This window comes from Mytilus trossulus, chromosome 6, assembly GCF_036588685.1.
Source record: "Mytilus trossulus isolate FHL-02 chromosome 6, PNRI_Mtr1.1.1.hap1, whole genome shotgun sequence".
Taxonomy (NCBI): Eukaryota; Metazoa; Mollusca; class Bivalvia; order Mytilida; family Mytilidae; genus Mytilus; species Mytilus trossulus.
The window spans coordinates 63357450-63501628 of NC_086378.1; the positions used below are offsets into that span (position 1 = coordinate 63357450).

At 31.3% G+C, this 144179-nt stretch overlaps 4 protein-coding genes across 4 annotated transcripts; 1 reads left to right on the top strand and 3 right to left on the bottom strand.

Moving 5' to 3' along the window:
- Window positions 1-15108: 15108 nt before the first annotated feature.
- LOC134723649 (uncharacterized) lies at window positions 15109-60764 on the top strand. Its single transcript, XM_063587210.1, has 4 exons — window positions 15109-15206; window positions 55970-57082; window positions 59054-59196; window positions 60534-60764. The coding sequence occupies exons 2-4, from the start codon at window positions 55982-55984 to the stop codon at window positions 60670-60672; spliced, it is 1383 nt and encodes a 460-aa protein (XP_063443280.1). The 5' UTR covers window positions 15109-15206; window positions 55970-55981; the 3' UTR covers window positions 60673-60764.
- A 1551-nt stretch (window positions 60765-62315) lies between these two features.
- On the bottom strand, window positions 62316-66055 carry LOC134723650 (uncharacterized). The gene is made up of 2 exons (XM_063587211.1): window positions 65991-66055; window positions 62316-65106 (listed from the first exon to the last, which is right to left on the bottom strand). The coding sequence occupies exons 1-2, from the start codon at window positions 66043-66045 to the stop codon at window positions 64736-64738; spliced, it is 426 nt and encodes a 141-aa protein (XP_063443281.1). The 5' UTR covers window positions 66046-66055; the 3' UTR covers window positions 62316-64735.
- A 16579-nt stretch (window positions 66056-82634) lies between these two features.
- On the bottom strand, window positions 82635-86981 carry LOC134722895 (uncharacterized). Its single transcript, XM_063586528.1, has one exon. It carries the CDS (start codon window positions 86979-86981, stop codon window positions 82635-82637), a length of 4347 nt encoding a protein of 1448 aa, XP_063442598.1.
- Window positions 86982-125190: 38209 nt separating this feature from the next.
- Window positions 125191-126916, bottom strand: LOC134723651 (clumping factor A-like). The gene is made up of 2 exons (XM_063587212.1): window positions 126785-126916; window positions 125191-125614 (listed from the first exon to the last, which is right to left on the bottom strand). The coding sequence occupies exons 1-2, from the start codon at window positions 126840-126842 to the stop codon at window positions 125244-125246; spliced, it is 429 nt and encodes a 142-aa protein (XP_063443282.1). The 5' UTR covers window positions 126843-126916; the 3' UTR covers window positions 125191-125243.
- Between the last annotated feature and the right edge of the window lie 17263 nt (window positions 126917-144179).

The following is a 144179-nucleotide window of genomic DNA, read 5'->3' on the forward strand; positions in this document are numbered from 1 at the left end:
TTTTCTTTCTGGTGATTTTACCTCATCTTCCTTCACTTTCAACCTTCTCTCTAAACGGGCGATATAGTCTCCAAATCTATTTAGCTCAGCCTGATGACTGCCTTTCATGATATTTATTTCTGCCTTGAGCTCTCTGAAGGTTATAAAGGTTTCTACGGTTTGACATGCGTTATCTGTAATATTAAACTCCCCGCTATCTTCCTTTATTTCTATTATTGCTTCTATCACTTCTGTTATTGTATAAGATTGGTCCTTGTATGTAGCATCACAAGATGTGTCAGTACCCTATTTAACAAAATATGGGTTTCCAGATTTGATTATACAGTTGTAACTAGACTGAATACCAAGTTCTTCCATTTTCTCAAGATATGGTTTTTAAGACAAGTTATGTCGGTCCATGTTTCTTCTTGTATTTCCCCGGAAGTGACAGATGTTGCAATGCAATGGTACCTAGTTTCCCTGTACATGGTTAAGTAATACATGCCAAATTGTATCCCTCTTATTTCCTTCGTACACACAATCAGTCCAGTTACAATTATAAATTTCACAGATTTTACTGAAGAAAACAAAGACTTGAAAGAAATGAAAACACATAATTGACAGCAGGTACCTTGACTTGAACATTTTACATTCCTTTCTGGACAGCAACAGCCTAGGCTGGAACATCATAAGATTGGTATTTCTTTGTTATTTTATAAAGTACAGGACTCAAAACATCTACTATTACAAATGGACCAGACCATCTTTCGTTTAGTTTTTTTTAAATATGTTATTAAATTTGTAAACAAGTGATCCTTTACAAAATTGATTTTCGGTTATACGGCTGTCCTTATCGTTTTTCCGTCGTACAGCAGAGGAACGGAAATTTCACGTGCTAATTGGTAAATTTCCTCCAATGTTGACCTCATCTTGGACACGTTAGTCTCGACTTCCATTGATTCATTACAATTTGGGAAAGGGAATATAATTTGAGGGGGTGAAGTAATCTCCCTGCCTAGCATTAACATGTTACGGGAATATCCTGTAGCTAGTAATACTATCACTATCACACTCATTGAAGATACACATGTATCAGGTTTGATATTCGGAAACGTTGAAGTCTCATTACACTCTTTATAACGTTGCTCATCAAAATATATTCCTAGTTACAACTATCGACATATAATAGTAGAATGACAAAATTACTACGTTCAACTTTAAGTTAGTAATTATTGGCTTTCATATACACAGGAGGAAGTTTGGTATTTTCCAATTGAGACAATTATTCATCCAAATTCAAACGTCCTTCAACGATGAAAATCATTCTTTGTGAAGGGAGAGGAAGATAGTATTTTTTTTAAATGTTGTCTTAAGAGAAATAGCTCTAATTTACACATTATCAACTTTCATTTTTTTTCTAAAACAAAACGAGAAGTTCACTTTTATTCCATTCGGGGTTTTTTCTTGTTGATTGGTTCAAATAGAAATATAAATACATAAGTATTTTATCAAGGACTCTGTATGAAATTAACCATAAATGAGGTTGGTAAAACGAGATGGGGTACGTGCACGGGGAACGTTTATGAAATGCAATTCACGCGAAAAGTAATATCACAAGAATACTGAACTGTCCGAGGAAAATCTTTCATGTTCCCGACTTGTTATAGACATTTTCAAATGTAGAAAATGGTGGATTGAAACTGGTTTTATAGCGCTGAAAATGACAGGAATCCTTCAATTGCACAGGATACACTGGATGAGATGGCCTCTTTGCCATGGTGATACATTCTGTTGCCTGAAATTGATAGGCCTGTAATATCTGATGCGCCTTTGCAAATAGGGTGTTTTGGAAAGACATAGGTGCTCCATTTGTTGTCCCCATATGCTGCTGCCATCTGTGTGGTGGGAGAAGTCCTTGTTAAAAAAATATATAATATTTCAATCTGTGTTTAAAATTAGCCTAAGTAGGTAGTAATTATTTAGACATTTTGATCAATGTAACATTTCAACTGCTACTTAAAAATATAATGGTTCTGTTTCCCTTTAATCATGTTAATTACATGATAGTAACAAAAACCAGCCACTACAGTAGAAATGGTAGTGGGCTATAAATTTAGCTGCCACAGGTAGTTATAATATGGTGTAGCATTCTCCTGTTTGAATTTGATATTATGATCATGTGTTTTGCATGTTATTTTATGTATCTGACGCCTTGTTTCTTTTTGTATGTATTTTGGCCTTGTTTCGAATTCTGTTTGTTTGTACGGTCAATATTAAAAATACTCCCCAATTATTTAAAAATACACAGCAAGAACATTGAATTCCCGTTTTTTTTTTTTTTTTCACATATGCAATATATAAACTAAGGACTTCCACTCAGTCAATATGTAATATATGGACCAGTTACATTATATTGATACTCTGACTGCATCATCAGTGAATATTATTTGCTCAGGTCTATACATAACGCATCAAGCTTGTTCCAAAACCATAATAAATAGCTGCCAAATATATTCATTTCGTGTCATAAATCAAATTGGAGTTCATACATTTCATAAATCTAATTAGAATTTACCTTCTAGCCTTCAGCTTCAGCCTGCGAATGTTTGCCTTCTTAGTCATTGAAAATAATCTCATCATATATACCAGGACTAAATTTAGTTACGTATACGCCAGACGCGCGTTTCGTCTACAAAAGATTCATCAGTGACGCTCGAATCCAAAAAAAAAACATCAATAGCCTTTCTCTTTCTTGCCCGGATGTCATGTAAAATGGCCAATTTCATGGTATTTTGTCCAGGAAACATGCCAATTTTCTTGTTGACCTATTCGAAAAAAATCATCAAAAACATTATCTTGGCCTTAAATAGTGGAAAAGAAATTAATTGGAATAAATGTACCTGTAACTTGATAGAACAACACACAGACAAATAGAGACATAGGCATCCTTGACGTATAATACTAATTCAGTAACAATAGTGTCCTTTTATCCATATTTTGGATGATGAAACGTTTTTTGTCAAAATTCTTCTGCATGTAGAGTAATTATAATTCTTTTTTACTTTATTTTTCATTAATTGCTTTTTAGATTTGCAATATTTTTTTTTATTTCTATGCACTATTCAAGATTGTATGATTTGTAATGTATGTGATGGCAAAAGGTCATCCTGGCTATATAGCTTTAAGTGTGACCAACATTATTTTGAGATTCACGCGCGGCTAGCCAATGGTTTAAACTTGGAGTACGACTGTAGTAGTGTGCCTTTGGTGTTTTTGATGCTATACTCTTTTTGAGGGATTCATTGGCTTGTGTACTGCCTAGGGTGGCATATTTTTCACTATTCGTTTTAAGCTCAGTAAATAAAATATTTAGTAGAGCCGAGTCTGTCAAAGGACGTCCATAAGGGAGTGATTTATACTTCTTAAGTGTATCTTCAACATGAGAACACCAGTTTGGATTACATAATGTATTATCTCCAAACGAATGACGTGATATGGCATCAAATCCTCCAAAAATACCTTCTGCATTGCCTTGGTTCTGTGATATCATGTAGTTGATAAACTTCTGTGTTTATATTTTGGTTGAAAGGAATATAATTTTGATGTTAAATTTTTCTAACATGATTTCGATCAGATTTTTTCTTGACACCTGGATTTACAACACTTCTAAATCGTGAAATGGTTGTAGTGTCATCATCAGCTACTATTGTTGATACATAATGTCCTGCCTTCTCTAGCTTTGAAACCATTTCAACAACCATGTCTTGTTCCTTGGCTTTTCTGCTTCCTTCCCAGTTAATGTTACAGTTATGAGAGCTTTCTTACTCTTACGATATCGCACACTTTGCAGAATTTGCTCTTCACAGAAAAGCCTATTACCTTTCCTCCTGAATTTGTCCCTATCATTGTACAATGTTCTGAAAAGGTTAATATATTTTTACACTGGTTTTTTTCATAAAGCTTATTTTGATAATGTTTTAAAGACTTGGATCATGTTTCATTTATCCTTATACGTGAATTTTCTAGTGATTTCTTTAATGGCCATATAGCAGACGTTACAATAAACTTATAAATCTACAGGCCTAAAGCTCAATTTGTGCAAATTCTATTTAGATTTGGTTGTCTTGACGAGATTATTTTTACAGGCCTGAATGCAATTTTACCAGCATGGGCCCTGGTCATGTTATCAAGCTTGAAGACTGCACAAGTTGGCTTGCTTGTGATTCGTCTTTCTAATGCACCATTTTTTCATATTACTTTTTAGTAGATGTTATACAATTATAGGAGGTCGATACAAGGATTGAAATATTTGAGATCCTGTCACATGTTTGACTTCAGAATTGAAACGTCTCACAGAAAAAGATATAAAATAATTTTGTCGTTGAAAGTATTTTCTAAATTATAATAGAACAATAACATAATGGTAATACACATGTCTTGTATGCCAGAATGTCAAATAGCAGACCACCAGAACGAATGAATATCAAATAATAAAACTACATTGGACAAAAATAACTCTTTGACACCGCCATGCATATATCGGTATGACACGAGGGGCCTATTTTTCGCAGTCAACAAATAAATTAAGATGCATCTATTTTTTTAGAAGGTCAGAGTCACACTTTTGGATTTTCCCTTACAGTATTTGTAAACATTGCATCGCTTTAGAAGTTATAGTAAAAATACAACACATAAATCTCTAGAAAAAAAAAGAGTATCAAAAGAATCTTTACGACAATATATAAACATTTTCTCCATTTATAACCTTCTCAATGAATTATTGAAGTTTCCTGGCCAACAGAGACTCCACGAAATGAAGCGGAGTTCTTCATGCCGTTTATTATGTTTTCCTCTGCCTGTGATGGCTGTGAAAGGGCAGGGCCAGCACCAGTCTTTAACCTTTCCTCCTGAACATTTATGACATTTTCTTTGTTCCCTCTGCTTCGGTTTCATCATATATTTCAAACGTTATCCTCTGTTCTCTTGCAAACATCAAGGGCATTGGCTTTACTTGTTTTGATATTGGTTATCTCCGTAGAATGTTTCCCTTTCAGAATTTCCAGGTTCTTGTTATTAACTCACTTGTGAGATTGCTTTCGGAGACGGCAAAATTGAGTTTCTTTCCTTGGTAGGATTTTTGAGTGTGAGTGTTTTTACCGATATTTAGAATTATTTAGGATTTTTCTTCTCATACAACATCGTTAATTATTAACATTGGTTTAACTAGCCACATAGTTTAATTTTTCTGACAACAAATTTAACTAAGTGATTAGTAAGTTTAATTTAGATATCATAGCTGATAAATGGTTGCCACTGTTGCTGGTGGAGTAGGGGGGCTCCAATTGTAATACTGGAAACTGCGATTAATTTTATGTGGCTCTTTCGGGTGAGCCGAAGTCGTCAGGAAATGTGTCTAAATATTTAGCTTTTCCGATATCAAATGTTAATTCCAGAGACGATCTAGACGAGCTTAAGAGCGCATGAAAAAAAGAAAACACTAAAAAATTAAGAATCAACGTAAACCAATTACATTTGTCAAAAGAGGGGTGAAAGAATTTAGAGAACAAACAAACTCATAGATCGCAAATAAACCGACATCGCCATGGCTAAAAAAGAAAGAGACAACAAATATTACACAAGACACAACATATAAAACTAAAGACTAAGCAACACGAAACCCACTAACTAAGTTTTAAATTCAAGGAGGGATACTTATGCAAATCTTTCAAGAAGTTTTGTTTTTAATGATATCTTAAAAAGCACTATCAAATATTGCACCTTACATGTCTTATTGTCAACTTATTTATTGGTAGGATAGTGATGTCTATGGACAAACTATTAATGCCAAACACGATGTAGTACTATAAATACAAGTCCACTTATATTCCAATCGAATTCGAAGTAATCACATTTATTTCGGCCTTGAGCATATCTGAAAATGTAAGCAAAGCAACAGGTGCAGCAAGCGATATATTAATTTGGTACGTCTTCCTATCCTAACTTAATTTAGATTTGGTAATTGTATTTTGTATTTATAGATACCATATAATTTATAATTTCAGCACCCACACTACGTTCATATAAGGGTCAATTTGTTATCGATGACAGATCTTATTACTTTATAATCCACATAATATAACAGATACTATCGCAGAGAAGTCTGGCTATGCAATTCAAATGTCTTTGATAAATCGGAGTAACTAGGTTGTCGTTGCTTCTTAGTTCTTCTTTTTTGTATGTGTGATAAAATGTTCCAAAAAAAATGCATTGAACGAACATGGAATTTTCTCTATTTACATTTTTTTTATTCCTTTTTGTTCATTCCAACTATTTTTTTTATCGCCATCTGCGTGATTTGTATAGTGTGCCGCTTATGCCGCATATTTGTTCCGTTACTGTAACAGTAATCAATCATAAACTACAGCTTTTAATCTTTCAAATAACCTTTTTTTTTACAAAACATCACGTTTTCTATGTAATCTAAATAGCAGAGGCCATTCATTGTCAAGATTAAACATCTTAACAGGGTTTGTAAAGTATTATCCGCAAACAAGTGCTAGTCGGGAAAAACAGAAAAAACAGTTTGTTTTATGGCTGGGCAATACTCCCTCAGTTAGGCAAAATATTACTTTTTAGTTTATTTTTATACAAAAGAGTTACAACATGTGTTTTCATAGCATTATCAAAAAAATAAATACATTATATACACAATACATTTAGAGCAGTTAATTCACAATTCAATTTCATCTATTTCTGTAAACATTCTATAATTAAAACAAGTTTTGCACATTGTTGAATGCCTAGTTTATTTTTCGCATTTTGTTTTATACAAACCAAAGTGGGAAAATATTCTTTCTATTGTAGGAAAACGTGCTGGCATGCACATTGGCTTCCCAGCTAGCTTACTGACAAAATAAGTGATTAAGTACTGTTATTTTTCTCAACACTTTTCCACGAAACAGTTAGTGAATATTCTTTATTGTTGTTTCATTGGTTAAAGAATTTGAAAGGAATTCATCATCACACATGAATTTTACCAAATCTTGAAAAAGTTCTTAGTTTTCCTCAAGAATAATATCGTGTGCAGTCAGATGATACTTAAGTTTTCCCCTGTATCTAGGATACTTTATGTGAGGTGGGAAATGACTGGAGATCATTGCTTCTTCAAATTGCTTATTTAAAGTTTTCAAATAAGGAGTAAGGTTTTTTCTTTGAAGTAAATCAATCCAGACATCACATGCATCAGCAATGGAAGCAGAATTTGACTGTAAACTGTCTTAAGCAGTTGGAATTGGACTGGGCTGACTTTTTCGGTGTTAAGTTTCTTTTGCGTAATCAATATTTTGCATAAAATTTCTGATGTTTAGTTCTTTGACATCTTCATGCTGGGCAGCTACAAACAACATGTAAGGTCTATTACGAATGAAAGTTTCAATGTAATGTAATTGACGATTTCATCTGGAAACTCATGATAATTGTGTGACTGTGTAACTGACCGACTCATTTACATGAATTTCAATTATGTGGTCATTTTTATAAATTTCCTGTTTACAAAACTTTGAATTTTTCGAAAAACTAAGGATTTTCTTATCCCAGGCATAGATTACCTTAGCCGTATTTGGCACAACTTTTTGGAATTTTGGATCATCAATGCTCTTCAACTTTTTATTTGTTTGGGTTATAACTATTTTGATATGAGCGTCACTGATGAGTCTTGTGTAGACGAAACGCGCGTGTGGCGTACTAATTTATAATCCTGGTACCTTTGATAACTATTAACACCACTGGGTCGATGCCTCTGCTGGTGGACGTTTCGTCCCCGAGGGTATCACCAGCCCAGTAGTCAGCACTTCGGTGTTGACATGAATTTCAATTATGTGGTCATTTTTATAAATTTCCTGTTTACAAAACTTTGAATATTCGAAAAACTAAGGATTTTCTTATCCCAGGCATAGATTACCTTAGCCGTATTTGGCACAACTTTTTGGAATTTTGGATCCTCAATGCTCTTCAACTTTTTATTTGTTTGGGTTATAACTATTTTGATATGAGCGTCACTGATGAGTCTTGTGTAGACGAAACGCGCGTCTGGCGTACTAAATTATAATCCTGGTACCTTTGATAACTATTATCTTAACAATGTCACTACAGTCATCTTGTACTAAAACGGCGACTTGTCCCTTTAAATAAAATGTCATCTCTTTAGTTATCTTTTCGTTAATTCTACCAAGGAGACAACCTCCAACGTCCTTGATAATTGGACTGTAATGACCTGGTTTTAACATTTCAACAGTTTTCCTCCAGACAATATTATCAGCTATATTATACAGGGCAAGTTACAGGCAAAAAATAATTCGGTTATTTGTTCATCTTATTTCTCCCATGTAGTGAAATCAGTTGTTATACAAAATCTTGTTTTGTTTTTTTGTCTTAACTCACCTCTTTTTGGAGTTTAAGGTTGGTCCTGGTCATACAACCTGCAAAATACAAATTATTTTCATGCTACAAAATATGTTTTAAGGTATTATACATCTTAAATACTAAATAAACAATCGAAGGGTAAATGTAACACATAAAGCTGAATGGACTTATTATTGTTAAATAAACAAAATGGTTTGCCATTTTTTAATCTTAATAATTATAGATTAGGACATGTCATTTTCAATATTGGCCCTGGTATCAGCCCTCGACCCATATCCAACCCTCCAATAGGAGTCTTGGGTTGATACCAAGGCCAATATTGAAAATGCCACGTAATAATCTATTGATCACATATTTTCAGGCTGGAGAAAAAAAGAAAGCATATATCAAATTATTGTCAACCAAAATTCATAACAATTGAATAAAAAAAAATGTATCACAGTGCATTAACCAAATTTGTATCACAGTGAGAATATAAATAATCTTATTTTTCAGAGTTGTAAATGTTAATTGTAAAATTTATAATAAAAGCTTGTGGAAGAATGGAAATGTGGAACATTTTCCACAGGTTATTCTTTTTTTTCTGTAGATTCAAAATTTTCTATTGTTTCGCAGACTTCATTTAGTCCAATAGTGTCAAAAATATCATCCTCAGGAAAAATCAGCAGGTATAGCTTCAAAACTAGTGTTTGAAGTTGATTTTACGAGGTATTAATCCTTGGCATCCTTAACCAATATCGAAAAAAAATGTGGACATAGTTTGCTGTTGCTGTAATAATGCTGAACTTTACTCATTGACGGAAGCAACATTCTTATGGCCTGTCAATTGCATGACTGTAGTGGCCTCCACATTGGAGTGCAGAAGTGAGAAAACTGTAGTCTTCCGAACACTATGATTCACTTTTCTTCCTGTAAGACCACCTTTCATAGACAAATCTTCTAGAGTATTTTTACCTAATTGCTGCATGATAAACCATGTTTGTTTAGCATTTTCACTGGCATCAGGTTGTAGTTTTTATTTTATACTTAGATAAAAGCAACCGTCTGGAGTCATAGCTTATTCAGGACGGCGGCGAATATATTGTTTGAAAGCATTGACTGGACACCGTGGATAAGCTATTATAATAAAAGATAAAAAAAAAATCAAGGACATGTTTCTTGATATCATATAACATTAAAACAATATTTACATTTTTTTATATTTAATTTAAGATGAATTAGCTTTAATGATATTTTTTATTCTTTTTATATCGTTCATATTTCCCTTTTTTTTACGCGGGTGGCTAGATATTTTGGGGTATTATTTTTTCTTTCTTGTTTGTATTCTTTTTTTTAAAGTACATGTCAGTATATATGTATGAATGAAATCAGAACTTAGGAGGCATACGTGTGTGGTGGTTCCTGTATTTATCATTTACTTTCAATTTCATATTAATATTTAATAAATTGATAGAAAGTTACAACGCGTTGCAAACATTTTAGGTGCAAATGCTCTACTGTCACTGTGTCCTGTCCTGGTTTTGGTCAGCCTTTCATTGTACTCCAGATAATGTTCACCACTCGCTGTTGTCATAATTTTTATGTCTCCAAATAACATGTCATTATGCTCCTTCCTTCTCCTCATACCTAAGTGCAAAGTTTTATTTAAAGATATGGTATTAGAAGTGCCTCAGGGTTGCCTCAAAGTAAGAATTGAGAATAAAGATATGAATAATTAAAACATTTTAAAAAGGTACATTGTAAGTTGTTTACATTCAATAATGACAATATATAGAAGACTGAAGCACATTTTCCAAAAATTAGACCAGTCTTGAAACTTGTATGACAAACTATGTTGACATTGCCTGGCATGGCTTAGTAACAAACTTTGCAAATTGAAAATGTCTCTCTTGATTATTTATTTAGCTGGTTTAAAGATACATTTTTTAAGCTGATATAATTATCATTTTATGTAAATGCATAGACACAAGATAATATTTCATAAACTACCTGTTTCTAGGAGAGTTTGTTCAAATAACTTATCTATGGATCTGCTTTCAGTATTTTGTTTACAAGTCCCTGTGACTTCAGGTGATTTCTTTTGGCCGATAGTACCTTTCTACTGTGGTACAAATGTACAATGTATATTCCATTCTTTTCCAATAAGTACTAACTAATGGATGACTGGATTAATTTCAGGCTTTCCGGCTCATACTCCTCATTTTTCTGAGACCTGACAGACAAGTAAAATCTGGCTAAGTACTGATTGAATTCAAGTACAGATATGTCCTCTTCTGCCCGAAATTCATTTTTCTACTTTAACCATTCAGTTAAAAGTTTTACGTCACTTTTAGTTTTTCTCTTTGTGCTATCATTTTTTCAATGAAATTACTGGCATCTTACAATACTGTGAGGAACCTCTCATCGTCTGCTTCAGTTACCATCTTGTTTACAAATAGTATTTGATTGACAGGTTACCAGAAGTCAAACTCGGGGACGCGATATGATTTTTCGGTGGCTGATATCGATATTGACCTCCGCCTATTATTTGCCCTGCAAAAACGTAAAATCAGTACAAATATGTGATAATAAGTAATAAAGTACATGTAAGAAGTAAGTATGAAAGTATGTGAGAAATATTCAAACACAATTAAAAACTAAGACAAAGTAACTTACAATCAGTAAATTTCCTCTTTGCTGAAGCTGCATCGTTTTGTACATTGTACTTCCTTTTTATTAAGTTCATTGTTATCAGTAGCTATAAGCCCATCAGGTTTTAAGTTGAAATTTTGTTTATAAGCTTTCAGTCTCTTTTTGCACTAAATTTTTTACAGTTTTCACTTTTGATAATTTTTAGTGTCATCTTCCGTTATGTTAAAACTGCAAATTGAATCTTTGGTTTTATGTTTACAGTTTAACAATATCACATAGAATAACAATCCAATGAGTAACTTTTTGGAGTATGTTTAAATGTTTTGCGTCGAACTTCACATTTCTCCTGCTACACATATTTGGAAGCCTAAGACCAATACTCACTTAGCTGTCCCAGTCTCATGTTAATATTAGATCATTGTGAAAATGAAATTTAAAATACTTATAAGTACTAAGATTATTTATGCATTGCATACCTGATTTATAATCTTAATTATCTAAGGAAGGGTCATGAAATATTATTGACGTTGGTCAGTATTTTTTTTATTGCCAAATATTACCCAATTAAACTCCTTCTTTCCGAGTATTTCCAACTAGCCTAACTGAAACTACATAAAACGTCTTTTTGCCAAATTTGCATTTGAATGTGTTATTTCAGCAACAGGTGTGGCTATCAATTATATGTTAATTTAGCACGTATAAATATCCTAACCTAATTAAGAAGTTGTAATTGTATTTTGTATTGGTATATACCATGCAATTACTTTAGTACCCAAATACGTTCCTACAATGGTTAATTTGTCCTCGTTGACGGATATTATATATTTAATCTACATAATCTTTCCTCGGAGTAGTTTTCCCATGTTGGAAAATGTTCTTGTGATGAAACTGAGTTTAACTCTTTCTTTTGCAGTCATTCCTTCTTTTTGCAAGTTATAAAACTTCATAAATATAAATGTATATTAGACTTATTGGCATTTCACGAAACTATAGTTATTTACAAAAAAAAAGTAATCTTCACATCACACGTTTGATTTAATATCAACTCACTGTCTTACCGTTTAAGACATTGTACTTTAGATTTTTATCTTTCTTTCTACTCTTACCCGTGTTTAATAAAGGTTATACTGTGTTTTTCTCATATTGGATTTAAATAGTTTATGCCTTTATATGAGTAATTATGTTTCGATGCTTTAGAAAAGGATTTTATTAAATTGTGTCCGTATGATTACGATAAGGTCTTACTATAATACTTATTAGAGCTTTCTTACAAATTGACGAATTCGAAAGGTACGTATGCTTGACGAATTATACGTAAGACTCGTTTTAGGGATCCTTTATTTTGACATACTTCGGACAATTATCGTGCATGCAACGACACTTATTAAATTGGATTTCTCTTGAGATCAATTTAGGATTTCGGGACGTACGATAGGTTAGACTATGATTATTGATACCACCAGGTCCGAGGAGATAACACTACAAAATATTCTAAATATAGAGTAGTCAGACGGAAAAAATACCATTTAAAAACTAAAAGCCGGCCCCTCCCCCACTCTTCAATTTACAATGTTGCACTGTTTACTGAACATAAGAAAATGTAAAAGCAAAGACATTGTCTTCTTCCCTTACAGAAACACAAATACTTCCTTGATTCAAAATTTGCAACGCTCAAAATAATAAAATGAAAATGAAGAAAAAAAGATGATCTTCATACTATGCCATATGCTGGTGCTCGTTTCATAACTTTTGAATCATCATCTCTGGTAATATTCATTGCCCCCCCTAAATGTGTTTATATGATACACTGGAACAATGGAACGGTTATTTTAGCGTATAACTGCGTTTTGCCTATAGTCCTGAACAATCATGAAATATTAGCCACTGGACGATAAGTGACAACTTCACGTCTATCTTCAAATCATGTGTACTGTTAAATCATTGTTATAATATCCACAATTTATATGGTGCAAAATTGTAGATTTATTTTCCTAGCTAGCTATAAAACCACGTTCAATCCACCATTTTCTACATTAGAAATTGCCTGTACCAAGTCAGGAATATGACAGTTGTTATCCATTCGTTTGATGTGTTTGGACTTTTGATTTTTCTATTTGTTTTTGGATTTTCCTTTTTGATTTTTCCTCGGAATTCAGTATTTTTGTGTTTTTACTTTTTTCTTGATGTACAAAGTCTTTTTTTTTTCTAGATTTATTCAACATTACTTTTTAAAAACATTATAGCATTATTTTTTAGGAAAATCTCGATATTCCACTTTGACAATTTGCTGAAAGTGTACTGAATCTTGTCGTTACATTTACACTAACGTACTTCAAGAATGTCATTGAAATGTTAACCGTGAAACTCGTGCTTAAAAAATTCCCGCGGAAATGTGTGCACTCGTGGTTTACGTAAGTAACGTATCGGACGTAAGTGTATTTGGCACTTTTTTTCTGTTTGATTATATTAAAATCGTGTATTATTTGCGATATTCTTTTTTTTCAAAGAAACTTGATTTAGAAAAGAATGCTGTTTTACTGGATAAAAACTTTTACCTGTTATTGTAGAAATGAAATACGTGCTCCCTTTACGTTTGTTCGTACCTTTCGTCACTTTGTAAGAAAGCTCTAATATGACGTTGCTCGTCAAAACCTGCTCCGAGGTACAACTCACAACATACAACAAGACGGCATAATTACTATGTTACTAATTAATGACTTTGTTATAAAGATAAGGACATGTGCTATTTGTAAGAGAAAACTACCCACCAAAATTCAAATAAATGTGATGTACATGCAAGTAATTATAGGCAACCGTACGTCCCTCCCCAAATTAAAAAAAATCATACCGTATAGTAGATTATAAATGGCAATGACATTAGAAATATGGAACAATTCAGTTGCGAAAACTAACGGCCTACCTAGGTTATTACAAACCATTTGACCAAAAAATAAAAAAAAAATAACATCGACAATGACTAAACTACAGGCTCCACACTTTGGGCAAGCACATAACGAATGCGTCGAGGTTGAAGGTATTTGTTATCGCTAATATAAACCCCTCCCTCTGACCAGCGATAGTTATATTACAGCACAACATTACAGTACACTATAATAATTGAGACTATGTTCAGTGAATGCGAGAATTCATTCAAATTGAATTACTAATTTTTTTATCTGTAGTCAATGTACCAGTATTATAGAGCTTCGAAATACTAGTTTCCCAATAGGTTTGAGTAAAGTTCATGAGAACTGATTCCAGACAGTAATGCCTGTATTACAGCGTTCTGTTAAACCAGTTTCTTGATACACCTACGTACTTTTAATTGATTGAACAAAAACTATTGTGCATTATGATCCGAAATATCATTAACATAGAACTTACTGTTACTGATTTTCAACTGAGCTCATATTATTGTACATTATTAAAAATTAAACAAAGCTTACAAAGTAAACATTTATGAGTTATCAACCAGAGTCATACTTGTGTGTCAAGATAGCGGTGACAAGCTTAACTATATCATTGTCAGTAGGCACAATATTATATTGACGAAGCAAATATTCATATGACACTTAAATATTATAATAAATATTGTCCTGAACACATTACAACTGGAGATTAAGCAGATACAAATCGATAACAATAAAGAACATATTGAACATAACAATAAGCAATAATAAATTCAATAATGTACCATCTTTTCAATAACTATCAGCACAAAGTTCTAAAACAACAAGTTATAGAAAAGTCTTTGAAATTTGGTTTCATAGAATTGCTTTGATAACAAGTATACTTGTAATGGGCTTGAAATCAATCCCATTGAAAATATATTCTACTGTTTACACAGCAGGGTTAATCATTAAAAGACAATGACCACTTGAATAGCATACTTCCATTCAGCTGATTTCCAGTCCACCTGAGACGAACACAATATAATCAGTTTTATTGATATATTTTAACATCATTGATCGGTACCATTCTCTTTAAAGATATTGATGAATTTTATGTATTCTCGTCGTGTAATTATATAGCGTAAATTTCATAGATTAAATTTTACTTTCGATGACAACAGAAATAGATATTTCCTAAAACCATTGAGATTGTTGTATAGATGTATGATATTGGATATAGTTCTAGTTAATTAGTGTAGGAGAATTCTATTCAGGGAAATCAAAGTAAGTAAGTTTACTTCTTATATTTTGTCAAATCACAATTATTTTATTCAATTGAATTGAAATTTGAATCGCTAAAATTTTGAGTGACAGGCATGAACGAATATAATTTTTTTATTATATTTTTATGACGGAGAGTTCTCACAAATCAACTGAATAACAAATAAAAATGAGAAATCATGAATTTAGATTAATACTAGAACAGAAGAAAATTAACTTTACGTACACGTAGGCATATTAATGATATCAATGATAATAATGCATTGGTTATGTGCAATGCATTTTCTCGTACGTCATTGTTTCAATACTTTGTTGGATGCATAAATACCTAGCAACGGCTGCAAACAATAGAGATGTACAATATGATGCCTAAATATGAGTAGAGTGTTATACTCACCCCTGTAATACGTTTTTGGGTGGCATTTTGATGACCTGCACTTTTCACAATACCCTCGTTTCCTAAACCGTCATTTCCATCTATCAACTTTCAAGAATAAATAATCGTACCGAATATTCTATAAATACTAGTAAATAAACACTCTTGACTGTATATGAATAATATGGTGATAGAATTGCCATATCATCATGATCATAGATTGTTTGGTTTTATGTGGTTACTTATTGGGAAAACAATGTTAAATTCTAAATATATAAATCCATGGGGGCTGTGCAAAATTTTGGTTGGCTCTTATCATTCTTTACTTTTGTCGAACTTAATTGTAAAGCATTTGTGTAAACACCAATTAACAGCCATGTACAAATCTGAACAAATGATGAGAAGAGTTTAACATGTTTTAAGGGGCATTAACTTTGAGATAAAAAACAAATAAAGTATGATTTTTTTTTGTTTTGTTCAAATCTAAAATGAAAGTGACATCGTGGAACAATAATTCGCTTGAAGAAGACAGTTTAGTACAATTGTGCCAACACTGGACAAGAAGCAATACGGATGAATTACTCATTCACAAGTGAATAATTCGACCTCATTGAATTCATTTTCATGTTATCTTCAATATAAGGAAAAAGAAAAAGAAATGTCAACTTTGAAGGGGAATTAAGGAAAACCCATTTGATTGACTATTTGATTCGTAAAAAGCTCATTCTTGCAGGTAATAACGATACTAAATATATATATGGGAGGTATTGTGCCTGATATTCATATGATGAAGACATAATCTTTCAATCAGTTTAATTGAGGTCTGGAGCTGGCATGTCAGTTAACTGCTAGTAGTCTGTTGTTATTTATGTATTATTGTCATTTTATTTCTTTTCTTTTGTTACATCTTAGGACATCGGACTCGGACTTCTCTTGAACTGAATTTTAATGTTCTTATTGTTATTCTTTTATTTTTCTACATTGGCTAGAGGTATAGGGGGAGGGTTGAGATCTCATAAACATGTTTAACCCCGCCGCTATTTTGCGCCTGTCCCAAGTCAGGAGCCTCTGGCCTTTGTTAGTCTTGTATGATTTTAAATTTTAGTTTCTTGTGTATAATTCGGAGTTTAGTATGACGTCCATTATCACTGTACTATTATGCATATTTTTAGGGGCCAGCTAAAGGACACCTACGGGTGCGGGAATTCTCGCTACATTGAAGACCCATTGGTTGCCTTCGGCTGTTATCTGCTCTATGGTCGGGTGGTTGTCGCTTTGACATATTCACCATTTCCTTTCTCAATTTTATATATATCTTACTTTAAGTATAAATCAAACAGACCTAGACAAATCCATTCGAACGAGCTAGCTATCTATTTAGATCATTATAAAAATTATTAATATCAGGTCATATGCCAGTCGGCAGTCTTCAGAGTTCATCTCGATTGTCAATTAGAAGGCGTCTAGACCAGGATAAACACGAAATGCTGATACATTTTATCGAGCCCATGCATTGTAAAATAATTTTGATATACGATTAAATATTTTATAAATCGAACAGGAAGATTTGTGTCAAATATGTGAACAAGAATTTGACAGATTTTATTCCTTTGTCAATCAAAGGTTTTGGTCTAAAAAGTAAAGTAATTTGACTGTTTGTGTATAAAAAAAAACCTCACCAAAACAACTTTTAGCATGATTTTAACATACTAGTACACAAAACAGGGCAAAATCCTATCCATTGGACGAATTTATTGTTTATTTTTTAGGTCTTAGAGATGCACGAATCGTTTGCCTCTTCACAGTTAGCAAACGACACTGTCAATGACTTGTATGCCGCTTTGAAGATCTATATTGTCTTTTCATTGTGTTCCTCATTTTATGTTTTTTCATGCTATCAAACGTTTGATTTTTATTTCAAAAACATTCCATTTTTGAAAATTTGACAAATAAAATTAAACTTTCTGCGAAAATTCTTGGAGGGCTTTTTAATCGGCTTATGATTGTTATGGTCCTAAATATCAAACTCATTGTATTATGAACGCCAAGGGTAAAACAAACGTAACATATATAGAGGTATTCCACTTGCTTAATCCAGGGAATTAATATTGCATGTTTTACAAGTTAAAATTACTAAGTAAACATCCATTTTCATTACAAAACATCCATTAACGCCATAAAAATACGTCAGAATAGTTAAAATAATGGATTTGTAATATACGAACATTTCCCATGAAACATGGAATCACGTTTATATATCAATTAAGCAACCTTTAAAACGAATGTGAATCCAAGTGAAAGATGTAGCAATAAATCAAATATATAAGACTTATTAAAGCTTTTGATAAGCAAATATTTACACGGTACAAGTCATGTTAATTTCCTGTGATTGAATTAGAATCCATGCCTGGAAAATCAGATATTTCGCTTGGCATGTTTCATTATTAGTACCTTTAACTGCAGCAAGACAAAAAAAAAACTTTTACAAATAAAAAAATAATTCATAATAGTAAGACATCCAACCCACAAGTATTCTTCTGAAACATTATATTTTGAATCGAACACACCATGTTTAAGAATATACCCATATTAAAGCCAATTTGCCTTTTATCACCTTAACTTTTCTCTTGAATCAAAAACGGAAGCTTAATATAATAATTATATTACGTTCCTGAAATTGAAAAAGCGGATTAGTGAACCAAAGTTTAATCTTAATTACAAACTCCCAGTTCGTAATTATTTTCTTCGCATCAAGGGAAACAAAGATACATTTGTTAAATTTTAATCAATAAAGAATTAGCATGATTGCATTCAGTTTAAATATACTAGAATCGTTCGTCATTGCGTATTTTATTCATTTTCATCACTCTTCTTCTCATTTTAACCTGAGTAAATTAATTATTTAGAAATCCTTGTTCTTTTAAGTTGATTTAAAATCGCTAAACCTCTTGAAAATAAAATACATAGATTTGCGAATGCTACAGCTGATCAAATATTATATGAAGATGTATTTTATATTTTTGTTGTTAGGTTTTTGTCTCCTTTATGTTTACCCCAAATCTCCTTTCTTTCATATAATGTGTATTCTAATATGACGTGCTTCTTTCGCTTTGTGAATAAACCCAGACTCTAAACCGAATAAAATGTGTTTGCACATGCGTATATTGAAAACAGCAGGATAATGAATTTTATCAAATTTGCATGCATTTAATATATTTCATAAACTTAAAACACTTCCGAACTCTTAAATGATGAACATGTTGTTACTTATTAATTTATCATGACTGTAATATGTTTCAATTCGAAATTGACATATTTGACCTAGATACGACAACCGTTCATGCTGGCTGTTCCAAACTCCTCCTTCTGAAAAATCACATTGCCAGGCGTTTGCTTGTTTACAAACAAAAACGGAGGTTTATGAAAGAGCCTCACAAACGCTATACATTTATACACATCAGACATAAAAATTACCTGTATTATCCTATTCAATATCGAATTAATTGATGCAAGCTATACTTTATTGTAGGTGAAACATTGGAAGGCATTTAATTCGTGTTATTTTAGCGCTCACTATCGCTCGGGCAAAAATAATCACGAATATAATGCCAACCCATGTTAAAACTACAATAAAGTATAGCTGGTATTAATTATTTCTTAAATACTGTATTTTGTTCTTACCAGTATTTGACTCAGCGAGTTTTTCGACAGGTTACCCTCTCTGGTCAAGAACATTCTACATGTAATACTCTGTCGAGTAGAATCAACCCAACGAAGTAAAACACGGTAATATATTTTTATATTAATTTTGGGATAGGAGGGAACTAATATTTAAGTTTCTAAATAAACAAAAGAATCATTTAAATCAGTTACTTTTTTCAACATTTTACCGATTGTAAGCTTGATTTTGCCTGTTTTAGTAGCTCTTGCTTGACCGTGTACCGGATTGTTCTACTACAGTGTACTAATTATTTTGCAAAAAAACATTTGGTATTCCGGAGTTAAAAGTCGGAAAGAAGAAAAAATATCGACTTAATACTGGAATGTTTTTATGTAAAACGTGTATGTTCTAAACTTAGGATACCAATCATAAGGTAAATACGAAATTTTGGTTTCAATCTGATATGTAGTAAATATTGAATAAATTAAAGATAAAAAAAATTGCATGTTGTCTGCACACAAAAAAGAAACTTTTGAAACGTTTGATATTTAACATTTTTATCAGCTTAAACGTACATTAACTATTGCCATGCAGTGAAGCTGTTATGAACTTCACTGCATGGCAATAGTTAATGTACGTTTGAGCTAATAAAAATGTAAAAAATCAAACGTTTCAAAAACTATATCGGAAAATAAAACGAGATACAAGCTGTTATGAACTTGTATTTCGTTTTATTTTCCGATATAGTTCTGCCTAATAGGAAACCTCATCTGCGAGTCTGGTGACACAGGAGTTCTGTTTAGACTGTATGTCATTTACACACAGACTTTTGGAAATAGCTTTTTATCATTTCTCAGACTTGTTGATAACCTCGATGACATCGTTGCCGCCATATACAATTAATGTTACTCGATAAGGATGGGATAAAGTATCCTTAAACGTTGTTTTTTTGTTTGTTACTATATTACTTAAACTTTATTGATACTTCATTATACATGATATACAGGTTACATATAAACGATGAAAAAAAACTACGCAGACACTTTGTCTGAGATCACCGCTAGTTTTTGGTGGGGTTCGTGTTTATTATTTAGTTTTCTATGTTGTGTCATGTGTACCATTGTTTGTCTGTTTGTCCTTTTCATTTTTAGCCATGGTGTTTTCAGTGTTTTTTCGATTTATGAGTTTGGCTGTCCCATTTGTATAAATATATATAAGAGATTAAAATAATATCAAGGACTCCCTGCCCTCAGTCTTGGTGACTTTTTTTTAAAAAGGAGCCTAATTTGATAGTGTCCTGTTTTGTTTCAGGATTGAGGATATGTTTTAATTTATCTATATATATATCATTTAAATAAACTCATCATAGATACCAGGACTAAATTTAGTTTATACGCCAGACGCGCGTTTCGTCAAAAGAAGACTCATCAGTGAACGTGACGCTCGAATCCAAAAAAGTTTTAAATGCCAAATAAAGTACAAAGTTGAAGAGCATTGAGGACCAAAATTCCTAAAATGTTTGCCAAATACAGCTAAGGTAATATATGCCTGAGGTAGAAAAGCCGTTGTAAGTTATTGTGATTATTTTCATTTAAAAATGAATAATAACCCTATTGAAAATATAAAATATTTCGTGCAAAACATCTGAAGGCATGATTTAGTTTACACTTATCAAAATTTCCCTGTCCGATTCAATTAGAAATTTGCCACCACCACGCAGTCGAAATTGTATCGTTAAGAAAACTGAAATCCCATCGTCGCAAAAACCTACATTGTGTTAATTTAGATTTGTTGCAACTTTTAAAAAAAGTACAGAAATTTTCCTAAACCAAATTTAGTAAAAATATATTGATACTTATTTTCCTGGTTCTTGTTTGTCTCTAAAAAGAAGTCAAGCTGCAAATAAATCGCCGATGGTATTTGAAGAATTTTCAAGCCGTCTTAGTTAGGTTTGGTATAATGGATCTTATTTAATGGCGTATGTGCATTTTCCTAAAGAATATTGGAATCTGTCAAACTGTATTTCAATTACGCTATCGGTTAATTACTTCGTTTGTCAGTGCAAGTGTCAACTTCGCTGTGTTTATGATTTGTCTTCTGAAGATTTAGATCTTAGTGTCATGGTTTCAAGGCTATAATATTTTGCAACTGAATCAATGGCATCTGGTGTCTTCATTTATAATTAAAATATTTTGGTGTTGTCAGATTGCATATTGTTTCCCGAGTTCGTTTTACGTTGTATAGACATCAGTTTTAATTAATTGACCTGAAGCATCTTTGATCATATAATGGACTCAAGCCTTCTAACTGTGTTTGCTATTTAGCATATCAATATAGTATATCAATGATGCGCATTATTCATTCGCGCAGGTTCAAATACTCTACGTAACATTTCATTACCGAAGTACAGTAAGTATACAGACACTACGAATGTATATTCATATTAACTGAATATTTGGTATAATTATGTTTGATCTTGTAGTAGTAAAGATGTAACACTGCATGTCTTGTTATGTACATTTCGGAGAATATGTTATTATTTATGAGCCAGCTGAAACCCGTGTTATGGATTTTTCGTAGCGTAGAAGTACCAATGGTGGCCTTGGATTGCTTTCTGCCCTTTGGTCGGGTTGTTTTCTCTTTAACACGTTCCCCGTTTTCATACTCTTTTCAATTTTGAAATGATTTTTCACTTTTCACTTGCGTCAGTATGTGGGATAAAAGAAGTCATAATTGGTAATTTGCATATACAATGCCAATGTTTTGATTGGTCCGGCGAAAAAATCAAGTAAGTGATAGTGGGAATTTTGGGATTGATAAAAAATATTAATGTATGCCGAACCTCAATGTACTTTAAAACTAAAACGACACCCTAAGCTCCTACAGAAAATTAATATGATTTCTATTCCGTTCCGATAGTCAAATTATAAGACATTCTTCTTTTGATTAAAGTAAATGAAAAAGAAGGAGTTTGTTCAAGTAGCTGTTTGTTGTTTTACGCGTACCTTAAACAGTTAGATAGACAGAAATGTTAGGAAGTCGTCCAAATCATTACGTATTGGTAGTTAATTGAGTTTATGATCAAAATGAGATTGAAACTTTTCAGAGAATAATACTTAAAGAAATAAAAAAATGTTAGCAAATGAGACCGCGGCTCTTATTTAACAAAATTCGAATTAACAACGGCTGAAATGTTTCAGTTGGTGTTTCTTTTCTTGAAAGCAGAGCTTTTCGATACATTCTGTTTTTTAGGGGCGACGAAGAAAAGTGAAACTTATAAATATTTACAGTGCTACCGATTTATTTTAGAATATTTATCTCTATTACAAACATATTCAAGTTATTATACATATAAAGTACATATAGCACTTGGCTACAGTAGCTAGTATATAGTGAAGTGGAAGTTATTTTTCTCTGAAATCTGTGACAAGTCATTATTAATAAATATGTAATAGCGACATATATTAGTCTGTGCATCCTCTACGGTATTATACTGTTTCCGTTATACATCACAGATACCACTAAGGTGAATACTGGAGTATGTAATAATGAATTATCTATGCCATTTGATTATTCTTTATCACCATATTTCATGCTTACATAAAATTGGTTTTGGCAAATTATATCATAAACTAAGATACGTAATTTATATTAGATGTATATGGAGATATATTGACGTAAAAATTGTGTCAGTATTTAGTGGAATTGTCCCTAAGGTTACACGACTTTTGTAATGTCTTGATGAATACATCATCCATTTATACTACCTTACATTCCTTAACCCCTTACAAAATAAATGAAATTTAGTGATAATGAAACAGTACATATATCTAACTATAAATGTATTGTGTCCAATTCCAAAGATAACGTGTACATGCATAAAATAGTATCTGTATTTAGAACAACCATATATCTACATCAAATTAAGAATGGAAATAGGGAATGTGTTAAGGAGACAACAACCCGACCATAGAACAGACAACAGCAGAAGGTCAGCAATAGGTCTTCAATGCAGCGAGAAACTCCCGCACCCTGATGCCCTTCAGCTGGCCACTAAACAAATATATGTACTACTGTAGTTCAGTGATAATGGACGTCATACTAAACTCAAGTAACAGAAATTAAAACTCATACAAGACTAACAAAGACCAGAGTCTCCTGGCTTGGGACAGGCGCAAAAATGCGGTATCTGTGATTTATAACGAAAACAGTGCAATTCTGTAGAGGATGCACAGACTAATATATGTCGCTATTACAAATTTATTGGTTATGACTTGTCACAGGCTTCAGATAAGATTTTAATGTATAATGGAATAACGTTATTTTAATTGCGATAATGAGTCCCGAAAACTTACTTCTCTTACGTCTATTATTACACTATATATACCTAGCAGATATTGCTCAGCTCAGCAATTTTTTCATATTTTAAAAGCCTTTAAACTTTAATTGAAATGCTTTTGAATGTCTGTTCAGAATCCTAGTGGGATATTTTTACTCAGATTAAATGCAGTTGTATATTTGTTTCTCTAACTCTATGGATTTATCCCTTTCCGAACCCATTGTATAAAAAAATTTAATCAACGTGTGGTTGCTGGTGATCTCAAAAGATCATTGGATGATTTTAAGGGTCATGACCTTTTTAGCTAACTGAATGAATCAAAATATGATAACAGGTGTTAATGAAATTGACAACTTCGTGCAATGTGAAAGGCACTCGAAGGGGATTTTCGCTTAACAAAAAAAGAAAACATATTTTTAATCATTAGAGAAACAGATTCTTACATAGTTACTCGTGGATTATCGTATTTATCCAATCTCGATAGTTAAATTATAAATTTTAAAGTCCTCGCCGAGGCGGCTCGGACTTTAAAATTGATAATTTAACTACCTCGATTGGATAAATCCGATAATCCACTGGTATCAATGTAAGAATCTATATTATATGTTATTCAGGTCTCAGACAGGGTATATACTGTGACATTCCCGGCTTAGAGTTTATATCCCCTGAGCCGAAGGCGAAGGGGATATAAGCTCTAAGCCGGGAATGTCACAGTATATACCCTGTCTGAGACCTGAATAACACATATATTACGGATTACTCCTGACGTAATGTTACTTTCTAGTGCAGGTATTTGTTGAACATTCACAATGCAGCATGTATATTCATTACATGTTTACTGTTTCTTTAATATTTTGAGTAATCCATTTGAATGCACCTTTTTTTAATCTTGACAAATTTTTATCCGTTAAAAAATAGTTTCAATAAAGTTTTTAAATCATATTTTGTATTGTATGTGTGTCTGGCTTATTTTTTTTTATTATTTACAACACACATATTGAAAACTCAACCTGATATGTTCGGCATACGTAAAGGATATTATAATTTGCTGTTAATATAATTTCATCGTATATGTAATAATTTATTATAACACTTTTAACATTAGATTTAAATATTTTTAAAGTGTAAATTGCGTGATTTTGTATTAAAAACGTATTATTGGCTGAAGCACGTCATTATTTTCCTTCTGTGAGCCTCTGACATTCCTTATTGTTCTGTATAGCTTTTGACTACGTCACATAGTAACCGGTTTATGATGACGTTTTTGAGGTTCCATTTGGGGATAAAAACATCGTATATACCCCGGCAGTTTCCTGAATATATACTGACATCTCTGTGTTGTTATCCAATCACAAACCTCGACACATTTGTAATCCGTTATATATATCAATGTGAATAAACAAGGCATTTCAACTTTTTATCCCACAATTTTTTGTCTAAAACACATCCATCAAATAACATTATGCATGATATTGGTAATCCCGAGTGTGTTTTCATACTGTTAATGTCTATATTTTTTTTGTAATGGTCTGAATAATTTAAATCATTTTAATGCTATTTTATCGAATCAATAATATTACAGAGATACTTATAACATATACACTAAACTATTCAAACAAGACGATTCAGTGTCATTGCATTTATTGGATTTTTCATTCATGTTATTTGCTACTATATTAAAACGTCGTATCTTAATGGTATGTTTATTCAAGCTAAATAATGAAAACGCCAATATGTTATTATGTAACGAGTAAAACTGACTCGTAACTTTTTATTTTTTACTAGTATCAAAGTATGATAATTGTTTTTTAAAACGGGTTCATTTTCCGAATCTCTTAATAAAACAATTTGTGAAGTTCCATTTTTCTAGATCTTTGAAACTTTTATAAATACAAGGAAAATTAAATTGAAACAATTACATCGTAAACGGACTTCCCATTTTCTAAATTATTGATATGCAAACATTGCACTTTTAAATCCTTTGTGTCTGTTTTTATTCGAGCGTCACTGATAAGTCTTGTTTAGACGAAACGCGCGGCTGGCAAACATGATTTTCATCATATCATCTATAATATATAAGTTTAATTTATTACACAATGAAATTAAATTGAAAATAGAAGATTTCGAGATAAACATAGAACCACAATATATTCATGATACTAGTAGTTGCTTTACCATGCAATCAGTTGCGTTACATTATGTAACTAATCTTTATCAAAATTTAAAGTGCAGCGTAATTTACTGACGTTGAATAGAAAACTATGGGTAATATGAGACATCGCACATGTAATTGATTCACGAAAGTATACATTGCAAACATTTTTTTTTTGCTACCTATACATGGTATTAAACTAAATTAAATTGACAAAGCAAATGAAATTCGAAAGTAAATTATTAATTCGTGAACCATACTTAAAGTTCTGAACTCAAGTTAAATTTTACCAAAAAATTACTACTGCATTCAACAGTTAAGAATAGGTTCGTGCTGGAGAGATTAGCATGTCAAAATGCATTGGTATTTAGTGGCTTGGAAGTCAAAACATCTAGACATGCATGCACCTTGGATAGTGTGTTTAAAGTCATTCACCACCTTAACATTTTTTTTAAACGTTGAAAGCTAATGCCACAACAAGACGACATTAGTACCAGCAAAGTAGAAATGGATAAGTATAAGTTGTTATAACTTGTTTCCCAATCCACTATAAACAAATTTGCTTACACTAATCGTTGCTGAGGTTTTCATCGTGACAATAGTTTTCAGTACATTTTTTATGAGTTATATTTTCATTGTTATATTTACGGAGTTTATTGAAGTGTTTTAGTTAGGCCTTTCACGTACAACTATCCTCCTTTTGGGTGACTTGGTTAAGTAAATACATCAGTACACTTCTTGAAAAAAAACTTTGATAACAATCATGACAATAAATATATTATCGATGGGCAATTCGACTGTCTTAAAAAAAGACATTTGCCAACTCTCTGACCACCAGAGGATTGTTGAATAATGGGAAAGATGTCATCGAGACAAATTCACATTACAGCCCAGACATATTAAAATACAGATTTAATACCTCGAGTGTAAATGGCACTATTATGTGGGGTGATATGTTTTTGAAGTGTACAAATGTCTACTGAATGTTATGTGACTTCGTATTAAAGCAACCTATATGGTTCAAATAAATTTGTTTTATCTTTAATTTCAGAATGCATCGACATGCATATTTCCAAAAATAAAAACACATCTTCCCTTAAAAAACATTAAGGACATCAACTTTTTTGCTTTAAATTACATTGCAATTCAATGTGTTGCACAAACTTATAGATTCTATAAATATGCATTGCAAGAAGCAGCAATTGAGCATTAACTATGAAACTATATAAAATATGTTTAGTTTTTGTACATAACTGTGAAAAAAATATGTGCTGTATACGTCAATTTGTTAAGAACCAGCCGAAAAGAAACAAAAAAAATACTTTCAGAAAATGTATGTTCAGATGAGTTTGCTCTCTCATATTGCAAGGATATGCACAATTAAAACCTGATGGCACATTTGATAGACTTTGAACTCTTGCTTGCATAACAATGTGTTTTAAGAAGGTACCTTTGCTAAAATCAAGATGTTTAACAGTTATCAAGTTGCGTCAAGCAGATATTGAAATACACCGACATACACATTGTTTTAATTTCATATGTTTTTATTTGCTTATTATTGTTTATAAGATAGGTTCTCATAAACAACGATGGTTGTATGTAAACACAATATCGAAAAAAAAATTATTCAGCCTGCATGTCACTACAAAAGAAATGTGTGTGAACACAATTTACATGTTCTAGTTTTAACACTGCCACATTTTGACAACCATGTTCCAAGTCCTCAACAGTTTTAAAGATCATTTTTAGATATCACAAAATTATCTATCTATATTTTTTATACTAAATTATTTATGTGTTTTTCTAAATAAACTATGGCGTATATGGTCAATTTGTCTTTGAATGGAAATGCAGATATAGAATTATAATACTGGTACTTTTGATAACTATTAAACAACTAGTATTTAATTGAAAAACATAATTATTGTACTTTGAATAAAACTCTTGATTGATTCTGCTAAATACAACAATTTAAAAAAGGTTTATCTTAGAATATATCCATTATAATAAATATTGTTTCAATGTTGATTAAAGCCGAATTCAAAAACGAAAAACAGATTTATGAAATATCTGGATTGGAACTACCATAATTTGTGTACATAGTTTTAGTCAATATATGTGGTACTATACGTTTATACTTAACGGAAAAGTGAGTTGACCATCTTTTTTGTCCTGCTCTTACGGGTCGATAGTATAACTGCAATTATATCGTTAAACAGAATTGCTAATACATTGTAGTCGCCGTGTCTTAATCTAACAATCAGAAGGAATAGCATTAATCATACCATTTACTTACTTCATTACTGATTGAAGACTTTTATTTGACAGCGGCTATAAGAGACAAGCTTTATTTTTTGCACACCGTCTCCAAAGGATGCAATTATCTCTAAAGAGGCTGATCTCTTAAAGATGATTGTTGGAAAAAAGAAGTAGATACCAAATGGTAGAATTGAAACTGTTATGTCAAAGAGACGATGTAAAAATCATGACCCCAAAAAAACGAGATGAATTCATTTAAACATCATACTAAAACAAAAATTAACCAACACACAAAACACCTAGCTCTTGAGAGATATCATATGTCGTCTTTGAGTTTCTGATTCATAAAAAAAACACCATCCGCTCAAGTGACTGACACTTGAACTACATTTATAAAAAGTCAACAAACTCAAAGGATGTTTTACGATGTGTCATTTCTAATTAGTAACTAATTACTTAAGATGAATCTGTTAATCCATCCTCCTTATCTGATGTTATATTTTGCTTCAGAAAAATATTAATTTCCTGAAATTTAACAGAATAGTTGTAATTTGAGATTGGTGACATCTTTCAGTTTGCGTCACTTCAACGCTTAAACAAAACAAAAGGTGTAAATACTTATGTGTTTCTTTAAAGGATGTGAATAAATTAAATTGAAATAACAAGTTCGCATTTAACACCGTGGTCTCCGACAAACTATAAAAATTAGAATGTTAGTCGTTTCAATAACAGTCGAGGTAAGACGCCTTAAAATGACACCACGTTTAATATACCACAATAACACTAAGGAACTAGTAAATTCTGCGCGAGGAGAATTGTTGACTGCTGTTATTGAACAAGAATTGTACTTTACAGAACAATCGGTGAAATAATGAGCGTTGTTACTGTATCTCGCTTTAATGTTTAAAAGTTTATAATGTTTAAACTTGCACGATTTAAAACATTGAATCACTTTTAATATGTTCTTCCATTATCGTCTGCTAACATAAAGTTAATTCTCATTTTAAAAAGATAAGGTATAAAGATCGTATAGCTGGTTTTGTAAAATTTAATTAACAATAAAGTACAAACAGAAAATCTTTAAACATGAAATTAAGAAAGAAAAAATATCTTCAACTTCTAAATGTCATTCAAATAACGTTATGCATTGTTTAATGGTAGTCACAAGGGACATTTCGAAGATACGATATATTGAAATTTTCGACTTTTATAAAAATTAATGGAGACCCATCTGAGTTTGTCAGATTGACTGTCATGATAAATTTGGTTTGTAAAGTTTCTTTGTATTAAACAAAGGTTGTCACGAATAACGGTGAACAACATAAGAAGAAAAAGCAAATCTGAGTGATTAAAGTACAACAGCAAAGGATGTTTGAATGATATGCGTTTGTTTTATAATTCATATTGAAATATGTCATGAAAAATCATGCCATAATAACCTTACACATGTACCTCATGGTTGGTGCCATCTAATTGATATGACAAAATCATCCTAAATGAGACGGGACTTCCTGATCATTTGATTATATGTATGCATGATGATAATTATGTTAAATGATAGAATTTGTTTTGTAAATATATTTCAAAACTCTTGAAATATCTCTTGTGAGTAGAATTTTTGAATTGTAATTAGAATATGGAGTCATTTAAACGTGTTTTTTTTATTTCATATATTTCATGTGTTTGGTTCTTCGATCTTGTCTCTAGTGCGCATGACGAAGGATAATCAAAACACGTTATTTATATACGGAAATATAGAATCGCATGTCAAAATGTAAAAAAAACACCATTTTATCAATCTAATTACTTACGAACGGCACAATAATATCATAAATACTCGATGATTGTCTTAGTACTTCGCGTTTTGTTATTAGTTCTAAAGTATCTAGATTAGACGTAACGAATCCTAATGTGTCACTGGCTGTATCCTATCGTAATCCTAAGATTTTAACTAGTTGATCCATACGTATCGTCTATCTGTCCGAGTGCCTCGAGACCTCTTACATACGGTTCTGTCTTACCATAGTAGTAACGGAGTCTAGTAATTGTATTACTTGGAGCCTGTAAATCCAGTAAGGCCTGCATGTAGGTTTGGACGATTTTATGAGTTTGCCCGTATCTTTCCTAGAGTAATAAAATTGCTTTGTCGTAATTTGTGTTCGGCATTAAAAAAATCTGCTAAAGTTTTTAACGTTTCGCTTTGTAGAAGGGACTTTAGGTAGTTAAATTTTTGTGCATCACTCAGTGTAGGATTTGTGTGGATCGCGGTTTCACAGGAGTCCCAAAAAGATTGCAAGTCTAGTTTATTTCCGGTAAATATAGGTAAGTTTAACTTTGGTAGCTTGTGATACTCGCTGTTTGCGCTAGATGATGAGCGTGAATGTGAGCTATGCGTATATTGTTGGTTTGCTGATGTTAAAGGTTGACTAATAAATGTAGATGGAACTGATTGTATAAAACTATCGGCATGAGGTTTCAAATTCGATGAAATTTGTTCATTGCGGGTAAACTCTGATTTTGAACTGACTTTGCTAATTTTGTAATTTGCCGTAATTTATATTCTAGATTGAACATGTACTTATCTGATTCCAGTATTTCCACTGCTACATCTTCACCTGAAGTTTGCTCCAGGATCTTCTCGTTGATGTCCTCTAAAGTTCTTCTCTGAGTGACTACTTCTAATAATGTTGCAATTTCGTCGTAATCCGCTTAGGAACTATGATGAATTTCTTCAAATTTCTTTAGGAATTTCCGTACTGCACCTTTGTGTCCCGATCGTACGGCTTTCATTTTCGTATCCATTTTCCCTTTTGTTACGGCACCATAATATCATAAAGTGGGTGATAGAAATAAAAGACATCTTGACTATTTGATAGATGTATTAGCAATAAAGCATAATAACACGTCAAGGCGACGTGACGTTACATAAAGCGTGGTACATAGTAAACGTCTAGTGTGCGGTATTTACGATAGTATTGTTATCTTATCCTATTTTGTCCAGTAATTTCTGTGGAGTTTCATGAAATAGAAAATAGTATATGTAATGGAAAGTGCCACATAAAAATCCAGTTTCTAAGATTGAAACAAACGTCGTTTCATTTTTCGACTAAATCCTTGCAATACGTTTTGCAAAACAATGAGGTAGCTCTATTTTATAATTTCATAGATTACATGTTTCTACCCATATTTATAATTCACAAAAAGATTAACATGAAAACAGTGAAACAAAAGTAACTTACTTCAAGGAAAACTTATAAATGGGAAGCCATAAACACTAACGAGTAGAAGACAACGGTTATATAAGTTTTACTGAAATGATTGTGTTAACACCACCATCAAGATATTGATTCTGTTTAATAAAAATTAAGTCATCATGATTCCCTGGTTGTTTATTTTGAAATTGTCGTTTTGTACAATTTTTATTAGTAAGACTGCTTGTTTGCGTCGAAAGGTTGCTGTTATGGTGTTTTTTTTATAAAATTTACCCGACGTTATCATTCATTCATAATACGTATTTTATCTGTTTTATCACTTATTACCTTCTTACGTCATCATATCAATATAACATTTTGTTTAATGACTTTGTTTTCCCCAACGTTTCCCGTAACTCAAATGACTTATGTCTCAGGTGGTATTAACCTACATGTATCAGTTGACAAAAGCGGTATTTAACATGTTTTATAACATCGTAGTGTAGTCTTCCGAACGTTTGATGATCAAACTCATTAATCCCAGGTAACGTCATACAATTTTATAACCATTTATACATCTAAATATTTATATACAGTTTACACATTATTATCGAAACTTGATTTAATGTTTTCCTCCAGGAATCAACTCATTTGGTCGCTATGTCATTAACATATGCCCCTATCATTCCAAATTTTACCCCAGAGTCCTCATTCGTTTATTACATGTATGAAAATATCACAATTAATTCGTATATTTAGATATAGTTATTTGGTTTCAAAATTGTTCTGATTGTGGACATCATCGATTAAAATGCTTAATTAGATCAAAGAATCTACACTCATTACAATGTCATAATTTCTTTTGATGTGAAGACAGTTAAGCAGTTGTCATTAAACAACGGAAATTGATTCTACTAGTATGACATTTACATAAATGCAGCCTCCCTTGTCAAGGTAAATTGTTTAGTTCACATATTGTACTGGAGCTTGCACATACGTTAAACTGCAGACTTGCATCGCATTCTTAAAATAACAACGGAAGTTTAAAAACTGATAACAGACACACGTATATTTATCTAGGATTAAACTGTTGGTCAATCGTCATCACGGTAAGTTTTTACTAATTTCTACAGTATGTTATGTATTGACATCTAACATAAGGACTACTAAATGTTACATCTGAGTGTAACAATGAATGCCGGGAAGTCTAATATTGTTTTCCATTTTATATTCTAAACAATATTTTATTTGATAAATTCACAATTATTTAGGGGACATATATATTCTATATTTTTGTTCTAAGGAAGATATAATTTCATTTTACGTGTTAAGCTCTAGTACAGCATGTCAAATAGCTTCACTTCAGTAATAATGTACGAAATTTGATCATAAATACATGCTATACAATAATGTATATGGAACATGACTAACATACTAATATGTTTTTAAATTGATATTAAAAGATTTATTTCCGAATCTAATAATTTTTAAATAATTCAATATTCATATTTCATGCACAGAATAACTGATTCTATACCGATAAATTATATTGGTCTTGGTATTTCACTGTCATCCTGACATTAGTTTATTTCTATTCTCTGATGATATTGCATTGTGCTGCATACCTATGAACACTATGTATATGGAGCTTATGGACGTAATCGGTTTGTGAAATTGGTATCAAATCTCGAAAGATAAGTGTTTTGCAGTATGTGAAAGGCAGTTCAACTGTTTACGAATAAATGATATTATAATTTAGAAGGTGGTATGAATATTTATCATTTGTTGCGTAATCACGTGCACTGACAAACATCTTTTGCATAATAAGGACAAAAAAACCGTGTATGATCACCAGATCGAAATCAAGGAGAAAACAAATTATGAATCAAATATATGTTACTTGGAAACAGGAAAATAATATTAGAAAAACCACAAGCAACGAATAACTTAAAATGATTTATGGCCTATACTTTACTGCATTGACGATATTTCAAGACGTGCCACGTGTTTAACTATTCCGATTCCACAAAACGTTTAACGTAACTCAATCAATTTAAAAGTTTCACCTTTGAATGTGTCTTACTGTCGTCTCGGAGAAAGCAAAGTAGACATACTGGTGTTCCCGACTACCATACAGTCATATGATATTCGAAAACTTAAAAAACCAAACTCTAAAATCACATAATACGAAAATACGACAAAAAACAAGTAAGAATAGTTTTTATTTTGCAATTTTAATGTAAATAGGAACGCCGATTGCCGAGTATCTCAAATGTCGAAATACAAATACTGTGGATGCTGGGATTGTCAGTACAAATTCTGCCTATGACAACTACTCACAACTCCTTTTGAATAGTCCAATTGGCAATTAACAAATTTTCCATGAAAAATAATTTTAGATGTCAAAAGTATTTAGCTTAAAAACAAATTAATGTACTTTAAAAATTTGAAAACCTTACAGATTACCTACATTACGCACAGGTATACTTCCACTTTCTGCTAGCCCACCATTTTGAATAAAAATTAATGTCCCTGAAAAGGGAGACAACTTCAAATTGGGTATTGAAAAATGGACTATTGACAAGGATTATCAGCATTCTAACCGCCAGTTGGAGGTTCTCTGGTCACGTCAGCTTCCTTCACCAATAAAACTGACCATCAATATTGAGCAGCTTCATAGTGCTGAAAGTGTCCATTAAAACCATCTAAATAAACTCATCATAGATACCAGGACTACATATCAGTTAATAAAACGTAAACATGTAAAACAGTTTTGATGAGTTTTAGTTTAGCCAATTGAACATTTTTTTGGTAAACTAATACATTTCAACTATATCCAGTTTGTGCCCGCCACACTTATAAATCCCAACGATTTCAATAACCTCTCATTTTAAAGAAGTATCACGTACAGTTTGTTTAAAAGTTAAAGCTTCTTCATCTTCATTCTACTTATGATAATGAAGACCTTTATTGCTGCATCAAGTAAGTCATCATGAAAAGAAATAAAAGGTTAGTAAATCAATATAAAAATGTACAACATTACAAATAAATCCTTAAAAGCTTTACCTTTTTTTATGTAGCTCTAATGTTTCTTCCTACACCAAGCATTTTCTATTAGATATCATCTTTCACTTTGTTATAAAATAAATTTGATTTACATTTTAAAAAGATGGAACTGAATATTTTATATTGCTCTCTATTTGATTTCAATTGCACTTTGTTTGTTTTTTCAAGTTTGCTATTTCGAAAACATTATACGTGAAACAAAAGTAAGGTTTTCACTTATATAGTACTAAATCATCCCGTGACCTCTGTGAACTTATATTCACAAGGTTGTTTTAACAATACAACTTATTTATTCCTTTGTTATAAGGATATAAAATATTGAAACTTGTTTTTATCTAAGAGATTGAATTGGAAGGATAAATGGACAGATTCGTTATTGTTTGTCGAGCATAAGATGGTATCGTTTCATGCATATTCATGTAAGATTAGGGCAAGAAACAATTAACGAAGTAAAATTTTTAAGTTTTTAAAACAAAATAAGACCTCAATGAGACTATGCCAGTTGAAAGACAGACTTCAAATAAACTCATCATAAATACCAGGATTGAAATTTTATATTTACGCCAAACGCGCGTTTCGTCTACAAAAGACTCATCAATGACGCTCGACTTTATAAAATGTTAAAAAGGCCAAATAATCGACGAAGTTAAAGAGCAAACGTTCTTATTTGACAAAAATGATTTGATCGGTGTATAAGGCATACAATTTACCTTGTAAACATCAATGTTCATTACTGATTTAACTTAATCTTTATAATACTAGTTGACTGTTGTAATTTGCAAGACCGAGCAGACAGTGACAGATTCGGGTGTAGGAGTCTTTCTTGTTATAATCAAAAACAAACATTTGACAAAATAACTAACATTTTCAATATCTTTTTTGCCCGCTATGCACGGTTTAGTTGTTTTACAATTAATATGGAATCCCAATTCGAAAAACAAACTGCCTCTTCTCGTCAACAAAGAAATACTATATAAGAAAAAAGCAATACTCAAGACTAAAACAGCACTAAATATTGAGCAGAACAAACGCCTTAAAAACCGGATGGCGGTCTACCTAATTCCAAAAGGTTAAACATTTCTAGTTCCACTAGTATTTCTCATCGTTAGTAAAAACTATATGTTTTAAGTCTCAGTTGTTCTAGTCATGAGGAACAGTTGTGGCTGCGATAATTAAAATGTAAACAAAGGGAAAAACGAAAGACTCAAAAACCGGATGGCGGTCTTCCTTATTACAAATGTTTAAACATTTGTAATTCCACAGTATTCCTGCAGGAAAGTAATCATCTTATTATTGTTGACCTTTTTTCACGTCTTGAGGAAATATTTTGGCTAAGAAGGTAGGAAAGTAACCACGTTACCTTTTGACAGATTTTCCCTAACGGTGAACCAGATCATAATGGCGTCCGTCACTTATTCGAAGGGATAACTTAACTTTGCGATCTGAAATTCTTGATTAAACAGTTATCTTGCTAGCAGCTACTGTTCATCAAAGAAATATCTTTGGTATCGCCAGCCATTTAATCAAGGGTTGGAAATGTATACTGCATCTAATGAAAATTAGAGTATGTTAGATGAAGATCACGTTTCTCTTAGCTTTAGAATATTGAAGTTCATGCATTGTTCTTTAAAGTTCAGTGAAGATAATGGTCATTCCTTCATGCGGCATAGGATGTAAACAATATGACACAGCAACCTATATTCTTCTGTAGCAAAAGTTGACAACTAATATAAGATACATATCATCATTCTTTCACATTTTCTTCAGGAAAGTATGAGTTCTAGCACCAATAACACCACTTGTTTAATCAATGCGAGGATAGGCTGTCATCACTAAATGAGTTAGTTATTTACATATTAACTCCTTATTTAATTAGAAAAAGAAATATAGCAATTAGTTCATGTGATCCCTTGTGCACAAATGAAGTTCAAATTTTCTTAACAATGAATACATATTTTTGCTAAGCAATGGACACGAAACCAAATACTGAAAATGAAGATACATACTGGTATTGGATGAATTCATCTTCATTTGATGTAAAAGCTGTTTTTGCAAATATTTATTCTGTTCTATTCTTCGTTGAGCGCTCGATTGTTACACATGTATTCTCGTTCATTATTAAACAATTCTATCACTAAAAGAAACTTTAGAGTATGACATTTTTCATTGATGTAGCCGTCGTTGAACATTTATTTACTCTACAACTTCTTCCTATTTGGATTATTACAACTATATGAAGCGGATTTAAAGAAGTTTTTTGGTTCCTAATTACTATTGGTAGATAATCAGTTAAAACATTGGTGTGTAATGTTACAAATCAAAATATCTAGGTAGAATTTTAATATTTTCTGAATTTAAAGAATATCGCTCAATATGTATTAACTTTAATTAATTGTAATTTAATATCAAAAATGTGTCTAATCATGAAGGCATTTACGTGCATGTATTTTATATCAATCGTTTTGCCAATTCATCTTTAGCCATTTCAGATACATGTAGAATTCAACGGATAGGAATTGATCGTCAAAGATCTCGATTACTTATTTTTTATGTAACAATCTTTAAATTTATTGATATTTTAATCCATGCTTTTGTAGCTACAATTGAAAGTTTTGTTTAGAACAAATGCTTATTTGTAGTCATATATGGGTTAGTTTTCAATGTAAATAAGAGCAAAACTTCCTATTGATTTAGCATGTATAATATTATTTAAATGTGTTTTATCAATTGCGTTGTTACTCGCATATATCTCTTCTGAGTAGTTATAAATTAGTTATGTTTTAATTCTATGCATCACCGTTTATGCATGTGAATGTTCAAACTTCACAATTTATAAGATGAAGGTTAAATAGAAGCACGTAATTTACAAATGGAAGTTTTGCATCGCATGTACTAATTAATGACAATTGACAATATCTGGTCTTCGCGATTTCCGATGTTTCTTTTCTCCGAATAGCTGTTTTTGTATTTTTGAATGCTGAAATGAGAAAATGAATCATTTTGACAATTATCCCTAATAAACTAATGAAATGTACTGTAACAACTTATGTTTCAAATCAATCATTTCAAATTAGTATTGTGCTTACAAAAATCGATAAGCAATACTTAATGAATATATAAATAAGATGATGCGGTATAGTTGACAATGAGAAAACTATCGAGCAGAATACTAAGTAAAAAAACTAAAGGCCTGGTTTATGCTTAGACCAGTAAAGGTGAACCAAGCATCATGACGTACAGAACAAAGGATTGCCAGTTTGGAATGTTATTAGAAATCAAGAGATCAAGAGACACATGTTTTGAGAAGGCAACTAATATAATACGAGGATGTTAGGACACACATTTGAATGTTATTGACAGTTGGTTAAATATATCGAATGGTTTCATTGCAGAAGCAGATTCCGTCTCTTGTACACTGACAGCGTGTTGAAAAGAATCTGCTATTTATAATACTTTAAAAAGATTTGTTAGATCAGTTGAACTCAACAGTAAAGATTAAAATTAATGTTATCAATCTTAATTGCTAACGGTATTGTAATCCTACTATAATAGATCATTTGGTTTAGTTATTCCTGATACTAAATAAATACTACATTTATGCGATAGTGTCCCTTTACAATACAGTTTCCTACTTGAAACCAAAAGCCAGATAATGTTCTTTAAGATAAAATGTTAGACAAATAAATTATTGACCTCATCGATATTTAGAAAATTAATAAGGGTCAAACATGCAGTTCTATTCCAGATTGATGTCGGTTACCTAACCATATAAATAATTGCCAACTTTTTAAGGAAGTGTTCATGACTGTATAATTTTCTTACCAACAATTTATCATTCAATTCAGTTAGATTCTTCCACGTGATTCCTTAGATCATTTTGGCTTCATTCTTTTGAATATGCCGTACATACACCACGTGGAATGTACTTACTGTAATGTGAAATAAGAAGATGAATTCAAACACAAAGGCATGTATATATAAGTTATTTGAGAAAAAGTTTGGTTGTTGATGTATATTAACCCATTTTTATTCATATGCTCTAGATTAACAACCAAGAAAAATATAGAATGTATATAAAAATTGAAATCTTTAAACAAACATTGATTCATAATAAAAGAAGTAAGATTGTTCTCAAAATTATCTTGAACATATATTGAAAACCTTTTACGAAAATGTCAAATGAAAATGTCGCAGAGATTCAAACAAAACCTTTCTTCAGATCTCTGTGGACAAATGTTTTTTCACACTTTTAAATCTGGTTTTTCATTTTAAATAATGGATGCATTATCATTAATGTATCAATGTGTGGTTGGCAAGATCATGCCGTATCCAATCTATTGGTAAAAACTGTGTTTGTGAGGATGGATTTCTGTCACTTTAGCGTACATTCTTCGGCTCATTTTTTTTTAACGTATTACGTTTTGAAGCCTGTTTTATTTCCTTGATCATTGATTACTTTCTGACGTCATTATTTCAATATCACATAATGTTAATAACTTCGGTTACTTATAGTTCACCATAACTTCAATGACTGATGTCTCAGGTGGTATAAGATAAAAGCAGAGTTGAAAACATCTTGTCTTTCAGTCCGCCAAACATTGTATTAGCAAAATCAATATAATCATGTAACGTCATACAATTAAATTCTAAAGTCATTTAGAAACATTTTTTTTAGAATTTACACATACTTTATTGAGCTAAATTTAACACTTTTGAATCAATCAGCATATTTGTTTGCTATGTCATTGTCAAATGTCTCTTTTTTTTATACTTCAGAGTATTTATTTACTATATGTATAACAATGTCACAATTAATTTATATATTTATATATAACTATATTGTTATCAAAACTGTCCTGACTGTAACAGCTTCGTTTAAAAAAACTTTTGATAAGATCCAGAATGCTATAAATTAAGCGATTGTCATCATACAACAGAAATTGAATCTATGGTATTTTCATAATTGTGGCCTTCTGTATGTAGGTAAACTGTAAATTTTGCTTTCTGTATCGGAACGTGCTCATACCTTGTAATGAATAACCGAAACACTTGCATCGTCTGTAAAAATACATTTGGAAGTTCATTATCAGATTACAGAAAGACATTATTTATTTATATCGTTCTGTTGGTCAACTATTCTCACGGAGATACTATTCTTGGTTCTACTGTATTGAATTGATTGATATCCTAAATAAGCATCAACAATGGTACATCTGTACGGATGAATGTCGGAAGATATCATATTTTCTCGTTTCGTCTGTCTATGTGAAAAATATTGTTTTGATTCTGATGAATAATTTATTGTTCAGAGGACGTTGATATTTTATTGAAAATACGATTTTATTCCAATATGACAAATAGCTTTTAAAGACCGTACGGCGACCTATAGCTGTTAATGTCTTTGTCATTTGGGCACTTGTAGAGAGTTGTTTCATTGGTAATCACACCACATCTTCTTTTTTATAATTATTTTAGTAATACTGAATAACATGTGATTTTAGATATATACTATTGATGGAACATATTTTTTAAATAACGTGCTTACAAAAATGTTGCTACTGATTTCATAGAATTATTTGAAGTCAGAATAACAGATCCTAGGTTGATTAAAACACTCTTATCTGTTTAGTCAATGCCTTTCGAACATTAGTTTAATACATTTTTCTCTTGTTATATTGCACAGTGTGTTGTACATTTACTTCCAAACAACTTGTATATGCAGCTTATGGACGTGTTTGTTTTGCATGACGCTTGACCGATTAATAAACGGTTGAAAAGGAACTATAATTAATAGTAGTATTTCAAATGTTGGTCAACCAATTCATGAAAAAATGAGTCAATACTTAAGTAGATAGTATTTATAGATTATTACATGGCATTTTCCATATGGCCCTGGTATCAGCTAGACTCCCATATCAAGCCAGAGGGCTTGATATAGGTCGTGGGCTGATACCATGGACCATGTGGAAAATGCCATGTAATAATCTATTTATCACATATTTTCAAGCAGGAGAAAACAAATAGCTTACACCAAATTATGTTTGATAAAAAATCTATAAAAAAAGATAGTTAACGAAAAAAATAAATGAATGTATCAATGTGAGTTAAAAAAAAGTTCGTAGCACAGTAGGTTTACAACGTTTTGTGAAGTTTCAGAAATGATTAACAATACATATATTAATTCTAAGAATTGCAAATATTAAACGACTTTAAAGTGTTACATTACAAATTTTAAAAAATGCTTAAAAAGAATCCGATCTCGCTACTCATGCCAGTGTGGCGTCATATATTTTCTAAATTCTTCAATCATGACGTCAAAATTTTACGGGAACTTTTGTGATTTTCACTGTTTATTTCTTCTTTTTTTTTCTACAGCACATTTGTAATTTTCTTAATTTCTTTTTTCATTGTGTTCAACTTGTTTACAAATAGCCTTTGATTGGCAGGTCACCGGAAGTTTAACTCGGGGGCTTGATATGGATTTTAAGGGCTGATATCGATATCGGCCCCGAGGGCCGATAACTAACCTTGACTTCCGGCTATTATTGGCATGCAAAAACGTACATATCAGTACAACATATGTGATAATATCAGATTATCACATAGCATTTTTCATATCGCAGGTATTATCAGCCCTAGGTTCAATATTAGCCCAAGAGCAGCATGATATTGACCGAGGGCTGATAATACATGCGATATGAAAAATGACATGCTATGATCTTTTTATCATATGCTTCAACAGTAAAGAAAAATAACGGATTCATATATTGATCCTTTTAAGTGGTTCCCGAAAAGAAGATGAAAGAGTAAAAAGTTCACGGACGTCGGACAGAGAAAAAAAAATTATATGGACGAATCGACAAAAAAATTTAACAATATACATAATGAACATTGTTTGGAAAATCAACTTTTTTAAAGCAACTTTCTAAATTATGTTTCAGAAAAACTTAAAATATGCATTTATTTAAATTTTTTTTTTAATTCAATTTAATTATTTTACACAATATACTTTCCAGTATTCAAATAATTGGTTTGTACCCTACTTTGTAATGTTTTTCACTGAAAACGTAGCATTGAGGTGTATTTTCCGGAATTTGCCGAGTATCACCGGAATGGCATGTGATAACATTACGGAAAGGAATGTGATAACAATCGAAGCATGTGATAAACTTTTCATATCAGCCCGCTAAGCACCAATTCGAACAATATGGAAAATACTTTAATTTAATGCTATTATCATACGGTAAAAATCATATGTTATTTAGTCTAAGTATATGATAAGAACATTTGCTGCATGGCGTATACTGGCAAACATAGCATGCACAATAAGGACAAGAGAACATAGACATACGAGTTATAATGCAAGGGTACGATAAGCTGTGGAACAGAGAAACATTACAAAAAAACCCACATTTACGAATATCTTAAAATAATAACTTTCAATTTCCATGCTGCAATTTAACTATAGTAAACCAACTTTTAATTATGGATACTTTAATTCGCGTGATGTCCTTTATAGCCCATTTTGCGCTGATTTATTATCGCAGCTTTCAAATTTATTTGATGTACCAAACGTTTAGTTGAATAAAGAGAGATCAAGCTTTGTATGTTTTCGACGATTTATAATTGCGCGATTTTTCTTCTTTCTTCTTCTTTAGTTGGTTTACAGTATTCCATAGCATTCCTGTCTATAGGATCAATGGATATGTTTTAATGTCAGTATTTTAAAATTTTCCAAACAAATATTCTTAACCGTTTTCCCGCCAGATTGTAATTGTTCAAGTGGCTTTTTTCCGAAAGCTTTTTCACGTTTCAAAACTTTGCTTGCAAATTGTTTGTAACGATATCAGAAAGAGACCAAGAGCTATGAGTGTAATTTTATTTACAGGTATTTTATTCTTCATCTGCCGTTTGGTCGGGTTGTTGTCTTTGATATATTACAACTTTCCATTCTCAATTTTATTCAACCTCCTTCTACACATGAGTATGAATCGAAGAAATGCAGTCAATACCCTGTATAAATTGAAAAACGACGGATTGTCGCTATGTTCCGGAGAGTACGCGTTCGTTCATCATGTGCTTTTTCCTCTTTGCACTTATAAATCCCGTAACGTTTGGTGAAGTCACTAGAAAAAAAACTTACGATGGGACGAATTTAAGTTTACAATTTAGAAATGTAATACAATAGAGTACTTGAAAACAAAAACCTTTTGTCAAATGTATAATTTTAGAAATCACAAACACTGTTATATTGTACGAAAAACATGAACTTTTTACTGCGTCTCAATAAAAAGAGGGTATGTTGAATAAAGAACGTGTTGTCCTTGTAACATGTCCTTCTGCTTTGGAATATTACATTTGTTGTACGATTCTCTAATGTTTATTTTAGACTATTGTGAACCCTTCATGCGGTATCGGATGTCTAATACATAACATACGTAAAAAGTATTATTCTAGAAATGATAATACAGCAAATTTAATCAATGTGAGAATAGTGTGTCAACATTCTATATCTAAAACAGTTATTTATTTTAAAGTTACGTCCCTGTTAAAGTAGAAGAAGACATATATAATTAAGATTATTTGATCCCTTGAGCAGAAAGGAAGTACAACTTTCATCTTTACAAAACAAAATGTTGTAAAATGTGGGCAATAAACAAGAAACCAAATAAAAAAGTGTACTGAAAATGAAGATATATTATCTTATTAAAAAACTCATTTATATTCATTGTCAGTGTTTTAAATATTTAGTTTAATTTCTCTTTGTTGACCTTTAGATCATTATTTCGTTAATCATTTATGTATCCATAATTATATCACAAATTTAAACTTAAGTCTGTTTTTTATAATATTGATCTCACCGGCTCTGAACATGTATTCCCAATTTAAAGGAATATGAAAGTTCGTGTACATTTGTTTTCGATGTGTTTTTTCATTTGATTTTCTCATGTGATAATGGACTTTCCGATTGGATTTTCCTCTGAGTTTTGTGATTTTACTTTTTAATAGCATATCATCAGCTGAACTACATAGTAAAAACATGGATGTGTAAAGGAGTAGGCTCGGTAAGACCCCGTTTTGGCCCCAAAATATAGTAGTTTTACAAAATTGTGAAAGTGAAATCTTTTAGCTATTTATTGGAAAGTACAATGTTTCTTCTTCACAAATATGGGCTGCTTTTTTACAAAACAATGCACATAAATAGGGTACCAACATCATAAAGTCATGCTAAATTACTTAAATCTTCACAATTTAAGCATTTAGTTAAATTTTAGACGGTTTCCGTCTGAAATGAAAGTGGTCGCATTGTGTTCATTCATAATACTGAAATGTAAGTTGTATTTTATGAAAAGACATAACATATATAAATGATTGAGGATTAACACGGATGCGGCCATTTTCATTTTTGACAAAAACCATCGGAAAAGTGACGATTTTTTGCATATTTGATAGATTTTTCATATTTAAGCTTGAATCGGAGCGTTTTTAATGACTTAATCACTTCAAATCTTTCACATAAACTAATTGAATCAATTGAAATAGACTCTCGCGTGTTTAAAAAGTGTCCAAAATATTTCGTTAGATGAACCTGAAATTTGAGGCCAAAATCGGACCTTACCGTACCTACTCCTTTATAAAACATACTATTTGAAAATTGTGAGTTGAACGTTATTTTTCTATCGGAAGAAAATCACTTCAAAGTATTAATGAATTTGGCATAATTTATAAGTAAAACACAACTCAATAGTATGTATCATAATACATGTACCTCGGGGGCCGGTTTCACGAAGCTATCCTAAGACATGTCATAAGACATATCTTAGGACATGTCTTATGATCCTCTTATGACTATCCTAGGACATATCTCAGACCTCGTCTCGAAGCTGTCTTAGGATGATCTTAGCTAAGACATCCTAAACCTGTATCAAGTTCTTTAAATTTTCAAATATAAATATGATTTACGGAAAAAAATCATGTAAATGTAGTATGTCTTACCATAAATTATTCTAAACGTATTGATCAATATAAAAGACATTATTTGCAAAATAAATATAAAAAAAGTAAAAGTCATTTATTTATAAATTATCTTCAAACAATACATCAATATAAATATGACATTTTTAATGAAAAATTAAGAAAACAAGAATATAAAATGATAATTGTTTTGGTACAAGTGAGTTGAATTCAATTTCGACTTTATTGGTATAAAATCGTGCAATCTTTATATCAATTATACATCGAATTTACATTGTTGACAAATCATGATAATCCGTCAATCTAGAAAAATTACGTTAAAAGCAGGAACAGGAGAATAGATAATTAGATGATAATAAGATATTTTTTTTCAAAATTAATATAAAGTGTAATTTGTATAAATAAACTTATAAATATCCTACGACCATCATAAGACACCTCTCGCGTTGTCCTAACTTTATGACCAACTTTAAGAGATGTCCTAATTTAGGACCACTTTGTGAAACCCACTTAGGACTAAGATATGTCGTAAGACCATCCTAAGACATGTCTTAGTCCTAAGACAGCTTCGTGAAACTAGGCCCGGATATTTATTTTCAAATCATATCGAATTTTCCGCCCATAAACCGTATAAAAAGTTGTTTCTATTTATGATGTAAAGAGGACAAACAAAATAAAATACAAACAAACAATTTCTAGTAATTTCAAGAACTTGCTTATTTTTTATTTGTTTTCGGGTTTAAACCTATTTGTATTAATCTTTAATGTGTTAGCTTCCAATAAAAACAAAATTCTTATTGAACAAGTCCTAAAAATAAATTATGTTGATGATGAACAATCATGGCATATCTTTCAAATTGATGTTATACTTGAATTCCCACGATTGTTTAAGGTAGCTCAGGTGTCTTCCTCCATCTTGGATTTTGAAGAAGTCTAGATATTTGATGAAATGTGCATATTTATAGAGTTGTATGTAATTAATGTAAAAGTTTAATGATATAAATCTAGCAAAGTGTGTGTTTTATCATAATTACAGCTGTATTTTCTCAAAAATACTTTTTTGTGTTTGATTAGATTTTTTTCAACCTTGCAAAATAAGCATGATACCAACTTCATTTTGACAAGTTGTGAAAATATTCTATCAATTTTAATTAAGACTTCCAAGCCACCTTAAAAATTGTTTGGTATTAACGTTTGACACTGTTTGCATTTGTCTCTGTCCTTTTTGGTGACGAGAATTTAGTATATTATGTTTGTGCCGATGAAATTCTTTCATTTTGACGTACACCGACGTCTTCGTGTTACGTTTAAAAAAATCAATAAACATGAGTTAGTTTTACCTGCATGATCACTAATAACTTTCTAGCATCATCATGTCAATATCACATTCTGATTAATGACTTTGTTTTCCAAACGTTAACCGTAACTTAAATGACTTATGTCTCAGGTGGCAAAAGATAAAAGCGGTATTTAATAACATCTGAAATATCAGTCCTGATGAGTAAAATCGTTATTCTCAGGTAACGTCATACAAATTATTTATCATTTATAAACATATATTTGCAATTAGCACATGTTTATCTACACATAATTTTATTTTTCTGTAATCAAATAAAAAAAAATGGTCGCTATGTCACGAACAGGTGCATTCTTTTATTCTCGTATTGGAAAAGAGTCCGCATTCATCCATTACATGTATGACAATATCACATTAAATTCCTATATTGAGAAATAAGTGTTTTGTTTCAAAATTTCCCTGATTGTGACATATTCGATTAAAATACAATAATAAGTTCCAAGAATCGACACTGTCATTACAAAGCCATAATATCTTCTGATGTTGAGACAGGTATGCGCTCGTCTTTAAACAACGGAAATTGAATCCATGACATTTTCATAAATACGAAATTGTGTATCAAGGTAATCAATTCATTTGACTTCTTGTACTGGAACATGCGCATCAGTTATAAGCAACAAGAAACCGATCATCGTCTTTCATGTGAGTACTTTGGGAAATTAATATATGAATGCAGATTCATATACATTATATTAACACTATTAGTCAATCATCGTAGCGGTTAGTTTGAATCAGTTTCTACTGTAATTGATTTTTGATATCCAAAAAAGAGCATCAATAATGTCACTTCTGAACGTGCACATACTGTGAAATTTACTTGTTTTCTTTTTCTAATATTGTCATGATTGTAATGACTAAATAATAATTCACATGACATTAATATTCTATGGAAGATATGATTTCATTTTACTAGTTAATCTTCATTTCAACATGACAGATTACCCCAGTTTAGCAGTACTGAATGAAAGATGACCATAAATAAATGAAATGTATTGGACGTCCCTTACCTGCTAATGTGGTTTAAATTTGCTTTGACTTGCAATATCATATCTTTTTAAAAATGAATCAATATTCATAGTTTTATGTCAGAAGTACTAATCATAGGTTGATAACATTACATTGGTTAAATTCATATTACGCTTTTCTGCTGATCTTGCACAGTGCGCAGCATACTACTAAACAACTTGAACACGAAGATTATGAAGTTTCAACGTATTTGATTTTTGTAATGAATGTCGATTTCTGAAAAGATAAGTGCTGTGCATATTATATTTTAAAAGTCGTTCATCCATTCATGAATAAATGTTTCAGCGATTAAGTAAATTGTATTATATATTTATCATGTATGAAATAGAATGCATGTATTCCTAGAAAACAGGATAACTCAATGTGATTTATGATGAATTTTTTAAGCTGCAGTAAACATTTGCAAAGTATGCCTCGTACATAATTTTATAGATGTAACAAATATTGAACGTTAGTGATTATTTGGTTGGGCATTGGTTTTCAGAACCTTGTATATTAAACGGTTAGAACATCGTTGTCCCCTTTCTAGAACAATCAATGCGAAAGTCCACAAATATATAAGTAGAACGAATGAATATATATATATATTTTGGGGGAATTCCATTCCCCTAAACGCTATGTTAAATTTTTTTACCCGACCGTTTCAATCTTTTCAGACTTACTTTTATTCGATAGATTAATACGAATGTTTAGATTCTTTTTTTTTTTTTGGACAAAATACGATTGACGAAACAATTACAGAAACAGACAAGTTTGAGGGGTAACGCGTGCAGTTTTATTCAAATATAAACATTTTCTCCCTTCCGTCTACATATTCATATAAAATGACTTAAATACAGCAGAGGAAAAGTCATAATGTAAATGGATTGTGTGTTAGTAAATCAATCCACAGATATATAACAGAACAAGCCTGAAAAGTGACATGATTTTTTAATGTAAAACAAAATGTATCACTTACGTTTTTTTCTAACTAATGCAATGCATTCTAGTATTCTAATAAATTGCATTTTAATTTAGTTTGTAACTTGTAAAAACACTGTACTTAATTTGAATTAGCATTTTAAATGAATTTTAAAAATATCGTAAAGAATGGTACTGAATGTTCGACATTGCTTTCTTTTAATTGAACTAATTTGTGTAAATGTACGGTTTATTGAAAACACGATACATGAAAAAAAAAAGATATCTACATAAAATCAGAACATTTCCAGATATCATATTCACAACATTTAGATATGTTTAAAAACGAATAATATACTTGTTTTGATTAAACTTTTTGAATAGAAATGGAACCAATTCATTCAAGATTGACGGTCTTGATTGATTCTTGCTTAGTATATACAATGGTTATATTTGATTCATATTTAGGAGTGAAAAAAAACCCACATTTGTTTTGAAAATAAGGAATTGTTCACGACATAACTTAGATAATGTTGAAGGTTTCTGTGTTTTGAGGAAAAAACAAAATTTCAAATGAACACATACATAGACTAGTCTTGTCCTTGTAAATGTATTAGTTATTGTCGTTCAGTTTTGACAAGAATGTTTTAATCGGTTCATGTACCCACATGTATAAACATAATCCTATATGAGTGATTTAAATTTGAGAACATTTTGATTGAATGTTGTTTGCAAGACAGAAACGACATAGGCGGATACAGGTGGGGTTCACCCGTCCCCTTTGTCCTCTTGGTCGACAATTATAATTATTGGCTAAAATAGGCGTATCAACATCTATTTTGCTCGCTACCTAATGGTTTAAAACATTTGAATAATTGATAAAAGATACATATCGGCTTTCTTTAAATTTTGTCAAAAAAGGGAATTCTAGCAACAATAATACCACACCGTTGATCAAAGAGAGAATGGTAAGTCATAACTGAAATACATATTGATTGAGTTAGCTATACTCAAGTTTAATGATTATTAAAGACGAAGGGGATTCATAGGATTGCATTATATTTTTTTTCCTTGAGCATAACTGAAGTATAACTTTTTCTTCACCATGGATAAATATTATTGTTAAATGTGAGCAATAGACACGAAACCAAATATTGAAAATTGAAATAAAAGCTATGTTATTTGAAACTTAATTTGCCAATAGAGGAATCGATGCAATCAATATCTGCAACGTTCTTCATCACTGGGAGGTAACATCTAAAATTTCTATTTATTTTCAAAATCAGTCTGTTCCTTTTGAATCATACAGTTACACCAAAACCATTGCACCTAAAATATTTAACTATAAACAGGCATTGCAGGACCTTGACTTAAAACAATATCTTAAAAACCCTCCGACATGTGACTGTTTCCACTCGCCTTATAATTACAGCCCCTCTGGTCATGTTATAACTGGGGATCTAAACATAATTCAACAAGAAAATCTCCGAAAGGTGATTTCTCATGGTCCTAAGTTTAGAGAACCCCAACCCATAAATTGGAACCATAACTTCAAAATAATTATGGATTCTATTGAGGAATACGCCAGAGCATTGGCTAAGCGAGAAGAAGTTGAACTGGACACTTTGTCAGAATGGGTTAAAACTATCAGGTCTCTGATAAAACGTCGCATTCACAAGTTGAAAAACTGTGTTAACGATCGACCAAAGTCCGTTTTCAAAGACAAGCCATGAAATGTCTATCAACTCTCCATGATAAGTATGTTGTTGTTCCTGCGGACAAAGCTTCAAATAATATTGTCTTTGTATGTAAATCGTATTACTACAAATGTCTTGTAAAAGAATTGGGTATAACGGAGCACTCAGGTAATCCCACATACAAAGACAATACAAAATATCATTTGACAAGGATGAGATTTTAGCAAATCATAAGTCCTTCATGGCTTCAATAAACATTACATTGAAGACCAAATCGGAGGACTTACCTTGTTTGTATTGGATACAAAAACTTCATAAAATTCCGTACAAACAACGGTATAGTGCTGGCTCATCTTCATGTTCCACTAAAGAATTGTCCATTTAATTGACTAAGATTCTGTCCGCAGTGAAAGAGGGTCTTTAGAAATACTGTGAAACTGTTTACTCGCGTAGTGGTATTAACCATATATGGATTCTTAAAAATTCTTAAGAACTTCTAGACAATTTTAAATCTCGGTCTTTTTCTGAAATTAGTTCCATCAAAACTTTAGATTTTTCAACCCTGTATACCACCATTCCCCATGTAAAATTGAAAAATCGCCTAAAAGAAATTATCCACAATGCCTTTCAACATAAAAATGGTAACATACGCTATAAATTCATTACTTTGGAATTTCATAAGGCATATTTCGTTAAAAGTGAAAAACAAAGAGGTAAAATATGCTACACAGAAGAACAAATGGTCAGTATACTGGAGTTTCTTATCGACAACATATTTGTTGAGTTTGGAGGTAGACTTTTCCAACAAATTGTCGGCATTCCTATGGGAAAAAACTGTGCGCCTCTTCTTGCTGATCTCTTCTTATTTTCATATGAATCGGAGTTCCTCCAGACACTTGTAAAAAACAAGAGGATCAAAGAAGCCAGATTATTTAATTTCACAAAATTTGCTACAAACATTTTAACTTTAAAGTAGTATTTATGTTTAGGAATATGATTAAGTGAGTAAAATCGAATGTGTGTAACGCAACTTTTCACCCGATTTATTTTTATGTATTCGGAATCTATGTATTCCTCAAAACGTATCTTGCCTTTTAATTACTCAATAAAACGTTAATTAATAAGGAATCATTGCAAGAAAAGCAAAATTAAAAGCTCAAACACACCAAAAAAATCGATACAATGAAACAACTGTCACATTCCTTATAAGAGCATATTCCTCAAATTAGCAGTATTTTTGGCATTCATACAACAGCAAAAATAAAATAAAATAAAACCAGCAAGCATCATTTAATCGTAATGGTTCATTTCAGAGGCAAAATCATCTGAATGCCATGTCCGTAAGCCCTCCACGTTCTGTATGTAAGTGCCGGTCCCAAGTCAGGAGTCTGTATTTCATTAGTTGTCGTTTGTATGTGTTATATATTTGTTTTTCGATCATTTATTGTACATAAATAATGCCGTTGTTTTACATTTGTCTTTTCGGGGCCTTTTATGCATGTTATGGCTGACTGCGGTATGGTATGGTATTTTGTCATTGTTGAAGGCCGTAAGGTGACCTAAAGTTGTAATTTGCTGTGCCATTTAGTCTTTTGTGGAGAGTTGTCTCATTTGCAATCATCTTTTTAGTGTAAGGAATACTTTCTACACTATTTAGATCGTGGAAAAAGTAAAATAACAAAAAATTCTAAACTCCGAAGAAAATTCAAAATTGAAAGTCCTTTATCAAATGACAAAATCAAATGATAATACACGTCAAACGAATTGACAAAGACTGTCATATTCCTGAATAGGTGCAGGCATTTTCAAATGTAAATAATACCTAAGGTCAAGAAAAGTGGCATCGATACATTATGCATTCAAATAGCGGATAACACTACTGCATGGTGTAAGAGAAAATATATTCATTTGCATTCCATATGTCGAATAAGCATTTATGAAAGGCGAAATAATGTGCATACTTTATTCATACTAGACGATTTTATTTACTCATTAATCTTTCGTTATAGTTTATCACTGTCACTGATAAGGCTAATCAACTTAGTCATATTATGTATAAAATTGGTATTGGCATTATATGTCTATAGCAGTATTCATAATTAGTTTACAGATTAAAGCAATCCAATTGAATGTCTTATAACAAGAATATAAACTGTATACGTGAAGTTATGCCAAAACAATATCAATAACAAGCGATTTGCTTAAAAAAACAAATATGTATATAGCCGAGTTCATATACTACTTTATATAACTCTGACATAAGTACCACTTTTTTAGTCACATTCACAATTGAATTACGGTTGGTGTTTTTTAACGGACACAAAGGAAATGCTGGCTGTATCCCACTATACATATAAGTGTGAAAAACACATCGAACCCCAGCCAACAGTCATATGTGTCTGGTGCGTTTCTGTCCTGGAGAACCTGGCACGATTACAGTGATATCTTTACTTTCAAACTTGAGAATTTAAAGAGATGCGCAGTGAATAATTAAATGTTTGAACTCAAATCAGTAATGTATACTTCGAGTATTAGATACTATTTGGTTATGTTTTAGTCTAGAACAATGTCTTGCTTTTTTAAAACTGTTTATGATTGATTCTTTAGTCTTGGAGAACAAACAGGATTCATTGAATAATTGAAAATATAAATGTGAACTACAATGTAGCTACATTTGTATATGTGACTGCGAAGTGTTTTCATACTATATTCTTTATAAGCTGACTTTATAATATAAGTTTGTTGATGACGATATCCATATATACTAAGTAGTCGCTAAAATCCATATCATTTTGATTTTACTGAATGTTGTCGCATTGTCTTTCAAACAGTGCAGCACATCTCCTTATAAAAGAAAAACAATACAAACATCACTTTGGCAAGCCGTATACATGATGTTCAATAATCATGAACATGTGCTATATCACTTATTTGAAAATATATGCACTTATTATTGCGTCAGTATTTATAACAAACACCTTATATATAGTTTATTCTTCCATTAAAATAGTTCAAAGTTAAATTTTCGATAGGTAAAGTATCGGTTTTTTATATAGATATATTGTTCTCTGATAAATATTTTTTATGTTTAAAATTGCTCTGTTTTGAAAAGACAAAATATAATGCTTTGTGAAGAGAGTGTGTCTAGCGTTAACGTTAAACAATCCTTATAGTAAATCTTTCTTATGGCCAGATGCAAAGCAAACTGTCAGTCCAATCCAATAGAGGGGCAAATTCAGTAAAAAATCTCCCATAGACTTTAATGCTAATCTATGTATGGAATGACATTTATACCTGATTTACCTTTAGAAATTGGAAACTTGCATATAACATTCATGAAAGTACAAATGTAGCTCTATCTTTTGCAACAATAAAAACATAGGGTCATGCGGCGTTTTTAGGTACATGTATTCACATGTCCTTATTAACAAACAAAGTACTCACACCACATCTTCCTATATCTATAAAGTAGATTCGCACTGAATTCCTATACTGACCCCCATTACTTTTCAACCCTGTAGTAAACAAAGTTACTACATTCAGCATTTTATTTTTTATTTTCATATAACTCTAGTTTTGATCCATCTGCCAAAAATATTTGTTACAAACATTAGCTACCAATAAGAAGAGCATATTGCTTCATTTTTATATAGAAAGCTCTCCCCTTAAAGGGCGGTCCCTGATGACGTAAATTTATTTACTGAATTTACCCCTATAGCCTTCACTTCTACCGCAGCTCTTCAAATTTCCAATCCTTCATCCAAGTTCAACCCCTCTGTATAACCTATCAATTTTATGAATTGTTAAGTGTTTTCGTTTTGAATATGCATGACCTATTTGCAATTGCAAACAATAATCAATCATTTAATTGACTCTGTTGAAGTATGATAGATAAACACGAACCTGAATCAACTAAATTGCGACATTCCTCTATTATTAATTTTTCAATTATAACTTAGCCTTCTAAAATAAGGAAGGAATTAATATTTTGACATAAACATTTCCCCGTAGATATCTGTGTTTTATATAGAGTCGAGTTTTCGATTTAGACTGAATAATTTAAAAGCTTCTAACAAAGATCTAATGAATCAATATTAATACAAAAAATACTTATAATGGTACATTAGTATCGATTAGCTGGTAATCAAAACTGGGGTAAATCATAATAACATATCTTGTGTATATAATTATGCGCTTATTTTGCATGAAAAGAAAAACAATCTCGTTTTCCCAAAAGATCAAGACAATCCAAGGTATAGGGTGATACATCCAAAAAGAAGATTTAAAATCGTGGTGCAATGGACACTTTAACACAACCAGTTCAAAACGTGTTTTAATTGAAGTGCTGTCGACATGTGCACAACATGTAGATTTAAAATTTTCGACATCATAGACACACGAAAATTCTTTGCAAATATTTCAAGGCTGATTTTGTGAATAATGTGTGAAATGATAATATTTTGAATAAGTCTTGCATTTTTCACTGTTTCATGCAGACTGGTGATAGGATGAATTTTCAGGGTACATTGGTGTATTTTATATTTGGGAGCAGAATATCATTTCTCTGGAAAGAATTGAAGAGTAAGCTTTTGATTGAATTTGTGTATACATGTTATGATAGTTGTATAAATTTAATTTAGCAGGTACCTAAATCATCCCAACATATTACCTTTTTATGCACACATAATAGCTTGGAACCTTTATTGTTTTCTATTTGAGTTGGAAATCAATGAAGGAATGTAAAAATCAAAGCAATATGCAATAACCGATAAAAATTATAAATGCATGAATATTCGCCGAAATCTACATTTGACATTATCAGTATTGATTCAAATGTATTTCAAAATGTTCTTTTAGGTTTATTCCGTCACCGGATATTATAAAAAAAAATGTGTATTTATGATGTTCGTGAACATAAATATTCCATGTAAGGTTGAACAGCTCCCACATTGCTCAAATCCCATTAATTGCTTTGTTAGTGGTTTTCTTTAGGGAAATCTACACAATAATGCCATTAAACAAAATATATTGAAGGTGCATAGTGATACATTTTTTTAAAAAGTTTATGGTAACAAGTTGCAACGATGGAACGAGAGGCGGATATAATGCTAAATGAAGCTTGTGAGGAATATCAATAATTCCAAGAATCATTTGAATCTTTATTAGGAGAGCAAGCGAAAAAGATATTTAAGAATATTTTTAATACTTATCATCATCAAATTGACAATATTAATAGACGATATCGAAATTGTAACATCTAGATATAATGCATACTGTATTGAAAGAGGGGCGAAAGATACCAGAGGAACAGTCAAAATCACAAATCGAGAGCAAACTGAATACGCCATGGCTAAAAATAAAAAAGACAAACAGACAAATAAAAGTACACAAACTTAAGACTGAGCAACCCAAACCCCGACAAACACTGGGGATGATCTCAGATCCTGCCCCACATGTATTGACCATATTAGTTATGTTAAAACTTTCAGATTGCATATGACAGTCATAGTAATGCGATACATTACATTACCTAACAATATTATCGCTAAAGTAATTGATAAATTAAACAAAACAAATTTAACCCCGCCGGAAATTTGCGCCTGTCTCAAGTCAGGAGCCTCTTGCCTTTGTTAGTCTTGTATGATTTTTAAATTTAGTTTCTTGTGTATAATTCGAAGTTTAGTATGACGTCTATTATCACTGTGCTAGTATACATATTTTTAAGGGGCCAGCTGAAGGACGCCTCCGGGTGCGGGAGTTTCTCGCTACATTGAAAACCCATTGGTGGCCTTCGGCTGTTGTCTACTCTATGGTCGGGTTGTTGTCGCTTTGACACATTCACCATTTCCTTTTTCAATTTTACATTTTATGAACTTAAGTATTTTATATAGAACAATGTATTTCTCACGGCTGAATGATTGATAAAAAAAAACTATAAGAAGCCTCTAAGGTGTTTTTCTGTTTAATGTAATTAAGTTATAAAACCATTTGAATCGTATGCATAACGATGTACGAATAGAAGCTGCTCACATACAAAGTAGGTCCGTTGGGATCTCAAGATAACTGATATTTTCCCAGGGTACCCAGTTGTCGATAATAAACATTGGTATTCTGGCTATTTTCATACGTTAATAACTTTCTATAATTCCAACAGAATGAAGTTGTGTTGATTCGGGAAACATTGTTATTTGATCATAAACCATTCCTAAATTAATATATAGAACTGCCGAACACAAAACCTATATTAAAGTGAGTTCGTTCAATGAACTAGTTTTATGATGAAATAAGGATTTATGTTAAGAAATCGTGTTATTTGTCAGAACAATCACAGATAGGAAATTACACAATTCAAAAAACAGACGCAATATTAGTCAGGGATAAAATTCTAGATCAAATGTTCTAAGAAAGTTATTCAAGGTCTAGACATTCTTTTTTCACATTCTAAAAGTGATTGTTCGGGGACATTTATTGTATGGGGAATTCTCTTGTCACGCGCATTGATAAATGGTTTTATTTATGTTTGACTTAAGTGGTCGTTAATTGGATTTCTGTAAAAAGTACGGCTGAATTTGAAGTAAGTAATTATAAACTTTTTTTGAAATTGTATCAAACCGACTGTTTTGAAATAGAAAAAGCGGCTTTTTTCAGTTGTACTTATAATTATAGCTTCTCATATATTATATTCATCAGTAATATTGATGTTTTGTTTTGGATTACAAATAATTGTGTGCTCGAATAATGTAAAAAATTGTTTTCTGTTTTTTCAGGTTAACGGAAAGATGGCAAAACTTTGTAGATTAGTGAAGCTCAACGACAGTTTTAATACACAAGTGTTTACCTTTATGCTACCTAACAAGGTTTTAAGAGAATTTTCGCAGGATATTTACGCCAAAGACATGGTTTATGGTCACCATAAATGGACTGTTAGTTTTATAAAAAGCGAAAAACATATGGGTGCGTACATAAAACTTCAATCAACATCGACAGGGATGGTCAGCAAGCTGGACTTCTCCTTCACAATGCTAAACAACGATCATTTTACGAAAAACGAGTCTTTCATGGAGAAAGAAGGTGAATTTACATATGATGAAAACGTCAAAGGCAGAAAAACATTCGTTCCGCTAGAAGATATGGCAAAACGTGGTTTTATGCAAGGTAACGGGGAATTCTTAGTGGAACTTGAACTGAGAAATATTGTATCTTCCTTTGAATGTTACCTCCGTATTCCAAAAGAAAATAACTCACGACATTCATACGGTCCAAAAATGGAAACACCTTATTTTTCATTCGGTCTCTCTGACTGGAGTGTTTCGTTATTCCCAAACGCTTGCACGGTTGAAACTGAAGACAACATCACAGTCCAGCTAGTGCGGCACACAAATTTTGACCATATATGTGATGTTAAGTATCAATTATCACTCGGAGACCAAAATGCCTATGAATCTGGTCCAGTTGACCAGCTACTTGACGCAACCGGAAATAGCGAACCATTTACAGTTGGAGCATCTCTTATGAAACTGTCGCGAGGACGTTCTTCTTTGAAGGTTAGGATTGAAATGCAAAACGTTGTTTCCGTAAGTGAAGTTTCTATTAATGTTCTAAGTAGAAACCGCAATCGAGCACACCTTTATGATAAAGACAAACAAGCATGGATGTTAGAAGCTGATGCCAGCGGCAAATATTTGGCTTTCAAGTTGTATTATACGGATATTAAGCATGTACCACGAAAGAACAGTCGGTATGTAGCTTTCAATTTGGGAATAGTTCCCTATAGCGGGAATCAGTACGTCCGGGCTATCAATGGACCCTTTGTTAAATATTATGTTCAGGACGATCATGATGATGGATACTTAATACATACAGACATTCCGATTGAAGAGGTGAGGTTTAGCTTTAAGAGAAATGTGGAATTCGTAAGAGTTCTATTTTTGTTTAAATATTTATGACGTCTAAAAAAATTGCAATGATAATTTATCTTATCAATAATAATTTTCTTTCACTCCTTTGGCATTATTGATCAAGAATAATAAACCAATATCTTGATTGTTGGTTGTTTAACGTCCAGTGGCAAATATTTCATGAATGTTCAGGACGAATAAATAATAAAAAAAACTTAAAAGAAAAATTGAACTAAAAGAAATATTAGTTTTAGTATAACAAAAGTATACAAGAAATATGCGGGAGGATACTTTTAAACCAACATACAAATTGAATAGATGGAAACAGTTCAAAGCAACCGTACGATCTTCACCATAAGAAAAAATCATATCATATAGTTGACTATAAAACCAAATAGTTCTTGCTTAGAAAGGTATTGTAGAGTGAATGGATAGGCCAATACATGTTAAATGTTATGCAAAATTGTTATAGAAATATCATTATTGTTTAACTAGAGATACAATACCTTTCTAAGCAAGAACTATTTGCCACTGAACGTTATACTCAGCAATCCCCTTTAAGTAATATTTTTCAATTTTGATTAAAAATAATAATCTTAAGAAATACTCGACAATTTTTTAGTAAACAAAAAGTCTATGAAATTACCCCTTCTACTCACCACCCTTAATTAAACACAACTTTTCAGTTTCAAAACTAGCACTTTTCAGAAATGTATTAGATTTTTGCATTTTGCATACTTAAAGCAATCAATGCCATACATTTGCTTTGATTTTTTTTTTAATGCAAAATTTAAACGAAAATACTATATCAGGCTAGTATATAAGTACAATTTCTCACAGTACGCCACTCAGACATTGATTGTAATAGCGTTACACTAAAGCATGACATTTCGAGAGATAGATGCGATTAATGAAACGTCTGTTTAAATATATGTCAAATTGAAAAACCCAAGTTGCCTAAGCCAATTACATTGTAGACAAATGTCTCTTAAACAGACATTAATCAAGCAAGTCACGATCACGATGCTACAAATAAAACAATCATTTGCATTCCATTAATTACTCTTAAAAGTTTGTGTCTAGAAAGCAATTCATCGTTTTATTTGGGAGGATTGCTCTTCAAATACCGAAAATTTTGACTCACATCGGAACTGCTAACGACATGCTGACATACTTTAAATAATTCTTTCATTGTTAAAATAGAACAACTGGCGTTGTGTCTTACATGGTATCTTGTTGCATCGATCTAATTCAATAAATACTATATTAACTCGCGTGCTCGTACACATAGGAGCAACGAAATCAGAGAACTATATTTTTATTAGATTGTTTGTTATTTTAAACATAGTGCATTGTTCTAAATGACAAATGGATCATACACAAATTTTACAACCAATTTTTTTTGTTATGGTTATGGTTATTCATTTGGTTTGAAGATATGGTATAATTTCAAATACAGTGTGGCTTTCAACAATGAGAAAACCCTTTACCGCAAAGTCAGCTTTTAAGTTCTAAAACATATGTTTCGAACTTATATCACTGTGCATGTCCCTTCAACAGGTCTTACATGTACAATGTTCAACATCTGATTGTAACTCGTTTATTTTGATACTGCATACGGATATTAATTTGTACAGCAATCTAACACAAAACAAAATACAAAAAATTGCATATATATTTATACGGGCTCCAACAATGTTCGAATGTCGATACTTGAATATACGGGAACTCAGAAAAATGAAAAAAACATTCTGGTAAAATTCAAGGAGATACACCGAGTCTTTTTGTAAAAAGTATATAAGTTTCAACTATCCTAAGATAAAGGTTTTCCCGTCTTTTAAAATTTGTTGCTGGTTAATAGATTTCCGTGATTTATATTTCATAAAAAAGCTTACATGTATGTTTGGCTTTGAGTGATTTGAATGGGTTTATTTTCTTGTTGGAATATTTCAGATAAGCAGTCCCGATAATGATTGGGTAAGCACAGAAGACCAACACATAACAGTACATGTAGAGTGGATTGATTCACAACTATTAATTTACCCAACATACCATAGATTAGATGACGTTGCAAGAGTTCATAAACAACAAATGATGTAAGAAAATTGTAAATATTGTCCTTTATCATAAAATGTAACGTCAGGCAAATAAAAGTATAGCCGAAATCATTAACATTAACGGTACCAATTTTTCAGCATCAGATGCGATGGCATACATTACTAGCTTACTGAATTACTAAATGTTTTGCCAAAAGCGTTCCAAATGAAGGTTTATCTAAAGAGAGCTACGAACGCAGAACATTTATAAAGTAAATAATTATACTTATTTTACAAATCATTTCCGCCATATTTCTGCTTGCGAGAATTGTACAACTGTATATGACATTACAAAAAAAATCATAGAAAAAAAATGTTGTCGATGTTAGGTACAAGCTTGGTCTGCGTCAATATGTTAACTTAACTGTCGAAGGTCTCAAGCAAAGTAGAAGACGAAGAAAAATAATCAAGATAATTTGCGGTACCGGTCATTTTTTACCATTTCATCTGATTTTTGTCTCAATAACATCTAGCCAAATAACTTATAAGAACATAGAAATTATAAACTTTGCATCACTCGTAAAACAGTTATATAGAAATGCCGTTTATTAAAACAATGAATTGTATCAAGGCTTAATATATATTCAAAACTTATAAACAAGTCCATATAAGAATCAAGATAATTTAACATTTTCTTCCTATTGTTATACGAATATTACTCATGTTTAGTTTTCTTCATAAGAAACATTGTTGGGACTAAAAAAATGAAATAAGTACTGATATTTAATATATATCGTGTTGAAAGTACAAATAATTGGCAAGTCGTAAATACTTGCCACGAGTTATCTTTCTTAGCCTAAGTTTTATAATGCATTATCATCTCATTTTCGATAAAAAAAAAACACGTTTCGAGCATGGTCTTATCTGAATAAATGATACAATTGGTGGGCTTCGGCTTCGGCTCTTTGATCGGTTTTGTGTTCCTTGATACGTTCCCCATTTCTATTCTCAATTTTACATTCATTTATATATTTCTTTTATTTTTACAAAGATACTGCGATTCGCATATTATTATGTAATTTTTGTTACATTTAATCAGAAAAAAATGAAATTAGCTTTTGTTTTTGTAATATTTTTAATGGTTTTCAGCCTCAAGGAATAATTGCGTGAAACAAATCTTCCCAAGACCAATAAAGATTTTGTTAATTAAATTCACTAATAATTTAAAAATAATCGTTTTTTTAATTTAAAATTGAAAACTCTAAATGGTATCGAAGCAGTGTAGCTCTTATCCATGTGCAATGCAATAAAATACAACACTTGTATATGCTAAATTTGTATATTGTTTTGCTCCTTTGTTCTACCATTGTATAAAATCGTTTTATTTTATATTTTAGACGAGAGATACTCGCTTTACAATCAGAAAATTATGCCTTAGAGAAACAACTCTATAGTTATCAACAATCAATTGCAAAGACAAATTCTAAACCACGATCTCTTAGTGAAGATAGAGGAAATTCATACAGAAGACAGTGAACAAAAGACGACAGAAGACCATAAAATGTCAGACAATGGAATGATGTCTCTAGCTGCTTTAATTTTTTTTTCATTTTTATTTTTATTCAATTAAATGATTATCTCTAATTTTTACAATCTAATAAAAGAACCGGTTTCGGTGATAACTAATGATTATATTGTTGTGTCGTTGGAAATCTGTTTTCAATGTTAAAAAAAATACAATAAAAGTATTGGAGAATGAGGATTTCAACCTGAAAAAAATCATGAAAATTAACAAATACACCAGCACAACTAAAACATTATTGTGCAAATTTGCGTACATGCATCAGTTTTATTTTTAGAACACATGTTGATTTGATTATTAAGGACACATTTTGTAGCCTGTACTTTCCAACATGGGATTTCTCCGTTAGGATTGCTGAAAGGAATAGGTATTTACAGTATCGGCGGGAATATCCGCTATTATTTTACATTTCTAAAGTTGTAAAATCCTATTTCATATTTTGTAAAATGTAATATCTTAAATTTATAACATGTTTTTTTTTCTATCAGTTAAATGAATTCTTGATTTTTGAGTTGTAACTTTTAAATGTGTAAAGTAAAAGCATTTTTTTAATTTGTATTTTCTGCATTCGTTACATAAGTAAAATCACAAAAGTACTGAACTCCGAGGAAAAACGAAAAGTACCTAATCAAATTGCAAAATCAAATGTTAAAACAAACTGTCATATTCCTGACTTGGTACGTACATTTTTTCCTTAGTAGGAAATGATGGATTTTACCTTGTGTTATAGCTAGCTAAACCTCTCACTTGTCGCATCACATTCAATTATATTTACAACAATGCGTGAACAGAACAGACAAAATATGTAAATTTGTCAAAGTAGGGGTACAATTAAACAAAGAAGCTCAAAAAGCATACAATTGTACATCTCTTAATTTGTGAAATGTAATTTCTTTGTATGAGTCCTGTTATGCGAGGATGCGACAGTTGACAGCCAATGAGAAGTTCTGTTTCTGAAGAAAAACCACAAGTTATAAAAGAAAATTGCTGTTTCAAATTCATACCAAAATTCGAAATTCAAAACCAATGTTTGACCAATTTGAACCATACTGACTGCTTAAAGCGAATTGTTATAATTTCATTTCAATTATTGATTGAACAAAAAAAATATATTTTCTAGATTTTTTTATATATCCTTTTAGACCGTATATAGAATATCAAGTACAAATTCGTACGTTAGCAATAATTCCTCGACACATTTTCTGGTTTTACCCCAAGAAAAGATTTAAAACTTCATAACACGTGCTTCATGTAATTGGTGGTTTTATTTATAAACGTCAGACATTGACGTATTCCTTTAAATATTGGCATGCATGAATATAATTTTTATTGGCTTATATTCAATGCTCATTTCTAAAATGTAAATGGCTTCATTGAATTCCTTCAGAAAAGCAAATGGTGTCAAATTAATACGTATGTAACAGGATATTTAAACTCATTATGAAATAATTTGTAGTTTGTTCTATTAATAGTAATGACCGTTATTAAAATACAAAACTTCACATATATATATATATATACATTGGTATTTCCAATTATTTATAATTCAAATAATAGTTGTTAAAATATGCAACAAAATTTACAAACAATGAGACAAAATGCTTATCATGACTGGTACATTTTCCCTTTTATACTGTAGACAGACAATTTGTATTAAGGTTTGTGTACCCTCCTGTAGCCAATTTTTAACGAATTTTTCAAACTTCAATTGTGTCAAAACTACAGATAAAATGAATAATAGAGATAGGCCATTTTGTACATATTCAAAGGGGAAATTTGATGGAAAACATTATTGTTTACTGTTTCATTGCATTTAATAGAAAAAGGGGACTTTGTGGCAAATAAATCAAGATTTTTATAGAAAATCCATAGCCTTTATCCTTGTACTCTCATATTTGGAAATTTTATAACTGATAGATATAGGATTATTGCATGCAGTGCTAGCATTGATTTCCTTAAAACAAGTTTATAAATGTAGCTATTGGTTAAAACAAATATAAATATGGCCAAAATCAAGTACACCTTTTAGGGTGCGATCGATTTTACTGACTCAGCACGAGGTGTTTTGGAATTTACAGGTTGCTTAGAAGTTTTTGTAAAAAATAAACACTAGCACATCATAGAAAATCAAGTGAGTAATTTATGTTTCAAATTTTATATAAAAAATCTTTGTAAAAGAGGGACGAAAGATACCAAAGGGACAGTCAAACTCATAAATCTAAAACAAACTGACAACGCCAAGGCTAAAAATGAAAAAGAAAAACAGAAAAACAATAATACACATTAACACAACATAGAAAACTAAAGAATAAACCACACGAACCCCACCAAAAACTAAGGTGATCTCAACTGCTCCGGAAGGGTAAACAGATCCTGCTCCACATGTGACACCCGTCCTGTTGCTTATGTGATTACAAATCCGGTAATAAAGGCTAATAACCCACAAGAGCTGCACACAAACGAATAAAGGGCACCAAAATAATACTTGTGTAAAAGCATTCAAACGGAGATAACCAACGGTTTGCCCATTTCAAAACAAGACACGAGGACCACTTATGAAGCACATTAACAAACTGCCGAACATCAGAATCCTTTGGACAGGTGAAAACAATTGCTGCGGGTTCAAACGTTTTAATAGCACAAAACCTTCTCTCTAATCTGAAATCATTGTATAACATCACAACAAAGAAAGACGCAGTATCAAATATCAATTTGAATGGCTTAAAACAATCATAAAACGTAGTAACACAAATAAACACACAATGAATGAATAAATTTGTTCATGATGCAATGTAAATATTAAAAGATAAGTCAATGAAAAAAGAGTTGAATAATTTAAGTAAAAGTATTATCATGTTTATACATTTGTACTGCTGTAAAATATTAAACATGTGTTAAACAATTTCAGAAAAAAAAACATCAATTTTGAAAAAAAAAGTCATATTAAACCCTTGTAAATGAAAATAGTTTTGAATTTAAGTATACATGTACAAAAATAAGGTCGAATTCATAAACGAATTCTCTTTTCTGACAAGGTCGAAATATAACACATTATATTCACGAATGATAAAAATGAAATCCGTTTCTACTTAAAAGAATACACAAACTTGTATCTATAAATTCATAATGTTTTCCATAGAACATGTATATGCATGTTTGTTTACAGTAATATCGCACTTTGTATACATGTACAATATTATGTTACTGTAAAATGTTGAATTGGTGGACAGAGATAACCAATATTGAGCAATTTACATTTGAGAAAAAGAAAATAATTATTAAGAATTTAGACATGTAAAACAATTTAAAAGAGAAAAAAAACGATGCTCTTATTCATAACGAAACAATTTACGAATATGAGAGACATAAATTAGAGAAAAACCCTAAACCACCATACGCTCAGGCATTTATATAACCTAGTTTTGCCCAGTATAACCCACTAAAACCTGGGTTTTCTCAGTATTTCCCACTGGGCTTAGCAATACTCATAAAACCCGGGTTTTTGCCAACCCTAAAAAATTACGATAAGATTATTCTGTTTTTTGTCGTCCACATGATCCATGTCCTCTATCCCTACGTAATCTTGATGAATTTCCGCAACCTCTCCCATCTTCGAACACAGTAATAACTGTTTTAATAGGATATGTTTGTCGGCTTGTATTTTGTGCACCATTACTATTAGTTTGGTTGATTTGAATATTTCCTGTATTATTTATTGTAGTTTTATCATTATTTTCGGAGCTGGTTTTCATGTGGTCTACAAGTGCTTTCATCTGTTTTTCAATCACTGATTCAAACATATTTTTCATTTCAGCAGCTCGTTTGTCATTTCTGTTTTGCATTTCAGCGTCTCGTTCTTCAATTCTACTTTGCCATTCGGAATCTCGTTTTTCTAGTTCGGTATCCAGATTCTGTAATTGTTCTCGGACAGATCTTTCTTCAGACTCTTTTTGTTTTAGCTCCTTATTTACTTTAGCTAGCTCGCATTTCAGCCTATCAATTTCTAATTCCTGTTCATCAGTGGTTTCCTTTTTTTGAAGAATTTGAGTCTAGTTCAAAAATCTTTCCGGACAGTTCATCTTGTCTGTTTTTCAGTTTTTGTATGTCTCTGTCTTTTTTTGTGTTTGCATTATCCAACTGTTTAATTTTGTCTGCCTGATCCTCAGTCTTGATTTTTAAAATTTCATTTTCATCTTCAAGTAATCTAATCGTTTCCTCACTTTTCTCCAGGATTTGATTTTTCTCATCTTGGTGACTCTTTTCATCAACGTTTATTTTCATTTCTAATACTTCAAGTTGTCGCATCGACACTTTATCTAGAGCAACTTCGTTGTCATATTCAATCGTGAACTGATCCTTGTTGGATACATTGAAAGACATACCCTTTGCTAAAATAGAATTCATGATATTTTCAGATATTGATCTCAACTTAACTTCCACATTAAATTTAAAAAATCCAGATTTTAAAATTGAAATATCAAGCCAGAAAAGTTAGTTAAGGAACACAATAACCTAAATATTGATGTGTCATGAAGATCCCTTTTGAAATTTTTTTTTCATTAAAATATTGGATATTTAAGTGATATGTTATTAATTTATTTTTTAGAAATCTTGCAATTAGTAGCTGCACGAATTGTTATATGTCTAGCTGTTTTAACTTTAATTGTCTCTTAACTCTGAGCTTACTAGGAAACTTTCTACGAAAAACAGAGAAATAGAAAATTACATTATTCTATAATTACATTATATGATATTTCAATAATATTCATAATAAAAACATGCACATAAGTACCTGTGTAATAGGTCCCAAAAGTTTACAATGTATATCCAACTATCTGTAGTCAAACGGACAATAATATCATTCTTGCATTAGGTAGAAAGTCCCTCACTTATAAACTATCATATCCATGTTTATCCGAAATACACTATATGTAGAGAAAAATTACACAACAACCTTATTTGGTTTACCAGAAAAAGAATGTTTTTTTATACTAAACTGGCAACATGCTGAGACTCTGTACGTTCGAATGAATACCATCATCATCATCATTATCATCAGAAAAATATGATTTCTCAATCTTTGCTGCTTCTATATTAATTTATATTTCATAATATCATGAATATACATGTTATATTTAATTAATGAAATCGTTCGTTTTTGATACAAGTACGCATGATGACCCCTCTCCCATGATCTTATAATAATATATTAATGTACGATTAATCCGTTTTGCATAGATTTAGCAAATACATTCGATTAAACTAAACTTACGTTTTCTTTGCTTCTTACACGGGAATGTGAATGAGAAATTTTTCCTGTCATTCATAGTTTATTCTGAAATCAAAATTAAACGCTTTGAATATGATAAGCGTTGTCTAAGACTACAGCGCTATACGATTTTATGAGGTAGATGCATCTAGTTTGAAGTCTATCAATTGCTCTTACATGTATTCCTGATGTTTTCTACGAGGTTACAAAGCACTTTAGGAAAATCAGTTGTATTTTTAAAATGACAATCCCACATCAGCAGTAATAAATTTGGATATGAACGCTGTACAGGATTTTGTAAAAATAATGGTGGATGTCTTGTATTTTATTTACATTCAAGTAAAAAAAATCAAATTATGACTGCCAGCTAATTTTTTCATTATTATAAAAACAAAATGAATACATTACGAACTAACTTGCATGTGCTCGAAGCAAGCGCATATCTGAATTAATGTTAATCATGAACGCTCGAAGCTGACGTTTTGAAAGTAAAGGACGTGTATGATATAGCAACGGCGGGTTTCAGCATTTGCTTAGCCTTCTGGAGCAGCTGAGATCTTATCACTTTCCTGTGGGGTCCATATTGCTCAGTCTTTAGTTTAATATGTTGAGTGTATATATTATTGTTTGGCTGTTAGTTGTTGTCTTTTTTAACCATAAAGTTGTTAGTTTATTTTTAAATTATGAGTTTAGATGTGCCTCTTGTATCTTTCGCTTATATTTCATACTGCAAAACATTTACATGTTTAACGAGTTCAAAACCTCACGCAGAATTATGAGGTTATTTCTTAACATTGCCTGTTAAGCCTACTATTGCTGTTAATCACACACCCATAAAAAATGATGAAGACAATCAATAAAATTATTCCTCCGATATTATCTTTTGATTGTCAGAAGCTTCTGTCCAAGTTTGGTAAAATTGCAGACTAGTTTAAGAATCTTAAAAATGTGTTAAATACTTTAACTGCAGACTGTATATGATGTTAACTGGAAGAAAAATTAAGTCCATTTATAGGTAAAATACGGAAAAAAGGAATTTTATTTTAACAAAATTTACTTCTGGATACTATCTCCTGATCATAGACAAACTCCTGGCAAAGTTTTGTACATTTCCAGGATAGTTTAAGAAAGTTATTAAAATTTTTAAAACTTTAACCACAGAGTGAATATTTATGGACGCCGCCGACGACGACGACGACGCCGACGCCGAAGGATTGTAGGATCACTATGTCTCGCTTTTTCGACTAAAGTCGAAGGCTCGACAAAAATGGAACATGTTATAAGTTGTATTGCTTTGGTCTTTGATAGAAAAATGCAAATAAAATGTACAAATCTCTGGTGTCAAGGATGACAAAAGGAATGTCCTATATTTAGGATAAACACATTTTTAGAAGGCATGAATTCCTTGTTTAATTGAAACTTCTTAGCTTGGCGACATTGGGGCATCTCAATCATATAGCTAATAATATAATTAAGGTAGATTCATGGTAATCCGCCATCTCGGATTGTACAATCACAGTACAAAATCGGCCTAGTTATTTAACCAAATCTGAAAATTTGGAGACATATTTGCAATTTAATAGTTACACTGTTTCTTTTTTTAATAAAAAAACTCGGTGGTTTATGGTGTTATACAGAATTTATAAACAAAAATCATGTGATTGTTATAAGAATATTTGTTTTGGAAATGCGCAGTTTAAGGGAAGATAATTCTTTTAGTAAAATATTTATACTGGACTGGTAGGGAATTTATGTTATTATTTGTAGCAAGAAAACAAGTTGACAAACACAATTTTTCTGTTCATTTTCTTAAAACATATAATAAATTTCTCACAATTTATTTCAAAATTCCATCTAATTGATTTTTGTTATGCACACTAATGTGTTTTTTCATGAACAATCTAACCAAATTTAGGCAATTTTCAACGAATCATAGCTTGAAAAATAGGACGGTGAGACATACTTTTTATTATATCTTTTAAAAAGCATGGAATATAAACACCAAGATCTAACACGTTTAAAAATTATAATAAACAGATACTCCGTCAAGAATCAAGAAACCTTCATATAGGATCATTCGTTTTGTATTGGACAAATAATGATATTTGACAAGATTTCAGATTGAACGTGTCCTTGGATAATATCAATTTTATGGTTAGAGGTATGTATTATTGGAATTTAAAAAAAAAATCGATATTGAATAATTTCATTTTAACTTGATTCAAGCTCAACTGACTATATTGAATTGTTTATTAATTGGTCTAATGATAAGCAATGAACTAATAGTGTATTCAATTGCACCTCAGATAACCTCTGGATTTTAGTGGATCATGTGTTGTTCAATATTTTGTTTTCTTTGTTCTGTTTTGTGTACTGTTGCATGTCCTTCCGTTTTTTCTTCTTTTTTTAGTCATACATTTGTCAGTTTATTTCGACTTATGATTCATGGTATATTTTTTGTTTTTCCTTTTTAAAATCTAACATAAATTATCATTTTTGAAAACATGAATAAAGCTTCATCCATACACATGCATATACCTTTATAAAATTACATTTTTAGGTCAATCATGGAATCATGATATAAAGATTCAAACCAGTATTTCATATTGTCCATATTTCCCATTAAAACCCTACAAAAAAATCGGGAATTTTCATTATTTATATATATATATATATTTACAGATGAGAAATTGTTTTGAAAACGATTTCTAATTACATTTAAATAATTATCAATTACAGGATATAAAGCAAAATTAATCTTGTCTTGATAAAACACTTATGAATAACTAGATTGCTGTAATTTAATTTGAATGTTTAAAAAGCTGAATTTAAACAACTTGAAGCATGCATTTAAAATCTTAAATGGAGGACAAGTATTTTCTTTTTAAATATTCTCTAAATTCTTGAGATCAATTCAATAGATTTATCGATAAGTGACATATCTATTTTATAATTTTCAAATAAACGAATAAAAACACAGTACAATACTTTCGTTGTATCATACCTTAGCCTTATTTTATCTTTTCATTAAATTGTAGTCCTACATAACGATGTTAAAAGTCGCTTTACTACATGTACCTGTAAAACATCAATAATGTTAAAGCCTGTTACGTGATAATGTGTTGTTCTAAATAATATATGCTAAAAGACCACATTTATTGATAGAAAAATAGTCATATCAACGGGAAAGGTATTAGTATACAGAAAATTCTTAAATAACTTTTTGTTGTCAGGTGTATAGTAAATACGTCTTAAAATTCTGTACAATGATACACAAACCTTTTTTTTTTTAAATTCATGTGATTTTTGTTTTTAATATCAAATAACATGCTGGATTTTATGTTTATTTTTAACATTGTGAGTTAGATAGATTTATTTTTTTTATTTTTTTCCCTTGTACTATAAACTTGTATTTGTATTCCAAAATCTCAAATTTAATTAAAGCTTGAGCCATTTCATAAACTGTGCAGGCATTATTATAATCGATATTATGGATATTTTTGTAAACTGAACAGTATAAAGAACTTTAAATTTATTCGAACAACTAAATGAATATACCTGAAAATACAAAATAGCATACGATATTAACTTTCCTAAATTAATTGTGACCTTCAAAACATGAAATAAAACTTAAACTTACATTGTAGCACGAGGTTTAAGCTTCGATTTTGTAATACAAATTGAATGAATAACAAAGGGTATCAATACTTAAAAACAAATTTGGCTGAATTTTTGTTTCTCGAAATATAAATGCACAACCTTATGTAATCGAGCTTACGTTGACTTTTGACGGGTAAATATTAAAATACCAAATTAAAAAAAAAAAATATTTTCAGTAATCATACAATGCAGAGACGTTTTCAAAATGTCAAGTCGTTGGTTGAAGTTTAACATCGATACCTTCCATCTGTACACATTGTATTGTCATTAAAAATGTGGTCAGGTTTGTGAATATATATATAATATATATACATATATTGCGTGTGCCTTTTTTTAAATTTCAGAAATATTGAATTTGTAACATACTTATTACATCTAATTAAGCTAAGACACCTTTTACTATACATGTCGATACAATAAACACACATGAAGTTTATTTTGCTTCAAAGCAATGAGATATTTATTCTGGGTGTAAGGTTACCATTTTACAAACATATTGTGCTTTTAATACCGTCGATGTTGTCACCTTATAATTTAAATTCAAATTGATCTAGTTCACACCATTTTATAAATGAATATAGAGTCTGAAATATTTTATTGTAGTAGATCAACGCGTACTTAATTTATGTACATATATAAATATCTATTGGAAAATATGACGAAGCGAACTGCATTTTTAACAGCATGTCTAGTTACAATGATTGATCAGACTTTCTAATTATTTTTGTTGTTGTTGTAAATTAAGGATAACAGTTTAAAGAACTTTAAATTATTCGATGAATTACAATAATGCGGAACATACCTAAAATTCAAAATAGTATGATAAAAGTACCTTTTTTAAATTCAGTTGTGACCTTCAAATCATGCAATATATATTGAACTAAACTAAAACTTAGCCCGAGGTCTACGCTTCAAATATGTGATACAAATTAAATGAATAATTGGGATATCATAAAGGGTATCAAGAGTTGATTTTTGCTGTATTTGTTATTCTCAAAAAATAAATGAACAACCTTATGTAATCGAGATCACGTTAAATGTGAACGGGTATATATCAAGATACAAAATTTTACGAACAGAATTGTTATTAGTATCGCTGACATATTTATTTTCAGAAGTTTCAATTTTTTTGAATATGTAAAGTCGTTGTTTATAGTTTTACCATCGATACCTTCTATATGTACAAAATTTAATTGTCATTAAGAACGTGTTCATTAAAATGACATTTGTCATACACAAATTAAATTTTCCAATTTAGCTTAAATCAATCATCTTACATACCTTTTACTCAAATACCAAACATTTCAGTACACTAAACAAACAGATTATTTTTTCTTCAAATCAATACGATATACATTCTGGATGTAAGGTTGTCATTTTATTAACATTATGTGATTTGACTGACATGCATAATCCTAACTTATCAGCTAAATTCAAATATACCTAAATCGTATATCATTGTAAATGAATATGGATATATTTTTTTGTATAAGATCAACGCGTACTAAATTTATGTGCATATTTAAAAGCCTATTTAAAAATGTGACGAAAGCTAACCTGTATTTTCAAACTACTGATATTATTAAAATGATGTATAAAACTTTCTTTATCTTGATTTCAATTTTAACATTAAAAATAACCCATTTGTTTTAACACCAATTCATAGTGCTCACTAACTTTGAATTGTATTTCAAACCAGTGACAGTTAGCTTCAAATTATGATAAACGAAATAATGTTATCTAAAAAAAAGAATTGGCGAACGGATGTACTTAGGTGATCTGAAGAAAAAATCAAAAATCAAAAATTCAAAATTAATACCTTTAGCTGGAAGAGTTTCAGTTAAGGATAAAAATAAGCTAAAAATATTGATAGGTCAAGGAGCTCCATTTTGAGATATTAGAATTTTAAAATATGGCGGGAAAATGCAGACTCTGGCTCTTACCTTTTATTTGCATATGTATTATTTGGGTATCAAACCAAAAGTTAGAAAATCAAGAATCCGCTAAAATTTTGTCAAATAACCTTGAAAGAACTATTAAATCTTATGTTGTGTCGTTGTTCTACTTATATATTTAATGCGTTTCCATCAGTTTTAGTTTGTAACCCCGTTTTGTTTTAGTCCATAGATTTACGAGTTTAAACAGCGGTATTTTACTGTTGCCTTTATTTATTTTAACGATAAATTAGTGTTATGGGGCAAAATATTTTACCTTGTAAAGAATGGAAAAAACATTTTACACTTATTCCAAATCCTCACCTTAGTATATCCTCAATATATATTGTTATTTAATGATTTAGGTCCATCAATACTTGTATTATTAAATTTAAAAAAAAGCAAATCAATACGTGATTGCTGCAAAATAAAAGTTTGCCTGAACGTTAACCAACTTAAAAAACTGTGCATAAAAAGCTGTGTACCACAAAAAGGTCACGAAAACCTCATTTCTCGACGATATAAAACAAAACCTCTTAATTCATTTCGTAGATAGACACTTTTATTTTATTTACGAAAAACATCAATTTGCAGGCGTCACTAAATCACTTGAGACAAGATAAGAGTGGAAAACTTTCATATACCTGATACCTCAACATCGTTCACGAAAGAGGATATTGAAGAAAATCTCAAATTATCTCTATACTTTGGTATTATCAAAACTGAATTTTAGTATCATAACGTAACAAAATATAATAGTCAATCAAATTGAATAAATTTACAGAAACCTTAAAATATAAAACTCCTACCACTGTGTATTGATTCTTTTGATTATCATTTGTGTTAAACCAATTTATGATGAAGGCGAAACATAATATTCTAAGCATTCCGATATTACTAAAACAATTCCTTTAGTTTGTAAAGGAAAAGACATCATCGGTAAATTTGAATAAATGAAATAAAAACAGAAAATAAATGCCCATGTATCTTAATGTCAGCATGATTTATAGAAATGTTTGTAATTATTATGTTTAATTGAAATAAATTTACAAAAACCTACCTTTTCCCTCTAATGCCTTGATTATACTTTATTTAAATCACATGTAGGAAGTAAATATATCTCTTTTGAATATATTTGAACAAACGATATAATTGATTTACTGTCGTTCAATGCAATATGGTTATCAGTATGTTAAATTTAAATAGCCGTATTGAGCAGATGAAAGCCTGTTCACAGATAAAACACGGTAAAGTAGTACTGGTATTATACCAAATGCAAAACTATATTTGCTAACTTATTAATGTTATGATGAAATCATTTCTGGTTTCGTTTTAATATAGCTCACTGTCACTTCGAACTTTATTTGGCCTTTTTAACTTTTTGAATGAGTTTATGTACAAGGTTTGACCTTCATTACAAAAGAGGCACTCATTTACCCTTTATTTGTTTTACATATACGACCAAATTTAAGTTATTTATATTTACTGAACAAAATATGATTAGCATTTGTTCTTAGTCTATAAACATACAAAGACACATATCAATGTATCAAAACAGTTACCATTTCTATACATGTTTTATCAAGATACATCACCTCCCATGTATGTGTTACTGTTTAATGTTACATTGATGGACATGGTTAACCTACTAAGATCAATATCATTTAGAGAAAGAAGCAGCATTACTTCAACAGATTTTGCTTTAATTAGCCTTTCTACTTAATTTTGTAATAATTAAAATAAACCAATGCTAAATCATCTACAATTAAAGCATAAAAAAGAAATGTATGTTCTTGCACGCCTTAGAAATCAGTATTTCATTTATTTTTTGTTTATTAACAACAAATGAGTACAAGGGGAACGACCAAAGTGTTTCCTTGACATTTTCTTATACTAAGAGGAATAACTAAATGTCTTAACTCACTAGTTGCATTAAGTATAGTCTGTTTCATCAATTATCTTTAGCTAGCAAAGAACAAAATCTTTGTCTCTGTAATGTTTTCTGTAATGTTTTTATACCACCGCAAAATATTCTATCATGTCAAATGTGTTTGGTGAATTGATATATTTTGAAATATCAAATAAATGGGAGGGGGGGAGGGTCATAGTTTTTTCTTCAAGGTTGATAAACAGTTTAGTTTAAAAAAACAAATGGGGGGGGGGGGTCCTCATACTTAAGCAATATTAAACCGATGAATTAAAGAAATATTTGCATTTAACACAGCTTTCATTGATTGGACTGTATACTGTTGGTTCTCAGACAATTAAATATTCTTCTATTTAACCAGTCATATAAAATGTGTAGGCCTAATTCTGTCAAAAGAGGTTCTAGATGATTTGCGATATGGCAAATACTAAATTAAGGATATAAATGAATATCTTAACCTATGAATTCAAAATACTTATATCTATTCAATTTCACAAATATGAATTTAATAAGCATTATGTAAATCCTTATATACAGAAGCATGAAATTTAAAGTTTTAAACAAGGGAAATAACAATGAACATTCTGAAACTGATTATACTAGTAAGGGAGACAACTATATATGACTTTCATATTCAGTCATCGTGCATCACTATGCATTATTAATAGATAAAGCGGTTGAGAGGAAGGATTGTGTTCAATACAATGACTGTATATATTATAAAAAATAGAAGAAAACAACAGAATTGAATGTGGAAATAAGCAAGAAAATACGGTCCATTCAAGATAATTGTCTATGTTTATTGAAAATAAGTTGTGATTGCACTGCGCATTTCAACTTCCTGTAAAATATAGTAGAGTTATTGTCCTTTTAACCTAGTGGCAGGTAGAAAAGCTACTTCAATGTTAATTTAACTTTTTTTCTGTTTAATTTTTTCGATAACTACTTATTTGTTGTGGTTATATAGTAGACTATTCCGAAACAGAATTAATATAACACGTAACGAATGCTGATCTGTATTTAGACCATATATCTATTCCGTTAAACAATTTTCACATTATTATTAACGGGAAAACAGATAAGACGATATCATGTTGTATATAGTCAATATATGCAATACTCTGCAATACAAAAAAGGGAACGTTGCTTACCGAACTCCTTAATAAGAGTATAAATAAATGATTTTTTTTTTAAAACTAAGGATTTCCTTATCCCTGTAATAGAATACCTTTGCCGTAGTTGGTACAACTTTAAGAAGTTTGGGTCCTTAATGCTCTTCAACTTCGTACGTGTTTGGCTTTACAGCTATCATGATCTGAGCGTCACTGATGAGTCTTATGTACATGTAGACGAAACGCATTTTTTTGCGTACTAAATTATAATCCTGGTACCTTTGAAAACTAATTTCATTCATTTATTTATTTAAAATGTACGTTAAACAATGGAAATTAACACTGTATATTTATATTTACGATCAATCGTGTAATTTAACTTAATACAACTATTTTGTTTAAATGATAAAATAATGCACATCTAACGTCCAGTGATAAATATATAGATAAATAGTGCAATGATGTTTTGATATTTGATGGTATTTCAATCATGATTTGTACCAGACTTGACGCACTCAATTTTATTCAGGTGGAGGTAACATTGTACCAAGATAATCTCAAAACAACTAATCTTTATTATTATTCATAAAAGTTAAAGCAGAAAATCATTAATTTTTATTCGTGGTATCGTTTTACCCCCATTGTTCTATACAACTTAACATTGCACACACACACACACATCTTATATTGGTAATAAATTGAAGCGTGTATGTCAAGCATGAATGATAAAATTATTCATCAAATAAACTATTCCTTTTAATATTTCGAAATTTCAAAAAACGGCAATTGGGTCTTTCTTACCGACTTGATATGTTACAAAAACCAGATACAAAATGAGAATCAATCGTGAGACTGTAGAAAGTTTAATCACAAAAATACTGAACTCAGAGGAAAAATCAAATCGGAAAACGAAATAATTGGTTAAAATTGTCAAAACTGACAATAACTCATGTGAGAAGTTATTCTGGCCATGATGACGTATTTGTATATCTTATGAAGAATATAGTTAAGGGAAACAAATACAAAAGCAACAAGAAATAGTAAAACCGTGAATCGTAGACAATACTTCTATAACGAATATACTGTTAAAACAGATAACTAGGTAGATCTTAAAATTTTAAATATATCTTCCAAATTATTTTTTGTTCTATCGATAGCAGTTATTAAGAGAACAGACACAAATAATTACGAATATTTTCGATAACTTAGTACCTCGATGTATATTCTTTAACCGCAAATCATCCTTGATTCAACGTATTCACAATCTCTGAGTTTTTCTCATCTGTAAATGACCGTACGGTGAAATCACTTTCACGGATACTTATCTTCTTGGCAATCATATCACATCATTTTATTTTCATTCTGAACTTATTTCCCGTTCTGTGAAATAATATCATATGAAACAGCATTATATTTGAATTTCAAACGCGTCTCCGGTACGGTAAATGGCTCTATAAGCAGGAAGAAAGTGATCGGAATATGCCTGTAGGTACTGTTATTCCATTGACATCGCGTAGAAAACTGATATCGAATCTGTTGGTTTGCTTAGTCTTGTACAATTTCTTTTGAAACAGATCAGTACGACTAATAAAAACATTCACATACAAAAATACAAAAGTTCTAGAAAAAGTCATATTGTAAAGTCTCTTATCAAATAACAAAATCTAAATCACAAACACATAAAACGAATGAAAAAAAAAAACTCGACACAGCCGTTTACTTATGTAAAACATGGTTGATAAAACATGGTTTTATAGTTCTCCAAATCTCTCTCTTTGATGAATCGCCTAAAATTTGATTTTTCGACAGACATTTAAAGTAAACATATCAAAGATAGAGTCAACCAGTCAACATGTGTTATGTTATAATCTTAATCACGATAAAAACAAAAATATATGTCAACAAAGAAAACCAATCACATTAAGACAAAACAAACAAATCAAAATTAAAGAATTCAAAAACATTAGCGGGATTCGTAAGTACCGAGCCACGCTAAAAAGTATATTACCACTCAGTGGACTAACAGTAAAAGTGAATGATTGTCAGACAATGACAGTACCCAGAATCTATAGAACAAAACCATCATGTTTTATTTTTTGGTATTCTTTGATGAACTTTATATAAAAATGACCAAGACGTACATGTACTTTGAAATAAATATGAAAAAGTGTTCCTCCAAGTTTTAACAAACTTCAATATGATTGCAATAATAATAAAAAAAAAATACCATACTGATTAAATGTGCCTCTGTGTAGCATGTTTTACTTTTTTTTCACTATTAGCAATATATGCCGTATGCTATTTCAGAGTAATACATTTAGAGCGTATGTTACCATTACTTTATATGAAAAAGCATAGTGGATTATTTTGTTTAGACGATTTTTCAATTTCACACGAGGGATGGTGGTATACAGGATTGACAAATTAAGTTTTGATAGAATTCATTTCATAGAAAAACGAGATTTCATATTAACGAGATCTCAACAGTTTCTCAGCATCCACAAATGGTTAATATGATTACGCGAGTACACATTTTCAAAGTATTTCTGAATACCTTCAATTACTGCGGACAGAATGTTGGTCAAACCATTCATTAGCAGATTTAGGTCAGGGGAGGTTTTTTTTTCTAATTTACCGGAATGTATCCTATGACCTGTTTAGGCCATAACGGAAAATCTAGTTATATTTTATAATGATGATTGTTTTACGGTTTATCTCTTAATAATCTGTCACCTTTTAAACTCAGGAATAATTTTTTTAATCGGATAAGCTTGTCTTTTGGTATGTTGTGCACCAATTCCATTATTTTGAATGATTTGAATATCTCCTGTATTTTGTATAGTAGTCTGCTCATTTTTTCCATGGTCAGTTTTCATCTGATCTAGTATTGTTTTAAACTGTCTATCAATTTTACTTAGCATTTCAGCATCTCGTAATTCTAAGTTTGTTTCAAGACTTTTTATCTGTTGTTGAACAGCTTTTTCTTCACACTTTTTATTGATTTTCATTTTCAGAAGCTCTTGTTCTACTTTAGATAATTCATTTGTCAGCCTCTCAATTTCTTCTTTCTGTTCATCATTGGTTTCCTTTGTTTGCTGAATTTGAGTTTCAAGATAAAGAATCTTTTTAATCATTTCATTTTCCATTTTTTCATATTTATTTTTTGCTGCATTTTCATTATTTTTCATTTTTTCTATTTCTCTTTCTTTTTTAGTGTTTGCATTCTCTAATTGTCTCACTTTGTCTGCTTGGTCTCCTGTCTTAATTATAAGACTGTTATTTTCGTCTTGAAGTGACTCAATCTTTGTCCTGCTTTCTTTACGAATTTGATCCTTCTCATTCTGGTTAGTTTCGTCATCTATTTTAATTTTCATTTTCAAAACATCAATATGTCTTATCGAATCTATTTCTAGATCAGCGTTGTTGTCATGTTCAACATTCTTAGATATTTTAGAAGACATATTTTTTCTTTGTGTTTGAACAAGAAATATTAGTTAGCGGTGTTTCTTTTCTTTCATATAGTTTTTTCTGAAATTAAAATAAAACTTTTTTGTATTAAAGCAAAATGTTACAGTTTCATTGTAGGAAAACTCTTATGGAATATAAGATTTTTGAGATAAATGGATTCAGTTTCTTTTAAAAATACATGTAGGTTTATATCCAGTTACATCTTAATAATATTTACAAAAAATTTGTAATCGTTCTTAATGTATTCCTTTTTTGTAGTATTTCTGACAGACTTTTTTTTATCAATCTCTTTGAAAGACTGGTGTTGTCTCATTGATCTTGCATTTTCTTTTATTTATGATTGAGAAACGAATAACATTGTATAACTAATGTTTCTTAATATTTCTAGGCATGTGCCGTGAAAACAGAAGATGCGGTATGATTGCCAGGATTTTAATAAATATAATTTGAAATATACCATATGTGGAAAAGAACACTAAATTATTCCAAATCACAAGGCCAATAAACATCAATTATTTGGGTATTATACTAGTTTTTTATGTGAATGAATGGCAGTAAACCAAACAATAAATGTCCTTACTTCTTATTACTCACTAAATCGTGTATAGTAATTTATTGAACTTTCCAGCATGACATGTTTGAGTTTTAATTTATATTTTCTTGTACAATGTGCCCATGAATTTTATCAAAAATTGAACGAGAACTTTAAATGAATACAAGGTAGATTTCTAATACTGTCGTTCTTGTATAGATCAAGAGCTCTATTTGACATAATACAGGTTGTATTGTTGTGTGGAACAAATTTCGGGTAATCGACGTTTGGTGTTCCAGGTGCAATTTTTTTTATGGACTTCCTCTTCATAATTTAACCTTTGAGCTTGGAATGTTTTCAATGTTTTTAGAATTGCAGCATTTTTTTCAACTACTAACAGTTAAAGTCAAATCTGAATTGCAATGCTTCATTTCTAGATTGGAATGATATAGATACAATTACAACTATTATCACAGGCTAAGTTCTATACTCTATACATTAAATGATCTTTTTGATATTGTTTAAAATTGAGAATGGAAATTGTGTCAAAAAGACATTTAACAAACAAAAGTATAGATAAGCACAAACAATGTTTTTTTCAACACAGTGAAAATCTCGCCCACGGCGTAGGGTTTCAGCCCACGCCTAACGTTTTTATTATGTTGCGTCATACTATAAATGTAGTAAAATTACAGTTAAATTCTAAATTGAATAGAATTAGATTGATTATAACTTTATTTTGTAAATTTTATAAAGGTAAAAGGTAGTTATTTGAGGTGCCGTTTTTACAACATGAATAACATTCAAACTTCTATTCACTTTGAGAAAAAGTGCCAATGCGGTTTTATTTTTTGATCAGGATTATACAATGTTATATTTTTGAATAGGGTATTGAAAATAACTGTAAATAAAGCTGGTGTCGGTTATCCTGAAAATACAACTTGTTTGTTATATCAACATATTAAGCCTAGCCGTCAAAGTTCTTACATGTTCGCGTCGTAAGATCAGAAAAGAGCAAAACAGCAAACTAGAAAGCAGAGTTTGTTTTTGCGAAGTTAAAATCATCTTTTGTGTCTTTGAAATTCCAATTTTAAGTTTTCAGCTGTGTTTAAATCATGAAATGGATAGTATTAACTAAAGCTATTAGTTTCGTCACTCATCAAAAAATACTTTTAGATAAATACATTCAGCATGTGGAATTGATACGTTTTTTATTATAGTATTTTATTTATCTTTAATACTCCCTTAATGTTCAATACTTATAAGAGTTATACCCTCTATCCGGTACACGAGAACTATTTTTCATGTTTATGTAACTTTAGAATCTCTGAATTGCTTGTACAATTCTTAAATCAACAGGTATAGGATCGAAATACACCTATTTCCATTCCATAATTAATATCAAGTAAACGGACATACCTTTTGCTCAAATCCAAAATACGAACTGAACACTCGCATTACTTATGAAGAGATTTAAACCAAAAACGGTTAATGTTTCCGGCGTTGTGTGAGCATTTCACAACAAAAAATGATATTCAATAAGATAACTACTGTCAATTATCCAAATAAATTTCAAATACGTCTAGTTCATATGTACGCTAAGGTTTAAATTGCATTGTATTAGATATACGTGTGGTGTGTGAAAATTTAAAAGTCTGTTATAGAAAATGTAATAAACAATCTTGTTTTTTTAATGACGCAGTCAGTTATACTTTTTGACATAAGGAAGCCTAACTAATGTAACAATATGCATGATGTCACCAATCTGTACTGTGATTGGACGAAATCACGGAATCGAACCAAAACTTATAAAAAAAAATATAAAAAAAGGAAGATAACTATTACAGAGTTGAAAACAAAAACAAATAATATATCCAGATAAATAAAATAAACTCGGGCTTAGAATGTTTCAATAAAACGACTGTTAAATTGTTTGGATTTTGAAGGCTTACATAAGTAGTAAATTTCATCGACAGATAAATAAGATCTACAACTAAGGTTAATACTGGTCAAGTGGGTTACCATTAGCGCGAGTGTTATAAATATATCTTATTGACTTGGTGTACATGCCAGGGACGTCTAGAACTTCAATGTCATAATAATCTCACAGAATAAACAATATAATACTTAAAAAAAAGATATCAAAATGTATCGCAAATTTTGTTACTTGTCAAACGCTGTATTATATCGATATTTTTTTCTTTGGCGACCTTCCATACCCGTTTTACACTCCAAAATAGGTTGTATTTCTAGTTGTGATTGACAAATAATTACAATTAATATTATTTGATGGTTCTAAACAGTTTCATGTTTTTTAAGGCATTACATATTGTAATTTGTAATATATTATGTTTATGTCTATATTTCACCGCTAGGAAATTTTGTATACAGCGCTGTATCTATTAAAATATGGCTTATAGTATATTTCCCTATAGCAATGAACCAGTATATATATTTAAATCATTTAGAGAAAGCCCATTTACTCGACTTTTGAATGTCAATATTTTTCGTAAATGTACAAAATTATGAATTTTGAGTGATACCAAACTAAACATGCTAAAAACAAATGAAGGAGAGTGATTCGCTAGTTATTTCTTTATTCTTGTTACAGCCCAATCGGCTATTTGTGGTAGTCAGTTTTTATTGGTCAAAGAACTGGATTGCCCGGAGAGAAACACCGACCACAGAAAACAGGAAATTTTAGTCAATTGCAATTGGAGTCTAAAGCATCTACCACGTACAGATTGTAACTAAACCTCAGCGGTGACATGCTCGAGGAACAGAAGACATATAGACAAATCGGCCTTCGCGGCCCAAGGTATCAAATGCATTACAAGAAATAAACGGATATTTTCTTTCCATTTTTATATACCGCAAAGATTTCGTGGTGTACACATATCCGGTTCTTGTACAAATATCCTTCCGTCAACAAATAATGTTTAAATACATTTAAAACGTTTGCTAAATTTATGGGGAGGTCGAGATATCAAAAAACATGTGTAACCCCACCGCATTTGTTCCAAGTCAGGAGCCTTCGGCCTTTGTATGATTTTTTTTTTGTTTCTTTTTATATTCCAGAGTGAAATATGATGTCCATTATCACTAAACTAGTACATATTTTTGTTATAAGCCAGTTGAAGCACTTCTCCGGCTGCTGGATTTCCTAGCTGTAACGGAGACATTGGTGCCTGTAGCGGATCACATCATTCAGGCAGGCATCAAATTATAATAAGACGATAACTCAAGTATGCGGTATAAATATGTATCTTTTATTCCTCAAAATTGCACTTAATTTTGGCTTCTTATACTCATATATTATATCAACCGATTCTCTACAATAGAATACAAATACACATAAACATACATCGTAAGTAAAAATATAACTTAAAACACTAAAATCATAATACTAAACAAACAATAGGAAACACTTTCTTTCACGCTTAATGAATAACTTGTTAAAGTAAAAAGTTAATTGAAATAAATATTACTTTATAAATACTTTTACAATTCTTAATATTTCTTCTTTAAATAAATATTGTTCTTAAAAATGTACATAAATTATTTCTTACCGATTATGATCTCTCTATAAATAACGATGTGTCTCCGTAATCAAATAATTTGTAATGAATAAAAACTTTAGACAACGTAACGTACGTAAAAGGCTAAACGTCATAAAACTTTAAAAACGGGAAACATAGCAATTCATAAGAGCGCAACGTTACATGTATGCGCAAATACCCAAAAATCGTATCTACAAGTATTACAAATAAAATAAATAACTTCAGTAATAATTAATGAAGTAACCCAACAATTTGGAATTACATTTCAAATCTAACACTCCCCACCATGACATTTCTATAAAATTGTCATCACACAAAAAACTAATAAAATATCAATTAATTATTGTAAATTCTATTGAGAACATTCAAGTATGCATAGTTTTGTTACTGGTCTTAAAAATTTTGACTCTTTTGTTTTGATCACACAACTACGTATAAGACTAATCAGCAAATGTTACCCGGGACAGCCCATTCTTTCTCCAAAATCCTGAATCAAATGCTTATCAACTCGAACTATACTCCTAATAACCTCAATTACTCGGCCTAATGGCCACTGTCCTCTCGGTGTATGGTCATCTGCAACGATTACAATGTCGTCAATCTTTATATCTCGCTGTTCTCTTTGCCATTTATTTCTCTGTTGTAGAGTTGGCAAATATTCACGTAACCAACGTCTCCAGAATACATTGGCTAAGTATTGTATCTGCTTCCACCACCTTTTAGCATACACATCTTTCTCGTCAAACACCCCTTGCGGTATTGAAGTGTTGTTTTTCATAAGTAACAACATATTCGGTGTGAGAACTGGCAAATCTCGAGAATCATTACTGACTGCTGTTATCGGTCTATCATTGACGATTCTTTCGGCTTCAGCCATAAAGGTAAGTAACTGTTCATCGGTAAGCAGTTGTTCATTTGCAAGAGCTCTGAGAATTTTGCGTGTCGTACGAATCATTCTTTCCCATGCACCACCACGATGACTAGCGTTTGGCGGATTGAAAGTCCAATTAATATCCTTGTGTGACATGTAACTGGATATTTTTGTTTTGTTCCATTGATCAATATATTTCCGAAGTTCCGATTCTCCACTGACAAGATTTGTCCCGTTATCACTATACACCTTTTCAGGTATGCCTCGCCTGCTCGTAAAACGTTGGAAAGCAGAAATAAAGGAATCTGTAGTCAAACTATGAGCTACTTCTATGTGAACAGCTCTTGTTGTCAGACATGTAAAAAGGCAACCGTATCTTTTAACGACTGAACGTCCAACTTTAACATTTAATGGACCAAAGTAGTCTATTCCAACAAAGGTAAATGGTGGTTTATCAGGAGTTTTCTGATCGTCTATAACAGAAGCCATCTTCTGAAAACAAAGCGGTGCTTGATATCGTCTACATCTTACACACCTGTTCAAAACTGTTCGGACAGTACTAGGTCCTTTTAAAATCCAATACTTTTCCCGTAATGATGCTAGCACTTGTGCCATTCCTGTATGACCATTTTGTTCATGAAACGACCTGATTATCAAAGTGGTCACGTGATGAGAATTTGGTATAATGACCGGACATTTGCTTAGTGACAAGTTGAGACGTCCCTTGACGCGCAATAACCCATCATGCATAACAGGATTTAAAGATGCTAAACGACTATCTTTATTAACAGGATTTTGCTTTTCAATCATTTTGATTTCATTTAAGAATGATTCTTGTTGTACATGTATCAATATATACCTTGTTGCTTCCTGTAATTCATCGGCATTTAAGCTGTCTGTCTTTATTTCATCGTCTCGTTTTAAGAAACGACGTATACAATATTTCTTGAAACGGATTAGCCATGCTACAGTCCGTTGTAATACTTGCCAGTTTGAAAAGTATGTAATTATATCGCGTATCGAATCAGTTGTAGTTGAGTTAATCATAACAACCTTTTTGATCTCAATATCTTGCTCGTCTACCGTTGATACAGCTTTTGGTTTCGGCCATTCATACGAGTCTTTCAACAAGAATTCTGGTCCATGGAGCCAAAATTTGATCTGCTTATTATCTGTTGCAAGAATGCCTCTAGATGCTATGTCGACAGGATTTGATCTTGTATCTACGTATCGCCACTGACCTGGTGATGTCAACTCGTGAATGCTGCTCAATCTGTTTGCAACAAATGTTTTAAAACGACGAGATTCATTCTTAATGTATCCAAGTACTATCATACTATCGGTCCAAAACACTACGCTGTCAATCTTAATCTCTAATTCGTCTCTAATTATTTCGTAAAGTTTGCATGCAACAACGGCACCTGATAACTCTAGTCTGGGAATTGTTGTCTGTTTTAATGGCGCTAAACGAGATTTCCCCAGAATAAGTGAACAGTTCACTTTTCCATTAGTGTCTACTAGACGTAAGTAAGCGCATGCTCCATAACCAATTTCAGAACCATCGCTAAATATATGAAGTTGAGCATCAGATATTTCTTTCATGTCTTTTGTCTTGAAGCATCTAGGTATTGATATATTTTCAATTTCTGGCAGAGTCGATTTCCATTTTATCCATTCTTCTTCTTTTTCTTTTGGTATAGGATCGTCCCATCCAAGCTTAATTGACTGTTTACTAAGTTCTTGTAATATAATTTTCCCTTTTAAAATGATTGGCGCTATGAGTCCCAGTGGATCAAATATCGAACTTACTGTAGAAGGTGCTCGTTCCGAATTCGGTATTTCGTTTATAACGACTTTACTGTTACTTAACCACTTCGTTAATCGGAATCCACCACGTTTCATAATTTCTCGTAAATCCGTTGCAAGCTGAACGGCCCTTTCTTCCGTGTCCACTGACTTCAAGAGGTCGTCTTCATAAAAGTTTCTTTCTACGGTTGATGCTATCTCTGTATCAAATAACTCACCGTTGTCGATAGCTGTCTTTTTCAATGCGTATGCGGCACAACTGGGCGATGATGTTGCACCAAACAGATGAACCTGCATCTGGTAACATTTTGGCTGTACCTTTAAGTTTCCATTTGGCCACCATAAAAATCGTAAAGCATCACAGTCATCGTCTTTCACGCGGACTTGATGAAACATAGCCTCTATATCAGCAGCTAATGCAATGTGGTCTTGTCTAAATCTCATTAGAACTCCTACCAAGCTGTTCATAAAGTCTGGACCTTGTAATAATCGGCTATTTAGCGAAACATCTTTAAATTTGGCTGCACAGTCGAAGACTACTCTCACCTTTCCGGGTTTATGTTCATTTGTGACAGGGTGGTGTGGAAGGTACCATATGTGACTTGACTCATTACTTACATCAGTAACTTCCTTTGCATATCCTTTTTGTATATAATCACTTACCGTTGCTGTGTACATCTCATGCAGCTTCGGATCATGTGACAATTTGCGGTGTAACTGATTTAATCGAGCATATGCTAAAGGCAAATTATTTGGCAATTTTACATTTTCATCCCGCCACGGTAATCCGAGTTTATAGTGTCCATCTTCATAGGTTATTGTTGATTCCATTGTTTTTAAGGCGCGCTTATCCTCCAGAGACATGCATACTTTCTCCGTGCTAGGCTGATCGAGAAAATCAGTGGTCCAAAGTCGCTCTAACTGCTGCTGCAAAATTACATTATCTGCATGCTTAAAATTGACGTTAACTACATCACTGGTGCTTGTGTTGTTGATTGGTCCTCTAACGATCCATCCTAATCGTGTTCGTACGGCATATGGCTCATGACTACTTCCTGAACGCACTTCTATGGGAATATGTGCTTCTGGTGTATCGGTGCCTATTAGAAGCAGAACTTTATTGCTGCTTATTTCTGGTATATAAATATCTGACAAGTGTTTAATACTCTTAATATCTTTATTATTTGCGGCTGAGTGTGTCGATATCGGTAGATTTTTAACTGACCATACCTTACTAAGTGTTATCGGACAGTTGCTGCCAACTGATTGTACATGTAAGTCAACCTCTTGACCTTCATGTCGGACTCGCTGTGCTGTTGCTGTTGTCATTTTAAATGTAACCGGTCTACTTTCGGTTTCTAGCATTTTTATCAAACACTCGTCACATAACGTTTTATCCGCTCCATCATCAATCAAGGCATAAGTTTGACAAGTTTTCCCATTTGACCCTTTAACCTCGACGGGTATAATTCCTAGACAATTCTTAATAACTGTCCCGGCGGATGAACAATGGACGCTTACCTTTGTAGCCGTGTGATCAGTGTTGTTATTTTTACCCCAACTATGCATTAAAATGTGATGTTTAGAGCTACAATTTTCTACAGTACACATTTTAGCTTTTCTACAGTCCCTTGAAAAATGTTTACCCTTTAAACAATTAAAACATAGCTTAGCAGTTCTTACAAAATTGACTCTATCGGTTAAACTCATAGACTTGAATTTTACACACAATTCTAAATTATTACATGTACCATTACAACAAATACATTTACGATCTTCTGTCGTAGCCTTGCTGTCATACATATTATTAGAAGCAAATGTAGATACCTTCTCTCTTGTATTCATATCAGTACGATTGTCTATATCTTTTCTATATGTATTTGAGTTTTCTCTTACGAGATCTAGACCAAACATTGACGAAGCTAGACGAGACCTTTTATCAATAAAATTTGCTAAATCAGAAAATCTAGGTTCTCTACCATTTTCAGTTATGGAATGAGCAATATCAACCCATTTTACCCTTAAATGCATGGGTAAACGCTTTACAATCTTTCTAAGATTATCAGTATTATCTATATTAGAAACATATCCTAATTGTGATAAAGTTATCTCACACTTTTGCATTTCAAGAGCTAATTTTGAAAGTGACTCAAAATCTGACGCCTTTATCGGGGCACCATATACAAGATTTTCTATATAAGACCTAACTATCATGTGTGACCTGCCATAACGTGAGTGTAAAATAGACCTAGCACGTTCATAACTCTTTTTCTCTAACAATACACAATCTTCAATCGAAGATTTAGCCTCACCTTACAATACTGTATTAAATAACTTAACTTTAACTGATCATCTGTAACTCTACATTCAACATTCGTTTCAAAGTTCTTTATAAATTTGCAGTAATCTGTGGGTTTTCCATCAAAAGTCAAAAAATCAGGTTTAGGTAGATTGAATCCTTCTTGTAGTGTTGATGCTAATCTTTGGAATGCAGTATCGATGCTGCTGCTTGACTGTAAACTTCCGGGAGTGGTGCACTCTATCCTTGAAACGGCATTTTCGGTACTCTTTGTTATAACATGTTCCTTATTATTAAGTGTCTTATTTTCTGTGTTAAATGGCACGTTTATGTTTTGCTGGTTCTTAAATGTTACCTCAGTATCTTCTTCTTCTTCTTCCTCTTCTTCTTGCCACACAGATTCTTCTAACTTTGCTTCTTCTAGCTGACTTTTTCTTTCTAACATCTGTTCTTTCATTTCTATTTCTCGACGAGCGCGTTCTAGTTCTTGCTTTTCTTCCATTTTCTTCACTTGAACCTCGGCCTTTAAGCGGTTGGCCCTCGCTAGCTTCAGCCTATACTGTGTTGACGATGAAGTCCGAGACACCGACGTGACACGGCTATCCTTGTCTTCTTCATCTTTTGTAATTTCTGGTTCGCGCATCCACTCATTGAATCTTTCACGAAATTCTGTAAAGTTTTTCTGTGAACTATCAAAGTTCATTTCTAGTGTTTCAAAAATATCAGAGTTTGTACACAAATCCAAACATTCCAGATGTGCAGTTTTAAATTGTTCATATCGGTCGCACAATTTTGTGAATAATGTTTTCACAAGTTTCACATTATCCCGTGAAATCATCTTTGTTTCTAGTTCATTGTATAACTTAGTTAGCTGAGACAAATTAACTGTTCTTCTCTTCCGAGATTCTTCATACGCTTCTTCGCTATCCATCTTTTTTGGAGTAATCGAGAATTGTAGCGGATCACATCATTCAGGCAGGCATCAAATTATAATAAGACGATAACTCAAGTATGCGGTATAAATATGTATCTTTTATTCCTCAAAATTGCACTTAATTTTGGCTTCTTATACTCATATATTATATCAACCGATTCTCTACAATAGAATACAAATACACATAAACATACATCGTAAGTAAAAATATAACTTAAAACACTAAAATCATAATACTAAACAAACAATAGGAAACACTTTCTTTCACGCTTAATGAATAACTTGTTAAAGTAAAAAGTTAATTGAAATAAATATTACTTTATAAATACTTTTACAATTCTTAATATTTCTTCTTTAAATAAATATTGTTCTTAAAAATGTACATAAATTATTTCTTACCGATTATGATCTCTCTATAAATAACGATGTGTCTCCGTAATCAAATAATTTGTAATGAATAAAAACTATAGACAACGTAACGTACGTAAAAGGCTAAACGTCATAAAACTTTAAAAACGGGAAACATAGCAATTCATAAGAGCGCAACGTTACATGTATGCGCAAATACCCAAAAATCGTATCTACAAGTATTACAAATAAAATAAATAACTTCAGTAATAATTAATGAAGTAACCCAACAATTTGGAATTACATTTCAAATCTAAGTGTGCCCTTTGACTGTTTTCTGCTCTTTGGTCGGTTTGTCTCTTTGACACATTCCCCATTGCCATTCTCAATTTCATTTGAGTATTAGTCACAAAAGTTTCGGATAAAAAAAACATATTTGAAGTAGTGATATGGCGCGATATGTTTTAAAGAAATATAGTTTAAATGCATTCAAAAATTATGAAAAAAAAATCATGTTAGTTGACTGTTCTTTTTCTTGAGATTTGAAGAAGCAATGATCTGTTCTGTAAAAACTTGTATATCATAATGTTGAACCGTTTTGATGGACATTTCTCCAATATTCATCATTATTTGCATTGAGTTAGATTATTACTGACGTTTGATGTAAGCTAGTTACATTGTTCGCACATCAAATCGATGATCCCGATTATCAAAATTTTCCCGAACAAGCGTAACCCTATTCTTGATCGGGCCTGTTTACGACTTCTATTCGACTGTAAACGATGTTAACTCGACCATTCACTACTCCTTGATGACTCCATCACGACTCCAATATGACCTTGCATTGGGCGAGACGACAAGTTGGTCAAATCGGTAGTGTGAACCTAGATTTGATAAAATGTTATTCAAGTTTGAAAATCCATATCTTTATAAAAGTATGAAGTTGAGGAGCATTGACGACCAAAAATTCATTAGATTTTACAAATACTGCAGGTAAGTGTAGTCTATTCCTTGATAAAATAATTCTTCGTGTTCTGAAACAATTCAAAGTTTATCCAATAGACTTCACCCTTTTGACGAACCGCATTTACTTTCATTATGGTACCATCAGCTCAGTAGGCAATGCCTAAGTACTGGCATGATAATATTGATATTTTTTCATTTAGATTTGCTTTTAAAATTTGTTACCCTTTAATAAAAAATAGTATTTTTCCCTAATGCAAAATATTTTTTTTTTATATGATCAGCACGTCATACGTTTTTATATATGTTTGTTTTTTTAGTCTTGTTTTTGTTGGTGCATGTTTTTATTTAATATTTCAGACCCCAAGCATCACGTTCATGCTTATTGGTGTGTTGAGCAAGGGTATATTTATACTCGTTACTAGGTTTTTTGTATGATAGAAATGTGACACTACGTAAAAGAAGAGGGACGAAAGACACCAAAGGGACAGTCAAACTCGTAAATCTAAAACAAACTGACAACGCCATGGCTAAAAATGAAAAAGACAAACAGAAAAACAATAGTACACATGACACAACATAGAAAACTAAAGAATAAACAACACGAACCCCACCAAAAACTAGGGGTGATCTCAGGTGCTCCGGAAGGGTAAGCAGATCCTGCTCCACATGCGGCACCCGTCGTAAAATACCTTCTGATTTATTTACGATTGTGTATTATTTAAACTAAAAACAGTACAGTGTCAATAATTGCAAAGGACACATCGAAAGAAAATTTTGTTGTCATGTATTTTTTATGCTTTAATGATCCAATGCATAACTGCAACCAATAAACTACTAAATGGATCCTGATTAGTTCCCGTCATATACAGAATGTGGCGAGGTTAAACTTGTCTGTGAAGCCTAATATTTCTCTTACAGGAAACAGTTACGTAACAGAAAAATGCAAGACCAAAATGTAAAATCTAATTCCAAATGGCTTTGCTCTTTCAAATGGTATAGGGCTAGAAACAACTCACTTTGAAATATATAAAGACACAAATTACCGATCTTATAGACCCAGCAAGGTAGAATAAACAGCTGTGCCATCTGCGCATGATACGTCCGTAGCGTTTTCAAAAAATACAGTTCAATAACTTCTCCAAATCTTTTTCATAAATTTTATATGAGTCACCAGAATTTCATGAAACTTCTCAAAGAACTTTAAAGATCTATTGCGAAAACTGGAAATATCCCCGTTTTCATGAAAAGTACCCTAACTCGGAAATGTAATGTCTACAGTTTATAAAAATCGATAGTGAGCTTTCACAAATATATATATATATATATAAACAATTCACCACAGTTTCATGCAAACTGTTTAAAGCGTTTTTGAGTAATTGTCCGTTATGTTGACGACGGACGGACGGAAAACCATAATAGGTCCCGTAAACAGGCCTAGTGTATAACTTTCAAAAGAAAGTAAACTAACAAAATATGATCAACTTCTCTCAGACGGAAATATAACACATAAGAAACGTGAAATCTTCACAATTAAAGGGGCCTGTGGTTGCAATTGTGTGATGTCTATTAATTTGTTTTCGTTTATTGGATTGTGCATAAATCAGGCAATTGTTGTTTTTTTTTTTTTTTGAAATGATTTATGTTTTGTTACTGAGACTGTTGATAATAAAATCTCGCTGATTGGTCGGGACAATCCAAACCTAATTATTGTCTTTCAATCCCGTAGAGTGTCGGACTTGAACTTGAACAATTATATTGTGCCTGGTAACCAATCATGCATATCATTACACAGTACATAGAGTAGACTTAATTGTCTATAAATAGCCGAACCTCCTGAAATCTTGTAAACGCAAATGTGATTATTTAAGGTTCATCATAACATATGGACAAATATGGCCTTATTGTCACCTCAAAAACTACTCGGTGTACAGACTTACCTGTGTTGTTTGGAAAGTTTTAAGGCCTAGCATCCACTAGATCTTCCTTGAAGGTGGAGCACAATTAATTAATTCGATTGATGTGTCATTAATAAATATTTTGATATGAGCGTTACTGATGACCGCTTCTTATGTAGACGAAACGCGCGTCTGGCGTACTGAATTATAATCCTGGTACCTTTGATAACTATAATAAATAAGAGTTATATTCCTTTGAACAATGTGATTGTCTACCTTGAACAGGGTTATACTTTTATCTTTTACATATAGTTTTTTTAATTTAAAATCGTTACAGAATCGGTAAATGTACTAGATATTCGTATTTTTCATTAGTTTATGAAAGACATTTATGTACATTGTATATATCTATAATTTCTTTTATCTGTTTTTAAATGTTTAAAATTAACATATACCAATATAAAAAATGATTTCATTATCTTATAAATATATTTTTGTTACAAATAAATATTCAGTCCGCGCAAGAACGTCATAAATGTGCAAGATCAAATCTACCCTCAAAACAAACAAAAACACGGAGAATAATAAAACCCTCTCTAAACTAAAGAAATACATTATATGTGCCTTTCAAGAGTACTTAGGTAAACTTTATTCCAAATATACACCCTTATTGAACTCGTCTAGTAGGTGTTAATAGTTTTTATTAAGTTTTAAACGTGGTCAGACTTAATCACTAGCGGTCAATCATATAAAACGCACATGGCTATAATTCCTCATACTGTCTACTTTTATGTAAAGAACCCCACATATAAATAGAATGTCACTTAACAGTTGTTCAAAACTGTATCACCTTTAAAAAACAACTAAACAATCTGAGAGACATGTCATTCTCAAATAAAAGCAGAATTATCTGCTTTCAGCAAAAAGGGGGCACCCCAGACAACAATAATAAACAGTTGAACTTCCGATCCTCAAAATTAAAAACATTACAAAACTTGAAATGGGAAAAGACTTACAGAGATTTGCACCATAATCTTTTTTTTTTTAGAGGTATAAAGAAAGGGGAAAACAGTTATTTTTGTTTTTTTGTTTTTGTTATAAAAACTATATTTTGTTTTTATATATAAAGGGCTGGGGAAGAGAGACACCCATTGTATTTTAGTTAATTAATTTACTTAATTAGAATTGTATTACCATGAAACGGGAGACCTCAGGTTGTTGTGGGTTAAACGGTTCGAAAAAAACATTTTTATGTCACTTTCATTTCTCTCTACTTATTTGTACTTTATTTTTTTGTATTGCTCTGAATATGTTGATTGACTGTATAATTTTAGATCATTCATCTGTTACAATTGTAAGTGATATAAAATATGGGTAGTTTGAAAATTGGTTGCATAAATTGTAGAGGCCTGTCTTCTGATAAAATTAAAAGAAGAGATATATTTAGTAAATGTAGAGAAAATTATGATATGGTCTTCTTGGTAGATACTCACTGTAAAAAAGAACTTGAAAAGTATTGGCAGGCAGAATGGGGTTATAAAATAATATTTGGGTCGCATACCACGAGCAGTAGAGGCGTGGCTATCTTGTTTAGAAGCACTTTTTCTTTTGAAATTTTTGGACAGAAAGTGGATCAAAACGGGAACTATGCAATTCTAGATATAAAAATTTTCAATCATAGAATGACAATAGCAGTGGTATATGGACCCAATGAGGACAAACCAGCTTTTTATGAAATACTCCAAAGAGATATTGAAAATTTTGGTAATACTTCAGTAATAGTGGGGGGTGATTGGAATTTACCACAAAATTATGATATGGATACTTTAAACTATTTGCATAAAAATAATCCTAAAGCTCAAAAAAAGGTTAATGAAATGATGTCAGAAATAGATCTGGTTGATGTTTATAGGGAATTATACCCAGAGAAAAAGAGGTTTTCCTGGGGAGGACCTAACAAGAAGCAGGCAAGACTGGACTACTTCCTTGTCTCATCTGATTTTCAACCACTGATAACCTCGTGTGATATTGGTGTTGCATATAGGTCTGATCACTCACCCGTATCTCTGTCCATTCAATTTAATACAAATGAAAAAGGCAAAGGGACGTGGAAATTTAACAATGCTTTATTATACGACAAAGAATTTATTACTAATACTAAAACTTGTATTGCTGATTGTATTGATCAATATAAAATAGTTGATTCTGAAAATAGGGAAGAAATAGAATTTTCCATTTCCGACCAACTGTTTTGGGAAACTTTAAAACTGATGATACGAGGAAAAACAATTTCTTATTCATCTTTTAAAAAGAAAGAACGCAGTAGGGAAGAACAAGAACTAGAAAGTCAATTGAACAATTTGAACAATAATGAAAATATCAATGATAAAAGGGAAGAAATTACACGTATTGAACTTCAGTTAAGGTCGTTAAGAGAATCTAGAATAAAAGGGGCAATAATGAGAGCAAAAGCTAAATGGCAAATTGAAGGGGAGAGAAGTACAAAATATTTCTGTAATCTAGAGAAAAGAAATTATATTGACAAAGTAATACAAAAATTAACTTTAGATAATGGTGAATGCATCACTGATCAAGCAAAAATTCGTGCGGAACAAAAGTTATATTATGAGAATCTATATTCATCTAAGAAAACACTTATAAATAATACACACAGAGCTAATTTCTTTTCTCTTGAAAACCCATTTATCAAAATTCTCTCTGATGAACAAAATATTAATTTAGAGGGGGAACTAAAAAGCTCAGAAATTCATAATGCATTAAAAAATATGAAAAATGGAAAATCTCCTGGTCTGGATGGTTTTACAACTGAGTTTTATAAAATTTTTTGGCACGACATTAATCCTTTCCTACTGCGTTCTTTCAAAGAATCATTTCAAGAAGGTAAATTATCAATTTCACAAACACAAGGTGTTATCACCTGTCTACCCAAAGATGGTAAACCAAAACATTTTCTAAAAAATTGGCGACCTATTTCACTGCTTAATGTAGACTATAAAATAGTATCAACATGTATTGCAAATAGAATTAAAAAAGTCCTTGATCACCTGATTAGTGAAACTCAAACTGGCTTTATGAAAGGCAGATATATTGGTGAGTGTACAAGACTTATATATGACCTCTTGAAAAAAGTAGATGAGGAAGATATTCCTGGCTTGCTTGTCTTGTTAGACTTTGAGAAAGCCTTCGACTCTCTTGAGTGGAACTTTATATGTGAAACCTTGAAATTTCTAGGTTTTGGGGACACAATAGTGAAATGGTTCACAACCCTTTACTATAATTCAAAAAGCTGCATTCAAAATAATGGTTATCTATCTGATTTTTTTGTAATAGAGAGGGGGGTACGACAAGGGGATCCATTGTCTCCCTATCTTTTTATTTTATGTTTGGAACTGCTTAGTGCATCAATAAAATATGACAACAACATAAATGGTATAAAGATTAAGAATTCTGAATTTTTACTCAGTCAGTATGCTGATGATTCGACTTTGATCCTGGATGATAGTGAAGAATCTCTCAACAGTGCTCTAGATAAGATAGACTTGTTTTACTCATGCTCTGGTTTGAAGGCTAATTTTGAAAAAACCCAAGTAATATGGATTGGGGCAAAAAGGGGCTGTGGTGAGGAGCTAAACACAAATAAAACAATAATATGGAACCATTCAGGAAATTTCAAACTCCTAGGCATTCAATATTGTTTGTCAAAAGTTGATATATGTGTTGATAATTATTTAGAAAAAAATCAAAAAGTTAAAAATCTTTTAAGTGACTGGTCATTTAGAAATATTACTATATATGGGAAAATTGTAGTTGTGAAAACTCTCGCCCTACCAATTCTAATTCAATGTTTTACTGTTTTACCAGATCCATCTCCAGATATATTAAAGCAGTTACAATCTATGCTATACAGATTTGTGTGGGATGGTAAAGGGGACAAAATTAAAAGAAATATACTTATCTCAAATTACGAGGATGGTGGTGTAAAAATGCCACATATTGAATCATTTATAAAATCACTTAAGTTATCCTGGGTTAAAAAAGTTTTAGACCCCACAAATTATTCCTCATGGAAAATTCTATTGGCAGATCACCTTGAAATGAATGGTGGTGAAAATATGTGGCATTTATCAAAATCAGCACTCAATGAAATTAAAAAAGAATTTAACCCTTTTTGGCATAATGTAATTTCATCATGGACCTCATTGTGTGAACCTCTGACCACAGCCCCAAGTGATATTTTGTCTCAACCATTGTTTTTAAATGAAAATATTATGATTGATGGAAAAACTGCTTTTTACAAAAAATGGATACAAAATAATGTATTTTTCATAAATGATCTCATTAAGGAAAATGGAGAATTTTACAATTATGATGAATTTATTAGAAATTATAATATAAAAACAACTTTCTTAGATTTCTATGGACTAATCTTGGCACTGCCAAAGGAATGGAAGAATGTTATTCATTCTCAAGTATTTATCAAACTAAATACTGTCAGTCACAAAAATGTTACCGCCATAAAAACAGTTGATAAAGTATCAAAACATTTTTATAAATTTTTTCTAGATAAAATAAAGGAAACCCCATCACGCATACAAGAGAAATGGAAAATGAAATTGAGAATAGATATTGTGGCCGAAGAATGGAATTATTTTTTTAGTCTTCCTTTACTTATAACTGAAGATCCCACTTTAAGGGCATTTCAATACAGATTACTCCATAGAATTCTAGGAACAAATACTTTACTTATGAAATGTAAATATAGTGAAACAGAACTGTGCACTTTTTGTACCGAAACTAAAGAAAGATACATACACCTCTTTTTTGAATGTAGTTATGTTCGAACATTCTGGCTTAATTTTTTTCAAAATTTAGAAGATGTATGTAATGTAAGCTTTCTCCCAACCTTATCAAGTATAATCTTGGGTGTTAAACATCATCTATTTAAAGATATTCTTAATACATGTATTCTGATATTGAAAAGATATGTTTATTTATGTAGAGTTAGATTTACAGTCCCATCTGTTGCTGAAGCAATTGAATGGCTTAAATATTATTATAGGGTTGACATGGTCTCTACGAATTTGTGCTCTACCAGTAAAGCAATAAGATTAAAAGAAAAATGGTCAAGCATTGATAATATTATTAAGAAATAGAGCTCAATGCAGATGTACTCTGTAATCTATTACTGACTTTGTATTTTATAATTTGTAACAAGTATGGTTAACTATATGTTTAGGATTTATAGCAGAATAATTTGTTTGTGCATCTTTATTTGTAGATGAGATTTGAAAATGATATGAAAATAATAAAATATATATTACAAAAAAAAAATCTACCCTCATCATCATTAAGTTTCTTAGTGCGATGAGACAAACTGCTCTAATTCACAGATCACAGGCGCTTGTGTCAAAAGAAAAAAATCCTATTATATATAACATTAAAGTTTAAAGGGGGAAATATTCTGTCACAGAAAAATCATCTTCTTTTAAGTATTAAGGAAATGTCTCTCCTTTGAAGCCATATTCTGGAAATTATTAGAAAAAAAGCTTTTAATTTGAGGTACAATGTGCAGATAAAAAACATACTTTTTAGGTTGAATTCTACTGTCAAGAAAACACTGTTTCGAGTTGTGGTATGCATCATAAAATGCCCAACAACATGCGTCCGTCTACTTGTAAAGACATTTGTTTCTATGATATGATCTATACATTTATGTCAGAATTCAAATGAAGCAGAAACTCTAATGTAACTAATCTGCTTTACGCGTTCTCTAAAGAAGTGTAATAACGCCTAACACAAACACACATACCAACAAACACAAAACAGTACACCATAGGTCCATAGCCCCCACATTATTCCAGAAGCTTCTAACTGATGCCGAATGCTATAGTGAAAAATTGTAATTGGAACCTACACAACACAAGTAGAACTTTTCTGAAAAAGACTATCAATAAAAACACAAATATATCATCTTTCCATAATGTTTGAATGTTAGAAAAATTGCCCAGTGTATCTTACTTTAATCACAGAGAGGCGATAGTTAACAATTTTTAGTTTAAGCTTAATTAGCATTAAAACAATTTCCCACTAACAAATAATGTTACTTTATTCAAATATAAGGACTTTGTTACCCAAATCTACTAATTTTTTTAGATATCATGATTTTTTATGACAATTGATAAACATGATGTTTGATAACTGTATAATATTACTATACATTTTCACTTCTGCACTCGTACGTATACTATGAACAACAACATTGTTTATTTTGTAAAAAAAAACATTTCCATTCTCCTTTTATTTTCTTCAAAATTATTTTCTTTTACCTGTGCAAATTATTATTTGGCGGCATATTGATCATGATTTACATTGTTAAAGCATGTACATGGCAGAATTTTGTTCAAGGACATAGTTGACGTTCTGAAATTGTTTATTATCTCATTCCTTATTGTATTGATTTTGTATTTCAATATTTCAATATGACATCATTTTGTCATAGATCTAGTTAATTCGTTCAGTGAATGTTCACTTGTTTGTGTTAATATGTCTTTAGATTAAGATAAGCCATTTCAATTGATATTTTAAAGAGTGTCTTTCTATGTTGTGATATTACTCAATTTTGCCAGGTAAGGTTAAATGTTGTTACCGATATGAAAACGTTTAAACCCATTGCATTTGTTTGCACCTGTCCTAAGTCAGAAACCTAATGTTCAGTGATTGTAGTTTAATTTTTGTTGATGTGGTTCCTAATGTTTTCACTCTTTCAATATAGATTTTACCATTAGTTTCCCCGTTTGAATTGTTTTACACTAGTCATTTCTTGGATTCTCTATATCTTGCTGACCGGTGTGAGCCAAAGCTCCGTGTTGAAGATCGTATGTTGAACTTAAATGTTTTTCTTTTACAAATTATGACTTAAGATAGAAGTTTTAAGTGGAATGAACAGTGGTGCAACATTACAACATAAGAACGAACTATAAAAATCCGTTGCAAAAGATTAACTCATCAGAATGATCCAAAAAGAAATACATGATATATCACAAACACAGAGTGGACACATAAATATCATGGTTTTGATATTTCATTAAGGGAATATAAAGTGTATGACAAATATGTAAAACATTTACAACCATGATTTTAATTGCATCTGTAGAAATATTTTGACAGGTGATCAGTTTCAATCTTCAGGCTTGTCTTATATCACCTAAATTTCTCGATTTAAATAAAGACATTCAACCTATCTATGATAAATGCACCTCGACCTGTAGGACAAGCTTTGAACTAGATTGAACGTTGTCTGGCCCTTCATAAAAAAAATCAGACGATAAAGAACAGAATACTAAGGGAAAAAAAGGGGAATATAGAATGAATGAAAAAACTTTTCTCAGACGATGAAATAATTATACATGTAACCTTACAATATTCAGCTTGATTTCTATGAATGATTTCAATTGAGATATGCAGTATACGTTATCAATTTAGACAGCAACGCAATAAAACAACATGCAAGACAATATACTTCTAGAATTCAATCTACGGTTTTCTACAATGGACAATTCATTACAATATTTTAAAGTTTTTAATCCTTCCAAGTCTGACTATGATATACTAGTATAGAATAGTTGCAGATACATGTAAAAAATTAACATATTTTACGCAACAAATAAATGAATATAATTTAAAACAATAAGCAAGATCAAGAACATACTTGCAGTGAATGTCTTGATGTTTATTGACAATTTATAGAAAGACAAATTTTATTTTTTTTAAAATCTAAAATACGTAAATGCTGTTAGCATTTTAAAAGAACTGTAACTCACAAAAGATTATGTCAATCCAGTGTGTTAAGCTCTGATTGATTTGTACGATAAGGACCTTATTTGCCATCCAACATTAAAAGACGTGTTTGGTAGAATTTTTTGGCAAGGTTATTCTGATACATTATTCCACTAAATAACGGTACACCTTTATTTGATTTTACTGGCGGGTTACCGTATAAATATGCTGATGTTGGCGGCACCCCGTTATTTGATATTGTTGTATGCACTCCGTTATTTGATATTGTTGTAGGCACTCTGTTATTTGATATTGTTGGCAGCACACCGTTATTTGATTGTGTTGGCTGCACACCTTCAGTTTGTTCTATCGTTATCAGTATCGTTTTCATCATCGTTTTCGCCGTTTGGCACATCTGTTACTGTGCGTCCTGTCAATAGAAGTATAATACGATTAAGACAAAAGATATTCAATTTGCAAATAGTAAAAAAATACCTATGTCTATATTTCAAATTAAAGATAATAGACTAATAAATTGATGACTATAAAATTATCGTTTACAAATATTAGATCATACTACGTGCATTTTGACATCATCCTCATTTGAACGTTGGTAGATATTTGTCTCCTTGACAATAATACCATAACTCCTTATTCATTAGAAAACTAACAAGAAAAGAATGTAAACCGTCATGCATTTTGGAAGAACTCAAGTATAATCACTGGTTCGCTGCAGTGTAGAGTAAAATATAAAATCAGGTATTGATTTAGTTTACAAACATTTGATGCCAGTTATTTAATCAAGTATATCGGAAGACACATTACCATTCTTTTCTTTCTATATTCTAAATTATTTACACTAAATATTATCTTTAAATCGGAATTATTTTTGATACGACGTAAATGTAGTGTTTTATAATTTCCAAATCTGTCTAGTAAACAATATTTTTTTCCAGAGAAAACGCCACTTTTAAGAAAATATAAAACTTCGTTCGAAAGAAATGACGAATGGAATCCCAAAGATAATACTCAGCCGCTTATGACATTGGCCTATGTACATATATTGTGTATCATATGTCAACTTTGATTGGGCATTTATTTTAACTTATTACTATGTTTATCATAATTATTATAATAATTTGTTTAGATTCTATAGACAATTTTGTAACACTTTCACCGAATAATTTATCATCATTGCATAAATACTTTTGAATAGCTTGGTATATTTGAACCAAAACTGCTTTACTGGTTACCGATATTTCACCGATTTAACTCTCTTTTTTAAATTACAAAATCATCATATATCGCGTCTCCAAATATTTTTATATTTACACTTTATGTTGTATGTGTGAAAAAAAACTACTGTATAACAAGTCTAAATCGAAAACTAGGTTCAAACCTATGATTGCGCTGAATAAAAACCGCATGTAATACGTGTGCATGTAAGACTATATTTATATACATCTCTGCAACGAAGTAAAATATGAAAAAAGTCAGAATCCCTATAACCAGTCAGGGGCATTACTTAAACAAGTAACAATTAAAATTACCTATACAAGTAATGTTGAAAACGAGTTATTTTTCTGAATATTATTTTTAGAGGTGTCCAAGAATACAGATTTTACTAGCTTTAAATAATTTTCACAGTTATCTGGTTATTTTTCCCTTGATATATAAAAACTAATTCTTCTGAAACACTTATTAACTTTCCGACGCACTTATCTTTCATACCGACGCTTCTGGGTCAAAGATTGGTCTCTTGGGACTATTAAATTATCATTTTCCTCTTAAATCTTGGAGGTAGACTGATATAAATAGATAGATACTTGTGAATTAATTATGACCTGAAGTTATTTATAATTTGTAACCTAAATCAATTAAATATGTGCCTTAGATAAATGTTATTGCTATTTTTTTCAAAAATGTTTAAAATAACTTATTCAGGTAATATTTTTGTCATTATTTTCAAAGTAACCCTTTATCTCTTTACTCCTCTCAAATCTGATAAATTCTTTATTTTATGATATAAAATGTTGTTTAAAATCATGAAAACTACATTAAGTGTAAGTTTCTATTGAAAATTAAAATAACTCTCTGAAGTAATTTTATTATTTTTAAAATAAAAAATTACTTATACAAGTAATTTACAAAATAACTTGTTTAAGGAACGCCCCTGACTGATAACAGCCACCTTCACCATTGTGAAAGATTTGCTGTTAACAAGTTATAAGACTTCGTAACGACCTCGTGCACATGTTACCTGGAAATGCATGTCCTTTTATAACTCATTAGAGATATATACAAATTAATTAAACAAAACATATATATCAAAAGACACGGTCCAACAATGTAGACGAAAATAAAAGTCACGACAAGAATATCTGTTTTGTTGATTTTGTATTGCTGATCATTTAATATTTTATGTTTCTTTCTATCTTCCTTAGTTTACACTGAACAGCAAGATATGAAGGGCCCCAAAAATCAGTAATGTAAAAACCATTCAAACGGCAAAACCAACGGTATAATCTGCACATGAAAAACGAGAAAAGAGAAACACGTATGTCTATAGACAGACGACAGCTATTGTTCATCAGATTCCTAACTTAGGACAGACGCAAACATTTGCAGCGAGATTTAACGTTTTAACGGTACAAAACCTTCCCCCTTTTCTGAAACAATAGTGTAGCATCACAAAATAGAAAAACACACTATAAAATATCAATTTGAAGGCTTATATAAATAACTCAACATAATTATTATAATAATTTGTTTAGATTCTATAGACAATTTTGTAACACTTTCACCGAATAATTTATCATCATTGCATAAATACTTTTGAATAGCTTGGTATATTTGAACCAAAACTGCTTTACTGGTTACCGATATTTCACCGATTTAACTCTCTTTTTTAAATTACAAAATCATCATATATCGCGTCTCCAAATATTTTTATATTTACACTTTATGTTGTATGTGTGAAAAAAACTACTGTATAACAAGTCTAAATCGAAAACTAGGTTCAAACCTATGATTGCGCTGAATAAAAACCGCATGTAATACGTGTGCATGTAAGACTATATTTATATACATCTCTGCAACGAAGTAAAATATGAAAAAAGTCAGAATCCCTATAACCAGTCAGGGGCATTACTTAAACAAGTAACAATTAAAATTACCTATACAAGTAATGTTGAAAACGAGTTATTTTTCTGAATATTATTTTTATAGGTGTCCAAGAATACAGATTTTACTAGCTTTAAATAATTTTCACAGTTATCTGGTTATTTTTCCCTTGATATATAAAAACTAATTCTTCTGAAACACTTATTAACTTTTCGACGCTCTTATCTTTCATACCGACGCTTCTGGGTCAAAGATTGGTCTCTTGGGACTATTAAATTATCATTTTCCTCTTAAATCTTGGAGGTAGACTGATATAAATAGATAGATACTTGTGAATTAATTATGACCTGAAGTTATTTATAATTTGTAACCTAAATCAATTAAATATGTGCCTTAGATAAATGTTATTGCTATTTTTTTCAAAAATGTTTAAAATAACTTATTCAGGTAATATTTTTGTCATTATTTTCAAAGTAACCCTTTATCTCTTTACTCCTCTCAAATCTGATAAATTCTTTATTTTATGATATAAAATGTTTAAAATCATGAAAACTACATTAAGTGTAAGTTTCTATTGAAAATTAAAATAACTCTCTGAAGTAATTTTATTATTTTTAAAATAAAAAATTACTTATATAAGTAATTTAAAAAAATAACTTGTTTAAGGAACGCCCCTGACTGATAACAGCCACCTTCACCATTGTGAAAGATTTGCTGTTAACAAGTTATAAGACTTCGTAACGACCTCGTGCACATGTTACCTGGAAATGCATGTTAATTTGTATATATCTCTAATGTCGGATTTGTATCCTGATATTAAAAACATATCCGATTGAGATAGTAAATGAGATTTTGATGTAACTGGAGAAATATTTAGCACCTTTCAAATATGAATTATTAACAGTTTTTTTAATATCAATTATTCACTTTGCATATACTAGTATGCATTTTAGGTAAAATGAAAATAAAACAAAAATGAACTACCTTCGCATACTGTATATGAACCTAATGTGGACTTGTACTAAAATAAATTCATTCTGGACTCTGCAGTCCGATCAAAGTCCCTTATTGTGAGATAGTTTTTAAAATAAAGTCACGTCCGGGCTGCAGACATGCATGTTATTCATACTAATAAGGTGTCATGCAGTTTCCAAGAGAATTATTGGAATACTAATAAGGCTTGGGGGTCTTTCGTGTCCTTCGCAACACAAATGTCTCACTCTAAACATAATGCATTTGTTTTTTTATGAAAATTAGACAGTCTGTTTTATTGTTCGAATTAATTTACACAATTAAATATGGAGCCCTTTATAGCTTGCTGTTCGATGTTAGCCAATGGTCTGTGTTGAAGGCCGTACTTTGACCTATATTTGTTTACTGTTTACAGACTTCTGTTTTCTGATTGTCACTCATACCATCTCGTCTTTTTATTTTATACATCAATGACTTTTTTACCTTAAAATTGCTGACATAGAACAAAGTAATTCAATATATATATATATATAGATATATATCTTTAAGCTAATTTTATGATTATTAAAATGTTTTTTGAATAATCTTTGTCAAAATGAGAATATGAGTTATATCTAAATCTAATCATGCATTACAATTATCACAATGATGTTATATTTAGAACTTCAAGGTGCTGCCATTTTATTTTTAAGATGTTTCGTGAGGTCCAATTAATAAGCTGCAATATTATTTATTGCAATGAAGGTATACTGTCATCTTGCACATTCTTGTCTATAAATATCATGTACATCTGCTGACTGTTGATATATTCGTTATATGCTACTACATTGTTTGCACTTGAAGTGAACTACATGTACTTTCTTAATAAAACAAGAGAACCTGTGTCGTTCACCTTGGTCTACATCTGTAATATTCCCTGGGGCTGTATGGCGATAACAAGGAACGACATAATTTGGAAGCAGCGTTCATTTTTATTCTACATGAATAATGATGCAAAATAATATATGAGGTTTACATAATCATGTCAGACTGATATAAAGGGAGGTAACTCAATGAAAGTAAATCAAAGTACTTTCAGTACTTTAATATAAGAATAATGTTACAATGTCCATATATATCAAAAGACACGGTCCAACAATGTAGACGAAAATAAAAGTCACGACAAGAATATCTGTTTTGTTGATTTTGTATTGCTGATCATTTAATATTTTATGTTTCTTTCTATCTTCCTTAGTTTACACTGAACAGCAAGATATGAAGGGCCCCAAAAATCAGTAATGTAAAAACCATTCAAACGGCAAAACCAACGGTATAATTTGCACATGAAAAACGAGAAAAGAGAAACACGTATGTCTATAGACAGACGACAGCTATTGTTCATCAGATTCCTAACTTAGGACAGACGCAAACATTTGCAGCGAGATTTAACGTTTTAATGGTACAAAACCTTCCCCCTTTTCTGAAACAATAGTGTAGCATCACAAAATAGAAAAACACATTATAAAATATCAATTTGAAGGCTTACAATGTATATAAATAACTCAACAACAAAAAACGCAAATGAATGAATAAATTTTATCTACGATACCACACAGATAATTCTTAGTTATTAAAATGTGTAAAGGATAAATAATTAAGATCTTAAGTGTGCATAGCTGCTAATTCCTTTCATATCTGTTAGACATTCTATGGCTTATTTCTTCTAATCCTCTTACCTTTAATATATTGAGATCATAATCTTTTTTTTCTCTCTCGTCCCTACTTAAGGTAGTTCAGGGGTATAGAAAAAAATCGACAGAATTTTCTTATACTTTGTGAAATTTAACATTGAAGTATTGTAAATGAAAAAATGCAAAAAAAATTGGGGGTCACCGGCCATCTAAGAGATATTTTGACCTCTGAAAATGAGTGCAAATAGGTTATAGGAAATTATAGGGAAAATGGACACAAATACACTTTGATTGAAATTTCAGAGCAAAATAAATGACAGAAGTGGCTAATTTTTTCATACTGTATAGCTTGATGTCTCTATTTTATAAAATTGAAATAAAATTTGGGGGTCACCGGCCATCCAAGAGATTTTTTGACCTCTGAAAATGAGTGCAATTAGGCTAAATGTAGGAAAACAGACATAAAATCTCTTTGATTGAATTTTCAGAGCAAAATAAACGACAGAAGTGGCTCATTTTTTCATACTGTATAGCTTGATGTCTCTATTTTTTAAAATTGAAATAAAATTTGGGGGTCACCGGCCATCCAAGAGATTTTTTGACCTCTGAAAATGAGTGCAATTAGGCTAAATGTAGGAAAAACAGACATAAAATCTCTTTGATTGAATTTTCAGAGCAAAATAAATGACAGAAGTGGCTCATTTTTTCATACTGTATAGCTTGATATCTCTTTTTTATAAAATTGAAATAAAATTTGGGGGTCACCGGCCATCCAAGAGATTTTTTGACCTCTGAAAATGAGTGCAAATAGGCTAAATAAAGGAAAAACAGATATAAAATCTCTTTGATTGAATTTTCAGAGCAAAATGAATAACAGAAGTGGCTCATTTTTGCATACTGTATAGCTTGATGTCTCTATTTATTAAAATTGAAATAAAATTTGGGGGTCACCGGCCATCCAAGAGATTTTTTTACCTCTGAAAATGAGTGCAAATAGGCTAAATATAGGAAAAACAGACATAAAATCTCTTTGATTAAATTTTCAGAGCAAAATAAATGACAGAAGTGGCTCATTTTTTCATACTGTATAGCTTGATGTCTCTACTTTAAAAAATTGAAATAAAATTTGCGGGTCATCTGCCATCTGAGATTTTTTTTAGCAAAATAAATGACAGAAGTTGTTCATTGTTCAAAGAGGGGTTGACCTCTGCGGTTGTATAAAGCTGTGTCCTGCGGAGCATCTGGTAATTATTGTGCTTAAACCATATTTGAGACAACATATGAAAACTGTGAGCTGACAGTCTGCTTAGTTTTTATCCATAAGTCTCAATATGACTTTCTATCTAAAAGGTTTTTATGTGTCAATATTTGTGGTTCAATACAAAAGGAAGATATGGTATGATAATTGATTGTTTATGAGGCAACTCTCCGCAATAGACAAAATGACTCAGAAGTTAACAGCTACAGGTCAAAAGCCGTTATCGCATAGTGAGATGTAAAAGGCCCTTCAATGACTAATGAAAAACAATTCAAATGAGAAAACTGAAGGCATATAAATGTACAAAATGATGAACTAAAAAAAATATGTGACACAACAAAAGACAACCACTGTCTGAATTACAGGTTCATGACTTGGGACAGGCACATACATAATGAGCCACTTCTGTCACATACATAATGTTGTGAGGTTAATGTTTGAAGGTGACAACCCTTCCCCTTAACCTGGCCATGTGACAGTGGTGTAATTTGGTACAACATAGGGGTTTTATCAATTTGTATTATTTATTTTTGAACTCTAAATCTAGCGAAAAGTAGATTATCACAGACAAATTTGCAGAATGAGTTGTATGAATAGTCAGGACCCTTGTTTTACAAACTTTATGGAGCAAAAAAAATGTGATGAGGTTTGTATGTACATAAAGTCTGTCATAAAATTAAAGGTTTCAGTATATTCACATTTTACAATATTTTTTGTAACTGCTGTACATGTATTTCACATGTTATTTTCCTTTTCTACTGTAGGATAGTAAGTGGTTCAAATATACATGTATGCCTCTTGAGACTTAAATTACATGCAATAGAAAATTTTAATAACTTCAGCTGTAATATGCATTTTTAAATGTAATGTATGTGCTAGGGGCCTAAATTGACCCTGAATTATTTCAAGTGTTTTGGCCTAAGGATTTTTAATACTTAAAGTACTATTAAATTATTACATGTATATTGTAATATACTATGCAATTGGTAATTTCCTTTTTATTTGAAGTACATTTTAAACATATGGGAGGATTCAGAGGCAGCCCTAGGAAAAATTTGGTTAATTATATTGGGAATCACTGGAGCATGACCTGAGTGGGTCCCCTTTAGGGCAGTCAGTGAGCCCCCTCTTATGAAAAATTCTGGATCCGCCACTGGGATTTTTTATACAAAAAAAACATTCATGAGGTTTTAAATTGCAGGAAAATATCACCTCTTCATACAAGCCCCCCCCCCCATTTTTTCATTCAAAAACCTACTAAACATGCTAAAAGTCACATACATTTGTACTTATACATTTGTATAATTTTGACTTTTGAATAATTATTAAACATTCTACATATATCAGATACATGTACATCAATTTAGTCTGTAAAAACATTTTTTCTATAATATATATCTTATAATTGCCATGAAACTTGGTCTGTAGGCTTTTAATTTAGTAATCTCTGGTCATACAAAGTTGGTTAAGATCAGTTAGTTCCTACTATCCTATTACATTTTAGAAACATACTTTGATTTTATCTTTATTTACAAAATAAAGACTCTTGTGTGGACATTACCATGCGTTCCACATGAAAATCAATTATATAATCATTTTTGTAAATTTGATTACATATATAGAAATATTTTTTTCATACACCTTTAATAAATATGCCTTAAAGAGGAAGTATTTTTAAAAGAGTTGAAATTATACTGTAACTTTTGGTCATGAATGGACCACCTAAAAAACCTTAAAAAATGTCTGAAGCCATCATTGAAAAGAAAATGACACCCACTTAGTGCAGGTGTAATTTTTTAAAGTTTGCATTTAATGTCTTTAACATATTAAAAAAATGCACTTCGAAATAACTGTCATGACTGTGTAGACCCCTAACAAGCTTTTAAATTTAGAAAAATATCACTTTATGACAAGACCACTTTTCCTGTTTAGGTAGTAAAAGTTTTGTTTTTCTCTCATGAAGATTCTGTGGGATCAAATATATTATAAGGGGGTAAGGAAAAGTTTTAAAGAATAGAGAATAATGCATGTAATGTTCACAATCAGGGTTTCCCCTGGGTCAATTATTTTTTTCGCCACCTCTTTCGCCAAAACAATATACTTTTCGCCACTTTATGAGTCACAATACATTTGTAAATAAATGAAAATAGACATACATGTAACAATGAAGAAAAACTGGGTTGTTAAATTATAAGAAGTACAGAAAATGGGAAAAATAAATAGAGATAAATCGTATAAAGAATTGGTTTGGAATGAAATGAAGGACCCTCAATCCAGACCATTGGTAAGAAAGGTAGTTTTGTGAAATGATTCATTTAAAAAAATAATTTACACGGTCTAGATCCTGCTAACTTGTTTAAACTCGCCACATTATTCATGTATGTGTCTGTCTCAAGTCAGGAGCCTGTAATTCAGTGGTTGTCATTTGTTTATGTGTTACATATTTGTTTTTCATTCATTTTTATATACAAATAAGGCCGTTGTTTTCTAGTTTGAATTGTTGTACATGTACATCATGTACAACTTACATTGTCAAATCTGGGCCTTTCATTGCTGACTAGTATGTATATACATGTATGTGGTATGGGCTTTGCTTATTGTTGAAGGCCGTACGGTGACCTATAGCTGTTTATGAAGGTGCCATTTTGGTCTCTTTTTGGATACATTGAAGTTGTCTCATCCAAGCAATTATACCACATCTTTTTTATATAGATGGGTTTTGTTCTAACATGTCTAAATTTTAAGTGTGCATGCTTAACCAAAAATGTTATAACTAGAATCCCGGCAAAATCAACTCCATTCACATTTGAATACTCCAGGTTTACAACAAGAAAATTCTTCTTATATATGCATGTAATACACCTAATCGCTATTAGCCTACTTGGCCGGCCGACCTGGTCGCTTGACCTTTTGACGCATTCAACAATCACTTTTCCATTGTGACATCAGATATTTTGATTTATGATGTCAACATGTACAGGAACCTGTGTGATATCCAGTAATGGTGGACAAATAGCGATAAGGTGTATCGTTTTTGATGCGTTTTGTTTTTTGATTTTGCCATGTGATTATGGACTTTCCAAATTGATTTTCCTCTGAGTTCAGTATTTTTGTGATTTTACTTTTTACATGTCTTACATGTATATAAACCTTTACTTCCATGAAACATGACCTTTACTCCCAGAAACCTAAATGGTCTGAACCCTATGTAGATGACATATTTCTCAGGTCCACAAATTTCAAATTTATTACATGATAAAAGTACCATGAGCTATGCCTTTGGTTGCATTAATAATTAATTTTCAGTCTGAAAAGGGGGGGGGGTCATTGTTTTGTTGTTCGACACGGATATTGTTCTGAAATTATTTACGCTTGCATGTTATTTTTCAGTGGTCGTGAATCGCTCTTGAACATTTATATTCAATTCAATAGTACTTACTTGTCAGTTTAAATTTCCCCTTTTTCATGATTTGTTTACATCATCTTTCGCATGTTTGTCGGACCTTTTCTAGTGTAAGACAAGAGTGAAACTTCTTCATAAGCTACCAAAATGAAGATCGTTTTCTATGATTTCGATCTGCATTACAGTATTCATGAAAAGCAGTTCACGTGTTCGATAAATGTGAGTTATTCTCTTTTCATTCTTCTCCTTCGTCAAAAACATGGCATTTATTTTTAGAACGGAAGTCCTATTTCAACAATGACAATTGTAACAATAAATTTTATTAAGTTTTAAAATTGCATTTAAAAGTTATTCAACTCTTTCTCAATGCATTTGAATAAAAAAGATTATTTAAATGATCATATTATACTGTTACGGAAAATTACGACTATGTACATCACTTACGATATCAATGCGCAACTTTATGCGCAGACGGCGCGAAAATTTAAACCCCCGAACTACCTTAAGTTATTATGTCTTTCCATTTATGATATAACGGTTTATTTAGTGGTACATATTTAGTTGATGTCTTTTCAGTTGATACAATTTATTATAGTAAATTGCTCATTCAATGTTTCTTCTCTGTAAAGGTCGTTTTTTGCATGAAGACTTGCTTGAGTTTTAAGTGGTGGTATACTTTGAGACTTCTTGTTCATCTGACCTGGCTCTACAAAGTGGGGTTTATTGTTAATTTGCGTCCGTCGTCCGTTTTCGTCTTTGTTAATTTTTCCAAATATCTTCTCTGAAACTACTAAGCCTAATGATACCGAACACATGTCTTTCAGTCGTCAGAAAGTTTTAATTAAACTTGACAACAATTATCATTGGTGTATCTAGTTGTAAAAATGATTATTGGGTAAGTCTGTCCGCCAGCAAATATTGCAGACGTGGCTAAGATTAAGACATAGGGATAACATGCGAAATATTTCTATTGAAAACCACCATGAATAGAAAAGATCTCATGTAAAAACCATGTTTAAAATGTTGAACTCTATTAAATGTCCATTTACATCAATACGATCTAATGATTTCTTATACGAGTTATCGCCATTATATGACGAATTTGACCACATTTCATGTCTGGCTATTATATTGAAATTTATAATAAAAAGGAATAGAAAATTTTAATAGCAGAAATAACCAGCAAGATAAGATCTACACGGATGTCAAAATGTTCGGCTAAATAGTCTAATATTGGAGAGTTCCTTTTGTTTTAGATGCACATAGACTCAGATAACAGTATGTCACGTACTAGTTAAAGCAGTTGTTTTAGCTGTTATGTATTTTCAAAACTGTTTGCTATTTTCTTTGATATCTAGCTTCAATCCTTTTGTCAACATTATTGTTGTTTGTTTTCATTAATACTACAGTCGTTATTGATTTTCGTAGTTCTTTCCATCCCCCCTTAAATTCCGTTCATGTAAATGTTTATTTCCATTCCCGTTCCGTTTTCTGTTTCCGCCATTCAGCAACACCCGTTATCATTTGTTGTTGTCGGATCACCGTTAGTATCTGTTGTTGTCGGATCACCGGTAATAACGGTTGTTGTCGGATCACCGTTAGTATCTGTTGTTGTCGGAACACCGTTATTTGATTGTGTTGGCTGCACACCTTCAGCTTGTTCTGACGTCACATCATCTCCATTTTCACTATCGGTGTCAGTATCGTTATCACATGTATCAGAATCGTTATCCGTATCGTTTTCATTATCGTTTCCACCGTTTGACCCCTCGGGCACTGTGCGTCTTGTACATATAAGTATATTAAAATAAAGAAAATAGAATTCAGTTTTCAAAAGGTAAATAAACACCTTTGTTTATATTTCACTATAAAGATAATAGATTAATAAATTGATAACTGTAAAATAATTGTTAACAAATACTACGTGTTTTTTGCCTATTTCGAGTCAGGAAACTGTCGTTCAGTTATTATCGTTGGGTCATGTATGTCTGGCCTTTTTGTTTTCCAAGTATTATTTTTATCAATTATCCCTTTTTTCAACTGACATTGTTTCATATTTTTTATGTCAAATTCTTTTTACCGACGATACGATATGGGTGTTCCTTATAGTTGAAGCCCTTACGGTTGCCTATGAATGATTATATCAACTTCATTTAAACTTTTGAAGATATTTATCTCATTGGCAATTATACAGCCTATCCTTATTCATAAGGCACTAACAAGATGTAATTTAAACTGTCAACGTGTTTGAAAGTTCGGGGTCTTTATGGCAAGCTATAAAGTACGGGTTTTTCTCATTGTTTAAGACCGTACAGTGACAAAATAATTGTCCAGAATCTCGCATCCAAAAGACTGAATCTGATTTATTTCATAATTTATGATTACGTATTCTTGGAAGTACACAGTTATAATTACTGGTTTTTTGCAGTGAAGAGTAAAATAGAAAATCGAGTATTAATTTTGTTCATAATAATTAGATGCCAGTTTTTAAATCAAGTATATCGGAAGACACATTACCAAATCAAATCAAATCAAATCAAATATTTTATTGTCATATAAACTTTACACTTTGTGACCAACATATATTAACACAATAAACATATATACATAAATATTAATTCACAATTAAAAAAAACCAGGATCAACATTTATATCTACAAACAATCTGTTAAGAGTCCCCTGCCCTCAGTTCTAATGACTTTCTCAAGTAGGATCCTAACTTGTTTGTTTGTTAAGGCGTTAATGGATTTGATAAATAATGATTTTTTTCTTTAGTTAAATGATGAAAGGTATTATTTCCGGTATATATGTGTTGGAAAAGGGCATTTCTTAGAGTTTAATTATACATTTTGTAATCACAATAGAGTAAAACATGTTTCTCATCCTCTAATATTTCACATTTGGCAAAGTCGGTCCTTTCTTGGGATTTTGATATATTCCCCTTTTTCAATCAAGTAAATAAGATCTACTAAGTTAGATTCGAGTTTATAATCTTTTCTAAGTTTTTTTTTATATAGATATAATTTACTTTGATCATCAACATGATCAAGTTTTTTTTTATATTTAGCATGATTAGTTTAATTGGTTTTACTAAAGAATCCGAAATATTATGTGCTACTTTTATAGATAGATAATTCAATGATTTAGTATAGAATTTTATTTAACAGCTCTAAAGTACTTTGTGATAAATTTCCATTACATTTTATCAACATTCCCAAAAATTTATATTTTGATACGCTTTCTATGGCTTTATTCTCATAGTGAATCTGTGATATTTCATCATTTTATTTTGACCGACTAAAGACATGGATTTAGTTGTGTTTGTATTCAAAGAGAGTTGCTATTTGTTGCAATATAATTTAACATTATTTAAACTATTTTGAAGACCCTCTTTCGATTCTGACAGGATTAAAAGATCATCCGCAAAAAGGACGCATCCCACCTTACTATTTATAAGCTTAAGGGGACTTGAATGATTTTCCTCAAATTTTTACAAGATCGTTTTTGAAGACATTAAATAAAGTGGGGTTCATGGTGTATCCTTTTTAATCCCTCTAGCAATATTAAAATATTCTGATACATAATCTTTATATTTTAAAGACGTTTTAGTATTTTTAAAAGTAATGGTGTTTTATAACTCTGTAAACAGACCTGCCAACTCCCATCTTGTATAATTTATAAAGTGAAGCAGTTCTCAATATTGAATCAAAAGCCTTTTTCAGATGTATGAAGTAGGCATAAATCAATTTTTCTCTTTATATACATATTTATTAATTCAGGAATTTTATAAAACGATGCTATCAGCTGTTCTGTGATTTTCTCTGAAACCAAACTGACAATTACTTAATTGTTTGTCAACAATCTTGATTAGCCTTTTATTCGATATGGCATTACAAATTTTGGTAGATTACTTATAAGAGTAATTCCTCTATAATTAAAATGTGTTAGGGTCTAACTTGTCACCTCTTTATGTAAAGGGATCATGAAAGATAATTTCCAAGAATCTGGATAATTACCTGTCTTTAAAAACTTTAATAATATAATTAGTTATCACAGGTTGTGAGTGTTTGATTAATTCATTCACAATTTTATCTGGGCGTACTGATTGGTTTACCTCAGCGAATGTAATTGGTGCACCAGTTTCTATATTTATTCAATATATCATATAATATTTAGTTCGCGTTCCAGTTTATTTACAAAAGATTTATCAAATGAGGTTGGTGAACCCTGATCCTGGAATGTTTTATGAATTTATTTTCATTTATCAATATTTCAGGAATATCTTCTTTAATATTGGGGTGGAGGGGGGTAATGCCTAAAGAACATTCCAGTATTCATTATGGATTATTTTTTAAATTATCTCAAAGTGATTTATAAAGTTTTTGGTGGTTTCATATTTTTTCTGTTTAATCATTTGTTTTAGTTTTTTACATAATTCAAAATATATAGGTTTTAAACTTTGTCATTTAAGTTATTGTAAATTTCGTTTCCTAAATAGTTTATTTGTCTTTTTTGTTTCAAATACAGTATTATCTAACACATACTTGTTTAATTTTTTCTTTTTCTTTTTTGTTGGTTTAGATATGATTACCATTCTTTTCTTTCTATATTTACTATCTTTAAGGTAGCACAATACAAATATTTGATACCTCCAGTTTTGAAATGCTGTAACTTTCTCAATTAAAATTTATAAAATGGTATTTATGGATAGCTTACAGATTACTCTTTCAAGTAAATGCAATGTTAGTATTATACAACACTTATGTAACCAGTTATAATGTTAACTGTGTCTACAAAATTTTACTAGAAATTTTCACTTTCAATTGTAATTAGCTTCTTCATTGATATTCTGAGAGTTTCGATTTTATTATATGTTGTTCCTAGAGCCATTATCTACAAAAGATATCTCAAATTTTGGATAGAATGTATAGATCAATTTTTTCTCCTTTTCAAATATTTTACTTCCACTATGTGGTACATGTAAGTATGTTTACACTACTTAAAGATTTATGAAAGAATGGAATATGATTTCAATAATTTAAGACACACTTTTGTAGCTTCTACTGCATTGATTAAGATTCCATAAAAAATTCCTGTATAGTTAAAGAGAGGAAAGAGCTAAATTCATTTAAGTGAGCTGACCAAGATTTTGCAATTAATTGTATAATAACTGATTATTTAATGATTGCAGAACAAAATTATTGATTGTATTTAAAAGATTAGTCTTTTATCTATCTTTATACACTTCTATTATTAATTTATATACAGTCTGAACAAAGTAACAACATTCAGTCTATGGAAGACGCGTATCGATAACAACTTGTCTTATATCAATGAGCGATATTGTCTAATATCAATTAGAAATATGCAGATATTCCATGCGGAAAATGTTGCTTTCGGCAACGAAAAATTAAGAAAATACTAACTTTAAAACGTATTGTTCAAATATAAACAACAATTGAGTCTAAAGATACATTCAGAAGTTAGTTAGAAGCTAAAGTTTATGTCCGTGTAAAATTTGAAGTGCTGTGTTTTTCTTATATACATAAATAAACAATGCAATACTTTTAAAATATCAACGCGAAACTTTTAAAATATCAATGCGATACTTTTAAAATATCAAAGCGGTGTTTTTGTAATATCGATATTAGTAATTATTAATTTTAATATTTGACTGCTGTATCCATATTTTAACAATTTTACCTTTTATATCTGTTTTGTTCATGCATCGTTGTAAATATGACAGAATTTGATGATACTGTCATACACGTGACAGGTTTAGCGCAATATAATCATGTCCAATCTGTCAAAATTTGAAAATGCCAGTACCGATGGGGTCTAATAAACAATGTCGTAATCAAATAGCTAAGTTTCAAAATCATTGTTCACATATATATAACATTTAGCAAATTTATAATGAACACACCGAAATAATATATATCAGATATGCTCGCAACGCATGCATGGAAGACTTTCTTTATTAAAAACAATGAAACTAACTTTTGACAAAGATGAATCATACTGTCCTCGTTCAGATTGATTCGACAAAATTTGGCCTGTGCATTTTTGAATCTCCTTTTTTTTACAAATTAGACTGTTGGTTTTCCTGTTTGAGTGGTTTAACACTAGTAATTTTTTGGTTCCTATATAGCGTGGTGTTCGCTGAGAGTCAAGGTTCCGTGTTTAAGGCCCTACTTTTATCTATAATGGTTTACTTAAAAAATTATTACTTTAATGGAAAGTTCTCTCATTCGAACTCATGCACCATCTTCTTAATATATCTATAAATCTTATAGCAGATAAATCACTTATAAATAACTGCTTTCCTGTGCTTCAACACGTCATTTGGGTGCTGAATCTTTTGTTAAGTGCAACAAACACACTTCTAAAGCTTTAAAGGTAACGACAGTTATGATGGTACAAGAACGATTACGTCAATAAAAATACCAAATAAACAGCACTGAACGATCTAAATGTATAAATATAGATAAAATATATACACATTTCTAACGTCAACAGAAATTTACATCTTATTCATTTGTTTTCTAAACATTTTTTTTAAGTATTCATTGAAGTCATAAATTCATAACAAGCGATACGGATTGTTATTTATACGATCGATTGCTAGTCAAAAACGCAAGTCAAATCTCTGTGGTAACAAAGCAACGGAATGCCTTCACGGTCATCGCGATGTAAAAGAGCGTCCAGGCGGCGAGCTGATTATGTTCATAGAGATATCGATTTACCAACAGGGAAAGTCTTTGATATAAAAAAGAACTGTTTTCCTTCTCAATATTTTTTCTATGTTAATAATAAATACATTTTCTGTTTGATAAGAATTTTGATTTTCGTTGTATCTGAAGTTGTTCAACTTATAGTATGAGGCTACTCAGTTGGTATCTTCAAAGTTCTGGACATCAGCATTTGTACATTTGAATTTGTTTGGAATATTTATTTTACCATTTGAATATTTATTGTTATTTTGAGCTGTATTGTATTGGACTGTTTGAAACAATGTGGGTTTTTTTAAGTAATGATATGTATGGTCCGCAACGAAGTTGTCGGTGCCATATAGATTTACCCTTGTTCGAAATTCAGAAAATCCAAAAATCCGTAATTTCGAAATGCGTCATTCTAAAATTCCGTAACAAACCATGAAACGGATTTTTTTTTTAAACGCCTTCATATATTGGGCTGATTTTTGTTATGTGAGTTAACCACGATGAGTTACAGATCAAGTATAAGTTTTGTTCTGCTTGGCTAATTTTTGCCGAAATTACGGGCTATGGACTTTGATAAATTGTTGAAAATCTTAGTTATACAGACTTTTTTTCTAAATGCTTTCAGATATTGGACTGATTTTTTTTTGTATGTGAGCTAACTATGGTGATTTGCAGATGAAATTTAAAATTGTTTTGCTCCGCTAATTTTGGCCAAAATTAAGGGTTAACAACTTCGAAAATTGTTGAAAATCATAGTTTTACTGACTCTTTTTCTATACGCCTCTAGATTTTGAGCTGATTTTTGACATGTGAGACTACCATCATGTTTGTGTCCACATTTGTTATTGAAATTGCAGATTTTTCAACATTTTAAGACGGGACAATTCGTGTTGCTTTGACATATCTAGTGTTTGTCTGTTTCGATATTACCCATGTGGATAGGCTATAGCATTGTGATCTCAAGGGCAGATCCAGCCGTTTTCAAAAGGGGGTTCCAAACCTAGGATAAGGGGGTGGGGTCCAACCATATGTCCTAATTCAAATGCATTGATCGGCCACTGGACCCATATTAGAATCTAATAGGTTGGTAGTGTATTTACAACCGCATTTAAATTCCACCATTGCATCATCACTTCAAACAGAATTAGTCGGTTAAACCATGTGATTGAAAACAATAGACTGAAAAGGTTGTTAACACCTTCAAATATCAATAGAGTTAAGCAACATTTGCAAAACGATAAGATTTTGTAAGCGTTAATTTTTGTTACAGATACGAAATTTTAGTGATATTGATCCTCAAACATTATAAGCCGGTCATGAACTAATTTTGTGAATTATGTTTGCGGTTCTTTTGATATGCATTGTGACGTGTCATCGTATTAATTTTATATTAGAAAACTATAGCAGTTATATAAGAAAAGTAAAGCATCTATAATTTTTTTATATTAAAAAAGTATCGCTATGATATAAGACAAACATCGCATTGATATTTTAATATATAGCAGTTTCTTTGACTTTTAGGCGATTTTGGCTTATCCAACAATTCAATTCATCTCAATTGCATTCCACATAGTTTGCTACATGACATTAATTAACTTTGTACATCTACAAATGATAAATCGTGCATTAATGTCTCATTTATTCAACAATTCAATTTTCCCGTTTAAATACACCTTGCTTGGTATAACTTAAAATAATTCATGGAAATTATACAGCAGACGTATGTCTTGTTAAATGTCAGCATATTTTAAGAAAAGAATCATGAAAATCAAGAATCTTCGTTTCTTCATAAAAATGTAAACATTCGTCTGAGATTTCCCACAATGCAAATCGTTGATATAAGACAATATCGCTCATTGATATAAGAAAAGTTTTTCGTATCGCACCTTCCATAGACTGACATTTTAAAAGTTTGAGATTGGAAGTAAAATAACACAAATATTGTGATACCTTAAATCGGAAATATTTATGATATGACGTATACATGTTGCGCTTTTTACTTCCTTCATTTGTCTTTGAAACATTTTTTTTCCACAGAAAACGCCAGTGTTTGAGGAAATATCAAAAAGAATTCAAAAGAAATATCGAAACGTCGACATGTAATCCCCAAAAAAAGAATCAGCCGCTCATGCGATTGGTCTATGTACATATATTGTGTCTCATATGTTAACTTTGAATGATATTTACTACCGTGTTTATCACATTATAATGATTTGTTAATATTATTTAGACAAAAATATAACACTTTCGTGAATATTGTTATTGCACAGATACTTTCGGATAGCTTGGTATATTGAACAAAAAATGATTAACTTGTAACCGGACTCTCGTCGATTTAACTCCCCTTTTTAAATTCCCAAAAATCATCATATGGCGTCTCAATATTTTTTTTCATATTTTCATTATATGTTTAATGTGTGAAAACAGTAAATATATCTTTTATAGATTATCTCGATCATCTCAGCGAGGTCAATTTTCTCGTTTAAGCCGGAACAGCAAAAGTTAGAAAAACAATCTAGGGGAGATGACCAATGATAATCTGTTTATTGCTATTTAACCTATGACGTTGTTTTTAATAACATTAACAACGGCACGTGCTCCGATATTTTTAAGCGATAATTTTTCATCTCATCGGACTGCGCCTTAATAGGAAATTATCAGTCAGTAACAGCAAACGAAAAATTCGTAAAATAGCAACAATCATACAATACTATAACACTATCTGAAAACAAACCTGCAGCAATGGAAATTATAAATAAAGTCAGAATTCCTATCACAGCCAACTTCCCCATTGTGAAAGATTTGCTGTTTACACTATAAGTCTCCGTAACGTCCTTGCGCAAATGTTAACTATCAAAACATGTCCTTTTATATCCCATAAAAGATATTCTATACACATTAATTAAACAAAAAACATATTAAATGCATGTATAAAATTAATTTCTATAACTTATGATATTGATTTTGCAGGTATTACAATCTATGTAGTTATGTTGCCCTTTGGATATATATTGGTGTAAATAAGCATTTTTTTGTTTTATAATTGGCAATTATACCAAATCTTATTTAACATGTTTAAATATGCTGCAATGATTTTTTTTTTCTCGTATCGACATTAGAAAATTATCAAGTTATGATAAAAACTGAAATATTGATGTTACATGGTAACGATGAAGCCCTTTTTCAGATATGAATTCTAAACGGTTTTTTTCATATAAATTTTCCACTGTGCATATATGCATTTTATGTAAAATGAAATTTAAACGAAATTGAACAACCTTCGCATACGGTACATGCACCGAATGTTGAGTATAGAAATAAAGTCATCTCGACATCTGCAGTCCGATCAAAAATCCTGATTGTGAAATAGTTTTTGAAATAAAGACACGATCGGACTGCAAATATACATTGTATCAGAACTTAGGTGGCGTGTAGATTCAAAGAGAACTATTGGAACACGTGTGTCTTTCGTGTCATCTCGTAACACAAAATGTCCGACCCGAAAGATAATGCATTCGTTATTAGCTCACCTACCCTAAAAGGCCAAGTGAGCTTTTCTCATCACTCAACGTTCGCCGTTGGTCGTCGTCAATGTTTACAACAATCTCCTCCTCAAACTACTAGGCAAAATTTAACCAAACTTGGCCACAATCATCATTGGAGTATCTAGTGTCCAATTACAATGTACTTGGCTCGCCAACCAAGATGGCAACCCTGACTAAATATAGAACATAGGGTTGAAATGCAGTTTCTGGCTTATACATCTGAAACTAAACCATTTAGAGTAATCTGATAGGGACTAAAAATGGTAATATCTTTTGATAATTTCAGACGAATTAGACAACCCGTTTTTTTTTGCTGCCCTTGAATTAGCATTATTTAGATAAATTTTCAGTTTTTGGTTATTGTCTTTAATGTTATTATAGATAAAGATAAAATGTGAACAGAAATACTGTTTAGCAATGTGTGATCTAAAAATTAGAACAAGAATTGTAAATTGACCCATTAAGGAGTTATTGCTCATTAAAGTAAATTTCTAACAATTTTTAGTAATTTTTGGTAAATCTTTTTTTTTTTCAAACTTGTGCCTGCCTACCAACATGGCCAAAAATATATAATAGGCTGGGGTAAAATATAGTTTACAAAAAATATCAGGTAAGCGACACAGGCTCACGCCTCTAGTTTATATTGATAAGACAATTGTGGTTTTTTTTCTGTTGAATTGTAATCACCTAGTCAGTTGTTGGCCCTTTAAACTTGTAGCTTGCTGTTAATTGGGAGTCGGAGCTCCGTGTCAATGTCAGGACTTTTACCTTAAATAGCTTTTTTACACATTGGGACTTATGGAGAGATTTTTCATTTCTAATACCACATCTTCTTATTATTTTTTTTTATATATATTAACGACTATTTTAACCTTAATTGCAAAGACAGAATCAAGTAATACAATTTATATATATATCTTAAACTGGTGCAAATTAAAAAAAAATGATAATTTTTGTCATTAATTTTTATGGACTTTTCTCCATTTTAAATTTTATTTTTTACAAAACAGTTTTCAAAATAAGAATATGAGTTATATCTAAATATATTTTTTTAAATACATGTATCACAATGATGTTATAATAACACCTTCAAGATGCTATCATATAACTTTTCAGATGTTTTCCTTGAGGCCTAATTAATTAGCTGCAAGATTATTTATTGCAACTAAAGTATACTGTCATTTTGCTCATTCCTGTCAATAAATAACATGTGCATCTGCTGACTGTTCATATGGTCACCATATGGTACTACTTCCAGTGTATAACTTACTTAAAAAAAATAGAGAACCTGTGTCGCTAATCTTTATATATGTGCAATCCTTCCACATCTTATTATGTTTATAATTTGCAATGTTAAAACTATATTTACTCCTAGCATGTAGGCAAGAACAATACTGTTCAGTACTACATAGGAATACATATATTAAGATATGTTTTATTTTATTTTAACAAATAAATGACAGTTTAGATTTTCCTACCCTATGTACAACTTTGTCTCATAATCTTTTTGAATAAAAATTAACACACCTGATTGAATGGGAATAAAAAATGTCGTTTTGCAAATATATATGTTCAAACTTTTTTCAGTCATATTTTAGTAGCAACAATAACTTTTTTAATTGGACCTGCTTTGATACTTTATTTGTCCTTGAATTTTAACTAGATATCATTTTTGCTCGCTATGGAGATTCCATAAATATCCAGGTTATCGGAATTGCAATTAGGCCTAACTGTGCACCACTGAATGTGGATCTGTTTCTGTAGTGTTATGAGTTACAATGTATGACTAAAATCAGCAAAGACCCTTCGAGACAACATCTGATTCAAACGTATAATACTACTTTTAGATATTTAAATGATTAATTGACTCTCAATAATGACGACTTTAGTATGCACACTAAACATGCTAAAGAGATTTATCCCGCCGAACTGACTTTGAATAAACATAAAACTGACAATAAACACTGTCCTTTCCTTGATCTTGATATCTTTATATCTAACAGTAAACTCAATACCATAATTTATTATAAAACTCATGATTTTTCATGTTCTATTGTGAGTTATCCACTTTAAGATGGTGACGTTTCCAGGTTTTGCATTGTCTGAACTTGTTCGATTTGCTCGTGTATGTATCAAAGTATTTGATTTCAAGGAAAATAATCTCTGTATTACTGAATAATCATTACACCAGGGTCTTCGATATCACAAACTAGTCAAAATGTTTACTAAGTTTTATCATCGGGACAAGGACATACATGTATTTCGTAAATATAAATCAACATGTATATATCTTACACGTTCAGGTATTTCACATCCAATAATTTACGGGAATTTTCTTTACCAAAGCATCAAAAGTCATTCGCCTAAAAATCTGACCAAACCATAAAACAGACTTATTTGGAAAGGATATAGTTACGATACTATTGTCAGTTCATAAAAAGGATAGCATATTAAGGTATTGATTTTGATTTACCCCATAGGATCTTTGTATCGGATATAAACACATTCATTCTAAACCCAGCAGTTGAAATGATACGGGTTATGTTACATTGTATTTTCATATATTTTATGATTTTATTATACTACACCCTTAACGGGATGGATTGTTGCTGATTGTCATATAATGAAGACATAATCTTTCAATCAGTTTATATAAATTCTGGAGAAAGCATGTCAATTACTGCTAGTTTTCCTTTGTTAATATATGTAGCATGGTCATTTTGCTTAGCTTCTTTGTTACCTATTCTGACATTGGACTCGGACTGTAAGTATTGCGATGTGTTTCTTTGTTCAACATTAGCTAGAGGTATAGAGGAGGGTTGAGATCTCACTTAACATGTTTAAACGCGACGCATTTTTTCGCCTATCCCAAGTCAGGAGCTCCTGGCCTTTGTTAGTCTGGTGTGATTTTTTGTATACATTTATTCAGTTGTGTGACTTAATGATGGCTATTGACAGTTATCTGCTCTTTGGTCGGGTTGTCTTTTTGAAATATTCCCCATTTTGATTCTAAATTTTCGATTTGAATTTTATTCTTCACTATCACTTTCCCAACCATTGTCACTTCCTAAGCTATGGGCGATGTGTTTGACCTCCCTGCATCATCCGAGTCATCGGAAGTGAAATCCAAACTGCAAGATTCAAGAACCCACCTTCTAAATCTTCCAATGTTATTAGGGAGACGTTTTTTAGGGTTCTGCGATGGGCAGATGAATGCTTCCTACTACCCAGTTAATTCGAAGATATAACTGAAACAGTAATTATATAATAACAGCTCGTTGATTGGTTTGTACAATTCAAACCTAATGTCTTAAGAGATTCCGTAGAGTGTCGGACCTGAACTTGAGCAATTAGATTATGCCTGGTAACAAATCATGCATATCAGCACACAGTACATAGGTAACACATAATTATCTAGAAATAGCCGAAACTCCTGAAATCTAGTAAACGCAAATGTGATTATTAAAAAGTAGTATATCAAGGACTCGGTTATCAGATTGAAGTTTTGATTTTCTGTTTTTCAAATCTTTGTTCGTCAACTATATATATATAGCTATTCTTGGAAAAGTGTCTAAATATTGTCCTCCGTCTATAATGGATTGCAAAGGGTGTTGTCTGGTTATTAAAGACGCTATGTCTGTTTGCTTCAAACAATGGTGAAAATGTGAAAAATTTGACAGTTATTTGAATGACAAATATACTCCAAATACTCGCCAAACGGTTTGTGTTTGTACCGGCCGACAAAACAGCCAATAATGTAGTGATGGTTAACGCTTATACTAAACGGAATTTCTCCTATACTAAATAATCAATTCTTCTGTTTAGTATTACTATAGATTTTCCCTTCTGCACTCGTACTATGAACAAGAAAATTATTTATTCTGTAAAAATTATTTCTGTTCTCCAATTAATTTATTTTGTACCAAATTATTTTCTTTTACCTGTGCAAATTATGTTACTTGACGGCATTTTGATCATAGTTTACATTGTTATATGATGTGCATGGCGGCAATTTGTTCAAGGGTGTAGTTGACTTTCTAAAATTATTGATTATATCAACCCTTATGGTATCGATTTTGTATTTCAAGTAACATTTTGTCATATATCAACTTAAATCGTTCAGTGAATGTTAACTTGCTGATATTATCAGGAGCGCAACCATCCGACTAACCTGGTACAGTGGTGTAACAGTACAACATAAGAACGAACTATATAAATCAGTTGAAAAAGGATTAACTCATAAGAACGATACAAAAAGAAATACATGATATACCAAAAACACAAAGTAGACATGAAAGCGTACTTTAGAAATCATCATGTTTTTTTCTGAGGTTATGTTTATTCAAAATCCTTAGTAAAATAATCCAAAGGCAATCAAAGTGCAAAAGGGAGATATTCAAATCAGATAGTTTCTATCAATTATTAATTTAAACTGGGATCTATATCTCGGAAAAGGGGGGAGTGCGACCTTTTCATGGTAAATATATATATATCTTGAAAAAGAACATAGTACCCTAGAGATCAAACATATTTTTATAATAAGTACAGCTTCTTTTTGTTTGCCTTCACATAAATATCATTATCCTATTTGATTAAAAGAGAATAAAATGTATTACAAATATTTAAAACATGTACAACCATGATTTTAATTGCATCTGTAAAAAATTATTGACATCTGATCAGTTTTAGATTCAATCTTCAGGCTTGTCTTGTATCACCTAAATTTCTCGATTTAAATAAAACATTCTACCTCTCAATACAAATGAAAAGTATGATAAATGCATTCCCCGACATTTAGGACAGGCTTTGAACTAAATTGAACGTAGTCTAGATCTCCTTGGTTCTTCCTATAAAAAATAGCAGACGATAAAGAAAAGTGATATGCAGTATACGTTAATAATTTAGACAGTAACCCAATAAAACAACCAAAAAAAACCAATGTACTTCTAAAATTCAACCTTCGGTCTTCTACAATGGACAAGTAACTACAATATTTTAAAGATTTTAATCTTTCCAAGTCTAGCTATGATATACTAGTATAGAATAGTTGCGAATACATGTAAGCAAAAATAACATGTTTTATGCAAAAAATGAATATTTTAATTTGAAACAATACTCAGGGTCAAAAACAAACTTCCTGTATATGTTTGAAGTTTATTACCCTTTATTAGACAGATAATTAAAAGAAAATTATAAATTTTATATATGAAAATACTATTGGCATTTTAAAGGAATGGTATCTCACAAAAGATGATGTCAATCAAGTATGTTAAGCTTTGAAGGATCCATACGACAAGGACATTATTTCACATCCAACATTTAAAGGTATACTGCTTAATAACGTGTTTAGTAAAATTTGTATTTAAGGCTGTTCTGGATGAATTCATCTATAACGCGCAAACACTTTCCACTTTTATTAGATAAAACCCGGCTAGCTTTATAGAAAAAAAAATATTACTTGTAAAGTTTAAACATCCTTCCTCTTGGTGCAACTTTATTTGATTGTACTAGGTGACTGTATAAATTTGCTGATGTTGGCGGCGGTGCACCGTTATTTGATATTGGTATAGGCCTTCCGTTGTTTGATATTGTTGGCGGCGCACCGTTATATGATTGAGTTGTCGGATCACCGTTAGTATCTGTTGTTGTCGGATCACCGTTAGTATCTGTTGTTGTTGGAACACCGTTATTTGATTGTGTTGGCTGTACACCTTCAGTTTGTTCTGACGTCACATCATCTCCATTTTCACTATCGGTATCAGTATCGTTATCAGTATCGTTTTCATTATCGTTTTCGCCGTTTGGCACATCTGTTACTGGGCGTCCTGCATATAGAATATATTACGATTAAGAAAATAGAAAATCAATTTGCAAATAGTAAAATAAATACCTAGGTCTATATTTCAAAATAATGATAATAGATTAGTAAATTGATGACTGTAAAATTATCGTTGACAAATACTAGGTCATACTACGTGCATGTTTGCCTGTCCCAAGTCAGGAAACTGTACGTCGCTCAGTGATTGTCGTTGGTTCATGTCTGTCTGTTATTTTTGATTTCCATATTTTTTTATTTTATTTTTTTTTTATAGATCTATTAAGCCTTTTTTCAACTGAAATGTTTTATATTTTGTTATGTCAAGTTCTTTTTTTTACCGACGATACGATATGGTGTTTTTTTTTATTATTTTCCTTATTATTGAAAGCCGTACGGTTGTCTATAAATACTGACATCAACCTCATTTGAACTTTGGTAGATATCTGTCTCATTGACAATAATACCATATCTCCTTATCCATAAGAAACTAACAAGAAAAAATGTAAACTGTCACGTATTTGAAAAATTTGAGTATTTATGGCTTGTTATGCAATGAGGGTTTTTCTCATTGTTGAAGACTGTACAGTGACATCAAGGATTTTCCAGAATCTCACATCCAAATACCTAATTCTGATTTATTTTATAATTTAGGATTGAATATGCATTTTTGGAAGTACACAAGAACTATAACTGGTTCGCTGCAGTGTACAATAAGGTATACAATCGGGTATTAATTTAGTTTACAAACATTTAATGCTAGTTTTTTTATCAAGCATATCGGCAAACACATTACTATTCATTTTTTTCTATATTCTAAATTATTTACGCTAAATGTTATCTTTAAATAGGAATTATTTTAGATATGACGTAAAAATGTAGTGTTTTATAATTTTCAAATCTGTCTTTGAAGCAATCTTTTTTCTACAAAAAACGACACTTTTTTTAGAAAATATAAAACTTCGTTCAAAGAAATGTCGAAACGATATATAAAAAAAAAATGTTTTTTTACAGATCTAACATTGTTGGGTTAATGTTTAGACGAGTTGTATATATATATATATATAATACTTTATATGTAAACAGTCTTAATTCAAAACTAGGTTCAAACCTATGATTGCGTTGAATATGAACCGCAATTTTTATACGTGTGCATGTAAGACTATATTTATGTACATACCTGCAACAATGTAAAATATAAATAAAGTCAAAATCCCTATCACAGCCAACTTCCCCATTGTGAAAGATTTGCTGTTTACAAGTTACAAGTGTTCGTAACGTCCTCGTGTAGATGTTACCTGAAAATGCATGTCTTTTTATAATTCATTAGATATGTGGACAAATTAATTAAACAAAAAATATATTATATGCATGTGCAAAATTAATTTCTATAATGTATTACATTAACCTTGCAGGTAATACAATTTATTAAGGTTTGTTACCCTTTGAACTTATATTAGTTTAAATATAAAAAAAAATGTAGTTTCCTGATTGGCAATCATACCACATCTTATTTTGATATGCCTCAATGATTTTTTCATCTTGATATTAGAAAATTATCAGATTGAGATAGAAAATGAGATATTGATGAAACATGAGAAATATTTAGCACTTTTCAAATAAAAATTCAAAACACTTTTTGAATATAAATTCTTCAATTTGCATATGCTAGTATGTATTTTAGGTAAAATGAAATTATAAACAAAACTGAACAGCCTTCGCATACTGTTCATGCAATTAATGTTGACTCGAGTACTGAAATGCATTGTATGTGCCGTGTAGTTTCGAAGAGAATTATTGGAATACTAATAAGTCTTGGGGTCCGTGTCCTTCGCAACACAAGATATCTTACTCTAAAGATAATGCATTAATTTTTTTTTTTTAAATAGACTGTCTGTTTTATTGTTCGAATTATTTTACACTAGCCAAATTGTGACCCTTTATAGCTTTTTGTTCGGTGTTAGCCAATGGTCTGTGTTGAAGGCCGTACTTTAACCTAAATGTGTTAACTGTTAACACATTTGACTTGAATGAAGAGTTTTCTCATTGGCACTCATACCACATAGTCTTTTTATTTTATACAGCAATACCTTTTTAACCTTAAAATTGTTGACACAGAACCAAGTAATTTAATCTATATCTTCAAGCAAATCTACTGCTTATAAAAATGTTTTTTTGATAATCTTTGGCAAAATGAGAATATAAGTACTAGTTCTATCTAAATCTGATTATGAACTTTATATTTCACAATGATGTTACAATACTAACTTCAAGATGCTGTCATATAAGGTGCTGTCCCTGAGGCCCAATTAATTAGCTGCATGGTTATTTATTACAATGAAGGTATACTGTCATCTTGCACATTCTTGTCAATAAATAACATGTGCATCTGCTCGTCAGTAAATATGCTCGTCATATGCTACTACATTTAGTGAACTAATCAATAAATAAACACAAGAACCTGTGTCGTTAACCTTGGTCTACATGTATGTCCATAAATAATAAAAGACACGCTTCAACAATGTAGACGAGAATAAAAGTCACGACAAAAATATCTGGTTTGTTGATCATTTAATCTTTTGAGTTTCGATATGTCTCCTTTAGTTTTTGCTCAAAACACAGTGACAGTCTAGGAACTACATAAATATAGACAAAATCTGACTTGTAAGTAGCTGCCATGCTCCATTTTGTGTATCTTAAATTACACTTTGCATCTTTGGTAGCATCATTGGTGTCTCCCAGACATTATAATATCTCAAACAAAGTTCTGCATTAAATTTGTTTTAATACAATAACTTCAGAGTGGAGTGTTGTTGTATAAAACTCTATACTAGACCTGAAAACAAGACGATCTGGAATGATGTACATGTGCCTATCACAATTTAAACCGAAGAGTAAGCTAATTTTAAAAAAATAAATAAAAACAGGATTTATCATCGTGAAAGGTAATTTATGCAAATACAGAACATTGTGTAAAAAGCAAGATTATTCAATCTTACTGAAACGAAAAAAAACATACCATCTTTTCAAAACTAATGACTTTAAATAAAGGACATTTGATTTATCAATTTGGTTTTATCAAAAACATACACAAATACCAGGTTTACGCCACAGACGCGGATGTCGTCAACAAATGACTCATCAGTATCGGTTACGCTTCATTCTTACCATGCATACAATTGTTGCCACTGGATGTCAAGCACTCAAAAATCAATTTTCAGTTACGCTCGAATATAAAAAAGTTAAGAACAAGCCAAATGGAGTACGCAGCTAAAGAGTATTGAGGAACTAAAACTTTTACTATATTTAGCAAAACTATCTACAATGTACCAAGTGATTGTGTTATCTTAGGCCCGAGAACACAGTTAGTTATTTCGTAGTGCATTTCTTTTAGACAAAAAATGAAAATTGAAAAAATCCTAACTGTTCTCTCTTTATAATATAATCTTAGTGTGCTATTTTACTTTTAGAAAAAATATATCAAAGTTAGAGAAAACTTCATCAGCTCTAACTTAAATATGAACAATTGTATGTTAAGAGGGTCTTGAATTATTTTCTCAGCTTCCTAAATGCTAATTTTTAACCTTTTTCAGCTAAACCAAATCACAACTTAAATTTAAAATTCATAAACCAAATATTTGGACAGTGTAGTTTCATCTCCTACTTGCTGCTATTTGAGACATAAAACATGGCAAGACAAATCTTTAAAGGTTATAAAAAAAAAACACAGCTGCTAAACATTCACTCTAAAAAGAACAAGCAATACATTATGATACTGAAAGACACTTCATTGTTTGTGTTATATAATATGCCACATCATTTATTGAAATGAAGATACGCTGTCATTTTGCACACCCTTATCAATAAATAACATGTGTACATGCTGTCTATTTATATGTTCGTTGTCTGCTACATTGAACTACGTGTACTTGCTTAATTAAAAAGGAAAATAATGAGAGGTTACAGAAAGTGATATAACAAATAGTGTAGATAATTGAATGCTAATTGAGTCACCCTATTTACTTACAATGTACTTACTTATATAACGTGCGAATCCAGATAATTCATTTCCACTGCCATAGGCGAGTATTACTATTGTAGAATAAAGTATGATGGGGACAATTGTGTTTGTTTACGTTTTAAAAACATAATCGATTTGAATGTATTTTTGAACACAAAACGATTAGAATATGACGATCTGTAACACTCCAAAACATGTCCTTCCCCCCAAACGTGTCCGATTCCCCCAAACGTGTCCGAAATGTACACTATATTCCCCAAACGTGTCCGAATTCATAACCCCCAAACGTGTCCGATAAATGTTATTCGCCAAAACGTGTCCAATATTTAACTCTAGAACGTCTCATGTCTTTTAGCGTTAATACATGTATCTCCTCAATAAAATCGCTGATAATGTTTACGGCAATTTTATGATAGGGACACAGGTGACAATGTTTTCATTTATAAGCTTTAGATGATTAAATGCAGGTTTTTAATGAATATCATAATTCAAAATTTAATCTGTAATTGTTAATTAATTTTTGACTGAAATTGATTATTGTTCAGTTGCAAGTATTTCAAACTCATTTAGAGCGAACCTGCACCTAATTATAGAGTTGAATAGTAAGTAAGTAAGTAAGTAAATAGTTTATTAAAGTGTCACATATTGATTGACATAAATATAAGCAACATTATATAAATATATACACATAAAACAATCAATATCCAGCCATAAAAAACGACTTATGAGACACTAAAAAGCTTAAAATTCTATAAAAATTTCAAATATGTTATTCCGTAAAAACATCCAAGTCACAAAAAAAAAGTCACCATTAAAATTAAAAATCACTATATTCAATTAATTTATATATATAAAAATTGTCGAAATCTGACTTTCCTGGTAAAATTAAAATAATAAAACTCTGAAGCTAGTAAAAATTTTATGAAGAGCAGTTAAACAATTTTCTTGTTGAATTAATTGGTGACTTTGTAAATTATTTTGTACATATAAACTCCGATGATGCTTTTTATATTTATCCGAATATTGCCTGGCGGGCGATAAGCAGCATTTTTTTTTTTATCGTTTTGTTAATAGTTCTCCATCTGAATTTGTGTGTATTTCAAAACTCATCAAATCATAAACTGGTTATCCGGTTTTTTTTTATAGATATAAATTTTAGGTTTCTAGCATCACTAAAGACACACGATCAAGAGCCATAACGTCCAGTGCCAAATATTTCATTTATTGGTTTTATAGATTCTTTTTATTTATATGAATGTTATGTGATCAACGCCGGTTATTAGTGGTTACCGTAATTGCAAATTTAATTTGTACTGTATAAATTCACTTTTTAGACTGTTGATAGCGTATTGTCAAGTTGCAAGTACTCTATGCATATTTAGAGCGAAATAGTTTTACATTTGCTGTATAAATTAACTTTAGACTGTTGATAGCGTATTTCCAGTTGCAAGTATTTCATGCATATTTAGAGAACATACATGTTTTAATGATTTTACTGTTCTATACTGTTTAAATTGTCTTTAAACTGATGATTGCGTATTGTCCAGTTGCAAGTATTTCATGCATATTTAGAGAGAACATAGGTTACATTGATTTTATTCTTTTACATTTGTACTGTATACATTTACTTTAGACTGTTGATCGTCCAGTTGCCGGTGTTTCACAATATTAAGAGAGAATATACAAGTTTAATGTGCAGATAAAGGAACAAATTCATCCGTTAACTGTACAATTTTAACTAAACTTGTTTGCTTACAATTTACAAATGACATAGCCGAAATGACGCCCCCACTTTTACCCAGTTTTTTCAGCTGGTTTAAAAAAGTACCTTATCTATATTTTTAATGAAATGGTAAAATTAGTATACATTAATGGAATAGCAATAACCAAATAACGCTTGATATGGACACATTTTTGGGATTGGACACGTTTGGGGGTTTGTCGAGAAATGGACACGTTTTGGCGTTTATACAAATCACACGCTTTGGCGATCTTTTTAACTAGACATGTTTTGCAGTTGATTAACATCAATGTGGACACGTTTGGGGGAATCGGACACGTTTGGGGGGAAGGACACGTTTCTGAGTGTTACATATATAATGTATACTTATAAGATTAAATTCCAATTAAATATTATTAAAGCAACATAATTTAGAAAAAAGGTTATTAAAAATTATTAGTTTTGCCATTGGGTGCGATACATTATCACAGTAAGTGCGATCATTTCTGGTGTGGATTTTTTATTAGGTGCGATGGATTTTCATTGTTGTTACATGACTTTTTGTATGTGTGATAATTGAACTTTAAAATTATTATAAAACACAATTTCAATTATAATATTTAAATTTTACGCAGGGAAATCATACACTCTGCAAAGCCAACTCATTTCCGTACATAATTACATGGAAGTGCATTGCAATCATCACATTATGTTAACAAAGAAGTTAGAAGAAGAACACATACTAGTATAAGAGAGGTAGGATTAAATTGTAAAGCTGTAGAAGAGATACTTCTAATGGAGATGGATAGTAACTATGTTAAATTTCGGAATGGAAGTAAAGAGCTCCCCATTTTTTTTCGCATAATGAAGGGTCATATCTTGTAGGGATATGGAATTGTTTACAACTTGATGTCTCTACATGTATATCTGAAATTAAGCAGTTGTTGACTAACTACTCATTTCTACTTTGATAATGGAACAATATGTTTCTATTTAATACAACATCGAAAATCTTATACACAACCATATCATCGTGTAGATTTCTGTTGGAAAGCAACATGATGATGCTCCAACTCATCTAATCCATCAAAAGCAAGTACTTTTTCCCAGTTCAACTAGTAGTTGGGAATGCATGCTTAATGAAACAGACTTGTTTTTGAAGTTATATATGGAGAATAAATTTCGATTCGCCTACATTACTTATCCCGTAAATTTGTATGACTTTGTCTGTAGAATAAATTTTAGGACTAAGTCTAATAGTTGTTGTTTTTTTTTATTTTATTCAACAACAATATATCACATGCTGTTAACAGATTTCTTCACTGGTACAGTTATTTCAGTAAAGATCCCTGTTTGTTAGTACCTGTTAAGACCAGGGTATCTTCAGGTAGTATTTTTATAATTTTGTTAGTTTATATATTATTTGTCATTATACATTGTTTATCATTAAATACATTAATTCTCTATAATTTTACAATTATAACTCTGAATATGAACTTTATATATATATATATTGTAACTATTTGATAGATGTTGGGGATAAAAACAGAATCACGGGTTATCTAAGCGTGTTCCGAATTTGATTTGTGGTTTAATGTATTTCTCTGTTGTCCAGTATGACGGTAAATTCATTAGTCTATTAAGTCTAATAGTAATGCCACTGAGAGTGTTTGAAAACAAGTTAATTGATCTGCGGAACGTTTTTTTTTTTTTTTCCTAAAGCGCTTTTCTCTAATCCAAATGTTTCCACATTTGTACATGCTTCATAACATGAACTGTAATAATTCATTTGTTTTAATGAAAGAATTTTTTATCTTTCATATTCATCGAAAAGGCGTCGAACCCATTATCATGTCTCACATCTATTGCGTTTGAGAGACCGTTGTTTCTCTTTTCTGTTGCATTTGACATTATTTTCGTAGGCAGACATTGGCAATATATCTCGTCGAGTTTCCCATTTAATCTTTTTATCGTTGAAAACTGTATCTAAAATCATCTCTTTATCCTTGGTTGCTATCAGACGCTTTACCTGTACAGTTGTTGCTAGGTGCTCTCTTCGAGGTCCGCGTTCGAAGTATAAATAGTGGGTAGCTATTCAATATAAGTTGTCATTCTTAAGAAGAATTAAATAGTAGGACCGTTAATATTTAAAGACTAGTAGCAGGATTAGTCAAACAAAGTGGAGTGTTTGAAACCTGTTGAGAAGATGAAGATAGTTTCGGTTCCGTAGACATTGTATTAACAGGGTTAGTGCTAAGGTTTTGCGTTCCACATCTTTCACTATTGCAGTGAGTGTTTGCTGTTAAACCATACCTTAGTGCTACCCTGTTGCAACAGTTTTTATAAATATATTTTGATAAAGTTTCATACGTCGAAAGTTTACAACAGTTTGAATAGTTTCAATACATTCGTTTTATTCAGGTTTCAGCCCGTTTGATACATTTCGGTTCAGCCCGTTTTAGATATTCAGGTTCTAGCCCGTTTAATACATTATGGTTTAGTCCCGTTTTAAACATTTAGGATTTAGACCAGTTCCAAACAGTTAGGTTTTATACCAGCTCCAAACATTTAGGTTTCAGACAATAGTTCCAAACCGTCTGAACCGTTTCAAACATTTAGGTTTCAGACAATAGTTCCAAACCGTCTGACCAGTTTCAGACATTTAGGTTCCAGACCAGTTTTATACATTTATGTTACAAACCTGTTCTATACATTTAGGTTCCAGACTATAGTTTCAAACAGTTGGTTTAAACAGTATCGGACAGAAAGGATTTTAAACAGTTTCAATTCAACAAGTTCGGGTTAGGTTGATAGGTGTTGAAATTCGTTTTATGTAGTATAGTATTTTGTTTTATATTTGATAGTGATAGTGTAAACTTTTTGTTGACTTTAGAACTTTTGAATTGCTTTTCAAATCCCAGGAAACTGATACGCACCCGAGGATAAAAATATATAAACGTCCCCGCCCGGTTACACTTTACAAATGGTGGCTTAGCGGTGGGATTTGTCGAGCATTTATGTTTAGTATTTTGTGATTGTCAATGACTATCCGTCCGTCGGATGGGGACGTTAAATCCGAGGTCCCGTGTTCAGGGAGTACCACGCTCTGTGCACGTTGAAGAACCCTTTACAACAACTCTTTTGAGGGGTCCTTAAGTGGCCTGTGAGGCAAAATTGTTACAAACCGGTATTTGGCAATACAACTTTTCAAGTGGTATTCGAGATAAAATATTTGAAATGGTTATCTGGTCAAAATTTGATTTTTTGATAGTTCAGTGCTCAGTTGTTTGTAGGTACAAATGTGAATTAAAGAAGAATATTTTGAAAATAGAAACTTAACAAACAAAAGAGAAAGAACTTGCTAGTCGAAAAAGGCTGACAGGAACCCCGGAACTGTGAGAAAGCTAAGGTACCCCATGGTCTGACGCTTGTCGACAGATTGTTGAAGGAAAGCCGTTAGTTGATTAAAATGGTATAACCCTCGGTGTACAAACAGTTGCTTGGAGAGATATTCTGCGGAATGAGTGGATACATTGAGGTTTAAAGTAGAACCTTGGTTTGTTGTCGGCTAGTGTTAACTAGAACGGTTTTGATTGTGTTTTGATTTTATGAGTAAAAAATTGTAAACTCATGCGAGGACGCATGAAATCGGAGGCGTGGGTAGTGTTTATACGATTTGGCAGTTTAAGACGGTTATAATAATATTTCTACAGTTATATATTTTCCAGTTTCTCTATGAGTTTCCCATTTAATTTTTTTATCGTTGAAAACTGTATCTAAAATCATCCCTTTATCCTTGGTTGCTAACAGACGCTTTACGAGTACAGTTGTTGTTAGGGTGCTCTCTTCGAGGTCCGCGTTCGAGATATAAATAGTGGGTAGCTATTCAATTTAAGTTGTCATTTTTATCGGAGACGTCGAAAGAAGAAAAATAAAATAGTAGGACCATTAATATTTAAAGACGAGATGCAGGATTAGTCAAACAAATTGGAGTGTTTGAAACCTGTTGAAAAGATATAGATAGTTTCGGTTCCTTAGAAGTTGTATAAACAGGTTTAGTGCTAAGGTTTTGCGTTCCACATCTCTCACTATTGCAGTGAGTGTTTGCTGTTAAACCATACCTTAGTGCTTCCTAACAGTTTTTATAAATATATTTTAATAAAGTTTCATACGTCGAATTTAACAACAGTTTGGATAGTTTCCATACATTCGGTTTTTTTCAGATTTCAGCGCGTTTGATACATTTTGGTTCAGCGCGTTTGATACATTTCGGTTCAGCCCGTTTTGTACATTCAGACTAGTTCCAAACATTTAGGCTCCAAACATTTAGGTTTCAGACAAAAGTTTCAAACCGTCTGACTCGTTTCAAACATTAAGGTTCCAGACAGGTTCCAAACATTTAGGTTTCAGACAGTAGTTCCAAACCGTCTGACCAGTTTCATACATTCAGGTTTCGAACCAGTTCTATACATTTAGGTTCCAGACTATAGTTCCAAACAGTTGGTTTAAACAGTATCGGACAGAAAGGGTTTTAAACAGTTTTAATTCAACAAGTTCGGGTTAGGTTGACTGGTGTTGAAATTCGTTTTTTATCCTTCATTTATTTTTTCATGTCGTCCATAATAAAAGAAAGAAGTAAATTTGCGAATAACATTGTTAACGTCTTTTTTTATTAATCATACTACACATGTAGCATCAACTACTGTTTATTTCTTACACAACAATAATCTCGTTTACTATAGTATGTATGCATGGTTATTGGTATTGTTTCAATCAAATATATTTTCGCCTTTTTCGCTCACCTGCCCTTCAATGCATTGTGAGCTTTTCTCATCACTTGGCGTCCGTCGTCGTTAACTTATGCAAATATTTTCTCTTCTGAAACTACTAGACCAAATTAAACCAAACTTGGCCATAATCATCATTGTAGTCTATTTTTAAAAATGTGTCCGATAACCCCGCCTGCAAACCAAGATGGTCGACATAGCTAAAAAAAAGTACATAGGGTAAAATGCAGTTTTGGGCTCATATCTCTGTAACCAAAGCATTTAGAGCAAATTTGCTTCGAATGAAATTGTTGATTAGGTCAGGATCTATCTGCCCTGAAATTTTCAGACTAATGAAGTAACTAGTTGTTGAGTTGCTGCCCCTGCATAGGTAATTTTAAGAATTAAAATTTTTCAGTTTTTGGTTCGTATCTTGAATATTAGTATAGATAAAGATAAACTGTAAAGAGCAATAATGTACAGCAAAGTAAGAGATACAAATAAGTAAACATGACCAAAGTAGTCAATTGATCCATTTAGGAGTTATTGCCCTTTATAGTCAATTTTCAACAATTTTCATAAATTTGTTAAATTTTTGTAAATTTTTACAAAATATTTTCGAATGTCACTTCTGGGCCAAGTTCATTTAAGAAAGAGAAAATTATAAGAAGCGAGATTGTGTAGTAAAGTAAGATCACCAACACCACAAGTCCACAACATAATTTTGTCATGAATAAATCTGTGTCCTTTGTTTAATATGCACAAAGACCAAAGTGAGCGACACATGCTATTTAGACGTTTAAGTCAATGATTCAAATAAAGCCGAATGAAAGATATTGCATATTTTCTAAAAAATTGAAATGTGGATAAAATATAATGAAATATCAGGTTGCACATTTATATTAAAATATGCAACAATTGATTAAGCAGCGTATAATAGCATATGCATGTACACATGAGCGACATATACTTTAAAAATTAGTAAAATAAAGCAGAATGATGTGGTATGATTGCCAATGAGACAACTCTCCACAAGAGACCAAAATGACACAGAAATTAACAACTATAGGTCACCGTACGGCCTTCAACAATAAGCAAAGCCCATATCGCATAGTAAGACCCCGAAATAAGCTTGGTGATAATTGTGTGTTAGAAAATTATGTCACAAACAATGCAAATGTCTCATGATAAAGTTGAATATAAATAACAGTCTAAGAAACATCACTAATTAAATAAGTGGCGCCACCAATCATAGTAGACCCGCATGAAACAAATGAGCTCAATATGCAGAGACAATTAGAAAGAAAGTCTGTATAACTTTGTGTTGCGGGAAAACGGAATGACAGATACATGTATGGGTAACATTTTATAAAATAAAAACATCATTCAAATGAGCGGCTAAATTCAGATTAGATGTTTGCTTTAATGACTGATAATTACAAGCACAATCGGATATGTGAATATTCAGATACATGTGTTTGTTTAATGGTGAACTCATTGACAATACTGGTAATATGCTTCACTGACAGTTACAATTAGAAATCGCCTAATTATCTTGATCGGTCTAGTAAGAAGTTGATTCTTTTATTTTCAACTCGGATTCATTCTTTTACATCTTATATGTTTTATATTAAGGAAGCTGGCTTGTCATGTTTTTGATTTTTTGTCAGATTTTCGGAATCATCTGCTTTTAGAAAAAATTTGCCCGGTGACCCCCATTTTTCTTTTTAAAATTCTTTAACATGTATAAAAATAAGCCATCTGTTAAAAGTCTTATAAAATTCTAATTACTTTTTAACATTTTTTGAGAACTTTAACTTGTCAATGAAAAAGCTATGAAAAGTCAAGAGAGGATATTTTCCCGCCAAAATTTCAATGGCTCATATCTTAAAAACAAGCACGATGACCTACATATTTTTTTTGCTTTTTGGGTTCCTTTATCAATTCCTTATCAATATCAACTAGTGTTTTGAAAAGTTAATAACTTAGAAACTGAGAAGCGAGCTCCCTTAATGTCCCTGATAAAGTAATTGCCCCTTAAGAATGGCTATGTTTAAACTTGACAAAAAGAAAAAAGAACATATCCTTTTTTATAAGCAACTATATGACGATGTTTTCATCAATACCGAATAGTAATTATTGTTTCAACGCGTACATTCATTTGTTTGCATTATCTTTTTACAAGCGCCCCTACAATCAAGTCTAGAATATAAAGCTTGTATATGTTTTTCTCGTGATGCAACAATTACAGTATATGTTTAATTTTCTTAATATGTTTTTCGAATTGTTTACGTTCGTTATTCGTAACATAGATCAGACACTGTAATTAGAACAGACTTAACCGATTTTCATTCGTAAATATTAGTCATCCTTTCACATCATGTATATAGACAAAATTCTGCTCTCTTAGTATGCGGATGAGTTAATTGATCTCTTCAGTATGTAAAATTGTAAATTTTTATTCATAGAAGTTGGAAAAAGTCGTTGCAAACTCTTATAAGAAAAATTATATTCATTTCCCTAAACATCATTCTAATAAAGAAAAACAAGATTATATAAGCTAGATATATTCATTGGAAACCACGGCTCTGTTTTCCATAAAAATGGTAAACAACTTATCCAATGACATTTGCAGATGACATGTCATTAGCCTACATTTCCTTTAGCGAAAAAGTTAAAGTTATAATTGACCATGCAATTTGGTATATATTATTTATTATTCACCGCTTTGGTGACCCTACTTGACTTAAATCTTCTTCGTTCGTCATTCCGATTGTACAGATTAAATAGAATATACTGATCTGATTGTCAAATAACTACTTTAACACAACAGTTATCCTGTAAAAACATAATTTTGCCTAAATGAAGGGGTTTCCAAAAGAGTTGTCAGAGGACAGCAATAATTTATCGGAAATTTACAGAAAGTGCATTTAAAAAACGGAAATTGTTTGCGCCTGTTGTAAGTCAGGAATCTGATTTTCAGTGGCTGTCGTCTGTTTATGTGGTTCGTAAATGTTTCTCGTTTTTATAACTTATGTAGAGGAGACGCTCGTCTGGCGTACTAAATTATAATCTTGGTACTTTTGATAACTATTTTTATAGACGAGACAGTTGGTTGTCCCGTTTGAATGGTTTTACATTAGTAATTTGTTTGGACCCTTTATAGCTTTCCGTTCGGTATGAGCCAAAGCTTCGCGTTGTAGGCTGTTCTTTGACTTATAAAGGTGTACTTTTTTAAAATCGTTACTTGAATTGAGAGTTGTCTATTGGAAGTCATACCACATTTTCCTTTGTCTATATGTTAATATAATATTGAATTGATAAATTTAAATTTTAGAAGTCTTTTTTTCCAGCCTTTCCCAATAATATGATGGAAGATAATGCATCTAGAGATTTGATCGACACTTTAGCTATTTCATTTGACCTAGAACTGGGCATGGATGTGTGATCTCGTGGACCTTCGACAAAATGTATAGTTTGAAGCATTTAGGTACGCCCTTTTGAAATAAACTGCTAGTCGCGGACGAATCCAGATTTTGGATAGGTCTCCGTACGGCCTTCATTAATAAGCAAAGTCCATACCGCATAGTCAGCAATAAAAGGCGCCGAAATGACAAATGTGAAACAATTCAAACGAAAAAACTAACGACCATATTCATAAACAAAAAATAAACGAAAGAATTGTACACATGAGAGTGCCTACAATGCGATTTTGCATATGATTACTTTTTCGAAGGGGCATATATGTCACTATTTGAAGGCGTTATGATTGTCAATGATTTTCGATTTTGTCTAGGATAATGTCGATATCAAGATACATGTACAAGTTTTAATCAAATCTGACAAGATTGTACACGTAAGAAATCTGTCAAGACTGGACAGACAGACAGTCAGACAGACATCAATGTGTTGCACAGGGAACAACAAAACAGATGTCACCAAATGGGCAGTTAATGTCTATGAAGACTTGAAGGAATCGCATATACATGTAGGTAGTAAATACATTATACTAATCTTACCTGATAGGCTTCTGTTCCAAAAGGTTTATTTCTCAAGCCTAACAACAAGAGCATGTTAAGAGAAATATAATGCATTTAATGAGTCAAAACTAGAAGGCCAATCGCATGGACTGCAAAGCAATAATTCATTCCAGAATTGTGTTTCAATTCAATTTCAATCTTTAATCTTTGAAATTATTCAGCTTTGGACGTGACATCGTTGGTCAGGTTGTTGTCAACACATCTTAACATTTCCAAGGGATGTAATCCTCCAATACCAAAATGAAGTATTATGCCAGATTCTCTAACATACCGAAATACCGATTTTGTTAACCTTGTTTGTTCACTAATTGACGAGCAAAGTCATGTCAGTAGGCGTGCGAGCGTATTCAACAACATACACTAATTGATGAGCACAGTGATATCAGTAGGTGTGCGATCATATTCAACAACATACACTAATTGATGAGCACAGTCATATCAGTAGGCGTGTGAGCATATTCAACAACATACACTAATTGATGAGCACAGTCATATCAGTAGGCGTGCGAGCATATTCAACAACATACACTAATTGATGAGCACAGTCATATCAGTAGGCGTGCGAGCATATTCAACAACATACACTAATTGATGAGCACAGTCATATCAGTAGGCGTGCGAGCATATTCAACAACATACACTAATTGATGAGCACAGTCATATCAGTAGGCGTGCGAGCATATTCAACAACATACACTAATTGATGAGCACAGTCATATCAGTAGGCGTGCGAGCGTATTCAACAACATACACTAATTGATAAGCACAGTCATATCAGTAGGCGTGCGAGCATATTCAACAACATACACTAATTGATAAGCACAGTCATATCAGTAGGCGTGCGAGCATATTCAACAACATACACTAATTGATGAGCACAGTCATATCAGTAGGCGTGCGAGCGTATTCAACAACATACACTAATTGATAAGCACAGTCATATCAGTAGGCGTGCGAGCATATTCAACAACATACACTAATTGATAAGCACAGTCATATCAGTAGGCGTACGAGCATATTCAACAACATACACTAATTGATGAGCACAGTCATATCAGTAGGTGTGCGAGCGTATTCAACAACATACACTAATTGATGAGCACAGTCATATCAGTAGGCGTGCGAGCGTATTCAACAACATATGTAGCATTATTTCTTGAGCCTGGCAACAATTGACAGTAATAGCAATAGTCTATAGCTAATACACAAGAGGGGCGAAAGATACCTGAGTGAAAAGTAAACTCATCTCCAAACTGAGAAAAAAAAAGTAGGACGGACAGATAAATAATATACTAGAAGACACAACATAGAAAAACAAAGACTGAGCAATACGAACCCCAACAAAACCTGGGGAAGATCTCAGGTGCTCCGGAAGGTAATCAGATCATGCTCCACAAGTGGCACCCGCCTTGTTGTTAATACAAACCTGGTAAATAGTCTAATTCGGAAGGTCACAATCGTGAAAAGGGAACGGGATCGTAGTTACGAGTAAAGGAACATGTCTAATATCATCTGTAAAACGGTTATTCCATAACGGTCAACCAACTATTGATGGCGTCCGTAAAATTTACGAAGAAATTATCTCAACTTCACCGTATATAGTAACTGTTATACAATTAATACATTTCGACGATATATAAAAACACTTTTAAAAATGTTTTATGTACTCAACAGTTTCATTTTTGTCACGATCATGCTGATAAATAATAGAGCTTACTATACGTAAAATATCACAGAAACCCATGTGTGCTCCCGGAAACTATAACATAGGTTTCGTTCACGTTCTTACATCGCAATTCAAATGTTTGAAAAGATGACAGCAAATACCATAACTGGTTATTTTATCGACGTTAGTTTCAAGCCCTCCGAAACCATGCTCATATTAACGCATGTTGGATCACTTTTTTTTTCGGAATCCTGCAAAATACTTCCTTTCAATGGTACACATTAAAACTTTGGTATATTTAAACATTCTAAACCCAATACATTGTACATGCATACACATATGTCTAAATCATGATTTATTCCAGATGTATCTTGACGAACAATATATAATATATTATACTACATGGGAATCTCAAACTGATTTACACTATGTGATTATAATAGTCTGTGAATAGAAATGCTAGTTAAAGCATTGCTGCAACAATCTCTTTTTCTTTGGTTGCTTTGATATTCTGTCTTTCAGTGGTGTCTGTCATTGACATCAATAGACAAGATACACGTTGCAGTTTTGCAACAATCTCATCTTCTTTTGTTGCTTTGGCATTTTGTCTTCTGATGGTGTCCGTCCTTGACCTCAATAGACATGATAAGTGTAGCAGTGCTGCACCAATCTCCTCTTCTTTTGAAGCTTTGGTAGTTTGTCTTTCGATGGTATCCGTACTGGACTTCAATAGACGTGATAATTGTAGCAGTGCTGCACCAATATCCTTTTCGGTATTTTTTCTTCCGATGGTGCCCTTCCCCGTAAGTATGGCAAATACGAAGGTAAATCCATTTAATATGTATAAGGTTGATGCAATGCAAGTCAACCAGAACGAATAACCGATGTTGACATTTTCTTTACTAGCTAGATCCCTAACTGCGTAATAAAACACTACCAGAGAAACCCATAGTAATCCTCCTAAAAATAATTAAAAATTAAAAACAGATGGCACAAATTGAACTAATAGTAAAGTGGCAAATGAAATTACAAAACAAATTGTTGCTTGTCATTGAGTGTTACTGGGTGTTCTCTGCTAAACTGTTAGAATCAGATACATAAAAAAGAGTTAAACAATAAAACGAGCGTTTAAATATAATAGTTGTTACTGTAAGGCAGCAACCATACAACTTCATAACTTCAAAGAAGAGAGGGGACCGGGTTATGTTTTTTCTTAGTCACATTCTTTTTCAAAATTTATCCCTATAAGGTATGGGAAATTTTCAATTTTATTTTTTTTGTCATCTGCTTGGCCAGAATACTTTCTTTTTATATTGGGGATCAGAATATTTTTTAAGAAAAACAAATTGCAACCCCAACCCCCTTTTTCTGGTAGTTAAATTGTGGTTCCCTTATTCTTTTTATTATGGAAAAGGCTTTTCATTTTTTATCAATGTATGTTTACGCTCATTTAACATGTTTAAATGTTATGCACATCTTACCTGTTATAAAGCAGCCAATCGTCATGAAACCATAAGCGCAACGTCCAGTCCATATTTTGCCCCTAATGCACTGCACAATCGTACAACTAACAATAAGAGCACTTATATATCCAATTATGGCAAACGCTCTTGTTGCTATCCAGAAATCTGAAAGATGTTAATAGAAAAACAAGATATAAATTTATGGTTTATCTGCAACTTTCAGCTTTAACCATTGTTACAAACAGAAAATGCCCATATCAATTCAGGAATTAAAAGACGAAATCAAGGGCGCAAACACATCACACGAATTAATAACAACTGTCATATTCCTGACTTGGTACAGGCATTTTCTTTTGTGGGAAATGGTGGATTATAGCAAGCTAAACATCTCACTTGTATGACAGTCGCATCAAATTCCATTATATTGACAACAATGTGCGAACAAAACTAACAGAATTAATATATAAAAATGTCAAAAAAGGGGTACAGCAATCAACATTTTATTATAATCTTAATCACTATAAAAAAAAATACGTACCAAAGAAGCACAGAAAGCATTTAGACAAAGCACATTAGCAAAAATGAAAGACAAGAATTCAAATATTTACAATAGCCCAATAATAACAATGAATAACACAACGACGAAATGTGTTGGTACAGAGTCACGCCATATGTATCAAAGAAACACAAAGAGATATATAGAAAAAGCACATAAGCAAAATTGAAATACAAGAATACAAAATTTATCATAGAACAAAACACAATGACGTGATGTGAGGGTATCACCAGCCCAGTAGCCAGAACTTCGGTACTGGCATGAAAATACGGATTTATTGTGTTATTAAAATTTGTTGTTACAAAATATTAGAAATTATTATAAATTAAGGAATGTATCTCCC

Coding starts and splice junctions, on each gene's coding strand:
- LOC134723651 (XM_063587212.1), bottom strand. CDS start 126,842: ATGGGGAAGTTGGCTGTGATAGGGATTTTGACTTTATTTATATTTTAC. Junction 125,615..126,784: donor TATATTTTACATTGTTGCAG/GTATGTACATAA, acceptor TTCTATATGCAG/GACGCCCAGTAACAGATGTG.
- LOC134722895 (XM_063586528.1), bottom strand. CDS start 86,981: ATGCAAAAGTGTGAGATAACTTTATCACAATTAGGATATGTTTCTAAT.
- LOC134723650 (XM_063587211.1), bottom strand. CDS start 66,045: ATGAATGACAGGAAAAATTTCTCATTCACATTCCCGTGTAAGAAGCAA. Junction 65,107..65,990: donor GTGTAAGAAGCAAAGAAAAC/GTAAGTTTAGTT, acceptor ATTCTATTTTAG/CAAAGGGTATGTCTTTCAAT.
- LOC134723649 (XM_063587210.1), top strand. CDS start 55,982: ATGGCAAAACTTTGTAGATTAGTGAAGCTCAACGACAGTTTTAATACA. Junction 57,083..59,053: donor CAGACATTCCGATTGAAGAG/GTGAGGTTTAGC, acceptor GGAATATTTCAG/ATAAGCAGTCCCGATAATGA. Junction 59,197..60,533: donor GTTCATAAACAACAAATGAT/GTAAGAAAATTG, acceptor TTTATATTTTAG/ACGAGAGATACTCGCTTTAC.